Consider the following 144,179-nt stretch of genomic DNA (forward strand, 5'->3'; position numbering starts at 1 on the left):
AAAAGTGGGAGGACATCTATATAATTGCAATTAGTCCACTATTTTGGTCAGCAAACACCCTAATTTTGAATTGATATAATAGATAGAAATGGGACATAATTGTTTTCTCTTGATGTATGTCAAATTTATGAATATTCTTTTGATTTTTTTGCATATGTAAGTAGTAAGAGATAAAAAAATTTGTGAAAAATACATTTTTCATAGTTCAGGGAGAAAATTAAAATTCCAACAATTTGATACTTACTTTCTCAGAAATGAATTAGAATTTTATAGTACATTTCATAGTTGTTGAATATATAGAAAATATATGATAAGTAATTCAAGGTTTACTTAATAGTAAAATAATGTAAAAGTAACCAATATAAGTGAATTAAACAGGATATAATAATTATTATCTACTTTGATGAAAAGACTTGACACATATTGGAAATAAATTGTCATAGTGGATTCAGTTCAATTACTCTCAATTCATTCCTAATTTTGCGCTCTTGCTGTACGAAAAGTCTTCACAAAAGGTTAATCAGTGAATACTAATCTGATTCTGATATTAAATTACCTTATTTTCAGCGTTTCCAATTTAAATTTAGTAATTACGTAATATTTTCATCAAGTTGAGTAATATTGAATTGAAAGTTGAAAGCTAGGTGGAACAAAAATAAATTTATTTTGACAAACTATATCACTTAGAGAACAAGTAAGTCATGCAACTTAGCTGTCTCTGAAACTTCGCTGTAAATGTTTCCATAGCGTGATCTATAGCAGTCTATGCAAATTTTCCTAAGTAAGATAAGTGGGGTTATTATCTCCCACTAAAATAGTGGTTTTTAAGTGGCCTATTTTTTGTTTGGTTGCTGTGAGCTAAAACAATGTATCTAAAATACTTAGCATAAGGTATGACAAAAATAAGTGTCAAAAAAAAGATATCGAATAAAATTTTAGGCAGTCTTTTCTCTTGATTATCTTCCAGGCTAGTTAAAGAAGTGACTATGGTTAGAAAGATGATGATGATGACAATGATGGAAATGATAGATGATAGATACATATACATATACATACGTACGTACATACACAGCAATAAGTATATGAAAACATGTCAAAGAGTGAATAAAAACAAACAAAAAAATCATGTACCTCAGTGCCGAATCAGGTGTGGCATTCATAAGCTGGAGTTGAGAAGACCTAATGTGCAATATCTTGCTGAATGGTTCAATTCAGATAGACAGTGAACTGACAGTTTACAGAGCAGGACACCACTGTGCCATAACTTAGTTCCATGCGGTCCCATCTCCCAAACCTAGAACAAGAGTGAACGCTTATATAGGCATTGCTCTAAGTGCTTTGCATATATCAATATATCAACTTAGTTCATCCTGTAACAACCTATGTGGCAGGTACTAATAATAGTGCCCCATTTGACAGATGAGAAGTTAAATACTTAGCAAAGACCACAGAGACTAGAGTTAGCAGAACTAGATTTAAACTTGAGCAGTTGGTTTCACAGTTTGAGCTCACAATAACTATAGTCTTCTTCCACTCTAATATCTCTCCGTTCTTTACCTAAATCCAACCATTTTGCAAGATCGTGTGTATTAGGTGTTCTCACCTCCAGCCTGTAAATGCAAGACCCAAATCAGTGCTGTTACATGATTTTTTTTTATTCTTTCCTTGACATTCCTTCATATACTTATCTATAGCTATCTTATCTGTCTACAAAATGTCTTTTATCAAATTGCTGAAATTAGCAAGGTGTCCCTTGTATTATCTTAAAACGCTTTATTCTTTTCATTCATTCTGTCGTGTTTCATTGTGTTGTAACACAATGATTTATTTTTATTTACATACTTACACTCAATTATCATTCATCTACACACATTTATTGAATAATTAAATCTAAGTACTATGCTAGCAGTAGTCCTGCTACATACAATGAGCTAAGTTGTATGAGAGAGTCCTTAAAGAGTGTACTATGACTCATGCTTTGTGATGCAAAAGTTGCTCCATACAGCAAAAATGAGATCTGTGACATGTCCATGACTCACAGAAGTGAGACAATTCCATTGCTCCGAAGAAATTGAATTTTTGCTTCATTTATTTTAAAGCAATGTCATTTTGTGTTTATTGATACATAGCTTTAAAGATGGCAAAATTTTTTGACTACTTCTAGTCTTTGATTTAAAAGAAAGCCAAACTAAATTTACTTATATAAGATTGACAAACGTTATTTGGCTTTTAGCATATGATTTGTTAGTTTTCAAGATTGATGGACTAATAAATGGCGGCACATAGTAACATACCCGAACAACCAAATATTCAGAATAATCATTATCACTTTCCATATTATCAGACTTAATGGATGACATAATTGATTGCTATATGCAAGGCATTGAACTAAGTTACTTTCATATATTAATTCGGTTAATACTCACAACAACTTTTGAGAAAGACTCTATTATTGACCCAATTTAAAAATCCAAAATTTCATTACTTTATTGTATATGATTCTTTTTCAATGTATACCTGGCTACAATGTAAAGTAGCCAAGAATTACAATCTTAATTTAAAACTGTTCTATCATTTCCATTTACTCCTCATAGAGCCAACAACCAGTAAACAGTCAGCAATTATTTGTTACTAAATGGAAATGATAAATCCAAGAATGAGATCTAAATAAAATTATTAATTATTTAAAGGAATAGTTTATAATGTGAAGTTTGGAGTAAAATACTAAATGCTGTAAAGTCAAAAAGGACAACATTATTTACTTCACTAATAGATGAAACCAAATATTCCTAATACTCCAAGCTTCTTTGAAAGTATTTATTACTCTAAGCATGTGAGAGCTACTGAAAATTTCTTTTAAATGTAATCTCATGAAACAGATTCATGGTTTGGGATGTGGAGAAGAGAATTAGAGGTAACATATAAACAAACATGGCAAAAATATTGAGATTATTTATTTCAATATAACAGTGGCCTCTCAACAACTCCAATGAAATAAGGGCTCCTAATTTCTTTTCTTTTTTTCTTTTCTGCTTTTTCTCCCCAAATCCCACAAGTACATAGTTGTATATTTTAGTTGTGGGTCCTTCTAGTTGTGGTGCAGCTCCTAATTTCTAAATTCCACTGAGAAATAATCTATCAAATTTAAACTTTAGACCAAAAAAGAAATACCACTAAAATTTTCACATTAAAAATTCATTTTCTATGTAATACGTGTCAAGCTTTATAGAAAGTAGCCATAGACCCAGTTCTTCATACAATTTAACTATTTAACATCGAAAATACTGGACTTAGTGTCCAGAAACCATGTTGTTTTGAGCTCTCTATGTGTTCACTAGCCAAATAGGGACTTTAAATCGGTTCATTTAATTTGTTTATTTGACAACTGTTATATCAAATCACTTCATATATTCAGGTGCTAACTAATCTCATAATTTAAATGAAAGAATGGTCCTAGATGACTTTTCAGGTTCCTTTCAGCTCTAAAATTCTACCAACTTTGTAGTTTCCAAATGTACTTTGTTGTCTGAGGAACTGGCTAATGATGTTCGGAGTAAATGTGTCTGAAAGCATTTCACCTTGAATACATCTAAAGAAACATATTAAAAAATGAAACAACTTCCATTTTGGGGAAAATATATTAATCAGATTGTATCAAATACATCATATAGAATATATTTGTTGCTTACATATATTAAAATTATTTTTCTTGAAAGATACTATCGGAATAGATATATACACATTTTTTTTAGCAAGGAAATAATCTAAATATGGTTTCATCTCATTGCCATTATTTCTTCCTTATAGCATTTAAATTAAAGGGTTAATTGAGAGAAAGATGACTCAAGTAATTTCTCTGCTCAAACTTTTCTGTAGACTCATCTAGTAGACATAAACTATCACACGCAATATTCTACCATCTTATTAAGCTTACTTTATAGAAATGAGAGGAACTAGTGATTATTTGCTCTTGTAACCCTAAAAGGAAAACCTGAATCTTAAGTAGTAATTAAGAAAAGCAAAACTACATTTTAAACAAAGCGTCTGTTATTTGGGCTTGCCATTTTCCCTTTTGTTTTGTGAAGAATAGCCTTGAATTTAATTGTACATTATAATTGCACACCATTCCTTTTGGAACTGCTAAATTATTCCTCTAATTCGCTCTGCATTTCTCTTCGTTTTTTAGCCCTACTATTTTCCAGCAGAGTATTATTACCGATTCCATAATTAAAATATTTTTGTTTCTCCTTGAACATGGCTAAATACCTTATAAATACCATAGCTTATACCTCATTAAGAGCTGTTGAGGAGGGGCAACTAGGATTTCTTTTTTTTTTTTTTTTTTTTTTTGCCTTGGAACAGAAATGAACCCTAGGTCCATTTCAATAGTCTTTTTCATTCTGCAAGCAAGCACACACTTTCACGGAGAAAGAGCATTGCAATGACAATGTACCTTATGCAGAAACTAGTGCTTCAGATGAAGGTTAATGGTTTGAATTGCAAGAATACCAGTGTGCAGACTGTAATTAGGAGTGTCTGATGAAAGTCTGCAGTACAATATGAAAAGAAAACATCTGCTTGTTCACAGTAATGGCTGTCTTTCATTCTTTCTATGTAATCTTTCTGTTTTAATAGACCATTTATCAAAATCTCATATGCTCATTAATCTTAGGTTATAGGAAAAATATAACTGCATTTTGAATTTCAGTGAAGAAATTTTATTTCCTCTTTTTAACCTTCTCTCAAACACAACTTTGAGCCAATGATGCAGTATGTTCTCAATGTTGCTTAATGTTATTAGGCATTGGAAATTATACAAAGGTCAAGTTTTTCTCCGAATTCTAATAAGTGCCGATTTTACTCGATTCTGTAACTAAATATATTTGTGAAAGCATTGGTTAATACCACCAGAAATACTGCAGATAGATTGAATCAAATGAAGAAATACATCATGCGCCATAGACTCTTGTGTTATATTGATGTTACCAGTAGCATTATTCTAAATTATTATTAACAAGATGAGAACTTTTAGGGTAGATGTAACAAGAAGGATTCTAAGATAGGCCCTAAGATTACAGCTTCCTTGTGTAAATGCCCTGTGTTATCACATCCCCTTGAACGTGGTCATTAACTGTGAATATGGTGCACATTCATTCCTGTGATTAGCTTACTAATCAATAGACTTTGAGTTAAACAAAATAGAGATTATCTTGGGCCTGTTTTAATTAAAAGCAATTTTAAAAGAAGGTGAAGCATCAAATGTGCTCCTGCTGGCATGGAAGAAAGTAACATTTGTGTTGGCAACTGAATATGGGGAGAGCACATGATGAGTAACTGTGGGTGGCCTCTAGGAGCTGAGTGTGATTTCTCACTGACTGCTAGAAAGAAAACAGTCATACAGTCACAAGGAACTGAATCTGATCACGACCCTGACGGAGCTGGGAAGTGCATCTTTCCTAAGTCGATTCTCCAAGTGGGAAGTACAGTACGGCCAACACATTCATTGCCGCCTGTGAGACCCTGAGCAGAGGATCTAGTTAACCCATGTCTGGACTCATGATCTATGAAAACGTGAGATAATTAATGGGCGTTGTTTTAAGCCTCTATGTTTATGTAATTTGTTATGCAGCTATAGAAAACTAATATAGATAATATTGGTATTTCACTGTCTAAAATATCCAGGAAAATATATTTATATTGTCAGATAATAGAGGAAACCCACAAATTAGAAGATGTAATATTTGATATAATAAACTGAAGTATGTGTATTTAAAGCAGCCCTAATTCTAAAATTAAATCCCTGAAAATACATGGCTCTTTAAAGAGAATCTTGGGTTTAATTTTATTCATTATCATTAAGCCCACTTAAAATACTCTTCAGGATATATAATATATTCAAAACCACATTTCTGAGATTGACTTCTCTCCTGCCCCACCAAATCACAACTCCTACAGTCTACTCCTCCTCAGTTAATCAAAAGCAGAATTCTACCAGTGGTCCAAGACAGACGCTCTAAGTCATTATGGATTCCTCTTATTGTTACACCCTACATGCTATCCGTCAGCAAACTTGGCTAGCTATTTCTTCAAAACTCCCTGAATATAACCCAGTCTAATGATCTCTAATGATTTCTGACGGAAGCCCCAGCTTGCAACCCCATCTTTGACTTAGGTTAACCTTCCACAAGTTACTTTCACCTATTTACATGGAAGATACATTTTTTTTCCTCCTCTTCTCAAAATCTTCTAGTGGCATCTAGTTTCCTCATAATGATAGCCAAAGTTCTTCCAATGGAACCAATATGATCTGTCTTTCCTTTATCTCTGCAACTTCACCTTTGACTATTTTCTACTTATTCCCTCTGCTTTAGGTGTCCCGACCTTCATTTTTCTAAATAGTCAGATATCCCCCTAAGGTCTTTACTCTTGCTCTTCTGTTCCCTCTATCTGGAACACTGCAAGTCTTGACCAAATATATCTTCTCAATGAAGCTTTTTCTGTTTTCCTCCATAGCACTCATATCACTCTAATTTTCTTGCTTAATTTATTGCCACAGCAGTTACTGCTTTCTAACATACTCCATCTTAATCTGAAATTACAATAGTATGTATTTTGTTTCTGTTTTGGAAGAAAAGGGATTATAACTTTTCAGTGAAATCACTATTGATGATCATGCCTTCCATTTTCTACCTTGCTCTGATATGTATTGTGGTTGGTGTATCGACCACAGCCAAAGAGCATTGGTGTGTTAGTGCAATTCTTCTCACTTTCTCCTGAGCCTCATCACATCTAGGAATAATTTTTTCCAGTTATATTCTTTGATTTTTGTGCATCAGTCATGTTGGTTATCTATTTTCATATATTTGAGATAAAACTTATGCTCTTCAATCTGTCCATCAAAGGTCAAATTCCTATACTTCTCGCTTTAATTGAATTGTATATTAAGTTATTTGTATGAATTTGGGCATAGATATAGTTGAAGTATTTTAGAATGAGTAAATTACATCATTGTATTGCAGTAATTCTGTAAATGGAAACATCTGAATAAGCATGTTTCATAGCAAGGTCTTTTATTTTATTTTTTCCCCTACCAAAAAAGATTCTAGAAAGGAAATAACAGTGAGAAAAACTTATGGTACTCAAAGTTCAAAAGACTTTTTAATTTTTTGTTTGTTTGTTTTTTATGATCTTAAAGTGAAGAGAGCTTTGCCCTTTTAAGAAGACTATATAATACAAAAACTGTGAAAAGTTTACTGTACTTTCACAATCAGAAATTGAAGTAACTGCTTCAAAGTATCAGGATAGTCCTGCACTGTGACGAGAAGGAACAGATGTTATAGGAAAACATAATTTGAAATTCAATTTTATTTTGTTGCGTATTTTATCACCCCATGTATTATATAAACAAAACTTAAGATCGGTTCTTCTGCCTAATATATCAAGCTAATAGCTTAGTAGACTGGTTTGAAAAAATGGAAATACTCAACAAATGTGTGCTAAGAGATTAGAATATTATTTTCAAAGAAGCTTCAGTACTAAAGATAGACATATTATCAGGCTTAGATAATAGCAGAAAACCATAAAATATGTTTATTAATTTAAGAATTAAGTGTTCTAGAAATATATACTTTTTAAAAAGACTTCAGGTTTTTTTAAAAGCAGTTTTAGATTCATAGCAAAATTGAGGGGAAAGTACAGAGATTACCCACATAGGCATAGAGTCCCCTTTATCAATATCTCCCATCAGAGTGGAACATTTGCTATACGTGATGAACCTACATTGACACATCATTATTATGCAAAGTCCATAGTTCACATTAGGGTTCACTCTTGGTGAACAAGAGTACATTCTATGTGTCGGGATAGATTTATAATGACACGTATCCACCGTTATAGTATCAAACAATGTAGCTTCATTGCCCTGAAAATCTTCTGTTCTCTGCTTATTCATTCCTCCCTCCGAACCAACCCCTGGAAAACACAGATCTTTTGACTATCTCCATAGTTTTGTGTTTTCCAGAATGTCCTATTGTTGGAATCATATAATATGTAGCCTTTTCAGATTGACTTCTTCCACTTAGTAGTAAGGATTTCAGTTTCCCCCAGATATTTTCATGACTTAATGGGTCATTTCTTTTGAGCACTGAATAATATTCCATTATGTGGGTGCACCACAGATTATTTATCCATTCACCCACTGAAGGGCATCTTGGTTGCTTCCAAGTTTGGGCAATTATGAATAAAGCTGCTATAAACACTGTGTGGAGGTTTTTGTGTGGACATAGGTTTTCAACACTTTGGGCAGATACCAAAGAGTAAGACTGCTGGCTATATAGTAAGACCATGTTTCATTTTGCAAGAAACCACCAAACTGTCTTCCAATGTGGCTGGACTATTTTGCATTCTCACCAGTAATGAATGAGAGCCCCTGTTATTCCACATCCTTCGCAGCATTTGGTGTTGTCAGTGTTTGGATTTTGGCCATTCTAATTGGCATGTAGTGATATCTTATTGTTTTAATTTGCATTCCCCTGACGACATATGCTATGGAACATATATTTTTATTTTTTTAAAGATTGGCACCTGACCTAACAACTGTTGCCAATCTGTTTTTATTTTTTCTGCTTTTTCTTCCCCAAATCCCTCCACTACATAGTTGTATATCTTAGTTGCAGGTCCTTCTAGTTGTGGCATGTGAGACGCCGCCTCAACGTGGCCTGACGAGCAGTGCCATGTCTGTGCCCAGGATCCGAACCGGCGAAACCCTGGGCTGCTGCAGTGGAGGGTGAGAATTTAACTGCTCGGCCAAGGGGCCGGCCCCATGGAACATATTTTCATATGCTTATTAGCCATCTGTATATCTTCTGTGGTGAGATGTCTGTTAAAGTTTTTGGCCCACTTTTTAACTGGGTTGTTTGCTACCTTATTCTTAAGTTTTGGGAATTCTTTGCATATTTTGTATAACAGTCCTTTACCACTTAAGTCTTCTGCAAATACTTTGACCCAGTCTGTGGCTTGTCTTTTTATTTTCTTGATAGTGTCTTTTCCAGGGAAGAAATTTTTAGTCTTAACGAAGTCCAGATATCACTTATTTTTTTCATGGATCGTGGCTTTGGTATCATACCCAAAAAATCATCCCTGAACCCAAGGTCATCTAGGTTTTCTCCTATGTTGTCTTCTGGGTTTTACAGTTTGGCATTTCTATCTGGGTCTCTGATTCCTTTCAAGTTCATTTTTGTGTAGGGTGTAAGATCTTGGCCTAGTTTCAATTTTTTGTATATACTTTTTTAATGTGCAGGAAAGAAGGAAGATGAGGGCACCCATCTCTAAGCTAAAGCTGCACCACATTTCCTTACCGTAAAATAATCCCACTCTCCCAACACCAATGGTTTTGGGTCCTCCAGAGTCCATTCTATTACGCTATTTGCTCTGCTTATTGCTTTGCCACAAGAAGCTTCAGCCATCCTGTTCATCCCTGATCTTCTCTGTGAGCTGCACCCCAGAGGTCTGCACATCTCCTTTTATCTCTTCTCTGTCTTTGCCACTATTCCAGAAACCCTCCCACTGTCCATCAAAAAAAAAAAAAAAAAAACACTCTATATCCTCAATCTTGTCTCTGAAAGCTTTTCTTACATTATTGCTTGGCTTTCACCAAAGGACTGACATTTCAACCCCTTCTAAATAGGAGTTTTATCCTCCTCCTACACTCTCCAGATGAATACATGAATGTGACTGAGAGAGGGTAGGTGTCCTCTTTGCTCCTCATTGTGCTTTCAGATAATTTTTTCTTTCTCCTCTTCAAAACTCTCCAGCCTTGAATCCTATGTCATCAGACTGTATCACTCATTACACATCATTGGTTCTATCTACTGAGAGCAAAAGACTTTCATTTTAGCTTTGTCTTCACATTACTCTCATCATTCTTACTTTCTTCTTAATTCTCGACAATTTCGATATACTTGTAGAAATCCTCCCAAACCACAACCTCAAAGTCCCACAAATTTCTCCTCACCCATGATCTTGTTATCTCCTCTGCCCCAACTATTCACCTATTCTCAGGATCATTTCCTAGATATATGTATTATCAATATACCTCATTTTCCTGCATTAATTTTTCCAATTACCACTAACTACTTCCCAAGTGACACCTTCTGGCATTCCAACAATCCTTCAAAATTATCAGGACCCATAATCCACGTATTCCTCAAAGTTTTCACTAACCCCCATGCCTTCTCTTCCTTTCTTATCCACATTATATTTCATGGTCAAGCATTATAACCACATTCATATACTCTCAAACATCCTCGCCATTCTCTCACATAGCTCTGCTTTCTTGCCGAATCACAACACTCTCAAAATTAACCATTTGCCTACTCTTTGCTTTCGCCAATGTAGCTGAAAGTGACTGGAGAAAAAGATCAAATCACAATGACTGGCCTCACATCAACCTGATGACTACAACCTCAATGTGCCTGCAGCACTGCTCAGGGGCCATGATTTGTTTCCCCAGAAACAAGAAAGCTTGCTCCTTTTTCCAAGAAAATGAATCATTCTTTTCTCTCCTCTTCTCAACCCTTCAATACTTTATTTCTCACCCTCAAACTCAGATGATGAACTTGCTTCCCATTTTACTGAAAAACTTGAAGCAGTTGTAATAGAATTACCACTGATGTCCATCACCACATCTACCCAGAACTTCTAGAATCTGCACCTATATCATCTTTCTATATCCCTTTACAAAGAACAAACTAACATTCTTCTGCTTACAATGTATCTCAGTACATCTCCTCTTGGCAAATTAAGGATATAAGTACAGGCATTTTCCTGACTTTAATATACATCATTGATAGTCCCCCCTTAAATATATAAATATTTCATTTATGGTTTGTTTTCCTTCCTTATTAATTAAAGAAAAGTATGTGTAATCTTCACCCTATTTCCCACACTGGCTACTGCCCCACATCTGTGTTCCATCTGAGGCAAAGGCCCTTGGAATAGCTTATCCTATTGTCTCCAACTCTTCTCCTCATCTTCCATTATCTCTTAAACTCAATATAAACAAACTTTGCCTCCCACTCCAACAACTTCTAAGTTTGCCAACGATCATCGATGTGTGCTCTATGACTCAGTATTTGTCTCTCTCTTCTTTTGCATCTACACTTGCTCTTTAGTTATCTTATCTAGTTTCATAACTTTGATAACATTTGTAGGCTAACAATTCCCAACATTACTCTTGTGAATCCTAAACTCATATATCCAACTGCCTACAGATATCCCAAATTTAACATGCCCAAAGTATAAATTTTTCCTTCAAACTTATCCCACCCATGGTCCATCTCAGTTGATAGTGAGCCCACCTTGTCAGGTGTTTAGGACAAACACACAGGGATCATCACTGAATTCTCTGTCTACAATCCTTAATTAGCCTACAGATCTTTATAGGGTGACCAAATGCCTTAGATTGCCTGGGATTGAAGGGTTTACTGAGAGAGAAGATTTTCAGACTTAAAATAAGAACAACAGCAGGCAAAGTGAGACAGTTGTTCACTCCAGATGATCTTCTCCCTATTATGTCTTTGAGGTCATTTACTAGTAATCTCTCCTTTGCACACCCTGCTCCGGAATCACGGGGCTCCTTGCTTTCTCTGAAGCTTGTCAAAAACTTTTCCACCTTAAGGCCTTGGTACTAGCTACTCTGCTGCCGGAGTGCCATTTTAAATGGCTAACTCCTTCATTTCCTTCAAGTGTGCTCAAATGTCTATTTCTTGATGGTGCCTTCTCTGACAATCCAGTTAAATACTGTTCCACTCCTCCCCATCACTCTGAATCCACTTCATTGTCTCAGGCCTTGAGCATAAGCAAAAAGCATAATCAAAAGTTGTTTGGAAGTAAAAGTTGTAACCATCTTTGCTATGTAATGTGCAAAGTAAAATATTATTTTGCATATTTTTCTTCCATTTATATCTATTTCTATATATATATGGGTTTAATTAAAACTACTTTAGATATTCTATAGACTATAAAACTGACCTCTGCATCAATCATGTTTTAATCTAAGAAATGTTTATATTTCACATGTATCAATTTAATATAACTTTTCAGTGTTTCTTCCACGTGTTTAAGAACAGAGAAAATTCAACTTTAGTAACAACCATGGCCATTTATTAAAATGTCTTACATTTCACATAGTTATAATGCCAGTGATTCAGCATGTCTTGAAGATTTCCACTGTCTCCTGATACTTCTCCCTAACTAATGACATCAATCTTGCAGGTTCTTATGAGGGCTCTCTCTTGATCTAACTAGATGGTTTCCATGGGATAGTTCAGAAAACAAATGGGAAAAATTTTAAGTGGCAATTAAATTCAACAGACGTAGTAACAATAATTCACCAAATCACACTGAAGTGACAGCAACATGAAAAACCATGAAGAAGTTTAAGCATATGGAAACAAAGACAAAAATGTCACTACTGCCACTATACAACAGTGAAAATAAGATTTTAATAATTTACCATGTCTCCCAATTGCAAAGATGTTAACCCTTGAAAAATTGTGTTCTAGAATCACTGAAATGTTGTATGTTGGAAATAACTTCTGCGGTCAAACAATTTTGATAAATCTGTATTAAACTCTGTTATCCGGCTCATTCACTGCAAAATTCCTCCTGTCCTTTCGCATATTAACTTATGTTGTAAAGCTGCAAGAGACAAATTTATTTTGTTGCATTTCACAAATTTGTCTGATTAGGACTTCTGGTTTTCTCCTCCATATCCTTTTTATTTTTTTTTTAGAGCAACTGATTTACCAGAGTTCTAAGAAAGGCTCTTTAGTCACTGTTATTCTAGAGTGTTCCAGAAGAAATATTGTCGTTCCTTCATTCCCTTGTCCCTTCAAGCCAGATAAACTCTCAAGATACTAGATACAGAGAGTGGTAATAGGAGAAAAGGATTGAAAGGAAGTCCCCTTCTGAGTGTTTTATTACTTCACCTGGAGAATGCTCACTAGTTCTCAGAGATGCCCCTGCCTCACTTTTAAAATTATTAAAGAAAGTTTCTCTTGAGAGGAGCCTTAAATCTTGAACATCTGAGGAGAAGTGAACACACTATTTATTCAGCAATGGTTTGGCCAGCGATGTTTTTCCATCTGCTGGAAACATAAAAGATTTTGAAGAATACTTATGGTTGAAGAAGATAAATCAGAGAAGGTAAATTTATCTTTGTGTCCAGGAAGTTAGTATTTTCTTTCTTGGCAGAGAATATTGGTTTTACTAATCGAAATGCATATTATTAAAAAATAGAGCATACTAAGTGCCATCAGAAAAAGGATGTTAAGTGGGATACTTTCTTTCCTGTCACAAAAAAATGAGAAGCTCATTACTAAAGCTCCAAAGCTGAAAGGAGTAGGATCAGAGTACCACCAAGCTGTAAAGAAAGACAGCCAAGAGGCAGCAGATGAGCACCCATTGGGATGGAAGGATATCAGGGATGTCGTTATGCTCAGCTACCCCAATCAAGTGGAAAACTTAGGAGTTAAAGAACACATGGTATCAATAGTGGTGTGATGATTTTGGTGAAAGATTATTCTTTCACCCTTTGCCTTAATCAGAGTGGGGTTCTTCTAACCTCCTGCATGATTTGCAAGAATAAATAGCTGCTGCTCTAACACCCGGTTTGTGGGACTTTGTTACAGCAGCCCCAGGAAACGCATCTGTCCTCCAAATTCTTCCTTCCCCACTCCCAACTCTGGAGTAGGTAGAGGCAGAAGAGGAGAAGTCAAAATAGGCTTGACAGCTTATAAGCTGGCAGGTCCTGGAGCAGAAAGAAGGCTAGTGTTGGATTGTATGTGAAATTGAAATTTTAAATCGAAATACATTGAACTAGATATTTTACATTCTGGATTTTATATCCCTATGTCAATTTTCATTGCAAAGTGTCCACTTAAATGAGATAAGCTTCAAATAGCATTAATGGACTAAAAGGGAAATTAAGCAGACATTTAGTGGAAGTTATTGGAAAGAAATAAAATTATTTTGCATACATATACCAACAGGTTCAGGGTGCTGAATCAATCTGTCACATAGACTAGAGTAGGAATCACTGGTCTGAACGGGCATTTTCTATTAGCAGCTCACTCGCCTTGAAGCAACACTGAGCATTGGTCATAATCTTGCTTCAGTGACCTCTTAAAAAAGAAACAAAAGACAATCTCCACAATTCATTAAAAATTAATAAAATTTATATTATGCATTTTATAGATTTATATGCTACAGCATTCAGACAAATTAAATGAAATAGATGTGTGCCTGGCTTCTAGTCACATCATCTCCTTTTTCCCTTTTTTTTCTTTTTTGAAGCAAAACTTCTCCATATGACTCTATTGTCCTAAGCAAATAAACCGTGCACATTCTATTAACTGTGCATATCTATTCAGCAAAATTAGAACTCACTGTTTGTTGAACTTAAATTCCTCTAAAAGCAGCTCAGCAACCATTTATTGCTAATTAACTATGCTTCTCAAGTGATGTATCAACGTATTCAACCAACTAAATGGGCCTCTTGGAAGAAGCTAATCTTTACAGGAGCAAACACAATATGGTTGTTTATCCAATTATATAAGCTGTATTTAGAACATTTAAATTTATATATATAAATACAGGGTTTAATATTAATAGAATACAGAATGTAAATATTTATATATGTTTTATACTTCCATAGATATAATACATTATATTATTATAGTATAAAGCATATATACTAAATTATATGTAATCTATTGTATTTCTATTATATTAATGTATACTAGATGCATGAATTTATAAGACAGTATGTTAGGAGTTATTGAAGATAAATATAAATAAGACAGTATAAAATATTTTAACTATAGGAGGAAATGCATAATTCCCATAATTATAATTGTGACTGATTTGTGAGAGCTGATTAATAAGATCATTTTCAATTCCAAGTATTTAACCAACTGAGAAATTTACTCTGGAGCTGGTTGAGAAATAAGAATCAAGTTTCTTTTTTCCTGATCAAGCTGAATCAGAGAATGAAATCAAAATGAGCTTGCTGCTTCTTCCACCCTTCCCTAACCCCACTCCACGTCTAGACCTCAAGATCTTCTGGACGGTCAAGCTGAGATATTCTGAGTGAACTGTCTCCCATCCCATCCAATTCAGAGGAAACCCAGAAATGAAATCCACTTATGAGCAATGGCCTTTAGGACTTCACACCTATGTAACAGAGAATCATAAAATAGCGAACTTACCACCAGTCTCTGTTGTAATCATATGCAATCTTCCAGTCTAGGGCATTCCTCAAAATCATTTAAGATTAACCACTCAGTTACTGTCTTCCAGACGTCACCTTCAGGCAGAAAGTCTTCCTAATTCCCGTAAGAGTGTCTGATATGTAGTAAGCACTCAATAAATACTGGTTCCAAGTTGTGCAACAAGGATAAAGCCATGGAAAGAAAGGCTTGGAAAGGCCAGATTTGAATTTGCACTGCAAACCTCTCAACGGCTTTAAGATCCCCCAGAATCAACAACTGCATAAGATTCTCACCGTCTTCAAGCCAGCCAAGAACGAGGAAAAATTCCCTATGTTAGGGAATCCTGCCAAGAAACAACAATCAAAGGTAGGACTTTGACGGGCTGGTCAGGTGCATAGTGGTTAAGTTCGCATGCTTTGCATTGGGGCCCAGAATTTGCAGGTTCAGATCCTGCGCACAGACTTACACACTGTTCACCAAGCCATGCTGTGGCAGCATCCCACATACGAAATAAAGGAAGATAGGCACAGATGTTAGCTCAGTGACAATCTTCTTCAAGCAAAAAGAGGAAGATTGGCAACAGGTGTTGGCTCAGGGCCAATCTATCTCAACAAAAAGAAAGAAAAAGGTAAAACTTTAATAATTGAAGATTAGGCTGTGAAGCTAACTCAAGTAGAGGGCCAGCATGAGCAGCTAGTTCAAGTAGAGGGCCAGTATGAGCAAATACATGTGAACAGGAAAGAGTACTGACAGTGTAGCAGAATTTAGGAAATAATGGGAAATAAGTTTAAGAAAATAGGCTAAATTGCTTCTTAGAATGAACTGAAAATCAGGAGAGAAATTTTCAGTTAAATTGTCAACCATTTCATTTATATAATAAAATAGGCAAATAAAATTTTATACTTTGTTATCCTATTTAATTAACTAATCATTTAATTATTCTATTATTAATAGTTATATCATTATTTAATTATTTCTTCAGAGCAGTGTGATTTAGTTTAAGTTTTCTACTATTCATTTGGTTTTTATTCTGCCTTTCATCAGTTGAATGTCAATGTTTGTGTCCCACCATCAAAAGAAACTTTAAATCTTATAAAACACTTCCCACTGCCTAGTCCTAGAGACAGACAACAGGGCAAACACTTTTGGAGATATTGTGATTGTTTGAAAGCCAGGACACTCACTTGCCACTTGATTATTATTCAATGAATGAATTTGTTGATCAATGCTTAATGCTCAGAATAAGATGATACATTTATAACCATCAGTTCTTCTATTGCTCTTTAAATGGTTTTATATTTCTTGTTGAGATTGTGAAGCAAATAAATATTCAGTACTATAAATGAGATAGCAGCAAGCCACATATATATGGTTTCTGCTCACTGAAGTCGGAGTGTTTTAAAACATAAATATGACCGTGTCACTTCTTGTCTTAAAATTCATTGGCTTCCTATCTTTCAGGATGAAGTTAAAGCATCTAAGTAAAGGCTCTGACCTGGCTGCTTTATCTTTCTGTCCTTCCTCATTACTCTTTTCAACAAACCATATGTATTGGGCTGCCGTCTTAGCTGAAGACCGTAGAATCTATTCAAATTTCTTTAAACAGAAAAGGAAGTTATTTTTTAAAAGCCCCAAAATAAGCACAAGTTGTGCTAGAATAAATAAAAATATAGAAAAAGTAAACCACAATCTTTCTCTCTTACCATTTATAAAAAAACAATTCAAAATAGATCAAAAATCTAAATAAAACTCTAAAACTTCTTCAAGAAAATACAAGAGAAAATCTTTGCAACCTTTATGTAGGGCAAATGTCAGATGGAACACAAAAGCAAGAGCAATGAAAGAAAAAGATTGGCACACTTGACAGTGTCAAAACAAACAAACAAACATTTACTCTTCAACATTGGTGACACGAAAATGGAAAGGCAAGAAACCACAAGAAAATATTTGTCCAAACATGTATCTGACAAAAGTCTTGTATTTTAAATATATAAATAATTCTTTGAAATTAACTATAATTATTAATATATTATCATATATTAATTATATGATAAGCAACCTGATTTAAACAAATGTGCAAAGATTTGAGCAGCACTTCACCAAAATATATAGATAACGGATAGACACATGGAAAGATACTCAACATCATTAATCATTTGAGAAATGCAAACTAGAAAGCACAAAGATACACCATCAAATGCCCATTAAAATGGCTAAAACTAAGAAATTTGTTTATACCAAGTGTTATTGAGAATACGGAACTAGACCTCTTATTAATTGTTGGTGGGGATATAGAAGGGTATAATCAGGGGCTGGCCCTGTGGCTGAGTGTTTAAGTTCATGTGCTCTGCTTCAGTGGCCCAGGTTCACCAATTTGGATCTAGGGCACAGACCTATACACTACTCATCAGGCCATGCTATGGCAGCATCCCACATAGAAGAAATAGAATGACTTACAGCTTGGATGCACTACTATGTGCTGGGGCTTTGGGGAGAAAAAAAAAAAGAGTAAAATTGGCAACAGATGTTAACTTGGGGCCAATCTTCCTCACCAAAAAGCATACATTAAAAAAGAAGTGGTACAATCAATTGGGGAAAACAGCTTGACGGTTTCTTATAAAGTTAAAATATACTTATAAACAACCAGTAAATCAACTCCTGGATATTTACCCAAGAGATATAAAAACTTATGTCCACTCAAAGCTTATATCCACACAAAGTTTGCATAACATACAATGAAACAATCTCTGCTTTTTATCTGGTTGTCAGAGAAAGTCTTTGTAAAAATGCTTTTAACCTGAAGCTTGATTTGGAGGATGAAGCAACTCAAGCAAAAGTTGGGAAAAAGCGTTGGACATAAAGAGAGTAGCTAAGACAAACACTCTAAGGTGGGAACAAGGTTGGTCAGACAGAAAGCCAACATTTCTAGAGAAGAGGAAGCTGAGATGATTATGGCAGGCAGTGAAGGTTTAGCGAAACAAAAAAGCCATATCAAAGAGGAACTTAGAGCCTTGATAAGGAATGAAAAATCAACCAATAATATTCTCAACAAAATAAATGTTACAAACAAGCAACATTAATACGATTACACAAATATCCAAATTGTGTTTTCATTTTAATTCTTTCTTTGTGTACACAATGTAGGACCTCCATGCATCTCAGAAGAGGACAATGTTAGTATCAAGATTGACTGAAATAATTTGTCCTATATGTAATTAATTGTCCAATCTAATGACACATTATATATTGCTTTGTATTTGGGGCACATTTTTCTTTCGTGTTTTGCCCCTCCTCGAGTTCTAATAGTTTTTTCCTCATTAACCCAAGGGTAATGTACCTTTCCCATATCCTGATCATCTCGTTCATAGAAGCTTCCTCTTGTCAAAGCCTCTTCACTGCTCCGTTCTTGATGCATGCTTCCTACATGGCTGCTGAATATTCCTCCTCCTGTGATTTCCCTTCCTGGAACTCTTGGATTTTCCTGTTTCCAGTATTGTCCCTTATTTCATAATAATTCACTTTCAGTTCACTTGTCCAGCTAAGGTATACAAGGACAAAACTTTTGAAATTCTTGCACATGTGAAAATGTTTCTACTATGCTCTCACACAGGTTTGTCTAATATGTATAATTGTTTGCCTGGGTATTAAAGACTCAAAATTGCTTTCCTTAAAGAAGCTTGATTCATTATCCTCTAGCATCCTGTTTGGCCTATGAAAATTCATTAATATGTTATGAGTTTTGGCAGGTTACATCATCTCTCATTGAGATGTTTCAGTTTGGGTATTTTACTTGCAACTAAGTTCATTAACACCATATAATGAAAATGCAAAGAGTAATACTGTAGTTTCTGGTTATGTTTAAGTAAAAGACACTTATTAATAAGGAATCTTAGAAAGTGACTAACAGACGTGTTCTGTGATCAAAAACAATTCCCTCTGTTACATTACGCTACAAGGTACTGGTGTACATTTGAATGGAACTCAACTTTTCAAAATAAGCCTTAATTAACAAATATTATTCATATTCAAACTCAGACAAGTGAATATATTTGTTTCCAGAAACAAGAATGCATGAGGCAAAGCATTTTGTAAAATATGCTTCAGATCAAGTCAGTAAAAAATAAACCTACGTTGAGCTTCCACCTCCTCACCATGGAGGCTGCTTCAGATTCTCAGTCTTGGTAACAAGGAGAAGCAGACATATTAGCAACTTTGAGTAGAAGTTGTCAGTTATGAATCTCAAGCAGTCAAGTCTGAACACTTGTTCATTTGGGGAAAGTTCATTGAAGGCTCAAATTCCATTGGTAACTAACGACGCAAATGCGAAGTGGTTCCTCACAAGAAATAGGGCTGCCAGGGCCTGGTGCACCCCGCATGCACACTTGAATGCTGTGCTGTCAAGCATTGGCCTTCTTCTGAGAGAAGCTTTTGCCCTTGAGGAATCCAATAATCAGAGAAGTCTTCCATTTCTTGAATTCTCAAGAATATTTTTTCTGGAATCATGATACCATACAATATTTTCTCTTTTGTGAAGAGTTACCTTAACCAAAAAATTGTTTTGGAACTCTTGGCTAAACGATTTTATTCGGGGCAGGCCCAGTGGTGCAGCGGTTAAGTTCGCACGTTCCGCTTCTTGGCGGCCCGGGGTTCGCTGGTTCGGATCCCGGGTGCGGACATGGCACTGCTTGGCAGCCATGCTGTGGTAGGCGTCCCACGTATAAACTAGAGGAAGATGGACACAGATGTTAGCTCAGAGCCAGGCTTCCTCAGCAAAAAGAGGAGGACTGGCAGTAGTTAGCTGAGGGCTAATCTTCCTCCAAAAAAAAAAAAAACAAAACAAAACAACAACAACAAAATAAATGATTTTATTCATTTCTGACTATATTCACAAATGTCATAAATCTACTTGAAGGTCTTTAATAAATTTGTCCCTTGTTCCAGAATCACTAACAACGAATAGAATTTTGTTTTGGAATATTATCAGCTCAATGGGAAAAATTTTTAAATTTCAAGTGAAATCTTTTAAATACCTATGTAATAGAATTTTTTCCATGTATGACATTCTAAAATACTCTCTTCAGATCTTGTAGTGTTATGTTACAAATGATTGTGGAGGCCAAAATCACATTGAAAGGCAAAGTTCAGGGGTTATCATTACCATTAATTTTTTCTCCATTGGGAAAGTATACACATGTGCATGCACACACAAATTTACAATTTCAAAAATTAATATAATGATAAGAATTGTGGAATCCATTTATTTAAAAAATTAAATCAAAACAACACAAAAATAAGAACAAATACAACAATATCATTATATGTATTTTACAAATACATATAAACCTAGATTGATCACACAATATCTTTTCCTAGTTAATCTCTCTATGCAGAGGAAAAGGTCAACAGATCTATCGCTACCTTCTTCCCCTCAATAAAAATTTTAGGTAAATTCAGTAGTTTCCTTAGGACAATTTTTTGTAAAATTTTCTATAGTGTTGTGAAAGTGCTTGGAATGGTGATATAAAACCATGATATTTATGGGAGGTTGGGGTAAGAAGAATAGTGTATTTAAGTACAAAAGAGGGAAACGAAATGGACAGAGAAGCAAATGCGACATTTCACATCTGAAAATGGCATTTTTCTAGAGACCATAAATCATTCATTTTATTTCGAAGTTTTACTATAGGAAGCTGGCTGGCACACAAGCAAATGACTTCATATTAGATTTTCTCTTTGTAGCTGCAGCAGCTATTTTAAAGAATTATGCAGTCAAACCAATTCAGAAATTATACTTAGTATTCATTTTAAAATCACTATAAACTGATGTATTAAAATAATGTAATTAACACATAAACAGGGAAATTTATCACATGCATGCTTACGTGGTGCTTGCTCTTCTGCTGTACAGTATCTGTACCTAGTTAGCAATATGTAAGGGATCTTTTCCTAGAGAATATGCAAAAACAGACTCACGTGACCAAGAATTTTAGGATGATGACATTTTCCATGCATTTTGTTGAAAGGTATTCTACCTTCTTTTAAAATCCCAGTCATTTAAATGTTTCAGGGGCCAGCCTCGCGGTGCAGTGGTTAAGTTCGCAGGCTCCATTCTGGCAGCCTGGGGTTCGCCAGTTCGTATCCTGGGCACAGACCTCCAAATCACTTGGCAAGCCATGCTGTGGTAGGCACCCCACATATAAAGCAGAGGAAGATGGGCATGAATATTAGCTCAGGGCCAGTCTTCCTCTGCAAAAAGAGGAGTTGGGTGGCAGATGTTAGCTCAGGGCTAATATTCCCCCCCCAAAATAATAATAATTAAATATGTTTCAATAATGCTATATTTTTAACTGTGACTATAATTCCATACATATTATAGAGAAGGGAAGCTTATAGTCTAGTTAGCTTAATTTGCCAGAGATTTAAAAATATTTATAAATATACATTACAAATATATATAAATATTGTAAACCTTTAAAATGTAGACCTACATTTTATTTTTTTATTGGAATATATTTGACACATAACATTTCGTAAATTAGGGTTACAACATGTTGACTTGATACATTTATATATTGTAATCTGATTGCCATTGTAGCAATAGTTAACACCTTTATGATGTCACATAATTATCATTTCCTTTTTGTGGTTGGGATAATTATGATCTAGTATCTTAGAAAGTCTGATGATTATGATACAGTATTATCGTCTATATTCACTATTTTAGGTCTCTAGGAATTATTTACCACTCATTGCAACTTTAGACCCTTAAACAGCATCTCTGCTATTCCCTCACCACCCAGCCCGTGTACTCACCATTTTACTCTCTGTTTTTTGAGCTTGGCTTTTTTAGATTATGCATATAAGTGATATCATACACTATTTGTATTTCTTTGACATATCTCACTTAGCATAATGTCTTCAAAATCCATCCATGTTGTCACAAATGGCAGAATTTCCTTCTTTCTCATGGCTGAATAATATTTCATTGCATATATATACCATAACTTCTTTATCCATTCATCTGTTGATGAACACTTATGCTGTTTCCTGCATCATATGTCAAGAAGTGGAATTGCTGGATCATATCTCAAGAAGACAAGAGACGTGTGGGTGAGGATGTGGAGAAAATGGAGACCCTGTACTGTTGGTGGGAATGTACATTGATTCAGTCACCATGGAAACAATATGGAGGTTTCTCAAAAAGCTAAAAATAGATGTACCATATGATCTAATTTTGGATTCTACTTCTGGGTACATACCCTCAAACTGAAAATAGAACTAGATTTTAAATTTTTAGTTTTTCCTCAAATTTATCCATTTTCTTACTTTCTATGTTGTTCTTTCTGTACTATATCCTTCTTCTTCTTTTCCCTTTCTTGTTCATGCTAACTAGTCATCTTTTAGATTTTAGTTCAAACCTTATCTATTTTAGCATAACAATCCAGTCAGGATTGCAAGACCAATCTATCACTTTATGGTACTACTATTGAGATTATGCTCTTTTATCTTTCTCTTAAATACTTAGAAGGCACCTATGACGCCAGACATTCTTAATGACATGGTTCTGAGAACACTTGGTTCATGTTGCCTGTACTGACCTTGGTCAGGTGACAGTGTTCAGATGCTGCTTATCTCACAACCTTGGCCTTTGGACTAACCAGGCCTGGCCAAACGGTCTCATCTCCCTGCACACAGAATTGAACAGTGTGAGCAGATAAACAAAGAGTTCAGTTAATCCTTTTGGGGACAATTGATATGATTCTGAAAGAGAATACTGTCTTCCTTCTGTTATCACAAGAACCAAAGATCATATAAACTTCCAAGTTCCAGGATTTCTCTGTAAATAGAGCCAATATATAAGAAAGTAAAGATGTGAGATAGATAGGGTCCAAATTCCATTTCTTAAATGTCTGCGAGAGCTATGCCTGCATTCAACTCTCTGGAATTCCCAGCCTGTGCATTGAAAATATAGCAGAGTGGTTCAGGATACAGACTCTGGAATAATCACTTAGAATTCGATTATAATTTGTTAATCAAAATCTGTATGATTGGGGCCAGCCCCATGGCATAGTGGTTAAATCTACATGCTCTGCTTCAGTGGCCAGGGGATCATGATATCAGATCCCAGGTTCGGACCTACACACCTATCATCAAAAGTTACACTGTGGCAGTGTCCCAGATACATAATAGAAGAAGATTGGCATGGATGTTAGCTCAGTAACAATCTTTCTCATGCAAAAAGCAGAAGATTGGCAACACACGTTAGCTCAGGGCCAATCTTCCTTGCCAAAAAAAAAAAAACAACAACAAAACTGTGTGATTGTTGACAAATTAATTTAAGGTTTTTGAGCCTTGTGTTCCTCAATCTATCAAGTAACAATAATAAAGTTAATAGGATTGTTGTGTAGATTAAACAGGTCGGTGTATGTAAAGCACTTAAAATTCTGCTTAGTACACATACGGGCACAGTGGTTGTCAGTTACTATTATATAAACCAATTAGGCATATTTGAATTGGGTTTTTCTCACACTTTAGCAAAAATAGAGCTTTACAAATAACAACATACCTATATGCACAGAGAAATATTTGTCTGCAAAGAAGACTAAAACAGAGGTCTGAGGTGCAGAAAATATGAGGCAAATAGGCATATTATGCAAAAGAAAAAATATTCGGAAGGTTAACACTTTAGAGAGGGAGAATAAGATAAAGTTTTAAAAACACCCAGAATTCTTAGCTATAATAAGATCAATAATTCACATGGCAATAAGTTTTTGTGTACTGATGGAGTCAGAAGCCATACTTTCCTGAGAAGAGACTGGTAGTGTGGAAATGAGTACGAAGGGAATCATTCAGAAAGTTTAGCTGAGAACTGGAGGGGAGAGTGTGGTAACTAAGGTTGATCCAGGGATCAAGGGAGCTTATTTATTTAAATAGAATTTTAAAATCATCTTTAAAGATGGGAGAGACTCTCTATCTGCTTCTCTGTGTGACTGATTCATTTGGGAGGGAACAGTTTAATAAACAGGAGAAAGGACAAACTCCACACAGAGGTGACCAATAGAAATAACATAGGCCACCTATTTCTATATGTTTTCTAGTAGCCACATTAAACAAAGTTACAACATGTAAAATTCATTTATTGACATTTTAACTTAACCCAATATTTCTAAAATATTATCGTTTCAACATATAATCAATATAAAAATTGAGATATTTTACATTCATTGTGTGTGCATTTTAGTCTTACAATACTTTGCAATTAGAACAAACCAAATTGAAAGCATTTTCTTGAAGGTTTTATAAAACACATTTTTGAGTTTGCAGTTTCCTTTTCTAAGAGCAATTGTAAGTATGTTGGATCTCCTTTGTGATTTTTATATGTGTATTAAAAAAAATGTTCCTTTAACTGTTGTCCTTTTTAGTATGATCGTGCTCAGCTTTCATGAGACTGTTCTCCATAACCCCATCTGTATTTTGAGCAGCATCTATCCCTTTTTTAAAAAACTTCAAATGCAAACTTCATTTGCATGTGGGTTTTATTTTTCTTTTCTATTTTTTCCTGATATTTTCCAATTTAGTGTTTTTCTCCTCCTTTCCTAGCATTTTGTCTCCAAGCACTTGTATCTTTTGATTTAGCAATTTAACATGAAGCCAGATTTCATTTAAGGTGTTTTTCTTTAATCATTGATTTATGGAAAACTATTTTTGTTGCTCTGTGACATATCTTTCTTTTTATGTTGTTCATTTGTCTTTTCCTGTTCATAAACATTTTTCCTTTATTTTTATTTGCAGTGCATTTTAGGATTGGTCCAACTATGACTACATAGTTGGAGTGCTTTCTGTAAGCTACTTGTGGAATATTCTGGATTAGCCATCTGTTTATATTGGGCATATATTAGGCTCGAGTTGTATTCTATAAAGAACTTTCTCATTAACTGTTGCACCTGCAGCTATAACTCACATGCAGTATTGCAAGGAATTTTTCTAGCACAATGAAACCCTGGATGCTATAGGATTATGTTTGTAATTTCACCTTTGCTTTTTCTGACAGAAAGCAATTACTAGGCTTCTTGCCACATCTTTGGCCTGGCCAAATCTTTCTTTTTTCCCAAAGATAATTTGTCACTTCATAATAGTGATCCAAGCCCATTTCCTCTGCCACTTGATGTATCAAAGATTGATCCATTCCAAAACAAGACTTTATTGACTCTTAAGAGCTTGACTTTTAAGAGTCTGCCATCTGCTTTGATAACTCTATGCTTTTGGCTCTATCCAAAGTCTAATGACCTCTGTTACTATCTACCTTACACTGTTCCAATTTTACCTAAATTATCAACCCACTGTATTCAAAGAGTATAGATGGTTCTTGATTACAAGTAAGATAAAGATTTTGTCAATCACCTTGTTTTTTGGATGGCTTAGGAAAGAAAAGAACAGAGAAGATTCTATATATTCTACCAACGTACTGCAGTAGTGTAATAAAATTTTAAAAATAATTTGCCATTTCACTTTATGATTACAAAAATTAAATTTTAATTAGTTCATCTTCCAAATCTTTTATGTAATATTGTAAATTAACAAACCAGTTGTAAAATTATTAACTTTTTATGAGATCTATTCCCAGTAAATAAAATCTTATTGATTTTTAGTAATATGAGCTAAAAAAATAACTGAAGAATTTTATCCTTTATTATTTTTTCAAACTAATCTGAGGTGTGCATTTTTGCATTTGTGTGTCTATGCTCATCTTTAAATTACCTCTGTGTTTCCTAAATATCTAAGGCTATCAAAAGGGTACTATAAATAAAAACACAATATTTTAATAATTTAAAATACTTGAGGGAATATTGAAAGTAAACATCTCCAATAACCTTCCACTATTTAATTGATTATAACGGAATTTCTTTTAATCGCTCAAACTTTTTTAACATATGGTGACTGTTACCATGATCATATTAACAAATAATACATTTGGTTCCACCAAAGTTATTATTTTTTTTTGAGGAAGATTATCCCTGAGCTAACATCTGCTGTCAATCCTCCTCTTTTTGCTGAGGAAGACTGGCCCTGAGCTAACATTCGTGCCATCTTCCTCTACTTTATATGTGGGGTGCCTGCGACAGCATGGCTTGATGAGTGGTGAGTAGGTCTGTATCTGAACCAGCGAACCCCAGGCCGCCAAAGTGGAACATGCAAACTTTACTGCTGCGCCACTGGGCCGGAACTTAAAGTTATTTTTGAAAATAGATTTTCAGGAAAGAACACCTTCAGAGATTGTTTATGACTTGACAAAATTTACTGTGGTCCAATCTTGACCTATGAATTTGCAGTCTGATAACTATACTTTAACTGGCTTCTCTTTCAAAGAATTTTGTCATAGACCTATACCATTTGATTTGGTCAGAATCCATTTTTCTTACAACCAAATAAATGTCTTAAAAGTTCAATTGTTTACTAATCTTGCTATCAAATTCTGCAATCATGCATTGCCTTCTCCAGAGATCCTCAACAATTCTGACTAAAAACAGACCCCATTCCAACTTACATTATATTAGTTAATTCAAATACTTTGTGACCAAGTGGGGTAATAAATCATTAAGAAAATTAACCAAAATTACATCCAAAAAACAATCTATTAGCTTATTAGGTGTTTGTATAATCTCTTGATTGGTTAAAGTATTCACAGGGCATTCAAAGGTTCATTATCTATGGCTAGGACATAAAACATAATAAAAACAGACAAAAAAGAAATCCATTAGCTGGGGGTAAACGTATATCTTAAAGAATGACTTACGTTTTAGGAAACACATTGACCCTTTAGTTTGTTTGTTTTGTAAGGTTTTATCTCAGGTCATGGTCAAAATGGGCTAGGAAAGAGACCTAGATGGAGCTAAATTGTATGGCAGAAGATTGTATTAAATTTGGGGGGGGAATAACTTGGGGGAAAAGTGAACATAGACAGAAAGAGAACAAAAGTTACTAAAGAAAAGGGAAGAAGAACAAAAGTTTGGAAGGATGGAGTCAAATGACTAAAATATAATCAATAAAAAGCTTTCACTGAAAGGCCGGACTTCCAGTTCTGTGCTTTGCTGAATTGTAATCCCCAATCATGATAAAACCTCCAGTGAGTTTTTTCTTTCAGGAAAAATTGAGAAGATGCGATCTATTGCACAGTTGCGTCAGGATAGTTTGGATAAAAGTAAAGTTGCAAATATCATGGTATGAAAGATAGTGAGATTTTAGGCGACCCAGGAAATTGAAGTCAAATATGGGTAAATATTTGCCACTTCCCAAGAAACACTGGTGATAATGGAAGAGGCACTGGATTTCTTTGTATGTTCAGGAAGAAAACTTTAGTTAATTTTAAGAGAATATCGAAACACATGATGAACCCTGGATTACAATTAGATGGAAGTAGTATTATTAGTTGAATGAAAATTAATAGCTAAAAGCACCATCATTACTATAATTTTGCTTCTGTAGTTTCTTGGGATCAGTGTAAAGAATATAGCATTCATTTCCTGCGTTTTGCAAATAATCTTCAATATGTACCCAGAAAGATTTTAATTTTTGTGTTTCAATTTACCCTTAACTAACTGCACATTCACACGCATTTACCCTCAAGCAATTACGTCCAGTTTTGCACGCATCTGTTTCAGATGGAACCGTATCCTATAAAGAAATCCCCTTCATAACTCTAAGGCAGTCATCTGCCCAACGCATCAAACCTATTTGGGAGAAATATTCAACATTCAGCCTTAATTTTTAAAGATTATGTTAAGACTGATAGTCTAACTATTGGTATAAAATTGGTGGAGACACACTGATTGCCTTTTTGTTCTTTCCAAGATTTTCTTCTCCTCTATGTTACCAAGAACACTTCATGCACATTTATCTTGCACATATATTTATTTTTCATGCACATTTTTCTGTGAAATCTTCTTTCAGAATAAGCATTTGAAAGTATTATCTCATCATTCCTTTCTTTCCTCTCCATACGACTGAATACTTTTTTTCACTGGATAAGTGCACATCTCCAACTAGAGTTATATTAATCAGTCAAGATGAAATTGACTTCTTTCTTACACAAAATATTATTTTACTGTTTTCCAAAGTCATGGTCCCCACAACAAATCTAATTTGTCCTCTGACTCATACTTTCCCCCTGGATATCTATAACGTTTCCGCAAATATACTACCGATTGGAAATTCTTGTATGTCTCCAGAGAATAGCAATATACCTCTTTACAAGAAGGTGTCCACATAAAAGAATAACATCACTTTACTGTTTATAGTTTCTTTCCTCTTGGTATTATTCTCACTAGTTATTTTTGTATCACCAATTATGATGTGTCTGTCTCTATAGAACTGGTTGTCCTACATTTTTGCTTCTTTGAGTATCAAAAAAAAAAAAAAAATCTTTTAGAGGGCTGGCTCCGTGGCTGAGTGGTTAACATTCCACATGCTCTGCTTTCGTGTCCCTGGTTTACAGGTTGGGATCTGGGAGCAGACCTACTCCACTCACCAGCCATGCTGTGACAGCATCCCACATACAAAATAGAGGAAGACTGGCACGGATGTTAGCTCAGGGCTAATCTTCCTCACCAAAAAAAGAAAAAAAAATCTTTTTAGGAAAATTTAGTAATGAAAATAAGCCAAAGTTGCTCTTCAGACTTATACAAGGGAAGAACCTTCTGACTAAGCTAGTTCAAAAATCCAATATTATGAGGATATTATTTAGACAAAGAAAATGTTTAAATATCTCTGCTTATATTGTACATAAGATAAAACACGTAGAGATAAGGATCATTAGATTCCTGAATGACAGTCAGCCTGGTTGGTATATAGTACTTTTCTAAAAGAACAAGAAAAATTGCTTGATAATGCTAGCAGGAATCAGTTTCTCCCCAAAAGAAAGTTGTAAATGACATCACAAGAAAATGTCTTTCTTGGATCAGCTTGTTGTTAATTTTCCTTTTACAACTGTGTTTTCCCCAATACAATTAAAAAGCTTTCGTCTTTTCTGAAATGTTCTTTCTTAAATTGGGAGAGTACTTTTCTCTTCATAAGCACATAACTAGAACTGGTTTGTGCACGAAAACAAAGGTATACCCCACAGGCAACCATAGCTTTAGAGCCAGCTAATATAGCATTAAGTGAGATGCTAGAGTTTATTGTCTTCTCTATTCTCTCATCCACGTCTTCAAATCAGTTGCTTTGTCTCTTCTAGGATTCACTGTAAGAGGCTATTAAACTGTACCCTTCTACTTAACTTTCCTAACAGCTTTTTATGAACCAATTTGTACAGGTGAGAATAATTAGTAATAGCCAGTCTCCAATCAGCAATTAGCTCCAATTAACGCTTGCCAGCTGCTCCATCAGTTCTGTGCTGACTTCCTTCAGCAGCTTTAAACACTGAAGCTTGATCACAGCCCAGGTTACAAATTCAAGAATCATTCTGATCTCATCGTCCTGATGGACAAACTTTTTGATTACCTCCTGTTAGCAAAGCAAATTACTTACCTTGTGGGGTCTCGAATACACGCAGCTGTAGGTTTATCAGTATTCAGGTGGCAAAATGAGACTGTGCAAAAGACAGGAGGTTGATGGCGACAGCTATCAAAAAGAATGACACAAGGCAGATGTCACATGTTCACAATTTAGCCTAGAAACATGGAAGGAGTGCAGGCTATATCCAAATTAAGTTTCTTGTTAAAGTATTCAAAAGTACATAAATATGTAATCACCAAATTCATGAATAACAATATATCATAAAAACAATGATTAAAGAAGTACAGTTAAAATGAAAATAGCCATATTATTTGATCTCATACCAATGGGCAAATGGAGAGAAAGAAGGAAGGAAGTCAGGAAAGGAGGGAAAAAGGAATGAAAGAGAGCAAATACCCAATGCTAAGAATATTAGTGTGGTAGCTGGAATACTCAGACACCACTGGTGAGACCATAAAGAGGGTCAGCCTTTCCAGAATGTTCTCTATTAATGTACATTAAGAGCTTAAAATGCTAATGTCTTTCAAATTACTAATAAAATTTCTAAAGATCTATCCTTAGGAAAAAGAGAGAAGCACAAAACTTGTATACCAATGTCTTAATCCCAGATTTTATAATAACTGTAAAAATTCAAAACAACATGCATTTTTGAAATGGGAGTACTTAAAAACATGAAACATCTTTCTAAAACAACATTAGAAAACTTTTAAAATTATGTCCTTAAAAATATTTAATGCTTTTCTCCTATATTATCTTCTAGGAGGTTTATAGTTTTGTGTTGTACGTTTAGATCTGTGATCAATTTTGAGTCAATGCTTGTGAAGGATATGAGGTCTGTGTCTGTGTTCACTTTTTTTTTTCTTTTTTAACATGTGGATATCCACATGTTCCAGCACCATTTGTTGAAAAGACTATCTTTGCTCCGTTGTATTTCCTTTGCTCTTTTCTCAAAGATGAGCTGACTATAGTTATAGCGATCTACTTCTGGGCTCACTATTCTGCCTCACTGATATATCTGTCTGTTCTCTTTTCAATACCACTGTCCTGGTTGCTGTAGCTTTATACTAAATCTTAAAGGGGAAGAGTGCCAGTCGTCCGACTTTGGTCTTGTTCTTCAATATTGTGTTGGCTATTTTGGATTTTTTGCCTCTCCATATGAATTGTACAATCAGTTTGTTGATACCCACAAAATAATTTTCTGGGATTTTGATTGGGATTGCATTGAATCTATAGAGCAAGTTGTGAAGAACTAACATCTTGACTCTACTGAGCCTTCCTAAGTGTAAATATGGATTATCACTGCATTTATCTAGTTCTTTGATTTCTTTCGTAAAAGTTTTGCAGTTTTCCTCATATAAATCTTGTATGACTTTTGTTAGATGTATACCTATTTCCCCAGTATTGAGGTGCTAATGTGGGGAGAGATGGAGGTACTGGGGGCAATCAGATAGGAACAGCTTCCAGGCAGATATGACTCAGCATGTCCGCTGCAGGACAGCGCATGCGCCAGCCACGTATGTAAACATCTTATGTAACCTGCACAGCGTAAACATAGTTTGTTGGCTGTCTCCCATTTTTGTCTAGTAGTTGTATAAATGCGGCCACAAGGGGAGCTGTTGTGGGCATCCCTCGGCCCCACCGTCTGTTGTCCAGAGTGAGTAAAAGTATGATTGCTTTGCCATCAGTTGCCCTGCCTTCTTCCAGTCCCCAGAGCCCTGTGGCCCTGCCCTCAGTTGTTTCTCTCCTGCTCACATAATGTAAATGGTATTGTATTTTTAATTTAAACTTTCACTCTTCCAGTGCTGGTATATAGGAAAGTGATTACTATATTAGCATGTTATTATATGATACATGTCATTATACACTTGTCTAAAAGCATAAAATATACAATACCAAGAGTGGACCCCAATTTAAACTATCATCCTAGGATAATGATGTATCAGTGTAGATTCATCTACAGTGACAAATATACCACTCTGGTGGGGAGATTTTGATCATGGAGGAAGTTATGCCTGCATGGGGACAGGGGGTATTGGGGAAATCTCTGTATCTTCCAAAACCTAAAACTGCTCTACAAAAATAAAGTCTATTCAAAATAGTTAGTGATACATGATAAATTTTAAAAAATTTTGAAAATTACTTTAAAAAATATTATTCAGTATACTCTACCTACCTGTACACATACATATTTATTAGAAAGAGAGGGACACTGAAAGGAAATAATTAAATAATATGTGAATTACTGTTATTGCTGAGTGGTAGAATTATTCTCACTATATTTCTTTGTTTCTCTCTCTCTCTCTTTTTTTTTTTTATTATTAAGCATTTGCTTTTAAAATCAGAGAAAAAAGTTAACGATCTTAGAACTCTGGTCCTAGAAGAATGGAAGTTGGGCAGCTTCCACCGGGAAGAGAGAGCTGGTCACAGCTGGGAACAGAATGTTAGATCTCTGAGTCATTGTTGGGGCAGCCAGAGTAGACTCGAAGGGTATGTTTCTCTCACTAAAACTGTAGATCTTTTATTTATTGTCAGTTATTTCATTCTATTAAAATTATAATGGGCAAAAAGAAAAACAAGATCGTTAAAACTATTTATATTTGAAAAGAACATTTTGCTGAACCTGGTCTCCCTACCCATAATTCCCAATAACCACTGTGAACTAATTTCAACTCCATCAGCTTGTTTTCTAAGTACGTTTGTGTTTCTAAATATTGTGACTCTACTTGTGTGCATTGATTTTGTTTTTCAGTTTTGAAGGAAAATGCTGTCAAGTCAAGATTGTAAATTAATTATTTGAATGATTCTGGGTTGTTAAAGACCCAATTGAACCTCCACATCAAATTCACACTCCCTAACTATAAGCTTCTCTCTATAAATAATAGATACTATCACAGATGAAGCAAAATTGGTCATCTTTCCATTATGTGCTGCTGAAATTGTTCTCGATACAGTACACTACCACAGTGGGTAGAGATTGTAGTTCCCAAACCAGCAGCGACAGCCTCATCTGGAAACTTATCGGAAAAGCAAGTTCTCATCTTCACCTCAGACCTACTGGTGGTGGGGCCAGAGTTCTCTGTTTGACAAGCTTTCTACACGATGCTGAATGCAAGCAAAAGTTTGAGCACCACCGCACTGCCCTGTCAGTTAAGAAATCAGCTCAGCTTCTCTAACAGAAAGACATAAAATAATCATGGGTCAAACGAGAAAGAGGTTCTTTCTTTTCTTTCTTTCTTTTTTTTTTTTTTTTTTGAGGTGGATTAGCCCTGAGCTAATATCCGTGCCCATCTTCCTCTATTTTATATGTGGGACGCCTGCCACAGCATGGCTTGATAAGTGGTGCATAGGTCTGCACCCAGGATCAGAATAAGCCAACCCTGGGCTGCCGAATCGGAATGTGTGAACCTAAGCACTGAGCCACCAGGCTGACCCCAGGGATTTCCTTCTTTTTGAGTAGCAGTCTGAGTAGGTATTCCTATGCTGATTTTGTATCTCTTGTTGCTCTGCCTGTCTCAATATGCAACTTCTGTCTAATGGTGCCAGAAGCTGCTCCAGTTCCCAGAATCTGGTCTATATTCTATCCAGCAGGAATGGAAAATAAGAAGGCAGAGTTTTCTCCTCCTTTTAGAGTACAACTTAGAAGTTGCATGCACCGCTTCTGCTCAATTTCATTGACTAGAAATTAATCTCATACCCACACCTGGATTCTGGAGGCTAGGAAATGTAGCCAGGCCATAGCTAAGTGAGCATTTATCTGTCTAAAATTTCTATTTTTATGAAGAATAAAAATATACTTCTGGTGGCAACTAACACTTTCTTTCACTATCACTAACACTTTCTTTATCTATCACTAATACATCCGCACACTCCTTGTTAGAAATGTTCGTATCATATATGTACATCAGGTGTTCAGGAGCTTTCCATCAACTTACCTCACTCTGGCTGGGTTGGTTCTAGACTTTCTGCACAGATGTCATCCTTGAGATTTTCTTTACCTCTTTTCCGTGTTAGTTCCTTTGTCTGTCTCCTGGATTCCATATCTTCTTCAACTTCGCTTTACTCACTAATGATATACATTTTAATATAGCATCTGGAATACAGTCATTGATTACTTTTTCTTTCCCCCACATTTTCTCCTCAATGTGTATTTCCTTAGTCCTTCAGGACAAATTTTGTGTGTGTGTTATTTGATAAGTTTACTTTACTTAAAGGTATATAATATTCATTAAATTATATGAAACTTAGGAGAATTGTTGTACAAGAGACGGTCTAAAACAATCTGAACTATGTTAAGTTGATTGCATTCCTCAAATATAGGAGAGTGGTGGCATGTCCTCATCTGTAAAATAGTGACCTGCCTGGAATTTAAAAAAAAACATTTCTATGATTAGAGATCCTTATAGTTGCAGAGCATGTTGTATTTGTTTAAATTTAAGAAAAATGTATGGTTAGGTATGAACTTTTAATCCATAAAATTACAGAATTTATCAGTTATTCAAAAGAAGTAAATATAGACTAATCAATGATATTCACAGAAATACATACTTATGGTTCTAATGCTAATTAACCCAATGAGATTATTGGTGTGTCATAGGACATGGCCAGTTAAGCTGCAGTAAAATCTCAAAGAAGGCAAGATCATCAATAAGAAATAGAACACAAAATGTGTAACTGCAATGCAGCAGGACACTCCCTATGAGAGAATAATGGAGAATCTCATTTATTGATATGCCCTCTCTCACTTTTCTCAGCTCAGTGGTTTGAAAGGCAGTTATTCTCCTGTGCCACTCCTTTTTGACCTAACAGATTTCAAGTCTGTGCAGGTTTCATTCATCGTAACAATCCAGGTGTGTCTCTGAATAACAAGGGAGATATTAGGGAACTATATGTGCTCACATGTGTTCTTGATGACATTAAAGCTTGGCACTAGTTTCTTGCTTGTTTAATAGGAAACTGATGCAAAAGCAACCTTGAACCTAGTCAGAGGTTCATATTATTTCTTTAATCATTTTCGATTTGTTTGCTACCTTCAAGTCTTAAAGTGTACCAATACTTTATATTTGGCTTCATATTCTATAAAATATCCCACAAAGCGTTTATGCAGTTATGAACAAAGTCAACAATTTTGTTCAATTCTTTGACCATGTCATACACTTGACTACTATTTTTTTTTTAATTTTTTGTTTTATTCAATTTTTGTTGAGGTCATAAAGGTTTATAACATTGTGTAATTTCAGGTGTACATTATTATTCATCAGTTTTTGAATAGACTGCATCGTGCTCGCCACCAACGGTCTACTTTTTATCCGTCACCATATACATGTGTCCCTTTACCCCTTTCACTCACTAACCAACCCCTTTCCTCTCTGGTAACTGCTAATCTGTTCTCTTTATCCATGTGTTTGTTTCTCTTCCACATGTGAGTGAAATCATACAGTGTTTGTCTTTCTCTTTCTGGCTTATTTTGCTTAATACCCTCAAGGTCCATCCATATTCTTGCAAATGGGACAATTTTGTCTTTTTTTGTGGCTGAGTAGTATTCCATTGTATATACATACCACATCTTTATCCCCTCATCAGATCATGGACACCTGGGTTGCTTCCACATCTTGGCTACTGTGAATAACGCTGACTAGCAGTTTTTAAAGCACAAACTCTGTTGATAAGATTCAATGAAAATGGAGTAAACTAACACAGTCATTTAACTTAAATATCTGTTGTAATTTTTTTGCATTTCACATTAAGTGACCCATCTCCAGAACATAAATTCAAAATCTTAAGCATAGTTTAAAATCCCTAAACAATGGGGCTGGCCCCGTGGCCGAGTGGTTAAGTTCGCGCGCTCCGCAGCAGGCGGCCCAGTGTTTCGTTGGTTCGAATCCTGGGCGCGGACATGGCACTGCTCATCAGACCACGCTGAGGCAGCGTCCCACATGCCACAACTAGAAGAACCCACAACGAAGAATACACAACTATGTACCAGGGGGCTTTGGGGAGAAAAAGGAAAAAATAAAATCTTTAAAAAAAAAAAATCCCTAAACAATGGAATCAGAGTCAAGGATTGCAATTACAACTAATTCCAAACTTATTGGAGGCTTTGATTAAGTTATTTTATTTATACAAGATTCAATTTCATCTATTGTAAAACAGGAGCCTAATAACACCTCACACTAACATGCATTTGAGATTTAACAATATTGCTTACTACAATAAAGATGCTCAATACATCATAAACGTTATCATTATTTCATACTTTTCTAATTCTTTATCAATATGTCCTTAGGTACCACAATCACGAATAGGAGAGACCATAAACCAATATTAGACAGAGTCAATTTGTTCTCTTTTGGATAAATATGATCCAGAGTTCACATTTTAGAATCATTTGGACTACCCTGTGTGGTATTTATTAATTTACTCATTTTTCCTGAAAATAACATATTTCTTGATAATAGTGCAATTTTATGTTGTTTAGCTTTATTTTCCTTAGCATATTTATTCTTAATTTCTTCTAATTGGGTGTCAAATCTTCTTGTAAAATCTGAAAATTTGGGGAGTGTTTGAATAAGCAAGACATAGCAAATTTCTGTGACTTCCTGATAATTAAGGTGACCAGGTGAGCATGAGTTGTAAAATAAAGATCAATTAGTCTTTCCATCATTTACTATTACCAAGGGGTTTTATGTATTAATACTTACTCCATTATCTACCACAAATTTGTGATCTGCATGTCCTTCTTTAAAAGTGGAGATAATAATAATGAGTCTCTAATTCGTACTTTATATGGTTGTTAAAAAATCGTATAGGTGAATGCACATGAAAGTGCTTTGAAAATGTTAAGGAAAAAAGAAAAAAATTTAATAAATTTTAATTTATTATTCACACCATGAGCTTAGGGTCAGACAACTCTCAGTCCGCAAATGAGCTATGGGAGATGTATGACATGTTTTATCTTTTAAAGTGGATTTAAGTTTTATTTAGAATTTACATTCTGGTGGCATGGATGAACTTGATCTCACTCAATTCGTAGTTTTCATCAATGACAGCAAGTTTGAGTCCAAGTTACTCAGCCCAGGCAGGTCACTGCTGAGACATCCATTGATCTCCTGGAAGCGCTTTCAGGTCAGGTGTCTCCTTCTGCTCTTCCAATGGGCTCACTTTTCTAATTCTGTCCAATGTCTGGATATTGGAATTTCAGGGAATATGCCTTCAGCCCTGAAAGCATAGACTTGCCAAGAAGGTATTCCTTCTCTGGAGTCCTACAGATTCCCTGACCCTTCGGCCACACTGGAGGCATGGCAAGTGAGTAGGGGAAAGATAATGATAGAGGAGAGAAATATCAAGTCACATTTCAAAACGAACACTTCTTTACATTGCAATCAACAACATAGATGAAAGAGAAGGAGCTCTGGAGCTAGTCACATTTATGAATAATCAAAAATTACCTAATATATTACCTATTCAACTCTAGAAACTTATTGTTACTTATTTCTCTCTCTGAATGTTGATCATTATTTTTTTTTGTTTTAAACACTTTTTTATTTTTCCTTTTTCTCCCCAAAGCCCCCCGGTACATAGTTGTGTACTTTTAGTTGTGGGTCCCTCTAGTTGTGGCATGCGGGACGCTACCTCAGCATGGCTTGATGAGCAGTGCCATGTCCATGCCCAGGATCCGAACTGGCAAAACCCTGGGCCGCTGAAGAGGAGCACGCGAACTTAACCACTCAGCCACAGGGCTGGCCCCCTGAGTGTTAATCATTTTGAGAACATGATGAAAGACGAAAGAAATGACTTGTTGCTCCAGATAAGTACACACATTTTTAATACCGTTCCTGGGTTCTGTGGGTTTGTTTTAAATAATTCCACCTTTTTCTGTAAGTTGTCTATGATTGACTAGCTACAGGCAAATTCTTGTTCTTTTCTTTTCTTAGAATATATGAACTTTTCATGGGCCTTGTTATATTCTTCTATCTAATTTAGTTCTTTACAAAATTACTGTGTCTCACAAGCTATAAAATATCTGAAGAATAAGATTTTGCCACGTTCCTACTGCTGTTTCCCACTATCAAGTTATAAGCTTAATATAGTCTCAGTATATACATATTTAATTAATTTTCATTGAAATATTTAAATAACAAAAATTGAAACAACTATGTTTACTGCAATTTGCCCGTTTAACAAACTCACAATACAATAAATAGACGTTTGTTCTGCTACTTGCCTTTTCAATTCTACCAGCAGTTTATTTTATTCACTTGTTTATTTAGTTAGTTATTTTCATGTGTAAAAGTAGATAACTTTACGCATGGATACAGACACACAAGTTTTTAAAACCTACTGATACTTCCACTTTCCACATGTAAAGGGCTTAGATGTCATCACTCCTATCCTCCAACCAGAAAAAGTTGAGCAAACTGAAAATTGATAATTTATCATAAGCCCATCAAAGAACTGATGTTGTGAAGCCAACAGCTAACACAAAATCTGGGTAGACAGGCAAATACAGAGAATCAGAGCTGAGATCTGCTTACCTGGAGCAGAAGCCACTGGAGCCCTAAAATGATAGGAAAAGTTACATGGTAATATTGAACTGCTGGAGGCTTAATGTGGATTAGCATAAGAGTGAAACTTCTGGACAGGGGTTCTTAGGGATACCCAATACTCTCATAAGTTTTACTTCCATTAACTTCACCTGGTTCTCAGGGTGAAGAAGATCCCTCTATGTCATTGGCAGGGAAAGGGGAAATGTGATCATTGTGAAATACACCTAAAGCATTCTCTATATCAAAGGCTTACCCTCCAAGATAAAAGACTTGCCAGAGATAATTCCACTTGTAGGAAGGGCATTTCTCCTACTCCAGTCCTCTCAAGGCTTCTTATCTTACCTAAGAGAGGCAAAAAAATCTAAGAAACCTTTTGAAAGAGCACAGCCCAATGGAATAGTTTCACTAAAAACTGATGTTTAATCACAAGCTTATAGAATGCTTACTCATCCACAGTTTACCACTATGTCAATAGAGGTTTAGTATTATAATGGAAGATTGCAGCTGCAAGAGCTGAAGAGGAAGACTCTTGTCCCCTCTGAGGAGGATTACTTAGGAAAGTGACAAAAATAAGGGCACTAGGAGTATTTTAAGCCTCTGGCACCCATAACTAGAATAAATATTAATCATAGTCCAACTTCTAGCCAGATTACCATAAAAACCTCATACAAAATGTCTAATTTCCTCAGTTATTATAATCCAATATGTCACATCCAGTTTTCAATAAAATATTGCAAGTCAAAATAAAAGGGAAGAAAAAACACAATCAAAAGAAATAAAACAAGGCCAGTCCTGATGGTCTAGTGGTCAAAGTTCAGGGCTGTCACTGCTTCGGCAGCCTGGGTTCACTTCCTGTTCATGGAACCACACCTTCCGTCTGCCAGTTGCCGTGCTGTGGCAGCTGCTCACATAGAAGAACTAGAAGGACTTACAACTATGATATACGATCATGCACTGGGGGGCTTTGGGGAGAAAAAAAAAAGAAGAAGGAAGATTGGCAACAGATGTTAGCTCAGGGTGACTCCTTCCCTGTAAAAAAAGAGAGAAATAAAACAATCATTAGAACCAGACTCAGATATGACAGAGATTTCAGATTTATCAGACATAGAATTTTAAACAATTGTAATTAATATATTAAGAGTTCTGATGGAAAAAATAGATAATATGCAAGATAGAGGGGTAATGTAAGCAGAGAGATGGAAAGTCTAAGAAAGAATTAAAGGAAATGCTAACATCAAAAACATTATAATGGATATGAAGAATGCCTTTGAGACCTCATCAGTAAATTGCACATGACTGAAGACAGAGTCATTGAAATTGAAGATAGGTCATTAGAAATTTCCCAAATGAAAAGCAAAGAGAAAAAATAACTTAAAAATTATAATAGAATATCCAAGATCTGTTAATAAATGCATAATTGGAATATCAGCAGGAGAAAAAGGAGAGTGGATCAGAATAAATATGAGAATAATGGCTGAGAACTTTCCAGAATTAATCATGGACACCAAACTACAGATACAGGAAGATTAGACAACACCAAACATAAGAAATACCAAAAAAAAAACCCCTGCATCTAGGGATGTATACTCAAACTGTAGAAAATCTAAGACAAGGAGAAAATCTTGACAGAAGTTGGCGTTGTAGTGATTGGGAGAGAAACACCTCTCTATAGAGGAAAAAGGATATGAATTACAGTAGACTTTTAATAAAATTGCGCAAATAAGAAGTGATTGGAGTGAAATATTTTAAAAGTTGAAGAAAGAAATCCTGACCAAACTACTTTGAGATACTTTCCTCCTAAGATTAGGAAGAACTCAAAGACATTCTCTCTCACCATACCTATTCAATAATGTACTGGAAGTACTAGCTTATACAAGATGATACGAAAAGGAAAATAAAGGTGTATATATTGGGAAGCAAGGAAAATAATTCTTTCTTTGTAGATGACACAAGTAACATAGAAAACCCAAAAAAATGACAAAAAAAAAAAATCCGGAATTAGCAAGTAAATATAGCAAGATCACAGGGTACAAGATTTATATAAAAAGTCAGTTGCTTTCCTATACATCAGTAATGAACAATTGGAATTTGATAAAACATTGACAACGGCATACACACAAAAGGAAATAGGAATAATTCTAACAATATATGCACAGGATATATATATACGCAGAAAACTACAAAATTGTGCTGAAAGAAATAAAAGAAGATCTAAATAAAAGGCGGGATATTTCATTAATGGATCATGATACTCAAAATTGTTATGCTATCAATTCTTCCCAATTTTATGTATAGATTCAACACAATCCCATTGAAAATCCCATCAAAATAGAGAGAGAGAGAGATACATATATACAGATATAGATATAGAGACGTATATAGGTAGATATATATAGATAAACATATTGATAAACTGATTCTAAAGTTTACATGGAAAGTCAAAAAAACCTAGCAAAGTCAACACAGTATTGAAGAAGACTAAAGTTGGAGAGTGCACCTTACCTGATTTCAAGACCAACTACAAAGCTGCAGCAATCAAGACAGCATGGCACCAGTGAAAAGACAGATACAAAGAACAATGAAGCAGAAGGGAGTGCCCCGATTTAGATCCATAAAAATATAGCCAACTGATATTTGACAAAGAAACAAAGAGATTTCAGTGGAGAAAAGATGGTCATTTCAACAAATGGTGTTGGAACAATTGGACTTCATGTGCAAAAGATAAATAAAAGAATTTAGACACACACCTTTCGCCTTTCATTAAAATTAAGTCAACATGGGTTTTTGGTCTAAATTTAAACACAGAATTTTAAAATATAGGAAAAAACATAGAAAATCTAGATGTCTTTGGATTTGGAGATGATTTAAAATACACCTCTAAAAGCAAAATCCATGAAAAAAATTGACGAATTGTATTTTACTAGATTAAAAGTCTGCTCTGCAAAAGACACCGTTAAAAGAATAAAAAGAAAATTACAGAGAGAGAAAATATTTTTGAAACATATCTGATAGAGGATTAGTATCCAAAATATGCATAGAATTCTTAGAACTCAAGAATTACAAAAAAAAAAAAAAAACAGTTAAAAAAATAGGCAGAAGATCTAAATAAACACCTCACCAGAGAAGACAAACAGATAGAAAATAAGCATATAAAGTGATGCTCAATATCATTTATTCTCAGGAAATTGCGAGTGGAAACAATAGTGAGATTCCAGTACGTACGCATCAACCAGAATAGCTAAAGTGAAAATAAAAAACACACTGACAATATCAATTGTTGGCAAGAATGCAGAGCTACAGGAAGTCTCATTCATTGCTGGTGGGGATGAAAATTGTTGCAGCCACTTTGGACAATGGTTTAGCAATTTCTTACAAAGCTAAACATATTTTTTGCAATAGGATCCAGTATTCATGCTCCTAGGTATTTACCCAACTGATTTGAAAAATTATGTCCATGCAAAACCTGCATGCAAATATTTATAGCTGCTTTAATGATAAAAACCAAAAACTGGAAGTAATCAAGATAACCTTTAATAGATTAATGGATAAATAAACTGGTACATCCAAAAATGTTATTCTGCAATAAAAATTAATGATACCCACGCCAAAAAACGACATGAATGAATCTTAAACGTATATTGCTAAGTGAAAGAAACCAGTCTAAAAAGGCTACAGATTGTATAATTTCAATCATATGACATTCAGGAATAGGCAAAACTATAGCAATGGTAAAAATATCAGTGGTTGCCAGGGGATTAGAGGAAAAGAGAGAGTTTAATAGGTAAGAATAGGGAATTTTTACTGTTGTGAAACTATTATATATGATACTGTAATGGTGGATACAAGACACTATTCATTTGTCAACACCCATAGAACATTACAGCACAAAGACTGAACCTTAATGAATGCAAATTTTAAAGAGTCATTTAGGAAGTTGGAGATCTCAGGAAGGATTGTAGACTGTGACAAGATAAGATAACCTACCTGTATTACAGATACCTGAAGGTGACCTACGTAATTTTGGAAATGAGTGTAATCTGCAGAACTTAAGGCAAAAACAACTGCACAGAAACATTACACTCTAGTCGATAAAGTTGTTTTCTGTGGGAGTATGGGCTAGCAATTCTGATTCTGCTAACATTTACACTGGAAGTGAACAATGAAGTAAGTGAATGGCAAATGGTGGAAACCAGGTTTGAATGGGAGTTTACGATCAGCAAAGGAGGGAAGTAAAGTAATTTCTGTTATTAACAGTCTATTAATAATAATCGACTAGAGTTGGAGGCAAAGGAAGGCACTCATGTTTAGCTTAATATAGAGACAGATGGTTCCCTATATAAATAATTATAGATATGTGTATATACATGTGTGTTTACACATATATGATTCCTGCTTGGTCAGCCGAGAAGACTTATAAAGATACTCTGGTCGCAATGAACATACCAGCACCCAGTTGCTGCTTTCTAATATCATTGTCCAATAAAAGGAACCAGGGCTCCTTAGAGAAATAATTGATTCTAGGACTGATGCTAGAAATAAACAAGATGAGACTGGAGCACTGTGTAATGCCAGAATGTAAGAAAGGGGGGTGAAGTTTAAAAAAAAATACCCATATTGATCCGAGGATGTCAAGAGGAGACAGGAACCAACTGCAAGTGCACTCAATGGCTAATGCTGGAAAAATTAGAGCAACAACAAAAATTAAAAGAGTATTAGATTGTAACTCAAAGCATAAAATAAAAATCTATGATACGTACTGATACAAATGATTAAATAAATAAATGGGGGGGAAGATACAAATCTCCAGTGCAGAGGAATTCTAAATATTATGTAGAAATTGCCCCCTCAAGAGCGACGAGTATAATTCCCCAATCCTTCCGTGTGGGCTGTGCATAGTGTTTTCCTTCCAAAAGTACAGGACGGAAAGAGGGGGGAAAAGGCAATTCTATGGGAGACAAGCCTGACCAACTGTCCCTCCACAAGGTGGTCACAGTCAATATGAACAATAATAAATCACTGATATGTCTACAAAATACCAGTCCTGTACTCCTCAAAACTGTCAAAGTCATCAAAAACAAGGAAAATTTGAGAAACCGTCACAGCCCAGAGAAGCTTAAGGAGACATAATGACTAAATTTAACGTGGCATCTTGGCTGGGATCCTGGATCCTGGTACATTAGGTCAAAACTAAGGGGAAAAAAAGTAAAGGAATGTGAATAATGTATGGGCTTTAGTTCAAAGTGATGTATCAATAATGTTTCACAAATTGTATCAAATGTACCATACCAATGTACCATACCAATGTAAGATGTTAATAATAGAAGAGAGCAGCGTGTCTGACGTTTTGTACTATGTTCACAATTTCGCTCTAAATCTATAACTTTTCTAAAATCTTTAAAAATTGTCTAATTTAAAAAAGAATTGATTATCCTCAAGAAACCAATGAAAAAAAATCTGCTGATAGCATATGCCATATTTTATAGTTCTGTTTAAGCATTATTACACCAAACCAAAGACATTTTTCCCCATTATGATCTCATTTAGTGCTTGCTAAGAAAAACGACTAATGGACAAGTTAAAATTGTAGCAATGGAGAATAAATGATAAATCCCTATTTTGGCCTCTTCTAAACTGCAGTTTTCCAGATAAGCTACAGCACCATAAAAAGGTTATTTGGACCTCATTATAATATAATTTATGCACACTTTAAAAAATAAAGAATTATTCTGATACAGAATGAAGTGAAATATTGATTAGCAAACATTTGGTCTTGCCCAAAATGTCCATAAGACATTTGGTCCATGCCAAAAGTCCTTGATATTTGGCCATATTTGTTCCGGTCCAAAATGTCCATGGAGACATTAGGTCCACACAAAAAGGTCCTTAATATTTGCTCCTGTACAAAATCGTGGCATGGAACAAATATCCTCATGGACATTTTGGACTGGACCAAATGTCAAGGAACTTTTGGCGTGGACCAAATGTCTGATAGACGTTTTGGACAGGACCAAATGTCTTACAAGAGAAGTTTTAATTTCATTTAATGTTAATTAATCTAAACTTATAATTAAATAACCAAATGTTGTTCATGGCTCCCTAAGTTATCCAATAAGGGCATCATCTAGCTTCCTTAAATATGTTTCATCAATAGACTCCAGGAGCTGGACAGTAGCCATGCGGCCTAACTTCTTCAGGTAGGTTCACATATGGAAACTAGGTGTTGATTCTACAAAATATCTAAAGAGGTAAAGACGGTGAATGTAACCTGTATTCATTTTCTAGGGCTACCATAACAAAGTACTACAGACTGGGTGCTTAAACAGCACAAATTTATTTTCTCACAGTTCTGGAGTCTAGAAGTCCAGATCAAGGTGTTGGTAGGGTTGATTTCATTCTGACACCTCTCTCCTTGGCGAGTAGATGGCTGTCTTCTTTTGTCTTCACACGGTCTTCCCTCTGTATGTGTCTGTGTCCTAATCACCTCATCTTATAAAGATACCAGTCATATCAGATTAGGGCCCACTCAAGGACTTCTTACTTTAACTACCTCTTTAAAGGCCCTATCTCCAAATACAGTCACATTCTGAGGTAGAGTGTAGGACTTTACCATATGAATTTTGAGTCATTCATCCCATAACCCAACCAGTATCAGTTAGCTATTGATGCGTAACAAGCCACCACAAAGCATCAATCACTTATTATCGGGCAAGTATCTGATCATTGATTGATCTAGGATGAGCTCAACCTGACGGTTCTGCTTCTTATTGCCAGTCTGCAGACCACTCTGTTTTAGGCTGCAGAAAGTGGGATCAATTTGGTTCCACATTTCTCTCTTCCTCCTTCTGGGGCAATGACTTTACATGAGAAATGCTCTTCTGGTTATAGAATAACATAGAAAGACAAATAAAAATACATGGCAGCCTCCTAAAGCCTAGGATCAGAATGGCCCACTGTCACTTCTGCATATTTATCATTGGCCACAGCAAGTCTCATACCTAGCCCCAAGACACAGAAAAGAGAAGTATGCTCCATCTATGATGACGACATAGGATGAGTGTCAGTTCACAGCAGGCGAAGAATTAAGATCACTAATGCAATCTACCACAAAAGACTTCGTTTTTTGGTGAAGAATGCGTGGTCAAAATCAAAAAAGCTAAATTCCATCATCAAATGCAAAGGCAACACGGAATGTGGAAAGAAAGACAAAATCCGTGCATCACACTGGAAATGAGGTGGAGTGGCATTAAGCTGACTCCAGGGGGCTTGCTATGAAAATATTCACATAGCCGAAATGCAAGTTGCACATTCATAATGTCAGAGAAGGATTAGTATAATTAAAGACGTGGATTTGGAGAGGATGGAACACCACTTGATTTGGAACCGTCTATAGATTCCAGTTCAGTGTTATCATTAATACAAATAAGGAATAATTCGGTGCCATTTTATTGAAAGATTGTTTTAGATCACTTCTGTTTTAAATGGTTGTACAAAATTAAAAATGCAACGGGCATTTTTATTTTATATTGAGGAAAAGTAGCTACAATTGAGGCTTCTTGGAATCATGCATATCCCTAATCTTTATGAATTAGGTGGCATAGAATATTAGCGTAAGACTATATTTATGATGCTTCCTTATGCCTTTGTTTATTTTTCATTAATTATGTAAGATCTACTAAAATCACCTAAATCCCAATGTGCTGCAGGCTGCATTCCAAGATTTTATTTTTATGCATAAGGTGCACAATGGGGAAGCTTGATCCTGAGGGAAGGATTTAATTCAGTTGTTAGTCAGAAAACACTGTTTCTCCAAGTCTCTTCTGTCTTTTCTAGTGCTGAAATCTCATTACCATTGTCTCCAAATTCAGTGTTAATTACACTTTATTAGTGTACACAAAGCTATTAGTATTTGTCATAGTCTAAAACAAATTTAGAAACAAGGTGGAGTAAGTTTTTAAAATGATTTTTCCTTGTCAAGACAATTTTTTTTCTTTTCTTAAGGCAAGTAACAGGCAACGTTCTAAATTGCCCTAATCTCACCTTGCCTTTTGTAAGCCATCCTTAAGGTTTACTTCCAACTGTGTTACATAAAATTATTTTCTATTTACTTTAAAACTTGGTAAGGATAGTGTTAGGGACTAAATTGCGTCCCTCCCAAATTCATATGTTGGAGTCGTGACCCCTAGAGCTTCAGAATGTGATTTAAATTAGAGATAGGACTTTTAAAGAGGTACTTAAGGTTAAATGAGATCAATAGGGTGGCGCCTGATCCAATATGATGGCATCCTCATAAGAAGAGGAAATGTGGACACAGATGAGTCTGTGCACAGAGGAAAGACCACATGAGGACACAGAGAGAAGACAGCCGTCTACAAGACAAGGAGAGAGACTTCAGAATAAAACCCTACTGAAACCTTGATCTTGGACTTCTAACCTTCTTAACTGTGAGAAAATAAATTTCTGTGGTTTATGCCACCTAGTCTATGGTGCTTTATTATGGCAGCCCTAGCAGACTGACATAGATAATAATACCGATCACGGAACATTAGGAAAGACAAACACTGTCTCCAGTAACCATCCATTACTCCATTCTAGACTAACCCAAAGACAGGCCAGAAGCACAAATCTATGTTGTAGATACATCAAGGTTAATACCACATATATCATCCCTAGTTAAGAGAAATTGTCTTGAATTGCCATGCTCTGCACAAAGACATCCTAATTCCTAGGCAGGATCCTGTGAATTAATTAGGCAGTGAGACGTCCACACAAATGGAGATGATACAAACATCTCAGTTTTTCCCTGGGTAGGTTTTTTTTTTTAAAGATTGGCACCTGAACTAACATCTGTTGCCAATCTTCTTCTTCTTTTCTTTTCTTCTTCTCCCCAAAGCCCCGCAGTACATAGTTGTATATTCCAGTTGGAGGTCCTTCTGGCTCTGCTATGTGGGATGCCACCTCAGCTTGGCTTGAGGAACAGCACTAAGCCTGCACCTAGGATCTGAACTGGCGAAACCCTGGGCCACGGAAGCAGAGTGAACTTAACCACTCAGCCATGGGACTGGCCTCTTCTTTGGATAATTTGAACTTAGAAATGAGAGTAATTACCTGCCAGTTTATAGGGACATTTTGAGCTGAAAAGATGCTCTGCAATAGGTCATAAGATGACAGTAGCAGGAGGGGCTGTAACCAAAAGGCAGCTATGAACAAGTGAACATTATAAGTTAACTGAAGCCATGAAGCAAAAAAGACAACATGAAATGGAGGTGGTTGATGATTACAGAAGTGAAAACAGAAAAAGATAGAGAGGGCAGGGAAGGGGGGATCTAAGACTTTATAATTAAAGTTGAGCAATAAAATCCTATTGCTAAACTCACAACAATATACTCCAGTGACTGAGGCTTAGTCTCCTTAGCTGTGGTGAATTTCTTCAGTAACTGAACTGTTGCAGCTGGTGATGAGGCAACTGATTGATAATTCCAGGCTATGCATGGAATTTTGAATGTCTTTATTGCTTTTAATAAAACCCCATTGCTAGAAGGAGCCTGCATGGCTATAACAGAGAGTTCATAGAATCATGTCAAAGGATCTGCCTTAATTCAAAGGCATGAGGTCTCTATCCTCATTTTGGGGAGTATCACAAAAACATGGAAATTAATTTAGAAAATGCAATATAGTAGGTATTAACAAGCCATTATATCAACACCACTCTGTGATATTTGTATTATTACTTGCATTTTAAAAGTGAGTTTCCCTTTGGATTAATAGGGCATTTAACAATATTAAGTCTTCTAATCCACAAGCACGAGGTGTCTTTCCATTTATTTGTTTGTTTAATTTCTTTTATTGATGCTTTATAGTTTTCAGTGTATAAGTCTTTCACCTCCTTGGTTAAGTTTATGCCTAAATATTTTATTCTCTTTGATATAATTGTAAATGTGATTGCTTTTTAAATTCTTTTGCATAGTTTATTGTCAGGGTAAAGAAATGTAACTAATTTTTGTATGTTGATTTCATATTCTACAACTTTACTGAATACATGTTCTAATAGTTTCTTTTGTGGAGTCTTCAGGGTTTTCTACATAGAAGATTACATGATCTAGCACCAGAGATAATTTTACTTCTTCCTTTTCAATTTGATAGCTTTTATTTTTCCGGCTTGCCTAATTGCTCTAGGTAAGACTTCCAGGACTATGTTTAACAGAAGTGGTGAGAGTGAACATCAGGCATTTGCCTTATTCTTGGTCTTAGAGATAAAGCTGCTTTTCATCATTGTGTGATCTTAGCTGTGGACTTCTCATATAATGTCCATATTACCCAGAGTGATCTATGGATTCAGTTAAATCCCCATTAAAATCCCAATAGCATTTTATACAGAAACAGAAAAGAAACATACTAAAGTTCACTTGGAACCACAAAAGACCCTGAATAGCTAAAGCAATCTTTAACTGGAAGCATCATACATCCTGATTTCAAAATATATTACAAAGCTGCAGTAATTAAAATAATATAGTACTGACATAAATCAGACATATGGACCAAGAGAACAGAATAGAAAGCCCAGAAATAAACCCGTACATGTACAGTAAACTGACCTTCGACAAGGGTGCCAAGAGTACACAACGGGGAAAGGATAATCTCTTCAACAAATGGTGTTGAGAAAACTAGATAATCATATGCAAGAGAATAAAACTGAACTCTCATTTTACAACATACGCAAAAATCAATTCAAAATACAATAAACATTTAAATGTAAGATCTGAAACTGTAAAACTCCTAGAAGAAAACATAGGGAAAAAGCTCTTTGACATTGGTTTTCAAAACAATATCTTGGATAGGACACCAAAACACAAGCAACAAAAGCAAAAATAGACAAGCGAGACTACATCCATTGAAAAAGCTTTCGCACAGCAAACAATCAACACAATGAAAAGGCAATCTAGAGATGAGAGAAAATATTTGCAAACTATATATCTGATAAGGGGTTAGCACCAAAGTATATAAGGAAGTCCTACAATTCAATAGCAAAAACACAAATAACCCAATTTTAAAATGGTCCAGTAATTTGAATAGACATTTCTCCAAAGAAGACACACTAATGGCCAACAGGTATATGAAAATATGCCCAACATCACTAATCATCAAAGAAATGAAAATCGAAACCACAATGATATACAACCTCACACCTGTTAGAATGATTATCATCAAATAGACAAAAAATAACAAGTGTCAGCAAGGATGTGAAGAAATTGGAACTCTGTACACTGTTGGTGGGAATGTAAAATTGTGCAGAAGCTGTAGAAAACAATATAGAGGTTCTTAAAAAAATTAAAGATAGTTATCATATGATCCGGCAATCCCACTTCGGGGTATTATTACAAAAGAATTGAAATCAGCATTTTGAAGAGGTATCTGTGCTCCCATGTACATTGCACTGTTACTCACAATAGTCAAGATGTGGAAACAACCTAAATGTTCATAGATGGATGAGTAGATTTAAAAGAATGTGACATACATATAAGATAGAATGTGATTCAGCATGCAAAAAGAATATATCCTGCCATAGATGACAACATGGATGAAACAGGAGGACATAATGCTCAGGGAAATAATCCAGTCACAAAAGGGCAAATACTGGGTGATTCCATTTATATGAGGTGTCTGACATAGTCAAACTCATAGAAACAGAGTAGAATGGTGGTTGCCAGGGCCTGCGGGATAAAGGAGTGGGAAGGTATTATTCGACAGGCTTAAAAGTTCAGTTATGGGGCTGGCCCCGTGGCCGAGTGGTTAAGTTCGCGCGCTCCGCTGCTGGCGGCCCAGTGTTTCGTTAGTTCGAATCCTAGGCGCGGACATGGCACTGCTCATCAGACCACGCTGAGGCAGCGTCCCACATGCCACAACTAGAAGAACCCACAACGAAGAATACACAACTATGTACCGGGGGGCGTTGGAGAGAAAAAGGAAAAAATAAAATCTTAAAAAAAAAAAAAAAAAGTTCAGTTATGCAAAAAAAAAGGTCTCGAGATGAATGGTCCTGATAGTTGTTCAACGTGAGTGCAGTTAATGGCACTGAACTGTACATTTAAAAATGCTTATGATGGTAAATTTTATATTATGTGCATGAACCACAATTTTTTTAAGTAAGTTTATGAGAAGTTAAATGAACTTCCCAAGCTTACAGAGTTATGAAATGCTAGAATGTGGATGCTTATCCAGTTTCTCTGATTGTAACTACTGGGCTGTTATCAAATCTGTTTAATAACTATATAGGCCCCCGGGTGAAGAATGAATATGTTATGAAACTGTGAAAGGTGCTTTGTTACTTGGAATGGCATTGTGTTTTCTCTGATTATTAATTTGAAACAAATGTAAAATTTCTTTAAGGAAATTCAAAGCAAATTCAGGTACAGCAACATTTACCAAGAGCCGTCTCATCATGTATTTATGGGCACTTCTCGGTGTAAATAATGCATAGATGTTAAGGATCATCACCTACCTATGGTCGGTAAATCCAGATGAAAGGACATAGTTGTCACTGTGATCTTAACAGAAGGCAGAAATGTCACGCTGTTCAGCATCCAATTGCTCATTGGCTAAAATGTCACCTCGTCTACAGAAGCAGTCTATTTATGGCCTCTATAACCCACAGATTATATGGAACCTAAAATTGTCCTTGAGCTGATGTAATTAAATGCTTACTTAGAAATACATCATATAAATTTATGATGCTAATAATTATCTCTTTTTAATATGCATCAGGAGCACCTGAAGAACTTAAAGGAAGACTAATTTCTTTAAAAGCATGCAACTATTTTCAGGTTTTTCGTTCAGTTTAATAAATGTTGGCATTTTGACATGAAACTTATTTTTTCCTAGAGGGAGGCAGAAAGGCATATGTTTGTGTGTCTTACAGCAGACAGATAAATCTAATTAGCGTTGAATTAAATTGTCATATCAGCATTAGCCATGTATGTGTTTGTAATTTAATTGGATATAACTAAAGGATTCGTTCATCAAATTTTCTCTGCAATATATACATCATTCTGCAAACGGTGAGGGCTTGAAAATACCAGGCTCAGAAATCACGGGTCTGTCCTCACAGTGGAAATTGCTTTCATTCAACAGATTTTCTATAGGGAAAATTTTTCCAAGTTCCATAGTCTCCCTAACTTAGTGAGAATTATATTTAGCAACATAATACTAGCAACATCTAAAACATTATTCAGGCCATATTGAAAACATTTTTGGATGTAATTTGAACTTGTGATTTACAGAAAAAGGTCCCCAGATACATCAACAAATTATTCTTCAGTCATTCACTCTTGTACAGATGGATTTAGTACTTAGCCCTGGGATTTGAAGAAAAATAAGTGTATATAGGAGATGTTCTTTGCTGTTTCTACAAGTCATTTCTCCTTCCTTCTTTGCTGTCAGAACTCTGACTTTGCTCAGTGCACAGCCTCAGGCATGAATGATGACTTTTTAAGCTAATTGTGACACTCATCCCCTTTGTCAGATTGGTAAATTTCCAAGCCTCCCTTGCAACTCCAGATATCCAGGTAAGCACGTTCTAGCCAATGGAAATTAAGGTCAGGGATGCTTCTGTGCTTAATAAATGCTTTTCCTTCAAGAAAGGAACCACGAGAGGAGAAGCACTTTTATCCATGTGCCTCTTTTCCTGTTGTGGCATGTGTTTGTGAGGAGTTGCCGTTCTCTTACAACTCTCAGAGGATTATATTTCCTTCATTTGTGAAGCCAAAGCAAGGAACTCAGAGTGATTTGACAAAGCCTGATTTAGAATAGGCAGGAAAGCTGGCACGTGGCATTGGCCAAGATTTGGATTTGGACCAGTCATTTTACTTGGTTTCCCCACATATTCCATGGAGAAATTAAACACACATACTTCCGTCTGAAGAATCTAATTCCTAAATCTGTGGTCAAATGAACCCAAAAGAGTGAATACATTTAAAACAAATCAAATAGACCTGCCATGGTCTGTTAAAAAAAATAAATAAATAACTGGGGCCAGCACAGTGGTGTAGTGGTTAAGTTCATGCTCTCTGTTTCAGCTGCATGGGGTTCACAGTTTCGGATCCCAGGTGCGGACCTATACACTGCTTAAGTCACACTGTGGTGGCATCCCACATACAAAATAGAGGAAAATTGATGCAGATGTGAGCTCAGGGACAATCTTCCTCAAACAAAAAGAAGAAGATTGACAACAGACGTTAGCTCAGGGCCAATCTTCCTCACCAAAAAAAAAAAAAAATCTAGAAAAACCCTTTAACAGTTTATCATAGGGTTTAACACAAATGTCTTCTGGAAACGTTGAATTTGAAATATAGGTAATGTATTTAAACTGGATATGTTTGTGAAGAAAAATGCATCGTGCTTTCAGTAGGCCGACTGCCCTTCTTCAAACACGATCAAAGGAAAATATGAGTTGAAGTGGGTAGGAAAGTTTTAAGAACATTCCTAACAAAATAAACAAAAAAGCTGATATGAATCAAAAAGTGCTAGTGACCTGAGTTACAATTTAACTATAAACTATAACAAGATTTCCAGCTTATTGAAGATACACCATTAAACCATTGCTTTCTATTATGACCTCAGTAAAAAACAAAACAAAACATTGTTTCCAGTTTAAACTTACCTAGACATAATTATCTTGAGGATGAAAAGTTCTGCCTTTCTTTAACCTGAAGAAAAAAAAGTTTTTAAAAAATATTATCCCAATGCCGTGCTCAATGGTTATTTTTTAATATGTATAGTCATTTGCTATTTGAGTAATATGATACTACAGTACAACCTCTTATTTTTCCCTAGAATTTCTTAATTATTTCCACAACAAAAACATCCTTGTGACGGTTAGTTTTATGTGTCAACTTGACTAGGCTGAGGAATGCCCAGATAGCTGATAAAACATTATTTCTGGGTGCGTCTGTGAGGATGTTTCTGGAAAAGATTAGCATTTGGTTCAGCAGACTGACTAGAGCAGATCTGCCCTCAACAAAGTGGGTGGGTATCATTCAATCCATCAACGGCCTGAATAGAACCAAAAGTGGCGGAAGGGCCAATTCTCTGTCTCTCTTCTTGAGCTGGAACATCCATCTCCTCCTGCCCTTGGATGTCAGAGCTCCTGCTTCTTGGCCCTTTGGACTCTGGAACTTACACCGGCAGCCTCCCCACCCCCCACCCCCCACCCCCCGCCCTGCCTCAGACCCTTGGCCTTGGACTGAGGAGTACACCATCAGTTCTCCTGGTTCTTGAGCCTTTGGACTCTGACTGAACTATAACACCGGCTTTCCTGGTCCTCCAGCTTGCAGACAGCAGACTATGTGACTTCCTGACCTCCATAACTGCGTGACCCAATTCCTATAATACATTTCTCCACATATATGGAGACTATATACAATCCCCTTTGTATATGGTCCAGCTAATACAATCCCCTTATTGAGTTAAGCTTGATGTGTTTTGAGGATCACGTCTCATTTACCTTTTTCCTAGGTTTCTATCTTATTTCAATAGGACTAAAAAGTTTAATTGCATTTATAGTAGATGGATAATGTTCTTCAGTATCTGAAGCGTGCATTGAATAGCATGATTCAGATTAAACAGTTTCTAAAATGTCTTTTCTTATGTAAATATGGCATACCATGGGATATTCAATTATAATATTAATTAATTCCAAGTAATTTACCGAGGACTTATTTTAGGTTCTCCTGAGTATTTGGTCAGAATTTGAATTTACACCTACAGACACAGATTCCCCTACTAACTCACAGGAGAAGATAATAAGGAGGGCATCAATGGAAAAAATCATATAATTTGAATTGCTTTCCAATCCCTACCTGGAGTCCATTTCCAGCAAATAAAATTAGGACACATAAGATCCTTAAAGTTTTCTGGGCTGGCCTGTTGGTGCAGCGGTTAAGTTCACATTTTCCACTTCGGTGGCCTGGGGTTTGCTGTTCGGATCCCGGGTGCGGACATGACACCGCTTGTCAAGCCATGCTGTGGTAGGTGTTCCACATATAATGTAGAGGAGGATGGGCGCGGATGTTAGCTCAGGGCCAGTCTTCCTCAAAAAAAAAAAAAAAATCCTTAAATGTTTCTTTCGGTCTTCCTATTTTAACCCAAGTTTGAAAGACTATCTATTTTCCCTAGCTAAACCTGAAAATTTGCCCCTTTACAATATGCCAGGAAAAAATGTTGACTACATTAAATTTTTTCTGTGACAACAACCTCTCCTCCTCGTATTTGGAAAAGTCACTACTCTGAGAATTCCTTTGTGTAATAATTCGTTGTATTATCTTTCCCTCCAGGACCTAATGTGGGACTCTTGAGGACAGTAATGGTGTAGATACAATGGTGTACATATGCCAGTTTGTGGGATGGGAGCTGGGACATTTATTTGGAGCACTAAAGTAAAACAAATTAATTCTCCAGGAAATAAAGATAATCTAGCAGAAGATATTGTGGTAAAGTGGTTAAAAACATCACCCTTTTTAAACCACATACAAGACCTAAATCCTATTTCTATTTTAAAGTGCAGAATAAGAAAGCACAGATCTTATCCTGCAGGAACTTCGCAATTTCTTACTCCTTTATTTTGAACCATTCCTTCTGTGCTGGGTTTGTTTTTTTTTTTTTTAATGAGTGTCTTTGTGTCTGTGTGTGTGTCTGTGTGTCTGTGAGTGTGTGTATATAACATGGAAGGGGAGTGGAAAGGAGTTTACAAATAAAATACATCCAGATCCCTGAAGGTTTTCATAAAATCCTTTCTTTGACTTTCTACTCAAAGGCAGTTTACCTTCAAAGAGGATTCCACGGTCACACTGTTTTGCCTCAAAACTTCAATTTTCCTCTAAATCTGGCATTGTAAGTTTAATGGCCGGCCTATTTGCTCATTTGTGTGTGTGGAGATTGTTTTTTTTCTCTCATTTCTATGGCTTTTCTTCTTGAATGCCTGTGAAATGCTTCATCTTCCCTTGGATTGGCCCATCTGATCAATAACGATTTCAAACTCTCTCCTTCACTCGGGATTCTGTATCCTAGAACAAGGCATGCCACCTTAATTACAGATTCAAATTATTTTTCATTTGAGTAATCTCATTACCTTACCTTGATACTTCATATTTCACTTAAGGTATATTTCAATGCTTTATACTTCATTTAAGGAATCTTAAAATAATAATCTTATTTCTATTATATTTTAGACTTAATTACTATTCAATTTGTTCTGTGCTCTAACTTCTTGATATACTATGTCTAAATGTTATAACCATCAATTTATATGTCATTCTATTTTGCTGTATCACAGGATTTCTTAAATCTCAGATGCTTACTGTCTTAAATTTGTGTCTCTTGAACGTCCAGTGTAAGAAAATAAATTTAAGATATTTTTCAAATAACTTAAGAATATTAAAATGTCAAATAATGTTTAGTGGTTTGTATTTTTTGTTATTTTTCTATCTAATAAATATTACCATTCGCTAGCCAGTGATCAATAAATTGTTAGCTCTTCATATAGTAACCATGGCACTTTCATGCTATGTTGTGATTTTTTATAATATCAGTTGTAAATACTAAAGCATACAGGATTTTTTCAAGAGATGGGACCAAAATTCTGCTTTAAGTATTACAGGTGGTCTAGATAATTTATCTTTAAATAGTGAAACACGATATTCTTCTAATCCTAGATTATTCATTTACCTGCAATGGAAAGGAGGTTCAATATTTTACCACTAGTTTGCTTGAGAGAAATATAAAATAAGAATTCTTCTAAAAAGGCAAAGTAAACACTCTAGTCTTGACGTAAGTGCACAAAATCGGAGGCATGTAGCAGTTACCATCATTGAGATACGTTAAGCCTAGGTATTGATTTTGTTTTACAAAGGCAGGTTATCCTGGCTAACGATAAAGCTCAGTTTCTGTGAAGCTATATGAAGAGAATTCTCCAGTAATATCCTGCCAACCTCCTGGAGAGAAGCATGCTGAAGAGTGAAAACAAGTGCCAATACACCTCGGCCTAAGTAGAGCTTACGTTGACCTTGGAATTTCAGTTTTCAACAGTAAGGGAAGCAGTCAGCCATTTCAGCATCGTTCATGTGGATATAGTGTGACATACTGGAAAACAACAAATGCATTAAAATTTTTGATAGCTGTTCTAGAAGCTTTTTCTGAAACAGGTGAGATAAAAGGCCTTTGAACAACAAACTCATAAAGAAAATTGGACACGTGAGAGTGAAGAAAGCAGTTTGGGGGGTAAAGGATGAGGTCACTCAGAATCTTATTCTTGAGAAACTAGGTGTAGAGTGGACAAGTTATCAGAGCCTGAAGTCTTCCAACGCAAATAAAGCCTCTACCTCAAGAAATATGATTGAATGTGTAGCAGACATTATGGTGCTGTAAAATTCAAAATTATTATTAGTTTCTTCATCAGTAGAAGGAATATGGCACATACTTTTTTCAAGAATATAAAATAATCAGGCTTTGGGGAAATTGGTAGGTAAAGTACCAAAATTTCTCTGAGTTCTACAGTAAATTTGCTACAAAATATAATCTTCAAATTTTATATGAATGCTTTATTTTGTTATTTCGGAGAAGGGTCAAAATTATAATAGATTGAAGAATAAGAAAAAGAATAATGGATTGACTGTGTTATTGTTGCACAATTAGGATCAAGATTTTATTTCCACACATGTATTTCCTAGAATGGAGAGTTGAGAAAGCATCATAAAAAGTCAAGAACTAAGCCATTGATTTGTTCAAGTGTGTCATAATACGAAACATATTTACATACAGGAAAGAGGAGACATTACAGCTTGATCACCATACTAAGATTAAGTGACACTTACTTGTGTGTATGTGTCAGAGTGGTGATATCCCTTTGTTGCAAGTAATAAACTCATCTTTATGAATAGAGTTTTGGATGGCATTTGTGAATCAGCACTCAACAGAGGTCTTGGTCAGTGCCACGAAAATGAAGCATTTATTCATTCATGAATTCAACAAATATCCATTAAGGGCTCATGTGTTTTCAATTTCTCAAAAAACTAGTAATGTCAAACATGCTTATATTTGGTAGGAATTTTCAAAGCCTATATTTGGACAAATATACATGATAAATTGCCAAGAGAGCTCAAGTATGTGCAATGCTTCACCCTTTTCCAAAGAGAATCTTTAGCAACTAATGTTTTTGATAACAAAGATCTGGGAAGGATTTTAAATGAATTAGTCTTTACAACAAATCCAAACACATAGGTAGTCCAGTTGACCCTTTGTAACCGCAGATGCGGAACCCGAAGAGACAAGGGCCAACTAAGGGACCCCACTATCCGTGGATTTTGGTATACGCAGGGGATCCTGGAACGAATCCTGGGCAGATACCGCTGGTCGACTGTGTTATTATCTAATCATTTGATGAAGTAATTTCCTTTAGAAGATTAATTTGCACAAGTTCATTCATGCATTAGTAAATAACAGAATGGAGATTTGCGCCCTCGTCCTCCAACTCTTCATCTGATATTCATCTCACCACACAACAGTGGTGAATAGGGACTTAGAAGTCAAAGTATCTGCTATATTGAGACAGCTATGAAAGCGGAAATTGCCTATATTCAGCCTTAAAGTAGCCATAACTGGCATGGCAAGATTGATATTGATTCTAAACACCTGAATATTTGTAGAAGGGTTTTGGAGCTTTCAATTCTTTAAGTATTGATTACCTTCTCCCAGCCTTTGAGAACTGATAGGCCAAGCATGCATGCATTCAATATCAGCTGAGTAAGGGGCCTTATGTGACTGGCATCGCAAACACTTAACTTCATTGTAATCTTGTTTACTATTGCTCCTTACCTAATTTGCTTCACTTTTAGCATGTTGAAGTCTTTGTCATGCACAGTTTTACCCAAAGGTTTTGATATAAATCCTCATGATTTGGTGACCAATAAATCAACAGACAAAATACTCATCTCTAACTACCACCTTCTCCCTTTCAAGTACAGGGTAACTGCCATACCAACTCAATTGTGAAAAAGGAGGAAGAGGTACATAGTGAAGTCACAGCTGCTTATAAAATCTACTGTATAGATATTATGATGCCTCCCCTTCTCAATGTTGGAGTAACTTCTTTAATGGAACTTGGCTCTTCTCTGTGACAAGATCTCTCTAGTCCGTTATGTCTACATCTAAAATAAACAGTGGAGAGTAAGCCTTCCTTGGTGTGGCAGAGTTTTAACAGCAAATCCCCTCTGTGTCCAGCTTTTCAGACTTAGATTTGCCTGAAGAATTGGACTATCACAGGCTTTGAAGCTAAATGTTTTGGGCAAAATACTTTCCTTAAAAACTCTGGAGGCTTCTGATTTATTTGCTTCCATTCAGTTCAATGTGAAAGAAATTACAATGCAATCAAACATCTACCTGGACTAGTTCTTAAGCCTGGATGACTCTCTTTTATTTACTGACATCTATACTCATTTTAATGGCAGCTACCTCAAGGCGATCTGAAATAATAGGCTGAGTGAACAGACAATATACATAATCTGATCTTTGCAGTTGGCTTGGCTGCCATTTTATGTCCAAGCACATTGATGTGTAGGCTCCATAATCTTATCAACTGCTGCTCCCTGGACAGAAGCGCTTGGCTTTTATAACCCTGCAAAACTCCACATTTGTGTATCCTCAGTCAATTTAGATTGCAGCTGCCATCAGAGAAAGCCTCTTTAGCAGAGTGGTATGCCCTCCCTCTGTGCCCTGGTTTAGTAATCTGGCTTGTACTACCTTGCTGAAACAGGAAGGATTTGAAAAGAAATCCCAATATTTGGCCTTTTTTTGGCAGGCTTTGTAGATATCTCATCTATCTCCCTCATTATTTGAGTCAAAGTGATTTTTCATGGCAGGCTACTATGTGCCAAAATCTTTTAGTTTGCTTCCAATTCCAATTCCGATAATTAATTAAAGTGCAGTGCTGTAAACTCAGTGGTTCAAACAAGCTAGGCATTGATTCTTTCTGCAAAACTTTCACGTTATAGATGGCTAGCCCAGGGAAGGAAGGCTGTTCTGTTCCATGAGGTCATCCATGGATCCTGGCTCTCTACCCTGTGCCTTCATCATCTCGTAGGGCTTTCTCCCAGCCTAGTTTGAAGGCTGATCTTCTGCATGAAATATAAATTGCAGCTTGAAGGAAAGAAAAAAAAGATAAGGAGCCTCTATTTCAAGTAGATGACCTACAACTTGAACATGTTACTTCTACTCAAATCTCTTTGTCAAAATGGGGCCGCAATTGCCAGTTTCTATCATAGAAGATGAACAGTATGACCCACTTATGTTTCCTCTTCTATAAATAACTATCCACAAATTTTATTCATTTTTCTCAGAGATTCATGCTTTTTCCCTTAATAATTTCTAGGAATTCTTCAGATAGAGATAGAAATATAGATAGATAATCTTAATCTCTGTCTCGTATATGTTCTAATATTGTCTCCTCATTTGAAGGAGATATACTTTTTATATACAGACATTTTTTAGAAAAAGAAATTATTTGTTTCAGTGTAACTGAATCTGTCAAAATTATCCTTCATAGTTATATTTTTAATGTTTTATTTAAGAAATCATTTCCTGCTTCACCATTATAAAACGTTATATGCAATCTTTAAAATTTTGCTTTTCACAGTTGCCATTAATCCATTTGGACAATGTATTTTTAATGTGCAGTATGGAGTTAGAAATTCCATTTAATTTTTGTTTCCATGTAGATAAACAATTGTCCCTGGCAACATCCTTTTCACTGTACATATAATATCCTCTTCCTAAATTAAGATTCTTGATTTCATGAACCTCTGTTTGTTTATTTTACAGATCTGTCTTAATTACAAGAAGTTTATAATAATTCTCGATACCTTGCCTGCTAAATCCTGCCACATGACCTTCTATTTTAGCTATTTTTCTTTTCAAAGATTGACACCTGAGCTAACAACTGTTGCCAATCTTTTTTTTTCTTTCTTTCTGCTTTTTCTCCCCAAAACCCCACCATACATAGTTGTATATCTTAGTTGCAGGTCCTTCTAGTTGTGGCATGTGGGACACCGTCTCAACGTGGCCCGATGAACATTGCCATGTCCGCGCCCAGGATCCGATTGTAATCCAAAGTACAATACATATCAGTTCATCCTGATATAAATAAATTATTCTAAAAATAAATTTTTAAAAAGAGAACAGACAAATCTCCCATGCAGTAGAATTCCAAGATATTATGTAGATTCTCTGTTATCAAGGAGGGGGAGCATAAATCTCCACTTCCTAAGGGAGGGATGCACATAGTGACTTCCTTCCACAGTGCAGCGTGGAAAGAAGGAGATAAGAGTAACTTAGAGTAAGGAGACCTAACAAATGCTACCTCAGCCAGGTGATCAAGGTCAACATCAACAGTCATTAATCATGTTGATAGTATGTTCCCTTTAACAATGTGATGAAAATGACACTTTACCTCTGTAGATCTACCACTCCAAAACACGTAACAGAAGTCTAATCATGAGAAAAACATCAGACAAATTCAAATAGAGGATCATGTCACAAAATACCTGACTGTTAGTCCTTAAAACTCTCAATGCCATCAAAAATATCTGAGTGATGTCTGAGGAGATGTTGGTCAACGGGTACAAACTTCCAGTTATAAGATGGATAAGTTCAGGGTGTCTAATGTACAGCATGGTGACTATAGTTAAGAATACTGTATTGTATACTTGGAAGTTGCTAAGAGAGGAAATCTTAAATATTCTCAATCACCATCAGCACAACAATAAAAAAGTGGTAATTATATGAGGTAAAGGATGTGTTAACTAACCTCATTGTAGTAATAATTTTGCAATATATGAATGCATCAAATCACCACATTGTATGCCTTAAACTTGCACAATGTTTATATGTTAATTATATCTTAATAAAGCTGAAAAAAGGGGGAAAATTCTGAGAAATTGACACAGTCAAGATCACCCTAAGGGGACACAAGAACTAAATGTAATGTGGTGTCCTGGATGGAATCTCAAAACAAGCAAACATAAAAGACATTAGGTAAAAACTAAGGAAATCTGAATAAACTACGGACTTTAGTTAAGAATATTGTAACAATATCTGTTCAATAATGATAATAAACACACTATATTGATTAATAAATTAATGAGTGGAAACTGAGGAATGGCCTACTCAATTGTTCTATAAATCTGAAATTTTCTACAATATAAATCTGTAAAAAAATTCAGTGACCTTAAAATGGCCCCCAAAGTCGTCCATAATACTGACACAGTGCTGTCTCTCTATGGGCATCTTTTACCACCTGCGTTTCTCTCAGTCTGCCCCAGCCACAGTAACTTCACCCTGGTCCTTGAGGACACTATACCTGCTCCCACATGAAGAAGGACCTGCTGTGACGTCTACCTGGCACACTCTTTCTACAGTGTTCTTCAGGTCTCTGCTAAATAAATGTCCTCATAATAGAGAATTTCCATGACTTTCATATACAAAATAAGATGCTGTCTCCATCCCGTTTGCAGAAATCCCTATAATTCTTGCTCAGTTTTACTATTCTGCATTGAATTCATTAGTATTTGGCGTGTTATATATTTACATGTTTATTTATTTAAAGTCTGTCTACAACCACTGGCATACAAGCAGCATGCGGGGAGGAATCTCACTGTTTTATTCACTGCTGTATGTCCAGAATTTAAGAGCATCTAGTCTATGGTTGACGTTCAATAAATGAATGACTGAAGCATGCAATAGACAGATGAATATATATGGAATCTCTATAAATATATGTTAGTATATCTAATCTATATGTAGAAAGACTATCTTACAGCAGAACTTTTAATATTAACTTTCTCCTTGCTTGTCCTTAATTTCTGTGAATTTTGCAGAGTTTTAGTTTACATTTTATATCTGTACAACACTTTATAATACTTCCATTATGACAGCTGCACTAGGCATAATGCTGTTTGCAACACAGCGTGAATCACAATCTGGAATATATAATGTTTAAACCTCTGACTGAACTGGAATATATAATTTAGCAGTGTAGTAAAAAATGCTCATGAACTTGGCATTAAAAATGACAATAAAATATTATTACCAAGCAGACTTTTGGAATACCTCTTGAAGATTTCTTGATTGTGTACTAGAAAGGAAATGCTTTACTAATACTCAGTTCATGAACTTTACTGCAAAAAAAAATGACAACTGGGTTACAGGGTGGTGTCACAATTTGGATGCAATATCAAAAACCTGGAGGATGTGAGATATGAGAAACAAAATACTAAATATGTTTCCTCCTGATTATTCAAATCTGTTTTAAACACAAAATGAACCCATAAAATTCCATTTTAATTTCCTTCCAACTGTATAAGCTGGAGAAATGTTGTGCTGTAGAGTGAACATGCTGAAATTAGTTACGGCAGAGACTAAGATGTAACGCAAGTCATCTGGAAGCACCCATTATTGAGAGACATCTTTAAACAATGAAAAGTATGATACATGTGACATTTCAAGTATTATCACTAACATTGACTCTTTGTAGCTGAGATATTCACAGTGCAAAAAACAAAATTTCTCACAAAGTTAAACAGTCATTAATACATTCTTCAAACACATCACAACCACCTGATATTTCTAGACTCCTCTACTTGTCATTAATATCCTTTACAGCTTTAAGATTTTAGCAGATGTTCCAGGCTTTGGGTTGAGGGGACTCTGGTGATCTAAATTATTCAATGTATTGGAAATAATGTGTGAAGCCTTGGTGAGAAAACAATAAGTTGGCCATTGGACGAATATTACTATTACTCAAGAAATACTGATGGAACATCTACTATGTTTGTTTTAAGGAAATATTATTAGTCAAAGAAATATTGATTGAACAACTACTCTATTAAAGAATATCTCACGGAACCAAAGTTTGAAGTTAAAAGGGAAGATAAATTTTATAACTAAATATTTATGATACAAAGAAGATTTTGTGTTGTGTCACTATCTTTGTATATTTGTAATAGAGAAATAAGCATGATTCCACACAAGATAGTTAATAAACATGGATTTCTGGCAGCCATTGCTAAACCCAGACTTAGAGATGCCCCTAAAGAGAGAAGGAATTACATGTGTAGAAAACTACAGTGAACATTGTTAGAAACCTCTATGGATGGAGAAAACTTAGAGAAGAGCCAAGAGAGTGAAAAATGAAGGAGGAGGAGGACCAAACTCAACTGGAATGGGTTGGAAGAGAACTTCTGGGTTATGTTCTTTCTCTCCTACATTAACCTGTAGGAGCATCTACATATACACTGGTATATCAACACCTGCCCTATCAGGACAGTGAATGAATCATTGTGGCAGTTTTAAAACATTCCCACAATTTCCTTGATGCTGCCAGCATCAAAATCAGAGCTTAATTCTCCTCTTCTTAAGTACGGTTGAGCTAAGTGACTGACTTCAGACAAATACAGTGGCATGGAAATGATGCTATGTGACTGCAGAATCTAGGTCACAGAAAGTACTGGGGCTTCCTCTATCTGGGATTGCTCACTCTGGACATGTTAATCATCGTGTCATGAAGACAATCAAGCAGCCTATGGATAGGCTCAATTAGCAAGTAACTGAAGCACCTGCTAATAGCCAGTGAGGATCTGAGGCTCCTCCAACAGCCATGTGAGTGCGCCATCTTGGATGCAGACTCTTCAGCTTCTACCAACATCCTGCACACACCAAATGAGACACCCTGAGCCAAAACACACTTCTAAGGTGCTCCTGGATTTCTGAGCCACAGAAACCCTGAGAAACTAAATGTTTTTTTACGCTACTAAGTTTTAGGATAATTCGCTACCCAGTAATAAATATTTTCCTTTTCCTTATTGAATTAAGAGCTCACCTTAAATGATACCCATAGGACCAAACCTTATCATTTATGATGTGCAGATATTTTTCCAATGTCTTTTGCTATTTTGACTTTGTTATCTGTTGTCAAAAACGCCTTTAAAAGTTAAATATATTTATATTTGTGTCTTTTATTTAAGAGCTTCTGTGTATCGTCTTGGATAAAATGGAGCAGAAGTCAGTGGAACAGTATAGGGCAGATGAAAAGTAATCGAAGGATAAGGGCCATTTCTTTCAAGTTGTGATTTGGAGTAATTTAATAAAGAGATAGATGTAAAGTTCTTACATTTTTATTAGATTTGGCTAAGGAGTATCTTAAGAAAGGGACTTCTTTTAGAAACTTTCTCAAGCCAATAAAAAAAATGAAGTATATTGACATCATTGGATATTTGCGATGTTTTTTCCTCTTTCCCACTCAAATGAACAATATTGTTCATATAAAAAGTTACCCAAAGTTGCAACTGTAATTTCGAATTATCTTTGGTAAAAGTGTGTCATTTAGACAGGTAAACACAAGGATTCAAGTTATACTATCAGTACATGAAAGAAATAGGAGTCTGACCCAGATGACTTAGACCAAAAAGAACCCACAAGCAAGTCACAATGTTGAGGAAATGTGTCACTTATATAACTCATGTGTCCAGCCACAATTTAATGGTTCACTTTCTCTAATTGCAGACCCAAGACATTTTCCATTCTTAGTGCAAAGAAAGATACAATAAGTAATCTGTTTCAGAAGAAGATTATCTGAAGCAAACAAATATAACTGAGGAAAGTTCTCATGTGTTTTGGTTTTGATATTTATTTAATTTTTATAAGGGTGGGATATATAAATTCACGTTTTTATTTCAAAATATTGCATGTAATCCTACACTATTTTGCAAATAAATTTGTAAAAAACAAATATCCTTTGTCTGTTACACATCTCATATCCACCTTCCAAAAAAATAAAGGGAAACGTGGATTTCTGTCTTTTGAGACATTATAAGTCCTGAGCTCATTTTTCTGCGTGCCTACACAATTCACAGACTCAGTCAAGAATTCCTACCAGGGTAAATCACATCCCTGCAGGCTTCTTCCTCTGGAACACTCCATTTCTACAACGCTAGGCATTTTTCTTTCTTTGTTATAATTAATTTTCTTTGAAGCTTGAATAGGGGCAAAAAAAATATTTTCTGCTATTATTTTCCAGCATACACAGACCCACTCCTTAAAGGTCATCTGAAAATCACTGGGTAAGAGATTTAGATCAGGCCAGAGTAGCACATGAATAAGTGCCAGAATGAACAAAACCTAAATGTTAGATGGTTGAACTTTGGAGCATCAGATTTTTTTTTAACTGGTTTTTTTAGTTCTAGCACAAAATAATAAATTCTCTTTGCCACAAGTTTACTGATAGAAAGAGATAAAGAAAAAGCAACTGGATATTGTACTACATTTGTCAGCTCAAAATTCTCACACTTGAATTATGTTCATTTTCCTCAGCCACATTATCATCTTTTTTTCATGCTTGAGTGGCAGAATTTGGTTGAGGGTCCTGGGGGCAATTCATGCCCAGGCAAGACAGAGGGCATAGGTCAACACAAAGGAGGGTCTTACCGCTGAAGGAGTTAAGAAAAGTCGTGCCCTTTCTCATGTCAAAAGTATCAGGTCAGTGAGAAGTTCAGAGCAGGCACCAATAATACTTACTTAAATAAATGGAAAGACAAAAGTGGAAAATTAAGTAAATGCAAATACACTTTATAAAATAGTCCTAAATAAATAAGAAAGACAGCGGCAAAACATAAAGATAACGTGCTATATGCTTGAGTTCCACAAGGCCTTAGGTAAAAGCAGAGTAATAACCCTCCTAAGCTTCCAAAAGTGATAGACCCCAGACCAACACCAGACCGTCATAATACTGGTTATATATTCTTTACAAAGGTGTTTATTATTCTCAAGAACTTTTTCTTACTGGGTGTTCTCTGCTAGGAAAATCGTCATCAACATATAGCACCAGCACGGGAAGTTCGTTAAGTCCTGGAAGCTTGGGATTCTTGTAAATAAGATGGGCTTCACTTTGACCTCGAAGATGTTAAATATAAGCCAGCCCCGTGATTTATTATTCTGTCCTGGTGCCGAGAAGAGAAACTTGGATAGTAGTGTAGACGTAGATGAACCCATATACCTGAGTTGGTTGCCTGAGGTAGAAAAGTAAAGTCATTTGGTATAAATTGAAAGTTAGTTTCAAAGTGACTTTTTGCAGATATCCTTATATTCCTTGGATCAAGAGCTTTTAGGAATGAGGCCCTAGGCTCTGTATCAGTCTGCGGGCCGTGGAATTGGAAGATTCCCTGACTCCTCTCATGAGGTTTCAGTAGGTATCTCAAGGTAAGGTTTATCCTATGAAGACGTTGGTATAGGAAGAACTGGCTGGCTCAAGAGATGACTTATCAGACACTCCACCTATCCATTTCTTGAGGAACTTTATCTCAGAGACTTACATTAAAAACCAAAAGATACAGAGGCTGGCCAGGCACAGTGGTTAAGTTCCCACGTTCCACTTTGGCAGCCCAGGGTTCACTGGTTTGGATCCCTGGTGCAGAACTATGCACTGCTTGTCAAGCCATGCTGTGGCAGGCATCCCACATATAAAGTAGAGGAAGATGGGCATGGATGTTAGCTCAGGGCCAGTCTTCTTCAGTAAAAAAGAAGAGGATTGGGGGCAGATGTTAGCTCAGGGCTAATCTTCCTCAAAAGAAAAACCAAAAGACCAAAAGGTACAGATAGAGAAAGAAACAGTATTTGTAATACAGAGTCTGGCTTCAGTTTTTGATGTTTGACTGCACACAGCTTCTAAGCCTCATCCCTCTCTCTTCTGTTCTGCTTGTGTGCTCCCTTCTTTGACACCACTGGAGATTTAAACCATGCAAGCACCTGCCCACAGGTAGAACCCAGCTCCATCCCCTGATGACAATAAAAAACCTAAGTCAGTCTTCTTACCCTGCTCTCTCAAGCTGTCTTTGGACCAGCTTGGAGGCCTGACTTGTTCTCCCTAGAAATCCTCATTATTATATAAGTAATAAACTCTTCATGCTATCTTGGTGTGTGTGTGGCATATTCAGTTTCACTATCTGAATGAAATTTTGAGTGAGGGTCCATCTTATCCTGTGGGATGGTCACAGAAATAATGTTGGTAGTAAAGTAGGTTTTCATTAGGGGTATCTTTTCAAATCTAATCAGACAATTGAAGAATTCCGAAAAAGGGTTTATAATTTGTAGGGGATTAAATAAACTCAGCATTTGGAAGAATGGTGAAAAGAAATCAGAGCCCATATCTATTGTGAAACTTGCCTCAACACTGCAATCAGGGAGATGCTCATGTGTAGGTCAAGGGTCCTTGGGGGATATACCATTTCTGAATGGCGGCAAGCCTGTCTATTGCATTTCACTGGAACCGCCAAGATTGTTGACTGCCTACTTTCTGAAGTAACTCCAGAACAACCTGTTGACCCAAAAGAAAGATAATTTTCTTAAGTCTACTGCAACACTGGAGAACATCATCTTGACAGTAGTATATATATGAGTAATCTGCATAAAGTTATAATAAATATAAGTGATATTGCTGGATAGTAACAGAGATAGATATGTATGGAGATGCCTGAAAATACATCATGTTGCAACAAAATTGTTATTAACAAATAATATTTATTTCTTTTAATTTTCTCTTACTAGTGGAATCTTGTATGGTCTCTAATGTCTTATTTATAAATTTGTATTTCTTAATGAATTATGTTTTTTTCTTTTACATTTTTTTCTAGATATCAATTAGCAAGAGTTAAGTTCAAAACACATTATTCTTTTTTGTCCAGCTTTAATGAGATATGATTGGCAAATTAAAAATTGTATATATTTAAGGTGTCCAATGCGATGTTTTGATATAAGTATACCTTGTATAATGAATACCACAATCAAGCTAATTAACATGCCCATTCTTACTGAATTCTAAAATACTCCTTCTTACTTGATGTGTATGAACCAGTCTATATATCCACATCCTTAGAAATACTTAGTGCCACTCAGCTTTTGAACTTTTGCCAGTTCAACAAGAGTGAAATAATATCTCAGTATTGAATTTCTTTCTATTTTTTCCCTGAATATTGATGATTTTGAGTATCTCATCATATGGTGTTTAGTGTTTTGAGTTTCTTCTCTACGTTTGCTTTTCTTATTTTTTGACCATTTTTCTTACATTCATTTTTTTGACAATGGAAATAGATTAATGATGAGGTTCATCGTGAAATAAAACAAATAAATTGTGAAACGCTAAATTGAAGGATATTATGATTTAATGATATTCTCACATATTATGGAAAGTTAGAAAATGTCTTGTAAGATGGAAGTGCTTCTCTGTTTTCCTCTCAAAATGAGATTCTAACCTTTAAATGGCAACATTTCAGCTGTCAAAATATACGCTGAGATGTTGGTGCCCTATTACCCAGAATGAAAATAATTGCCATTGGCTCAAGAGCACCAGCAGGAAGTGTGGGTCGCCCTTCGAGCACCTTTGACATCCTACAGGCACGTAAGAGGCAGAAAGTCCACATGGATCTTAAATGTAAAAATGACTATATTATTGATGTTTCTTTTAAAAGAAAGAAAAGAACTTTAAAAGTACATTTATAAAACAAGTTTTGAAAACTTTTAAGCAATATCTTCCTTTGTTATTTTTCTCTCAATAAAAAGATATTAGCATTTTCATGTTCAATTTGTTTAAAATAATAAATCCACAGGCTAATATTTTAGAAGTCATATATGCAGCATACAGAAAGAAGTAAACTTTACCTTTAAAGGTTATGGACATATATTTGAATCTTATTAACATGACTGATTAATTGATTAGCATAACTATTTTTATATTCTCTGTGAGTTTATCAGATAATACATGAGTAAAGGTCTACAAACACTTTTAATAATTCATACCCTACTTACGCAACAATAAATCAATGAATTAACTGACTCGATTATGTAGAATTAACCAGGTCAGTGGTTTTAAAACACTAATGTTAACTCATTTTTTTCTGCCAGTAATAATAATTTTGCTGTCATTAGATGGTTCAGCCTTTTAAGCATAAAGAATGAGTAGTTTTCTTTGCAAGACTTCTTACAAGTTTCAAATTATACCTGATTTTCAAGAGGATTCTTAAATTTTAAGGGTTATAATTTAATTTTAGTGATCTTTTGTAAAATTTAAAAATCTGGTAAATATAAATGCACAAAGACCTGGAGTATGTTTTTCATATGATTGTGTACTTATCCTCCATTTGAACACAAATTTATTTTCATAAACTATGAGTTGTCAGAAGCAGTTTGTACGAGTTTGTATTTCTGGCACTCAGGATAATTCCTAAAAATAGTAGATGTTAAATAAATAGTTGTTGCTCTAATGGAAAACAGTAAAGGCATATGGGAAAATGTTTAGCTTTATCTATGATGTGATTGCATATTAAAATTTAAAAAAAAAAGAATTGTATCTTTTCACCTGTCAGCTCCCAGTCAAGGTAAAACTGACTCAGAACTAACGATTGCACTATGAATTCAAGTCATCATTTCAGGAGTTGCATTTTGCTTTATTGGTGAGGAATATTCATCAATTGGTTCCAGAGGGATCCCAGCCTCATGACAGAGATGCAGTAAAACCCTGGTTCAGAAGTCACTGGGCTGAAGTTTAGGGCAGGAAAGAAAGATGATGATGCAGCATAGAAAATAGCTGAGGAGTTTATTTTCTTCCCATCTATTCTCATTTAAGACTCAGATATTAAACATGGCAGGACATGACTTTGGAAAGCCCAGTGATCAATATACACCCAGGAGTGTAGATTCCAAGAATAATGGGAGAGGAAACTGATCTGATTTCCATCTAAGCTTTTGTTTCTCTTTTGTTTTAATCAGAGAAGCTGACCTGTATAAGTTCTTTAGGCAAATACTGAGAAGAGACTACGGCAAGGTAAATTCTTACGTGACTCTTTTAAAATTGCCAGTCCCTGAAATCTGTGGCTTGCAAAGATTTAAAGGGGTGGGATTCTAATGAACTTGCATGGAAAGTCCAGTGTATTTTGAGCAGAAATAAAATTACTATACCAAATCCTGTGTCCTGGGATTAAATGTTGGCTTAGAACTGGGTGGTCTCCACTCAGGCACAGTGTCAATGGTGCACAACCAATGTCTTAAACAAAATTACCAAAAGAAAAGGAATAATGTAAACTGGTGATTCTGCATTAAGGAAAGGAGTCAAGGCTCCGAGAAGAATTACAAGTTTGAGCAGAGAAAATAGTTGCTACAGAAAACGTATTCCAACTGTGTCACGTAGCAGAATCCTCGTACTGAGAATAACAATGGTTCAACATGGAAGAGCACCAAAGCATGGAATGTTCTGGTCTGACCTTGGTGCTGAGGATTGGGATTGTTCTCCCTCAAATGACTATAGCCATCTGTGCAGGGGACATGAAATTGTGAGGTACCAGTGCAGAGTAAACTGGCATTGACTGTTAGGCAGTAGATAGTGACATCCCGACAGTGAAGACATCCTGTGGTAAGAAGGTCACAAATATAGTGCAGAGAGCTCAGAATATTTTGATTGCAAATAACAGAAACTGATTTCACCTATCAAAGAACAAAAAAACATATTTGAGGGGGCCAGCCCTGTGGCTCAGTGGTTAAGTTCACACGCTCCACTTTGGCGGTCTGGGGTTTGCTGATTCAGATCCTGGGCGTGGACCTACGCACAGCTCATCAAGCCATGCTGTGGTGGCATCCCACATAGAAGAACTAGAATGACCTACAAGTAGGATACACAGCTATGTACTAGGGCTTTGGGGAGGAAAAAATTAATTAATATATTTGAAAAATACTAGACTTCTCACAAATTATAAGAAATTGTTGAGTTACTGAGACTCAAGAATGGAAGGAATAAGGAATGCTCAAGGAAATTCAGTAGCAGTGTTACTGATGTTTATTCTAAAGTATTAGAGGACATCATTTTCTTATGTCACGTTATATTTTATCTAACAACATAGAATTTAGTAGTACTACAGTTATGCATATCAAGACACAATGAAAATTTACATCTATCCATGAATTGATTTTATGAATACATATAAGCTGAAATCTTATTTAGTTTTCAGATTTTTAAATAAATTTTATTCTATAACAAATTTATTGATATACTCCACATACCATAAAATGCATTCTTTTAAAATGTAGAATTTAGTGGATTTTGGTGCAGAATTCTGCAACTATGACCAAGAGAGGACGCTGGGGAGCCTCCAATTGTTTGGGTCCAGCTCCCAGGTCAACTGATATTCAGGTCATCTTGATGTGCTCCTCCAACATGTGCTGCCAGAGGAATGCCTTTTGTCCAGGAAGATCTTCTCCACCTCAGTGGCCTGGGCTGTCTTGGCTAGAGCACAAGTGTCGGTTTGGTCCTGTCCTTGAGCATCTCTGCCTGAATAGCTCTCATATGAGCTTGGGGGAGATACTGAGCAAGTTGAAGCTCACCAGCACTTTGATCTTGCAGGTGTGTGGGAGGAGGCATCCATGGCCATGGTCTTGTAGCCAAATTTCTTGTAGTAATTGTAGATTTTGGTGACACTCTTCACTCTGTGGTCCTCCAGGGACTCATACAACTTCTTGTCTGTGTTTGTCATATGCCAACCAAGGATGTGCTGCACAAAGGGGGAGATGAGCATGACTGTGGCCTGGGCACAGAACATGGCCTAGGACAAGGAGAAGTGCAGCATCAGGATGCAGAGGACACTGTGCTGCTCTTCAAGCTCCTTTCCAGCCTCAATTCCTTGCTACATTGACAACAGCTTTACAAGAATCGAGTCTGCTGATTCAAGCTTCTTTATAAAGCTTCTTAAGGTTCCTGTCTCTGGCCACCACCACTGCATCCTTATCAAAGGAGAGTCTTGCAATCTAGAATCTTCCTCAGTATTTTTGCTACAAACAACACAAAAAGCATATTAATAGCTTTTTAAATCTATTTGTCTTGTGACCCGCACAGCTTCTTGAGGTAGACTATGGTCTCCTCCATCAACTCTTGTTAGATGTGCATCTGCTTGGTGGCCAGGATCAGGGATAACTTTGTAGTGGTATCTTGCAACTTACGTTCTGTGATAGGTTGGAAGTCACCTGTGTGGGCCACCACCATGGTGAAATAGCTGAGCTGGTTGGTCTATCTTCTGGTTGTTCACCTAGGAGCCTATGTGGGGTGGTCCTGGAGGTGCAGGGGGTGAGAACAATTGGTAACTGGGATTTTTATAGGGATTGAATTTGTAGATCAATTTTGGTAATATCGCTATTTTAACAATATTAGGTCTTCCAACCCATGAACATGGGATGTCTTTCAATTCATTTAATACATCCTTTAAAGTTTTTTTCAGCAATGTTTTATAGTGTTCAATGTACAAGCCTTACAATTCTTTAAATTATTTCTAATTATCTTATTTGTATTGCTTTTATAAATGGAATTATTTTCTTAATTCCATTCCTTTATATTGTTTATTCCTGCCATATAGATATATAATTTGTTTTTTGTATTGATCTTGTGTCTTGCAACTTTGTTCCATTTGATATTTTAGTACTCATAGATTTGGGGCAATGCCTCTTTAGACTTTTCTATATATAATGTTACATCATCTGCAAACAGATACAGTTTTACTTCTTACCCCTCAGAAATTTTTTTTTCCTTTTAGTTTTCTAATTGCCCTGGCTAGACATGCAGTACATGTTGAATAGAAGGGGTGAAAACTATATCTTTGTCTTGTTTCTGATTTCAGGTGGAAAGGATTCAGTATTTTACCATTAAGTATGGTGTTAATCGTGGTTTTTTTGTAGATGCCTTTTATTGAGGAAGTTCACTTCTATTTCTATTGTGTTGAATGATTTTATCAAGATGGAGTGGTATATTTTGTCAAATGCTTTTTCTGTGTTTTTATTAGGACAGTAATGTGGGTTTTTGGAGGAGTGGGATTTTTTTTGTTTTTCGTTTGTTTGCTTTTTTTTCGAGGAAGATTAGCCCTGAGCTAACATCTACCACCAATCCTCCTCTTTTGCCGAGGAAGACTGGCCCTGAGCTAACATCCACGTCCATCTTCCTCTACTTTGCATGTGGGACACTTACCAGAGCATGGTTTGCCAAGTGGTGCCATGTCCGAACGCAGGATCCAAACCGGCGAACCCCGGGCCGCCGAAGCAGAATGTGCAAACTTAACTGCTGCGGCCCCAATAATGTGGGTTTTTTAACCCATTTTACTATTGATATGGTATGTTACTTTAATTACTATTGGATATTAATCAGCCTTGCATACCTGAGCGAAATCCCACTTGGTCCTTGTGTATAATCCATTTTTATTTCTATTTTCTTGGATCTGGTTTTCTAGAATTTTCTTCAGGATTTTTACATGTATATACATAAGATACAACAGTTTGTATTTTTCTTGAAACTTTTGCTGCTTTTGGTTGGATATTGTGGTAATACTGGCCTCATCTATCATGTTGGGAGTGTCCTCCTTCTAGTTGTTAGAATTTGTCAAGAGTTAGAATTAGTTTGTCTTGAAACGTTTGGCAGAATTCACAAATGAAGTCATTAGGGACTAGGTTATTCTTCATGGAAAAATTTTTATTTTGAATCTAATTTCTTTTGTTCTAGGTCTATTCACATTTTCTGTTTGTTTTCGAGTCAGTTTTAGAAGTTTCTATCTTTATGGAGTTTGTCCATTTCGCTAGTTATTGAATCTGTGGCATAGGGTTGGTAATAGCATCCATTATAATTCTTTTTTCTTTTACTTTTGTAAGGTCGGTAGTGATGCTCTTTTATGTATGAAATATTTTTTGAATATCCTGGGGGTTTTTTTGATCATTCTAACTAGAGTTTTGCAACATTGTTGATCTGTGCAAATAAACAACTTTTGGTTTAACTGATTTTCTCTATATGCCATTCTTATGCCATTATTATAGTGCTTTGATTACTGTGGCTTAGAGTCAGTTCAGAAGTCAGTAAGTATGAATCCTTCCAATTAGTCCTTTATTAGGTTAAGTAATTCTCCTTGTTTTCCTAGTTTTCTGAATGTTTTTATCATAAAAAATTGTTGAATTTTTTCACATATCTTTTCTGCCTCAGGTGAGATGATTATTCCTCACCTTTGTTTTACTAATGCAGTTCATTACAATATAAGTCAATTGTTTTCTTATATACCCACAAAGAGCAAGTGTAACTTGAAACAAAGAAAAAAAATAACATTTCTATGAGCATCCCCAAAATGAAATACTTAGGTAGAAATCTTAACAAAATATGTACAAGATTTATTAGAAAAACTATAAAACACTGATGAATGAAAGCAAAGGAGAACTAAATAAATGGAGAGATATTTCATGTTCATTGATAAGATTTCACATTGTCAAGATATTAGTCCTTCCCAACTTGATTTTCATACATTCAATGCAATCCAATCAGAATTCAAGCAAGCTATTTTGTGAATATCAACAAACTGATTCTATAGTTTATATGGAGACACAAAAAATATGCAGAATAGCCAACACACTATTGAAAGAAAAAGAAAAAATTTGGAAGACTGACACTACCCGACTTCGAGACCTACTATAGAGCAACAGTAATCAACACAGTGTGGTATCGGTGAAAGAACAGACAAACAGTCAATGGACAGTATAGGGAGACCAGAAATAGATCCACGCAAATATAGTCCACAGACCTTTGACAAAGGAGCAAAGGTAATACAGGGTAGCAAATACAGTCCTTTTAACCAATGGTGCTAGATCAAATGGACATCCAACTGCAAAAAAAAAAAAAATAGAATCTAGACACAGACCATGCACCCTTGACAAAAATTAACTCAAAGTTAATCACAGATCTAAATGTAAAACGCAAAACTATAAAACTGATAGAGATAACACAGGAGAAAAACCTAGATGATCTTGTTTTTTGTTGGTTTTTTTTTTTGGTGAGGAAGATTCTCCCTGAGCTAGCATCTATGCCAATCTTCCTCTATTTTGTATGTGGGACACTACCACGGCATGGCTGGTTGGGCATGTGTAGGTCTGTGCCCAGGATCTGAACCCCCAAACCCCAGGCTGCCAAAGTGGAGTGTGAAAATTTAGCTACTACACCACTGGGCCAACCCCTGTGATCTTGTTTTTTGACAATGACTTTTCAGATATAACATCAAAGTCATAATCCATGAAAGAAAGAACCAGTAAGCTGAACTTCACTAAAATTAAAAAATATCTAGGGTCAGCCAGGTGGCATAGTGGTTAAGCTTGCATGCTCTGCTTCGGCTGCCTGGGGTCTGTGGATTCAGATCCTGGGCATTGGCCTACACACTGCTTGCCAAGTCTTGCCGTGGCTTCATCCTATATACAAAAAATAGAGGAAGACTGTCATAGATTTTAGCTCAGGGACAATATTTCTCAAGCAAAAAGAGGAAGATTGCCAAGAGATGTCAGCTCAGGGTCAATTTTCCTCAACGACAACAAAAAATCTCTCAAAATAAAAAATTCAAAAACTTCTGCTCTGCCAAATAGATTGACAAGACAGAAAATAAGCCAAAGACTGGGAGAAAATACTTACAAAAGACGTACCTGATTAAGAAGTGTTACCCAAAATATACAAAGACCTCTCAAAATTCGACAATAAGAAAACAAGCAATCCAATTAAAATGTGGGCACAAGATCTGAACAGAGAGCTCACTAAAGAAGATAAACAGACTGCAAATAAGCATGCGAAAAGATGCTCCAATCGTAAGTTATCAGGGAAATACAAATTAAAACAACAATGAGATACCACTACACATCTAATAGAATGACCAAAATCCAGAACGCTGGCAACACCCAATGCTGGCAAGGATGTGGGGAAGCAGGAACTCTCATTCATTACTGGTGGGAATGCTAAATGGGAAAATCACTTTGGGAGACAGTTTGGAGTTTTCTTACAAAATGAAACACACTCTTACCATAAAAGCCAGCCATCACACACTTTGGCATTTACTGAAAGGACTTGAAAATTTAGGTCCACATGAAAACCTACTTATAGTGTTTACAGCAGCTTTATTTGTAATTGTCCACACTTGGAAGCAACTAATATGTCCTTCAGTAGTTAAATGGATAAATAAACTGTGGCATATCCAGACTACGAAATATTATTCAGCGCTAAAAATATGAGCTATCATGCCATGAAAAAACATTGAGGAAACCTAGATGCATTTTAGTAAGCGAAAGAAGGTAACTGTTTCTTTAAGAACTTTTATGCTGATTGCTTTATTCAAATAAATCAATCTTAAAAGTACACATTCTTATTATTCCAGTTTTACAGATGAAAAACATGAGGCTTGTAGAATAATGACAGAGACATCCCACCAGATCCTACTCTGAGTAATTTTGGCCCCTGGATTTCTACCTGAGCAGTTCAATTCCAGAACCTGTGCGTTTACTTTCTATAGGATGCTGCTGGTTTTTTTCCCTGAAATTTGTTGCATTCCAAACTTCTTATAACTAAATGAGAGGAAAAATAATAACTGCTATTTGAAAAAAAGTTCCCGTGTAAGAAATGTCATCTACTACAATATCCTTCTCTACATGATAAGAAGTAATGATTTATGCTTCCCATGACATTTAGCTCATTATCCAATAAAACAGAACAATAATAAGCATTGCTTTAGGCAGAGAATGTTCTTTTTCTTTATGTTGATAATAGCATTAAACATGATATTTCCAGCATCATTACTCACCTGAGGTTCTTCTTGAGCTTGTATTTTTGAAGACTCTATTTCTAAATTTTAGTATATGCCAATTGTGAGAACAGCTTTTAGATATTTTATAATATATTTTAAAAATATATTATAAAAGCACATCTTATGTTGAAGAAATTTGGGCATCAATTATGGGAAAATTCTATATGTTCACATTATATTGAAAATTGTTACTTTTCATACATAGAGTCAAAAATATATTTTGCGTGTAGGTTAAAAAAGACCCATTTTAGACTTAGAAAACTTGAGATTTAGTATTCATGTCAACATTAACTTTTGGGTGACCTTGGGCAATTTGCTTACATTTTTCAGCCTCAGTTTCTTCATTTGCTTAAGATAATCTATGAGTACACATTATTTTATGTGTTCTAATAATTAGAATAATATACTGATATATACACTAATAATTAACATATTTTAGAGCATATCATCTGAACCTTTTGTGTGTATTACTTTATTTAATCACCATAAACAGCTGAGAGAATCAGTTTTCCAAGATCATAAATAACCTTCCTAATCTTGAATTGCCTAAGACTTGGAAATGCCTATCATGCTAGAAAAGGATCTGGCGTTCTCTAAAGCTCAAGGGAAATCAGCTGTAGTTTAAAGCTTAAAGTGGTTATTCCCAGCCAATGGCAAGGATTGGACAACTTCAAGGCTTGGCTCCCATTACTCCTCCAACATTCGATCATACCAAGGGGTCAAGCTGGTGTGCCGAGGAATTTCGGAGTGGATAGTTTTGCCTGTAGTGATCCTTGCCATAAAGCTGCAATTGCAAGTCTTGTATCCCCATCCAACAGTTGTGTCTGGGGAGGGTCTGTTCAATCAACTACCATGGTAGGATCGGCTGGTACCCAGGGTAAGAGGTAGTGCTTCCCTAATCATGTGAGTTACATTTCTGTCAATCCGAGACTCAATGCTCTAATTCCAGAACAGGAGACCACAGAGAACAAGATTACTTGGTTTTTATTAACAATTTTAGAAAAAGTAACCAAGAGTAACCATGGAAGGAACAGACACTTCTGAGGGAGCTATGAATCTATTTCCTGATAAAATTTTGTACCAAAAGAACGGAAACATGGAGTACCCTCCCTTGTCACAACTGGATGATTTGTTCCATCATTCTGATGTCTTAACACTAAAAATAGAACAGTGGAAGACAGCACAGATCAACTGTAAGAGAAGAATAAGAAGAAACCCCAAATTTTACTCCTTCCTTCTGTGATTAGAATAACGGCAGTGTAATCAGAGCTTGCTAGTTGAACACTCCCCCAAAACCACAGAGTAATCTGATGATTCAGATAGGATATTCAGAAATCACTCAATCTGACATTGCAATACTCTTCACAGTTCAGGAATCAACATCAGGCTGTTCTGCGTGTGATGTGATGGGAATCCAACGTCCTGTCTATTTCAGCAATCCTGCAGTATTTCCATGACAATGTCAGTGACTGGCCTCCCTGCCCGTAAGGGTTAAAAAGGTACAGTTTACTGAAGATATTGTGATGATTCTTCTTGGCCACACTTGGGAATCAGGTGTGTGAACTGAGAATGAACGATGAACTTGCCCAAGACCGGTTCCTTGGCATCTGGTTTTCTAGAAAAAGGGCTGGCTTTCTGAAATTCTCAGTGACATGCTATAAAGCAATACTTAAGATCATAAATCTTGTTCATCTTCACGGCCTCTATCCCAGGGCCTCTATAATGCAGGGCTGTGTCTAGTGCTTCTCCAACTGTGGCGGAGATTCCTCCAATTAGCTTGCTATGTCTGATGCACAAGGCTTGGCCGCCAGCCCTGTGATCACGCCAGAGGAGGGATTAAGGGTGATACAAACAATAAATATTGATAATATTGGAACCGTATTTTTGCCCCCTGTATCATAATTACATCTTAACCGCAGATTCCTTAATCACTCAGCTTAAAACGCCCTTGTTGGATATCCTGCCTTGCTAAGTTTCCTAGTGTTTCCTTAGAGTGAATGAGCAACTGTGTTCTCACTCATCTGCTACTGAACTTCTCACCATGAGTTTTCGGATGATGAACATCTGGCTTGACATGTGTAACATCTGATCAGTTTCTGTTTGTTTTCATGATTCAAAGGCACAAAACTAGAGAGACTGTGGCAGATACTGTGAGTCACCTTCTGAGTCTCCACTTCCCCTTTTTCCTTCTTCATAGAACTTTTATTTTCTTGGGGCAACAATGTGGGCTGATCAAATTTTACAATTGTTTTACCTGTCCCACAGACATGGGTGACCATATGACATAGATCTGACCAATGCAATATGACATGGGAATCATTGAATGAGACTCCTGGGAGATAGACTGAGAAGTCACCCTGTTTTTGTCCTTTCTTCCCCTTTCCAACTGCCTGGAATATGGCTGGGCTCAAAGGAGCAGTGGCAGCCATTTAGAGAGCACATGATGAGGTCAAACTGTAGATGGCACGGTCAAAATTTAGGACAATGGATCTCTGATGAGACATGTCACTCTAGATTCTATTACTTCTTTTAATATGGAAACAAATCTTAAATATTTTCTTGTTTAATTCATAATTGTTTTGACTTTCTGGCCCATGAAGCTCAACTTGATTCTAATATATAGTGCGATGAAAAAAGGATGTAAATCCAGATAATGTGGCTGCTTCTATATTCTTAACTACCAGGTTATACAATTGCAAGGATAGTCCTAACATTAAAATGAAGAAATTCATATTACATTTTAAGATACTATGCAAATACACAGCCTTGTTTTCATATATAAACGTGGAAATAGATACATCAATTGCTACAACTATAAAGCTTCCATTTTACTTAAAATCGTATACCATATTATACAAGAATAGTACACATTCTATTGGAATGTTAATAAAGTGCCCTAAAAAATAGTCTTCATTTAAAAAATCTCACAAACATATTAGTGGATATCCTCATAACCTCACTTCATTTAGTCACTGCAGATTTCATTGACCAGTACAAATGAAGTGATGAAAAAATAAAATAATATATTGTAACCAAAAAACAATATTTTAGGAAATATAACATTAATTCTGTAGGTAATGTATTTTCCTAGTACCTTCTGATTTTGTTTATGCTCCCCATGAAATATTACAAACTATACTGACCAAAAAATCCCAGAGAAAGCTTATCTAATGTACATAAATCCCATAGCTCACATTCTCAATTGTACGTCATGTTAGGGTGGAAAGGGAAAATAATCTAGGGTTATGTTAGTCTAGCCTTGTGTCTCACTAGAGGCAATACCTTGACACGAAAATCACCAGTTTCTCATTTGCAAAATGAGAACAAGCCCCACTCAGTAAGGTGAAATATAGACATATATGATTTAGCTGCCTACATCTGTGTCTAACATTTAATAAATATTTGGTAAGTTGATTCTATCAGTGGTTGTTATTGCATCTATGGTATTATTGGATAAATACGTATGAGGATGAATATGTATGAGATTGAATGAATGAAAGTATGAACATCTCAAGTAATAGGTATTTTAAATAAAAATAACACAAGAAGTACATAAGGAAATCTGAAGTTTTGACTCAATCATACTGCTTTTACATGAAAAATTCCTTCTCAAATATTTCAGTGTGACATTTTAGTTAACAGATTGAAAAGCCATTGTAATATCTAATTTTAAATCTAACTTCAAATATGAGTTTTAAAGAACAATCAATATGATAGAATATCTAATGTAATTGAATTGGAGCAGTATCTTCACTCATTTAACTGATATACTGCATCAAGGATTTAAAATAAACAATCTCACCTTAGGTATTTGGTTGGGCATTAGCAATAATTATTTGCACACACACCCTCCCCTCCCTGTTACCCAACCTGAAGTGAGTTCGCTCACCCGTTGCGCAGCAAGCCAATCTCTGACACCGGGGGTGGTGGAAGAAAGTAGGAATTTTATTTTTGCACAGCGCTGAGCAAGGAGAGAGGGCAACTAACGCTGAAATCACAAACTCCCCAAAAAGCTAAAAGGAAGGGTTTTTATTTGGGGTTTTAGGTAGGGGAGGGGGAGCATATGGCCTTGCTGGTCGGAGCTTTCCCACGTGCCTGTCTTTGGCCTTGAGACACTTGCAGAGAGGAGGGAGCTCATGACCTTGCTGGTCAGCAGCTTTCCCACCAGCCCGTATCTCTTTGTGGGAAGAGATAGTCCAGGTGCTTGTCCTTGACGGTGTCTGTCTCCATGGAGGATGGTGGATTCTGGAGCCAGGAAGCCAGAGAGTAAGCAGGGAATGAGTGTTTTGGTTTTAACCCCATATATGCTGGGTTTAATGTGGGGAAACTGATATCAAGGTCGATATCATCCCCATTTCCAATAACATATAGTTCATACCAGGTAACTTTACACTTTCTCTAGTATCATAGCTATTTAGGCACTTATTTGTCAGATATTAATCCTCAATGGCAGAAGACATATTATTTATTGTTATATTACTGCTGACCAGCAAAGTGTCTCACACATGGTCAATTTTTAATAAATCTTTTTTGCATTTTATGAAACATTGCTAGGGAGTTGATACCCCATGTGGTTGGAATTTTAGAATTAACAAGACTATTTAGTATCATGTCCTTCTGTGGTTTTGTTTCCAAGATAGTATAACAAATCCTGTTGTTGTTGGCAAAAAGAAAAAAATAGAGTTATAAGTACTTTGAAATTACATAAGTGTTCAATTATTGCAATGGCATTAACAGAATAAGTTTAATATATTGTTAAGTTTTTATCGTCTCATTTTTTAAAATTACATAACTGGTACTTAGGAGAATTTGCTACCTATATTCTCAATGTATTTTAAAAATTAAATAGTGTAAGATTAAAACTAGTCTTCCTAATTAGTATGTGTCTGCGCTTTTGGGTTAAAAGTACATATTATATTCAAATCCTTTACTACACACGTTAAGGAAAATATCGTTAGAGAGGAATGAAAGTTCTCCTTACCACTCTTTCATCACCAGCAGCATTATCTTTATTAAATTAAATGTTTTTTCTCGATATAATTGTAGATTCACTTGCAATTTTAAGAATTAATACAGAGAGATCCCATGTATCCTTTAATATCTTGCAGAATGATAGCACAATATTAATATCACAATGAGGATATTGACATTGAAGGTACAGAACGTTTCCATCATCACAGGGATCTTTCACGTTGCTCCTTTATAGCCACACCCACTTCCCTCACATCTCGTTATATCTCATTATCCTCTGGAAACCACTAATCTGTTCTCCACTTGTGTAATTTTGACATTTCAAAAGGAAGGATATATAATGGAATTATCCAATGCGTAACCTTTGGGGACTGACTTTTTTCACTGGGCATAATTCTCTGGAGAGTCATCTAGGTTGCTGTATGTGTCAATAAGCTGTTCCTTTTTCTTGCTGAGTAGTATTCCATAGCAGGCATGGACCACCCCAGTCTGTCTAATCACTCACCCACTGAAGGACATCTCAGTGTTTCCAGTTTTTGGCTATTACAAATAAAGCTGCTTTAAATATCTGGGTACAGGTTTTGTGTGAACATAATGTGTCAGTTCTCTGGGGTAATTGTCTAAAAGTGTAATTGCAAATGTTATAAAGATAAAAGATTATTTTAAAATACTAATAGGTAGACCTTTTTCTTGAGGACATTTGGTCCCATTTAAAATGTCCATCAGACATTTTGTTCACACCAAACTGTCCTTGATTTTTGGTCCTGTCCAAGAGGTCCATAAGACATTTGGTTCATCAGACGTTTGGTCCTTGCCAAAAGGTCCTTGATATCATATTTGGTCCTGTCCAAAACATCCATGGAGACATTGGGTCCACACCAAAACGTCCTTGATGTTTACAGGACCATTTGGTCCTGTCTAAAAAACATGCATCAGACATTTGGTCCATGGCAAACTGTTCTTGATATCTAGTCATCTTTGGTTCTGTTCAAAACATCTGTGCAAACATTTGGTCCACACCAAAAGGTCCTTGATACTTGGTCCTGTCCAAAACTATTTGGCATGGACCACTGATGCTCATGGATGTTTTGGAGAGGACCAAATGTCTGCCAATTGAAAGATGACAGATGCAGATTTGCTTTGTACACATTTGTTGGGTCAAAGTGTGGAGATCAGATGTGAGGTAAGGAAAACTAAAGATCAGGTGTCTCATTATGTGTTGATCATAAAAAACAAATTGGAAACCTAGAAAAATAATATAAGCTAAGGCTATAAGCTATGATAGAGCAACATTTGAGTTACAAAAAAAATGATGGGTTGAAGAAATATTTAAAAGATAGAGTCAGAGTCTGGCCTGGTGGTATAGTGGCTAAGTTCTCACGCTTCTCCTTGGCGGCCTAGAGTTCACTGGTTCAGATCCTGGGCACAGATCTACATGCTGCTCATCAAGCCATGCTGTGGTGGCATCCCACATACAAAATAGAGGAAGATTGACAACAGATGTTAGCTCAGGACCAATCTTCCTCATCAAAAATAAATAACTAAATAAAGATTTAGCCAGACTTGATGCTGAGGGAAAGGAGAAAATTTTAGGTCTCTTTTGACTTGAGTTTGTGACTTGAATGACTGGGTAGATGATAGCAAAGTTTTGAATTTGGAGAATAAGAAGGACTGAATTAAGGGAGATAGTAGACCAAGTTACTCAAAGGTTGGCATTGTTTTCCTGGTGTTTCTAAACTCTTAACAAAATAATGCCTTAGGTTCATTACTATTGTAAAACTATTTAAAAGTTGCCTGCATTTTTGCATGCCACTCCCTATGTTCAAGAAGCTATTTCTAACTAGACGTTAAAAATAAAGATCGTAGACACTTACTACATCAAGTATTTCTGTATATACAAAAATTATGCTAGACTAATAGTATATTTTTTAAATTATGCCTTACAAATTCTCCTAAAAGTATTTTTAAAAGTGTATGCCTGTTACACTTAGCTATTGACATCCTGGACATTATTTTTAAAAAGTTAAATGGGGCCAGTGCTGGTGGCCTAATGGTTAAGTTCAGTGCCCTGTGCTTCGGTGTCCTGGGTTTGTTTTCTGGGTGTAGACCTACACCGCTCTGTTAGTGGCCATGCTACGCTGGTGGCCCACATATTAAAAAATAGAGGAAGATTGGTACAGATGTTAGCTCAAAAAAAAGTTAAATGACTTTAAATGATCATTTTAGTAAAAAGTTTAAAATTCAATAAATAATTGCATTAAATGCAATAAATGTTATCAAAAATAATGTCTGCATTCTTCACTAGATTTTACTTTCCCAGATGTATTTCTGACGTGTTCATGGTGCGGATTTAATTTTCAGTCTTACCTGACAGCATTACTCCTATGACTTTCTATTAAAGGAATATATAGGCGTGCTCAAAGGACTTCTTTGTTTTTATAGAGCATTCAATACTGTTCTCTTTATATAAATGTTTTACTTGACTGCTTCAGCTTTCAGAAGCACATGCTTTATCTGAAGTATCTTCCGGTCATGGATCCTGTCATCTAATCTTTTTCTCCAAGAGTATTAAGAAAGTCCCCTGAACAACAGGAAATAAAGCTGCATTTTACTCAGATAAATACTAGCTTCAAGCATGCTTTTTCCGGAAAGATTTTGGACAGTGGTAAAATTAGATGAGGTGAATATGTGACTGAATCATTGCTTCCCTTATCACTCTCAAAATTGCTTTATTGAGTTTTGGGGCAAAAAATCCCTTCAGCTGCATTTTTCACATCTTGGTAATCCCCAACTTCCTTTCTCCTAACATAGCTTTCTCCAAACACTTGTCCATTATTCCACAGATGTACTCTGCAGACTCTCCATGTCTTTTCTGCATGTTAATTCTCCATCAATATTTTAAAACATGACAACATTTACTTGGATTCTAAATCTATTTTCATGATCACAAAAGCCTAGTGTTGAACATTTTCAAACAAGAAAAAGTAGAGTGGTTACTCTTTAACAGTAAGTTCAATCTTTTTACATATTCAATTTTTTTTTGAGGAAGATTATCTCTGAGCTAACATCTGCTGACATTTTGCTCTTTTTTTCTGAGTAAGATTGGCCCTGGGCTAACATTCATGCCCATCTTCCTCTATTTTATATGTGGGATGCCTGCCACAGCATGGCTTGGTAAGTGGTGTGTAGGTCTGAGCCCAGGATTTGAACCAGTGAACCCCGGGCCACCAAAGCAGTACATGCGAACTTAACCACTGCACCACCAGGCTGGCCCTACATATTCAATTTTTAATTTTTTTAATCATCCACTTCTATGAACAATATTTGTCCTTAATGATAAAGGCAGTGGATGCTGTGATGCTTGGTCCAGATCACTCTTGGCTGAAGGCTCCCAAGCATGTCACTCACAGGGGACTGCCTTCAGTAATTAGCATGTGCACCTTACTCCAACACAAATATTATAGGTATTTTCTACAGATGCCATAATGAAAAAAAGATACATCACAGGTGGTATGGTTTTCTACATTCTCATTACTCTTGCTTTATTTATAGTCAGTTCTAGCACTTTCTAAAACAGAATCCATAAACATGGCTCCTTAGTCTTTTAGACAGCCAAGTCACTGCTGAGGACCTGGATCCACCAATTGGATTTACCTCTGAAAGTGGTAAAAAAGAACGAAGGAAGCTTCTTAAGCTTCTTCTGATGACTTTAGATAAAAGAAGAGAAAGAAAGAAGCTTCCATTGGAATCTATTTTATTGACAGAGTTTGCGTGGAGGCTTCCAGCCTTTAGAGATGGTAGAAGTTATCAGGCAGAATTCCTGGAAGACCCACAGTGGGGCTGGTGGAAGTCTTTCCTCAGCAGCACAGCATTTCTCCTATCAGGCCAAATCTGCAGCATGATTTGGGGCATTGTAATTGCAGCTTAGTCTTGGGCCTGCTTCTTCATTTCTTCCAAAATTTCTGCAGCGACTTAAAATACTTTGAATTAATCCTCTTTTACTTATTTAATCAGCACAAGTCACTTTCTATTCCCCAAATCTAAGAACCAAACATGTGTGTGTGTGTGCAATGGCTAATCTTTTGTGTCAACTTAATGGGGCCACAGCATCCTATATTAAACATTATTTCTGCGTATGTCTGTGAAGGTATTTCTGGATGAGATTAGCATTTCAGTCTGTGGAATCAGTAAGGGTTACTGCCCTCCCCAGTGTGGGTATCCAATCCAGTCCAGTCCATTGAAGGTCTGAATAGAACAAAAAGAGGAGTAAAGGAGGATCGGTCCCCTTCCTGTCTGCCTGCTGGAGCTGGGACATTGGTCTTCTCTTGCTCTTGGACTGGGATTGACATCATTGGCTTTCTTGGATCTCAGGGCTTCAGACTCGCACTGAAATGACTCCACTGGCTTTCCTGGGTCTCCAGGTTGCAGATGGCAGATCACAAGACTTAGCCTCCATTATTGTGTGAGCCAATTTCTCATAATAAACCTCCTTTTGTGTATATAATAGTGAGGGATGCCGCTCTCATTTCCACCCCTTGACTCCTGCATCTTTGAATCCTGGCTATGGGAGAAACAGCACTGATTGGATGCTGACTTAGAGCTTCTACAACCTTCTGGAGATCTTGCTATAGCCCTACAAGGTATTGCCACATAGCTGACAGTATAACTAAGTCTTCGAAAGGTCATTCCAGAGGCCTGACCCCGTGGCCCTGTGGTTAAGTTCGCATGCTCTGCTTTGGCGGCCCAGGGTTTTGCCAGTTCAGAGCCTGGGCACAGAACTGGCACTGCTCGTCAGGCCATGCTGAGGCAGTGTCCCACATAGTACAACCAGAAGGACGTACCACTACAATATAGAACTATGTACTGGGGGGCTTTGGAGAGGAGAAGAAGAAGAAAAAAGACAAGAGAAGATTGGTAACTGATGCTAGCTTAGGAGTCAATCTTTAAAAAAAAAGGTTTTTCTACCATTCATGAAGTCAGCTGACCCAGGATGATGGGAAACATGATAAGACCAGTGAATTCTGCAACCATGGTCCCATTGCTGGACTTCTTTTGAAGTGAAGTGAGTTCTTTAATCAGGAGCAATGCTTGTGGAATATCATGATGGTGGATAAGGCATTCTGTAAGTTCACAGATGAGAATTTTGGCAGAAGCCTTGCACGTACAGAAGGCAAATTCATATCCAGAGTAAGGTTTTACTCCAGTAAGAACAAAATGCTGCCCATTCCGTGACAGGAGTAATCAGCCTGCCGTTATGTAGCTGGCTGATCATGTCAAAGATTGGTTCCACGTTAAGGGCTCATGCTAGTCTCTGCTGCTGGTAGATTGGGCCCTCAGTGCTGGCTGTGGCCAGGTCAGCCTTGGAGAGTAGAAATCCATGTTGCTAAACCCATGAATAATATTCCTCCCTGCTACCTGGGCCACTTTGTTCATGAGCACATTGGCTGATAACAGAAGAGGCTAGGGGAAGAGATTGACTGGTATCACAGAATGTGTCAACCTCTACACTTAATTATTGAAAGCATCTTCTGCTGAGGTCATCCTTTGGTGAGCATTCATATGAGACACATATATCGTCATGTTTCTGCCCATTCAGAGAGGCTTATTTGCATACTTTTTCCTCAAATTTCTTTGTCACCAATTTTCAGATCACGTTCCTTTCAAATCCCTGACCATTCAGTCATTCCATTGGCCACAGACCATGAATCAGTATATAATCATATGTAGGACCATTTCTCCTTCTGAACAAAGTGAACAGCCAAGTACACAGCTTGAAGTTCTGCCCACTGGGAGGATTCCTCTCACCATTGTCCTTTGGGGATGTCTCAGAAGGGGGCTGTAGGGCTGCAGCTGTCCACTTTGGGGTGGTACCTGCATATCAGGTAGAGCCATCTGCAAACCAGGCCTGAGTCTTCTCTTCCTCTGTCAACTGATTTTAGGAAACTCCCCATTAAGCCATGGGTGCAGGCTTGGAGAGAGAAGACAATGTGTCAGGAGTTGGGACCATGGACATTTGGGCCTCTTCTTCACGTAATGTACTTGTGCCTTCAGGACCTGTTCAGGTCCTATCACATATACACCACCTCCATTTGATGATGGAACCTTGCTGTGTACACTCAAGTACAAGGCTTGGTAGGTCAGATAACACCCAGTTCATGGTGGGCAACCATGGGTTGCATGGTAACTTAGTGGTCCACTGCTACGTGTCCTGTCTCTGCTAAGGCCCAGTAGCAGGCCAAGAGCTGTTTCTGAAAAGGACAGTAGTTATCTGTGGAGGATAGCAGTCTTTGCCCTCAAATCCTAAGGGCCTTCACTGCAATTTACATATAGGGGCTTATCAAAGTTTCCAAACAGCATCCTTCTCTGCCACTGACACTTCTAGTACCATTGAGTCTGCTGGATCATATGGTCCAAGTGATAGAGTAGCTTGTGCAGCAGCCTGGACCTGGTGCAAAGACTTCTCTTGTTCTGGGCCCCACTAAAAACTAGTAGCTTTTCTGGTCACTTGGTAAATGGGCTAGATTCATACACCCAAATGAGAAATATGTTGCCTCCAATGACCAAAGAGGCCCACTAGGCATTGTGCCCTATGTGGCACACATTGGGCCAGATGCAATAGCTTCTAGGAATACAAGATCAACTAGGTAATGCCATAACTCTGCAAGAGTCAGATGATTCTGATTACTGCTTTGACTCTGCTGTCTCTTACCAGAACTACACCCACCTTCCCCTTGGCAGTTGAGTGCCACCACATGGCCGTGCCAGCCAGGCATCCAATTATTTCCACTGCGTTTAAGTTTCCCAGTTCAGTGACTGCACTTCCCATTGTGTGGTCTGGCCAAAGAATAATCACAGTGCTCTTCAAGGATGGCAGGACCCCCTCACAAATTTATTTCTGATAGTATGAGTGAGAAGGATGTCTTCTGAACCCTCTCAGTATGAGTGAGTAGATCTGAAACGACAAATACACTCTGACATTCCAGGCTCCCTAAGCCTTTAGATCTCTTCCTCTGCATTAAGCCAAGGCAGGTATGGCATTTCTAACTCATTCACCATGGGCCACCTTTTAATCCATGTTTCAGTCAACCAATCAAGCTGTCACAGCCATTTTTAACTTCCTGAGATGCAATGTTAAATGCAGAATCTCTGCTTCGTGAGCCTGTGGTATTCAATTTAGCCTGTCCCACTATATATTCCTTACACCATTATCCCACACCTTTCTTATCCATTCCCACACATGATCCTCTGATTTTTGTGTGTATAAATTAGAAAACTCAATGCAACACATCTACTCATGGGTCATATGTTGCACCTCAACTTTAAGGGTCTGCAGGGACTTGGGTCTAGTTATACGTCCAGAAGCAAAGAGGAGTGGCAGATCAGGGTCCCGAGGAGAATCAGCATTATCTCCCATGGCAACTGCCTCAGGGGAGGCCATGACAATCTCTTCAGGCAATGCAACATTAATCCCTTCAGACAGAATCGGAAAGGAAGCTACTACTCTGTGTGAGAGGCTGATACCTGTTGGGGTGAGGAGGCTACCGCTATAGATAGGGAGGCAAATTCTACTCTAGATGGGGAGGTTGCTCCCACTGGGGTTGGGGAGACCTCTTCCCGTGACAAAGAAGACTCATCAGAATTTAGAGTTTCAGTGTCTCAGTTTCATCAGAGTCTTCCCATGTGTTACTATGCCAATATACAAGACCCCATTCTTTTTGCGTGTGTGTAAGGAAAATTGGCCCTGGGTCAACATCTGTGCCAATCTTCCTCTATTTTGTATGTGGGACACTGCCACAGCATGGCTTAATGGGTGAATCCCAGGCCGCCAAAGTGGAGCATGTGAACTTAACAACAACACCACTGGGCCGTCCTCCAGCACCCCATTCTCAGGCCGGACTCTTCATTTCTCCCCAAATTTCTGCAGCTACTTGCTATCCCTTTAATTAATTTTTCATATGACTCAGCACAAGTCACCTTATATTCCTTACAACTAAGATATATCTTTACCTATATCTATATCTGTATCTATATATCTATATCTAAGGATATAGATATATCAAATGCCATGTTCATAATATTCTAAAATGTTCTATAGGTGGAAATGTTACAAATTCTGTTGTATAAACAGAACATAATTTCTTATGGGTGAATTGCTTTTCTTTTCCTAATTACGAAGCAGTACGTCTCTAGAATATTGGCCTAAATTTAATCAGTAGCAATTTATTTTTTGACAATTCTGAACACAATTAGATTTCAAATAAAGCTCTAAGAGCTACAGTCATGCATGCCCTGTGGTATTCAATTTTCTCCAATTGTTCAATAGTGTGTAGGTAGCTGTAAAATTCCAAATATGTGTTGGAAAGGAGTTTGTGTGTTGAAAACACCTGCTGAGGATAATGAAGAACCTTGGTAAAATATGTGAATATTCATGATTTTTTTAATATCAGTACAAATGGCCCAGATGCTACCTCATAATAATTTACTTTGGGTGTATTGTAGATTATGTAGAAAGACAAATCTTGTGTTTAAATCAAATGTGCAAAATAATAAAAAAAAAATTACAGGTATTGATGGTTACAAAGCCTGAACCATATGTTTTAGAAGAGAAGCTTTCCCAGATGCCAAACTCTAAATTTCCACCATCCCTTTGTTTAAAAATCACTTAATGAGTGACTACTATGTTCCAAGTACCACTTTAATCATTGAAAATATAACAGTGAGCATAAGAGTTAAAATCTTTCTTGGAGCTCATATTCTAGTGAGGTGAGGCAGGTAATATAAAACACATCAGATAATATTTAAGAGTGGTTATAATGTATATGTAGAATACTTAGTCTATTAAGATAAAGAGTAGATGTCAGGAAAGTTATTTCCGTAAAGGTGAAATTTAGAGAGATGAAGGAAATCAGAAATTGAGCCATATGGAGATCTGGGAAAAAAGCATTAAAGAGACAGAATGTGGGATTTCTAAGGGTTGTGAGTCAGGAAAAAACAGAATGTGTGTAAGGAAACGGGGATCAGTGTGGCTGGAATATAATGAATGAAGGAAGAGTCATAGGACATGAGGGGAACCAAATGGGGATTAATATGCCTAAGATATTGGGAGCTAAGACTTTGTTAGAATTTATATTTTATTTTAACAATTGGGCAAGCGGTTGATTGATTTTATGACTTAAGTTCTGAAAGTGCAAATCATTAGGAAATAGATTTCTAATTTCTAACTTTTTCTTACAATGGCCACTAGGAGGTCCTTTATCTTACTGCCATATTTACTAATTTGTCACTTTTCCTTAAGTGCAATCAGGAATATATGAGAGTCTCAGTTATTCCATATCCTCTCCAATATTTACTATTTCAATCTTTGTAAGTTTAGTCATTTTTTTCTGAGGGTAATGGTATATCGTTATGGGTTTCAGTCATATTTCTCTGATAACTAATGCGGCTGAGCAAGTTTTCATGCACATATTGGCTGTTTGTGTAGCTTCACTGTGAAACGTCTGTTCAAGATTTCTTTGCCATTCTTCATGTTATTATTATGTGGTTCTTGATTATAAACGTTAATTTTACATTCTAGACACATATCTGTCATGTCTCAATCTATCCTCTATCTGGTTCTCTATCTATCTACCTATCTATCTGATACACATGCAGAGATATGGGAATATAGCTAAACTTCCATTTATTATATTTAATTTTTTTATATTTAATACTTTGGTATTCTCCTCATAAAATCTCTGCCTACTTTCAGCTAGCAAGAATATTCTATATTCTCTTCTAGAAATATTATACTTCTAACCTCATTTTTAGGTGTACCTTGAATTAATTTTTGTGGATGTATAAGGTGGAGATTGCAGATCATTTTTTCGTAAACTTATCTGATTTTTTCCGCTCCATTTGTGGCAAAAACTTTTCATTCCCCATAGAATAGCATTTGCATCTTTGTCAAAATGATTTGACTCTAAATATGTGAGCCTCTTCTGGACAATCTATTCTCTGTCACTGATATATTTTTCTATTTTTTCACCAATAATGTACTGTTTTTATTATTGAAGTTTTCTGTAGAACTTGAAAACAGGGAGCTCTTTTTTTCTCAAGATTATTTGGCTATTCTGGTTTCATTATTGTATCATACAGATATTCGAATGGACTTGTTATATCTACCAAAAGAAAAGTCTTTTGAGATTTACTAGATTTGTATTTAGTCAATGGATCCATTTTTGGAGTATTGACATCTTAATAATTTTATTCTTCCAATTCATGAATTTGACATATCTCCTCCCTTTAATTAGATCTTATTTTAATTTCTCTCAGTCAAGTTTTCAAGTTTTCTGTGAAGAACTTTTGAATGCTTTTTGTTAAGTTTAATACCAAGCATTTTTGGTGCTTTTATAAAAGGAATTGTTCGTGTCTTTTTAACTGAAAATCAATAGCTTACTTGAAATCCCAGAGCTGTAGACGTCCTGTCCTCTTCTACTTCATTGGTAAGACTATGTTGTGCATAGCCACCCATAGGGACAGGAAAACGACAATGTGCTATTTTTTTAATTTTTTATTTTTTTTGGTAAGGAAGATTTTCTCTAAGCTAACATCCATGCCAATATCTTCTGCCACTTTGCATGTGGGCTGAGGGTGTAGGTCTGTGCCTGGGATCCAAACCCGCGACTCCAGGCCTCCCAACTGGAGCACACAAACCTAAGCACTATGCCACGGGGCCAGCCCCCAATGTGCTCTTTTTTTTTCCAAAATATGTTCTCTCTGAATCAAATTGCAATTCTTATCCTAAAGAATATGAGATTAATGTGTACTAGATAGATGACTTTCAAAATGTGGCATCCCATTTCTTACTGTGACACTCAATTCTTACTTCCTTCCCAAGACCATTCCACTGGAATTAATTTTCCACCATTCCCCCACTCCTATGACACTATTATAACGCCAAAATCTCATTGTTGCAGAAGTGTTTTGTTAGTACTCTTTAAAGGAAAGGCATCTTATTGTATTAACCTAATTCACGCAAGATCTACAATAACATTTATCATTTAATAAATATTTATGAATAGATATAGAACTGAATTAGTTTATTCTCTATCAACATTAGTAGCTCTACGCTATAATTATTTTGATCCTCTGGCTCAAGGAAATCATTTATTCTTCATTAACATGCATCAGAGCTATAGCTTCCTGCTATAGCTGAACATGATCCTAGGTTCAAGTACTTTATGTCTTATATTTTTAATTTACGAGTGGATCTTCTCGCCAAATTATCATGACTTTATTTCATCTATGCTGTTTGATAATGCCTTCACACATTCACTTTGGGCTTGGCCATGTGACTTGTGTTGACCAACAGGAGAAATGCAAATTTAGCTCAAACAGAGTCTTAAACAAAGCACTTGCACAATTTTATGTCTTCTCTGGCTCCTCTGCCTTTGCTATGAGAATACTACCAGGTTAGCCTGCTGGGGATATATGACAAACAGCTGAGCCAAATTTCCCCGGTTGAAGCCATCGCATGCCAGCCAAATCCCAGCCAATTTTCCAGCTGATCACAGATACATAAACAAGCCCAGATAAGATTAACCACATCTGGTTCTGATCATCAGCACTACATAAATAACTGGTTGTTGTCTTAAGCCATTTGTTTTTGGAATAATCTGTCACCCAGCATTACTGTTGTCACAGATAACTGATACAAATTAGAATCAAACGATCCAAGGACTGGCACTGGATCATGGGTCACACTTTGAGTAGTACTGCCCCAAATGATCCAAATGTCTTATTTTTCCTTGAACATCCCAGGTAAATCACATCCTCTATCTTTTTTTCTTTTTCCTATAGCCTTCATTTAAACTTCTTAACAGTCTATGTGATTAACTTATGGAATTTGTTTTTATTTCTAACTCACCCTACCCAAGTTCATATAAAAACTCCATGAGGCAGAGATCTTTGTTATGCTTATTAACATATCCCAAGCACATAAGAGCCCAGCACAAAGTAAATGCTCAATAAATATCTGTTGACTTAATGAATATTTTCTTAAAATATCTAGGTGAAGAATATAGGATGAACAAATGATATTCAGAAAGTTAGATGTGTAGAATTTTTAGCTATCAAGAAGGTTTTATGAAAAAAATTAATGACTAAGATAGAAATTTGCAAGTCCTTGACTCATCTGTATAAATAAATATCCTGTGGTAAAGACATATAGGGTGGGAAAAACTCAAAACCAATAATTTTGATCTTTTTACTGACAAACACCCTAATACCTTATAAAACTTTCAGGGCAAGCGTGAAAGAAATTAAATTATACAAACCTAAGATTCTATGTGTATATGTGTGGTATGTACACATAAACAAAAATTTTTTAAAATTTTGCTTAAAACTACCAAATTATCATTTCTAAATATAAAAATAACAACAGAATATAGGATAAATGATTTTGCAATAATTAAGTATATTAAATGTATGTATGTATGCTCATAAAACGAAATAAACACTTTTCTGTGTTTAAGGGAATCATGAGATCCTAAAATTCCACATGGTAACTTTGAAAAGGAGCTATGACATCTTCAATACAAAATGTATGTTCTATGAAATAGAGATGTTTTTATTAGTTTTTGTTTTTTTTAATTACAGCTACTGAATGCTATTCAGACGTTTTCTAAGTTCTATAGCTGGAAACAGGAACAATTCATATAAGCCAATGTCAATAAATGTCAGAAAGCTCAGCAGCAGCCTCATAGTTTTTTTTTTTTTTTTTTTTTGAGGAAGACTAGCCCTGAGCTAACTGCTGCCAATCCTCCTCTTTCTGCTGAGAAGACAGTCCCAGAGCTAACATCCGTGCCCATCTTCCTCTAGTTTATATGTGGGATGCCTACCACGGCATGGCTTGCCAAGCAGTACCATATCCACACCTGGGATCCAGGCGGTGAACCCTGAGCTGCCGAAGCGGAACGTGCGAACTTAACCACTGTGCCACCGGCCGCCCATGCCTTGTAGTTTTGACGGATAGATGACCAATTCTAAAAATCATCTTAAGAAAAACATTTTAACTGTATTCAAAATATTTATTTATTAAAAAACTTTGAAATACATAAATGTATAATTTTTATACTGCTTTTTTGTGGCAGAAGGAGAACGAAATTTAAAACAGAGAAACTTTTAAAAATATAAGAACTCCTTTCTAACATGAGTAGAGTATATTTTCTATGAAAATAAACATTAATGATATGTAAAGAGATATACTGGGAACATATCACTTTATATAAATATATGTATATAAATAGATAAACATAGACATAGTTATAATGGGGATGTACATACCAAATGATATTAGGTAAATAGATAATAAATGGAATATAATGGTAAAATAAACATTAATGGCTTATCTCTGCCCAAAAAAGAGATTACTAAGGACATTAAAATAATAATTATGAATATAGATATAAAAACCTTAAGTAATCTATGTGAAAGTTTAATTCAGCAGTGTGTGTATGTGTAAATATAGAAAGAGAATCAAATTAGGCAAGGATGGCTTGATATAACGTATTAATAGAAAATGAAAGAAAATAATACAATTGATTCAATAGATGCCAATAAAACATTTGATTAAACTGAATTTTCAATCATGAAAATAAATTCCATTTAGAAATATAAGTAAATCTGTCAAAACCTACCTAAAGCATATTAATTAACATCCCTACTAAAGTCAGGAAAAAACCAAAAGTGTTCCCTAGCATTGTTCTGATTAAATATTATACTAGAGATCATAGCTAATACATTCAGACAAAAGTGAATGTATGATTAAGTGATACATGAATCAACAAAGAAGAGTCAAAACTGTCCTTATTTTAAGATATAAAATATCCTCATGAAAATCTAAGTGAATCTACAGAGTTCAATAGTAAGATAAAATTTCATTAGGCCTTGGTTAAAGATCTGCAAAAATATTATACAGTGTTATTATGCATCCTTAATGGTCAAGGATTATTCACAAGAGAAATGATAATCAATCCTTAACATTCTGATTGGGCCCTGACACTTGCTTCCTTTCCAAAGCAGAATTACAAATCAATAGGAGAGTTTGGACTATTCATTAAATCATTAAGTTTTGCTGAGACAACTGGTTGTCCATATAAAAAATGACATTAGCTTTCTACTTCAAGTCAAATTTGACTACAAATTGCACATGTATTGAGGAAACTAAAAAGGAAAACTAAACTTAGAAAAAAAATATATGAGAATATCTTTCTACTCTGAAGTAGGAAAGGATTGCTTAGGCACATTATAAGGAATCCAAATAACCACAATAACAACAAAGGAATATAGTTACAAGAAGAATTAAATTATTCCACATAACAAAAGTACCATAAACACAATTAAAAGGTAAGACAATTTCAAAGCTGCTGTTTTCAATGCTTGCCATCAACAAAGAGTTACCTAAAATCTTAAAAGTCTCTTAAAAAAAAGAGAAGAAACATAATAAAATGATCAAAGCATAGAAAAGTTTAGCTATATCTCTGAAGAAGAAATATAATGTAAATAAAACATAAACATAAAAGTCTGCCTCACAGTAACCAGAGAAATGTAAATTTAAAAAGCAGAAAATTGACATTTAACATCTATTATATAGGCAAAATTAAAATCTGATAACAAGGAGATGAGACACAAAAGGAGCTTATAGTGCTATAAACTGGTACAACCATTGTCAAAAACAATCTGATAAAGTCTAAAAATGTTGGAGGGACAAAGCAAATAGAGAGAAGCACAAAAATGACATATGCACCATGATGTCACTTCTACAATATTGCAAAACCTGAAAGAGAGTACTATCCATTGTATGGATGCAGAAGTATGTATTAAACTTGTGAAAACATACAGAGAAGAATAAACATAAAATTAACGTTGGCAGTTTTCACTGAGAAGGGATGGATGTAGATGCTGTTGGGCGGAGACACCCAGCAGGCTCCAAAACCATCTATAATACATGATGTGCAGATCTAAGAGAGTTGATGGGGGTGAGTAAATTTTTTATCTTGATCTTTGTACATATATTCATGTTAAAATATATAAATATAAATACATTTTTTAAAGCAGCCATTATTTTACTGATTCAGCACAAATTTTTGAGCCTCTAATTTGTCCCAGTGATGTTTTAGGTTCCGAGGATATAGGCGTATACAAAGCAGCCAACTGTTTTCCCTGAAGGGCAGAATGTGTGGTTCAGGAGAGTAGGGAATGGTGGGTGGACAAAGATGAACAGACAGGCTGTAAAGAAATACCAAATATGTACGATGTTAGGTGGTAAATGAAAAGAAAATATAGAACAGAGATAAGGAGACAGAGCATAATGAAGACTACTGTAGACAGGATGTTCAGAGGAGGTCTTTAAGGTAAAAACAACATTTTCCTAAGTGAGGAAGGGAACGAGGGGCAGACTTTGGGAAGAGGGTTTAGATAGAATGAAGAGCAATTGCAACCGTCCCAAGGAAGACATGTTTGGCATGTTCAAGACACAGGAACTCAAAAGAGTCCAGTGTGGCTGGAATGATTCCATGTATATCCAAAATGTAACAAACGTCATTATTAATGAACAAACAAAAGCACATTTTAATTTCTATACAAAATAAATAATCGAGGCTGGCCCAGTGGCGTAATGGTTAAGTTTACGCCCACCGCTTGGGTGGCCTGGGTTCGCAGGTTCGGATCCCAGGCGTGGACCAAGCACCACTCATCAGGCAACGCTGTGGCAACATCCCACATAAAATAGAGAAAGATTGGCACAGATGTTAGTTCAGTAACAATCTTCTTCATGAAATAAAATAAAATAAAAACAAATAAATTAATAGGAACATAAAATACACAGCTTATTATAACCACTAGAACTTCCATTTTGTGAAACACTTTGGTATTTTATTTTCCCTCAAACTAAATCAGAAGTGCTTTAATGTGTTTTCACTGTATTTTTATGTGCTATATAAGTTAGATAAAACTTTACAATAAAATTACTGTTTAAATTTACTATGTTATGTTAGCTGTCCATCCAAATTTTTCTATAAAAATATAACTAATAGGTGCTGAAAATGCTAATTAAAATTCATCAAAAATCAGTTTGCTTGCATGTGTTTTAACGAAATGAAGTGGTTCTGAATTGTGCTTCTTGTTTCAGTGTAAGCATATTCCAATTTATATTTGTGCTGCAGAATTTGAAGTGTGCTTCAAGCATGTTCAGAAGCATGAAGAATGGTGTATGAGAAAGACTGTCATTGAGATATAAATAGATGTGGTTTTCTTTTGATCTCCTAGGGATATGGAGAGCTGAAGTTTTGAGGCAAGTCAAAACCCTAATTTGGAGCATTGAGAATCAAAGATGGGACAGAATAAAACAAAACATTGAAATCCTAAAGGGATAGATACAACACTAGCAACAGTATGTCAACGCATATAGTCCATAATCATTCTACGAATCAAAATTGGAGTGAGTTTATTATGAGCCAAATCTGAAGACTAGCCTGGGGCCTTCCTTCCCCAAGGAAAGAAGGGCACCAAAGAAGTGGGGTGTACAGACTGCTTATATACCATCTTGGAACAAAGAGCATACATCGCACATGACAGGAATGTCCCTTTTACAATAGTCTCAAGATTACTTTGCTGCCATAGCAGATTGGTGAACACAGCAAGTTGGTGGTCACAAGGTGAGTGATCACAAGGTGAGCACAGCAGGTCAGTAATTAACCCTTAGTTTAGGGAGAGATGCTTATCCTAAAGGAAATGCCAATATAGAGGGGGTTACACGCCTATCTTTAGGAGCATCATTCTTGTCTTTGGGACTTGGCAAATATTTAAAGCAAATGTACAATGCATGTTCAACAGACACATCAAGCTCTTTTGGAAAAACAAGGTCAGGCCAAATTACTTTTAAACCAAATGGCTTCCTCATATACTCCAATATATCCTATTGCTTTTCATTTATTTATCAAACACAATATCAAAATATCTTACAGACAAAAGCAAATTAATATGAAGACGATGCAGACAACTTTCTTGCTCTTAAACATTCCTTCTCTATGGAAGAAAAAAATGAGAACTAGATGGAGCTCTTTATCAGGAACAAGGGAATGTCTCAAAAATGTGTGTATATATTTTATATATAATATACTGTGTATATAATACATTGTATATATAATATATTGTATATAACACATTGTATATCTAATATATATAGTGAACTACTTTAAACAGAATTTGTCCTTGTTGTCTGTATCCTTTGACTGATGCCTCATGGAACAGAGTCCTTGGTGTTATACAGACCTGTGTTTGATTCTTGGTTCCATATTAATTAGATATAATTTAATTGCAAATGTGTTGTATTCTTATGGTCATCATAACCAATTAGTACAAATTTTTCAACAAATTATCACAAACAGAAACTTAGTGCTTCACAGTTCTGGAGGCCAGACATCCGAAACCAGCATCACTAGGCCAAAATCTAGGTGTACATAGGGCTGAACACCCTTGAAGGTTCTAGAGAGGAATACTTTCCTTGTCTCTTCCAGGTTCTGTTGGCTGCCTGCAATCTTGGCTGCTGGTTGCATCACTGCAGTCTGTTTCTGTCACTGTCTTCATATGACCTTCCCCTCTTCTTTGTCTTATCTCCCTCTCCCTGTCACAGGACATTGTGATTGCATTTAGAGCCTACCTGGATAATCTAGGAGAATCTCTCCATCTCAAGATCATTAATGTTACCTTATTTTCAAGGCCTATTTTTCCTTACAGGGTAATATTTACAGTTACCAGAGATTAGAACATGGTATGTTAGTGGGGCCATTATTCTGCTTACCACAGCAAGCAAGAAGAAACCTCACTCAAACTGGTAAAACAGGACAAAAACTGGTACAAAATATTTCAAACCAGAGTTGAGAAGGGAAATTTTGAATCTTATAAAGAGTACAGAAGGTGGTGGCTCCAGACTTGGAGGCCGATGGTGTCATCAGAGTGGCAAATCTGTAAGGCCATTCTCTCTGCTTTGCTTTCCAAGTGAGACAACTTTATCCTCAGGCTTCCTTCCTCAATGAGAGAAAACAAAAGAAAAAGCAAATATGCTGTAACAGTTCTCAACCACATTTAGCATAACCATGCCATTCACCTCAATCTCTTTGGGTTAAATTGAGAAATAAATCCAAACCAGAATAAAATACTCTGATCAATGGGAACTTGGCTTAAGTCACTAGGGCTTCCCCTGTTATCAGAGGTGGTTAATCATACCTAAATCACAGCCAAAAATAGGAGAGATTAGTTTGGCTCAAAGTAAAACCTGTGTGTTATCAGGGGGAGATGGGAAAGATTGATGCTTGGGTAACAACCCTTAGACTAACCAAATAATCTAATCACCAAACCACTAGCTTTAGTTCTCTGCTATAGTATGGTATAGTAAGTCATTGACCCCATCTTCATTGGCAATTAATCTGTCAGCTATGGCATTATTACTGTCTTACTAGAGGACAGCTGTCCCTCAAAATAATTGATGAAGGCTGCTCAATAAACTAATAAGAAACTCATTTTATATGCAGTTAAGACAGGCAAATATTGTATATTAGATGCTCCTATTCAATATTAATAAATACCTGCAGCTAAATAGATTTTCCTGACTAAAGAAAGAACTAGAATCTCATCCAGCTGAACAGTTGACTTGGAATAGCTTGTAGCTACCTGTACAAGTAAGTTTGGAAATTTATGTTTAATTTAGTCAGCTGAGCTCCAAGAGATATCTTTGGGCTAGAAATAAGGGTATAATTATCTTTCCTCTTGATTTCAGAAGCAGTGTTCAACAAGCCCTGTGCGTTTATATTCATGCTACAGAATGTGCAGGGTGCCTCCAGTCATTTTCAAAGGCATAGAGAATGATATAAAGATGAAAACAAGCACAGGAATTTTTTTTATCACTTAAGTCGGAGAGAAATGATTATTAAACTTCATTTATGAACAAGTATTTTTTAATGGCTCCACAATTTTTCTTAAATATAAAATGGACATATTAATATAAATGAACATACTTACATAAATTATTTATATACATATTTCTATAAATGGACATATTAATATAAATTAATTATTACAAAATTTTAAATGGAATAATCTATTAATTCATTCAAAAACATGTTGCATACCTACTGTGTGCTGGGAAATGTGCTACATGCTACAGAAACAACAGGTTTTCTGATTTTTGGATAAAGAGAAACTGCAGCTCAAATGGTTAGATTTCTCTATCCCAAATGCTAATTAAAATAAACAATTGAATCTGGAAATATAGGAGACAATATTCATTGGGATTGGAAATGAGGATTTTGACACATGTATATCACACAAACATTAGGAAGACTTAAACAAATTGAATGAAGGCAACAGGGGTGAACTCATATCTCTCCTTCCTGAAACAATATAGTTTCATGAGAATTATTAAACAACAATAATAAGTAACATTTACTGTCTGCATTTTAAGTACTTAAACATACTAACTGATGCAATAAGCCCACGACGTTGCAATATTGTCATCTCTATTTTCCCACGGGAAACTGAGGCACAGAGAGCCTAAGGAACTTACTTGCCCATGGTCACAGGACCAGTAAGCTGAGCTTCAAATACAAACTCAAAAAGTTGAATCCTAAAGTCCTCACTCTTAATTACTGCAGTTTACAACCTCTATAAAGTAGAGGTTGATCAAGCAAGCAGAATGATCATGAGTGATATGGAAGAAGACACATTATAGGGAGTGATTAGACTTTAGGCCTTTGTGGAAGCTGTGAAATAATACTGTTGAAGACTGTTACATCTGGGTCTGATATTGGGTCTGATGTCTCTCTCTGGTAGTAGACGTCAGGCATGGGATGAAAATTTGGATGTGAGGGAGATGAGTATGAGGACAAAGTGGAACCCATGAAAACACAACGAAATTCATATCAGTCTCTCCCTGCTTCCAACCTTGGCTATGTGGGGACAAGCAGAAGGAGCTGGAAAATTCTACCATAGAGCTTCTCATGCTTCTGACTTAGAACTCAGAGAAGCTGAAGCAGGAGAACCGTGAGATCCAGGAGAGGAAAGCTGAGGGCCCGCTGCTGCCCCATGCCTACAAGATAAGCCAGTGGTTCTGTGACAATGCGTGCAAGTTACAACAATGCCTGGCATCCATCATCAACCTTGAAAATGTAATAGTTGCCACTTCACCTTTATCTCTTAGATTTCGTGCAAATATTTTTTGTATCCTATGCTAACCTAGAACTGTGCAAAAAGGGAACTTTTGAGAAATGTAATTCCATCTTAGCAAAACTGTAGCAGCACAAAATCACCACAGTACCCATAAGTAAGACAGATTCTGGAGCAAATCCAATGATAGCACTTACTTTGAAGAAATAAGCATAAACCTATTGGACATATTTGAAGCGTTTCCGTTGGAATCCCTTCACCAAAGCAGAATATTTCAATTTGAAAGTCACTACCCTGGAAGGTTTCAGGCAAGAGCAACCCACCACTCTTGGGAAGAAAATAGTAAATCGACTAACAGTGTGACAACCTTCCAACCCCATCCAGTAGGGTTCTTCCATTGCATGCCAGGGTCTTGGAATAAGATCAGAAAGAGTCATGCGGTCTTATCTGAATTTGCAGGTTAGTCAAAAAGAAAATTTCATTAAGAAAAGTGACCCTGCATTGAGCTGCTTTACTGAACAGAAAATATTATGAAGAAAAAGTTCTACAACACTGAGATGTAAGATCACAGACTGGCAATTTAAAAGTTGATTGATCAGACTTCCGTTTCAAATATGAAAGGATTAGTCTAACCTAACCAAGAACATTTAGGGACATAAAAATTACCATCAATTTTGAGGCAAACTAATCTCTCTTCATTTTGACCAATTTTAAAATAGAACATTCCATAAATGCAGGAGAACAAAGGATGGAAGAAGATTTAAAAAGCTAGTTTATAACTAGGAAATTTCAAGGAACATTTCAAGGAAATTTCAAGGAAAGGAAATTTCAAGGGTTTTAGTAGGTACAAAACTACAGAAATACTACCTAAAAATGTTCGCTTTTCCCAAACCTCCAGAAACATTTACCTCACTACTTTTCCAGCTTTCGCTAAGCGTGCTCACTGCTTCCCAGCCTCTGCTTGTTGCCAATTCCCAAAGCCAAAGTCAATGCTTTAGAATTTTGTTATGGTAACATCTCAATTCTATGTAGTAATTTACATATGAGTTACATATTGATGCATAACTAACCACCACAACAATTAGTGGCTTAACATAATAATGATTTACTACCTTCCGCATTTCTTTGGCTTGGCTGGTCTCAGATGGGCAGCTCCATGTGTTGCTGACTTGGGTCACTCATATGTTCCTATTCATCTAAGACATCACCTGGGGTTGGTTGTTAACTGAAACACCTCTGTTCTACTCCAAATGGTCTTTGTAACAGAATAACCTAGAATTCTTTATGGGTCAGAAATCCAAGAGAGTGAAATGGAAACTGTCAGTCTTTTTTAATGCCCGCTATCAAATCATCACTTCCACCATATTCTACTTGTTAAAGGCACTCACAAGACCAGCCTAGATTTGAGGAAAGATGAAACAGATTTATCTTGAAAGAGGCAGCAGCATGTACCTACAGAAATAATAAGTGCAGTCAGCAAGCCTTTCTATAGATTGGAGTCAACAATTTTCTTCTTAAAGGACCAGATGGTGAACATTTTAGGTTTGCAGTCATCTGGTTTCTGTCGCTCACAACTAGTTAATTCTGCTGTTCTGACACAAAAGCAGCCATAGATAATACATGACGAAGGGATGTGGCTGTGTTCCAGTAAAAGTTTCTTCACAAAAACAGGTAGCATGCCTGTGGGCTGTGGGTACCTACCCTGCTGCTATCCACCAAAGCATGAGTGCTCATATCTAAGCAACTTATCCTTAAGAAATAAAGATATGTAGAAATATTGATCTGTTTGCTTATAGCAATGGGAAAGCAGAATGATCCTAAACATCTATGAACAAAAATGAGTGTGTAAAACTATATAGTGGGATTTTATGTGTTTAAGATTTTTAAGTGAATATTCTTCCCATCCCTACTCTTTGGGCAGAGTACAGTTTCATACCCAATTGGCTTTGGACTTGGGTAGAATCACTTTGACCAATGGAATGGATGTGGCAGAGACACTGTGTCCATTCAGAGCAGAGATTTAAAAGCAATTCATGATTCTCTTCCCCCTCTTGACTTCAAAGTAAGACACCAAAAACCCAGAGAGTAGCTGCTCCTCAGATGGGGTTCTAGAATGAGTAGACATGAGAAACAGATAAAACCAGACCTACCCACTGTCTAGAGCTGAGCCTAGCTCAAGTTCATGATCCACAAACGTGGGAGCAAATAATAAACATTTATGCCTATAAGCTACTGAATGTTGGAGATTTTGTTAGGCAATGTTATGAGAGAAACATCTTATGAATATGCAAGGGATCTATTAAAATGTATGTTGTAGGTCTATATTGATTGAAAGCAAATCTTGACTGAAAATTAGTTTGGAAAACATATATTTGGTGGTCTCATTTATTAAATAATCTTTTGTACCATAAGGGTTGTCTTTGGATAGATGGGATAATATATGCTTCAGATTTTTTTTGAATATTGTGCTTTCTATATTATCCTAAAACAGGCATTGCTTCTCTTATTTTTAAAGAATGAATTCAGTATCTCTATTTATCCTTTCCTAAAAATCTACCTGAGAAGGATGAGGAAGATATCGGAAGTATATTAAAAATGTCAATGCTTGGCAGAGGAAAAACTCAATAGATAATAATTTTGATAATGACAATAATTATATGAATAATTTGTCACATTAATGTTCAATAAATAGTTTTGAAATAACCAAATAAATAATAATATTGTATTTGAGATCTTCTAGTAACTTGAGGAAATACTGTCCAAAAATCATATGCTTTGTTCCTAAAAGATGTATGGTTCCTATAGAAAGTATTATATTTATCTTGAATAAAAAAGTCCATCAGAACTAAATCAAGTAAATATTAATTGGATTCTTACAAATTAAAAGGCTTTCAGACATCTATGACACGTCACAGCATAGGTTTCCCTGGTTTTTGTATAGTAAGGTATATACCTACATGGGCTAATAATATCATCCCACCACAAGAAATTAAAGTTAGATGTATAGTAATAAAGCATACCTCCAACCTATTGAGTACCTAATAGAGTCCAGATACTTATAAACATCATCCTTAATATACATAACACCTTGGCAAATTTGCAACATTCTCCATAATTTACAGATAAGAAAATGGTCTTAAAGATAAGTAAGTAGGTCCAAGTAAATCTAAGTAGAGATTCAAAATCAGCAATATCTGGTACTAGAGTGTATGCTTGTAGTAATAAAATGTGCAGCTTCTAAATATTCCTTAATTGTACAAGACAAAAAGCAGAATGGTGTTCATATTTGTTTTGACTTCTCTAAAGCAAAAACTAATATGAAGAATTTGACAGGCATTGTGAGTATTCTGTTAGAGTGATTGCATTGATGGCTCCAATTAACAGCCTCCATGTACTGTATCCCTCGGCTGGTAACTTCATAGTCCCTGCCCACTCTGACACTGAGATGAACTTGGAACTTAATTTGGCCAATAGAATGCTACAGAAGTAATGCTGTGCTAGTTGTGAGCCTAGACCTCAAGATGCTTTGTGGTACAAGTACAAGTCTTCTGCTGGTGCTATCACTCACTCTCATGATAGACTTGCTTGTGTCATGAGAACAACCCTGGGCTAGCCTGCTGGAGGATAACAGAAAGAACAACCAAAGCCTCTCAGCCAACAGCCAGCCAATCCTGATTAGCAGAGCTGTCTATCCCACCTCCCACAACTGACCATAGCTGTGAGGGAGCCCAGTGTCAAAACCAGAAGAATTGTCCTGCTGAGCCCAGCCTAAATGCAAACCTGCTCATCATGGAATGATGTTATCAAGATGATGATATAGGCTATTCTTGACTTCAGTCCCCGTCAGGAAAGAATTACCTAGCAATTATCCATAGATAAGACACCATTTTGGAAACCCCAGATCACAGGGATGAGGCTGAAGCACTTCTTGAACCACAGAGGCTGAGAACGACAAGAGGAATGGCTACACTGAGACCACATTGCCTCACTCTCAGGCTGGCACAGTGCCAGACTGAGAGGGTGCCCCCTGAGCCTGTGGTTTCTCCAATGGGATAAAGAGACCCCAAGTTGGACATTCAGCTTCCTCAGCATTGTGGGACGCTTCCAGGAGGCCCACTTTGGTCTTGCCTCATAGGAAAATGGGGAAATCTGAGGGGCTTGATCACTGGTGATTGGATTGAAATGGAGAAGGTGGACATGGCTTGCAGCAACCAGCACTCAGACCTTGGCAGATCACCTTTCTCCATACAGCGGCAACAGAGTAGAGATCCCAGCCAGCACTCCACCTGTCTGCAGAGCCATGCTGGTGACCCCATATGGCCAGAGAGCTCAGTACACAGGTCTGTTTGATACAGATTGACAACTAAAGAGTCATGCATGCCTTGGAGCCTGTTCTACCACCCCACCTGGGAAGAGAAGAAAATTTGTAGCCGTGTCTATTGCTGAATATGGTCCCCAGCTTAGTCCAACAAGGTAGCCTAACCAGGGCATCTGGGAAGCTGCATAGCCCATCTTACAATCCTGATTATAGCAGCAGCAGAGCTGAAAGTGGAGCCAGTCAATCTGTCCATCCGCAGAGAAGAGCAGATGGCCATGTTTGGCCAGGGAGCTTAGTGGAAGTTCTGCCTGATCCAGGTCCTAAACCAATGAGCTGAACTGGCCATGGAGCCAGTTCTGTACCCCCGCGGGGCAGGGAAGCAAATTCAAACTGCTACCTATTGTTTAATGCAGCCCCCAGGCCAGTCTAGCCAAGTGGGTTTGGTAGAGCACTCAGGAGGCTGCATGGTCTATCCTTGTTGTTGTTATTGCTGTGGGTTGATTCTGACTCTTAGCAGTCCTGTGTACAGCAGAGCTGAATACTACCTGGTCTTTTTGTGCCATCCTCTCACCTTCTAGGGTTGTATCAGATAATGCTCCACTGCTATTTGTAAGGTTTTCACGGCCAATTTCTTTGAAAGTGGGTGGCCAGGTCCTTCTTCCTAGTCTGTCTTAGTCTGGAAGCTCTGATGAAATCTGTCCACCAGGGGTGACCCTGCTGGCATTTGAAATACCATGGACAGCTTTCAGTATAACAGCAACATGTAGCCACCAAGGTAGGACAATCAACAGGTGGGTGGTGTGTTTCCCTGATCAGGGAGTGAACCCAAGCTGTGGAGACGCGAGTGCTGAATCTTGACCACTAGATAACTGGGGCTGGCTTTGGGCCATCATATAGCCCCTTTTACAGCAGCACTTGAGCAGAGAGACCAGCCAGTGGCTCTGTCCACCCGCAGAGCTGAGCCAGTGACCTTATCTGGCCAGAGAACTCGGTGGGTAGTTATGCCTGATGTGCATCCCCAGCTAGCGAGCCATGCCACATTGGAACCTGTTCTCCTACCCTACCCAGGCAGGAAAGTGAGTTCATGGTCTTGCCTACAGCTGAGTATATCCCTCAGTCCCACCCAACCAAGAAGCCTAACCAGAGCACTTGGGAGGCTGCCTAGCCACTGTAAAGCCCTACAGTGGGCCCAATCAGAGAGGGCCAGCCAGCGGTTCTGTCCATCTGTGAGCCCAGCTGATGGCTCTATCTGGCCAAGGAGCTCAGTGGACAAATCTGTCTGATTCGGGTCCCCTACCAGCTGTGAAGCCTATTCTATGGCACCACCTGGGCTGGGAATCAAAGTCAAAGTCCTACCTATTGGTAAATATAGCTTACAGCCCCACCTGACCAGAAAGCCTAACCAGAGCACCTGGAAAGCTGTGTATCCCATCCTACATCTCTAGGCATAGTGGCACGCAAGCAGAGAGCCCCACCAGCAACTCTGCCCATTGACAGAGCTCAGCCAGTGGCTCTGGTAGGCCAGGGTACTTGGTGGAAATTCTGATTGATTTGATTCCCCAGACACTAGGTTGTAATGGTAATGGAGCTTTTTCTACAGCCCTGCCTGGATAGGGAACAAAATTTGCAGCCCCATTCAACTGCTGTGTATAGCATCCAGTTCTTTTCAACTAAGAAGCCTGACCAGAGAATCTGGGCAAATGCAGAGACCATCATACAACCATGCTTGGGCAGGAGTCCAAGCCAGCAGTCTTATCCAACTGTTCCTAGCAAGTGATACCTTCCAAACTCAGAGCTTAGGCAGTGACCTCACCCAAATAGAGACCCCAAAAGCAAGCTGCACTTGCCTAAAGATGCTACCAGCTGACCCATCCAGAGCCTCAAGCTGAGCTGACTGGTGAAGGACTGTCTCTGGCGAAGTGAACCTATGAAGTGTAGAAGAGGAGACTGCTTACTCAAATGCATAGATATCAATGCAGGGAATCAAGAATTATGAAGAACTAAGTAAACATGACACAATCAAAGGAAACTACCTTAAAAAAATGGAGATCTAAGAACTGTTTGACAAATAATTCATAATAATTCTCTCAAAGAAGTTATGAACTACAAGAAGATACAGACAGACAACTAAGCAAAATTAGGAAAACAATGCATGAACAAAATGAGAAGTTCAACAAAGAAATTTAAAAAAAAGACCCAGAAAATCTAGAGTCAAAGAATTCAATTGTTGAACTGAAGACTTCAGTAGAGAGCTTCAACAACATACTCCAGGCAGAATAAGGAACAAGTGAACTCAACACAGGTCATTTGAAATTATTTAGTCAGAGGAGCAAAAAGAGAAAAGAATGGAAAAAAGTGAAGGAAGCCTATGGGATATATGGGACACAAATAAAAGAAACAATATATGCATTATGGGAATCCCAGAAGGAGATGAGAAAGAGAAAGGGAAATAAAGTATATTGAAGGCAATAATGGCTGAAAACTTCTCAAATTTGGGGAGAAAATGATATTCAGATTCATGAAGCTCAAAAGACTCTAAACAGGTTGAACCAAAAGCTGCAATGCTGAGACACATTATAATTAAATTGTCAAAAGTCAAAAACAGAGAGCATTATGCTAAGTGAAATATATCAGAAAAAGAAAGACTAATACTGTATGATCTCGTTCATACATGGTATCTGAAAAAGCCAAACTCATAAAACAGAGAACAGATTAGTGGTTGCCAGAGGTGGGAGATGGGGGGTGGGGAAAATGAGTGAAGTGAATAAATTTTCAGTTATATGACAAATAAATTCTGAAGATGTAATGTACAGCATGGCAAGTATAGTTAACAATACTGTATTGTATATATAAAAGTTGCTAAGAGAGATCTTAGGAGTTCTCATCACAAGAAAACATAATTGTAACTATGTTTCAGGTCGTGGATGTTAACTAAACATTGTGGTAAACATTTTGCAATATACACATACATCATATTATGTTGTACAGTTTAAACTAATACAATGTCATATGTCATTTATATCTCAATAAGACTTGGAAAAAAACCCTGCAAATCAAGAGCTTGCTAAACAGTTGTTTGAAGTCACTATGCTTTGGGGATGATATTAGAGGAAAGGATGCATTGCAGCCAAAACACTGTCGACTTGCTCTTCTACTAACAAATGCTGAAAATTACTCTGTTCTTTCAAGAAATAGTCATAAATACAGTGTTTGCAAATTTTTTATTCTGAAAATACGTTATACTTTTTAAATTCAGATAAGCTTTAGTAGAGGACATAAAAATCTTGGGATTGCCTCAGAGCGTGTGTGTGTGTTTCCGTGTGTATGTGTGTTTTGAGAATGCACAGCTTATTAAAGAAAGAAAGATACAAGATTTTTTTTTAATTAAATATGGCCATGGGATAGAATTAAGAATAAAACACAAAATCTTCTCAGTCTTCTGGGGATTTCAAATAATGTAATTTTTATTTAGTTTATTTCCCCAAAGCTATATTTTAAACAAGGAATTACTCTTGAATATTAAATATGTAAGCTTTAAGTAATATTACTTTTATTAAAAATAGAGTCTCTGGTATTTCATTTATGTAGGTCTGGCAAATGCAAGTATGCAAAAAGAACATATATTGCCTGGCGTGCTGACTCTAGCTTTCATTCTTTCTTTACTTATTGATATTTTCTTGGTCAAATTTGATACTTTTTTACCTTAGACCAATTCCACTTCTTCAAGGAAAGCTACTGGTTTCAAAATGTACCACCAACCAACTCACAGATGCAAGTTGGAGCTCAGCTGAGATTAGCTGAGCCTCGCCAGTATTTCCTGACCTCTACCTCAGGACTTATGAGCCTAGAATAGTCTTTGTGTGTGTGTGTGTGTGTGTGTGTGTGAGGAAGATTGTCCCTGAACTAACATCTGTGCCAATCTTCCTCTATTTTCTGTGGGTTGCAGCCACAGCATGGCTTGACAAGCAGTGCTAGGTCCACACCCGGGATCTGAACCTGTGAACACTGGGCCACGGAAGCGGAGTGTGCAAACTTAACCACTACACCACTGTGCTGGCCCCCTAGAATGGCATTTTTTTGATGTTATTTTAAGCCATTAAGTTTGGGATTTTTTATAAAAAGCAAAAATAGCTAACTGATGCAAACTTGTTAGGCTTATCAGCTAAGCATTTTGGTAAAGATTTAATTATAAACAAATTGACTACCCCCTTCTAAACCAATTTTCCAGTTTTCAGTCTCAGTTAATGTTGCCATTACCCACTGAGACATTCTTGACTTTACTGTTACTCACCTTCCCATCCCTTATCTATCATATCTACAGGTCCTATGTGTTCTATGTTTGGTATATGTGCCATACAATTTTACCTCTCAGGATCTCTTGTGTTGCCACACGCCATATTTAATCTCTTGGAAATCCAGTCAATTTTTCCTTCAAAATATGTGCATAATCTAACTTCATTTCATCACTTTCAATACTGCTGCACTGTTCAAGCAACCTTCATCTCCTGCCTGCACAGTTTTGAGACAGGAACCAGTCTAACGAGACAGGGTCATGTGCAAGCCCCTGGCCTCACAAGATAAAGCCTCTAACCAATTGTCAAGCTAGGAGAATGAGATAGAGATCCACCAAGGCCCACATTCCACAGCTTGAGGACTTTCCTGGACTTATGCATGACCCCTAGCATCCAGGAGTTGTCTGAAGGTGACCCTAGCCTCATTATCATACTAAGAATCACACCCAGGGGCAGAGAGCTAGCATGTTAGTGATACATGCATCACATATAGTAGCATCTGTCTGACAGTGCAGGCACAAGCACAACCACCCCCTCTACATGCAATGACAAGGCTCTCCTCCCCAGCCTTTGCCTAATAAAAGCCCCACAATCCCACTGCCTAATGAGCCAGTCACCTGCCCCTTTCCTTTCTGCACCAGCTCCCTTGTGCCTCTCCCGTGCACAAACTAACAAACTTTTACTTTTCTACCCCTGTTTGTTGTCCCTCTTGATTTCCATCTTGGGGGACAGCAAGAACCCAATGCACTAGCAACACTTGTAGTCTGGCAGTGGTTTTCCGTGCTTGCGCAATTGACTCCCTATATTCTATTCACAGAGCAATGGCAAAAATGATACCTTTATGCTGTAAATCAGGTTATGTCTGCTTCTCACAATGCTTCATGGAGCCCCACATCATGTGCAGCAGCAGAGGCCAGTTATAGATAACAATAGAAGCATATTCATCACAACAAAAAAAAGACCTATAGCTCTTTAATTAATAAGCTAAACCTTAGCTACCTTTATAGCTAGACACACAGATATGGATATTAATAAAGATTTAGATTTTTTCCCTATAATTAGAGACCTCCCTAGGTTTATAACAAAATATCAGAATGATTGGCTGGCACATATATATTGTAGTTAGGATACGACTAGCAAATTCATATCCAATTGGGGGGGGTGTGTGTTTGTGTGTATCGTATACATGTATATATTCACTATCTAATTCTCCTTTTCTGTGGACATACCATAAGTGAAGCCAATCAAAGCAGACTTGTTCTGGTTGATAAGTGGGAATTGTGTTGGAAGGGAAGAAAATCCTCCTTTCTCTCATCCACCAGAAGCTTCTGATATAATTCTATGGAGCCCTTTAGGGTTCTGAGAAACACTTTTAGAAATCTACTAATCTAAAGTGTGGTTAATAATCATGATATGTGGTGAACAAAGGACAAAATTATGGAGGATAAAATTATAAAGGATAAAATGGAGGATACAATTATCTCTAACATCTGATGCTCAAAAGAATTAACCTATAAAAATCATAGTACCAACCTGTGCGTTACCTCCCATCATCACTGCAGCTGAGAACAAGTTAGAATTCTAAGAATTTGTCTTTTATTTTCAAACTCAAAATTGCTTCCCATGTTTATGTTAGCTTACCTTTATAAATAATAAGTTGGATTGGACTGTGGAGGCTGAAGAGATGACATACACCAGGATGTATCCATGGCTTCTGTCTTGAGAATGGCTCTGGTTGTTAATTTTTTATAATAGCTGGCTTGGTGGCTCAGTTAAGTTTGTGTACTCCACTTCCATGGTTTGGAGTTTGCGAGTTCAGATCCTGGGTGCAGACCTATGCACCACTCATCAAGCCATGCTATGCCAGCATCCCACATACAAAATAGAGAAAGATAGGCACAGATGTTAGCTCAGGGACAATCTTCCTTAAGCAAAAAGAGTAAGATTGGCAACAGATGTTAGCTCAAGGCTCATCTTCCTTACCAAAAAAAAAAAAAAGAAATATTTTAAAAGCTGCACTTTTATGTGCTCTTTCACACCACGTTCCAGTCTTTTATATTAGGTTGAAAGAGGTAAAATGTAACAAGGGTGGGAATGTGCCTGAATTAGCCCTGTGGTGACAGTTCTCTGATCATTTACAAATCTTGGTCCGGGGAGTTACAATTTAACAAGTGGAGTAGTAAATATAAAAGATTCTTTTGAAAAGTCAAATCCCTGTAGAGCAGGATTTGTAAGAATCTGAAGGAAATTTACATTTCAACACATCGTTCCTTTCCACTTCCTACAGAGAACTCTCACAGAACAATTGCACTTTTTAGAGTTCTTCACTTTAGTTGGAGTCAGTGGCAGAAGTCCTGCTGCTAAGCCACATTACCAGAACATTTTAAAAGGACATTCACAGGGACCAAAGTCACTTTGTTAAATAACATTCTATAATTTGCTGCTGTGAGAAAAAATAAAAACTTTAAATTTAGTAAATCGCAGTTCAATATCTTCATAGATTTCAGTTTTTATTGTTGCGGTTTATAGGATCATTTGGGAACAACTTCTTTTTCTTTCTTTGATATGAAACATTGATAAATAATCTCTGTATATGCACATTATCAGTTTTATGCTAAAAAGCCTCAAGGAACTGCATATATGCAGATATTCTGAACATTGTAAAATGTAGTCTTCAAGGTTAAATTCTTGGCAATCTCTAAAACCTAGACTGCATTATTTACTGAAGTGGGGTATCACTTAGCATTCAAAAATCATGCCATTTCCTTATGGAAAAAGATATTTGAAGATTGCGAAAATTTATTCTCGGTGCAAAATCTTATATGTGTTAATTTATATGTAGCAATCACTATTTCCCTCCAAACTCACTGATGTAATTGTAAATTTTGTCTCAGTATGGTCAATATTCAAGTTGTATTCTTTAACTATTTTTATATCTCAATTTTCTTGCCTAAATAAAACATATGATTTGCATTAGAGATATTACCTGTTTTAAAACAACAAGTAAATGAACTAAATCTACTAAATGTACGATAGCATAATTCTACCATTTTAGAATAATAGAATTGGAAGAGCACAAATAATGAAACTAGCCTAGCACTGACAAATGCAAAAATACCTTCCAGTTCTTCAGATATTCATTCAGATTCTAATTAAATCTTTTAAGTGATGAATAAATAACTGGATTACCAGAACTTTTATTACATTTTTGAATAACTGTGGCTATTTCCAAAAATTGTTCTTATATTTAGCTGAAAATTTTCTCTCCCTTCCGCTCACTGCTCTTGGACCTCTATCGAATCATGTAATTGCTCCAAGTGTAAAAAAAATCTGGTCCCACAAAAAGAACTGTACAAAAATGTTCATGACAGCTTTATTCATGATAGATAAATCCTGGAAACAACTCAAATGTCCACAAACGATAAATGGATAAACAATTTATGTAATATTTATATAACGGGCTACCAGACATCAATAAAAATAAATGAACTATTCATAAGTGGGACAATATGAATGAATCTCAAAAATATCATGTCAAACAAGAGTAACCAGATACTTAAATACATAATGGATGATTCCATGTATAAGAAGTAAAAAAAAAAAAACAGGTACTCTACAGTGATGGAAGTAAGATAATGGTTGCCTTAGGGACTAGTGAGAAAATGACTAGAAAGAGCACAAATAAACACTTTCTGGGGGTGGAAATGTTGTGTATTTTTAATTGGGTTTTGGTTGCATTGGTGTATCCTCTTGTCAAAACTCATCAAACCAAACACTTCATATCACTACATTTCATTATACGTTAATAAAAAAATGAAATAAAAGTCTTAGAAGCTGTGATACTGTAATTATAATTATTTTTATTCTTTTCTCTTTTTGTAAATATAACAAACATTTTTCACATTTAGACTTAACACCACAATACCACTATAGTAAACAGGGTGGGTTCTCATCAGCTTTGTTAGTCAGTATGATGACCCCTCCTCGTGACCCCAAAACACAGACATACAAATACACTCTTAGAGTCAACTGTCTGAGCAGCTGCTATGGTCTGAGTGATTGGATTGCCCCAAAATTTATATGTTGAAGTGTAATCCCCAAGGTGATGGTCTTAAGAGGTAGGGCCTTTGATTATGTCACGAGGGTGGAGCCCGCAAGAATTGGATTAGTGACCTTATTAAAGAGGCCAAAAGAGCTCCTTTGCCTCTCTGCCATGTGAGGACATAACAAGAAGGTGTGGTCTATGAGAAAGCAGAACCTCACCAGATGCTGAAGTGTTAGGGCCTTGATAGTAGACTTCCCAGGCTGCGGAATTGAGAAATAAATTTCTCTTGTTTATAAGCTACCTAATCTCTGATATTTTGTTACAGTAGCCTGAATGGACTAACACAGAAAATTGGTACCAAGAAGTAGGGGCACTGCTGTAAGAAATACCTGGAAATATAGAAGGAGGTTTGGAATTGGGTAATGGTTAGAAGCTGGAAGAGTTGAGATGTACATGCTAGAAAAGCCTACATTGCCATGAATGGATTGTTAAGAAGACTCAGGTGAGAGCTCAGACAGAAAAGAAGAGAGCTATAGAAAGAGCCCCAACCTTCTTGGAGAATGCCTAAGTGGTTGTGAACCGAATGCGGGCAAAATTTGGACAGTAAAGGCCATTCTGATGAAATTTCAGATGGAAATGAGGAATATCTTATTGGAACCTGGAGAAAAGGTGATCCTTGTTATAAAGTGGCAGAGAACTTGGCTAAATTGCAATCATGCTCTAGTATTTTGTAGAAGGTAGAACTTGTGAGGAATGACATTGGACATTTGGCTGAGGAAATTTCTAGGCAAAGTGTTGAAGGTGCATCTTGGCTTCACCTGACTCCTTATAGTAAAATGCTAGAAGAGAGAAATGATTGAAAGATGTAATTGTTAATCAAAAGGGAAGCAGAACTTAAAGATTTGGAAAATTCTCAGCCTATCCATATTGGAAAAATATGAGAAAGCCTATTTGGGAGAAAATACAAAGAACATGGCAAATTTGATAAGGAGATTGGTACAGACCAGGCGTCTCAACAGGAGCTTAGAGCTATTCATGTAGATGATGGAAGAACGACCCCAAAGGTATTTTGGAGATCCTCGGGGCTGCCCCTTACAACACAGGCCCAGAGTGCAAGAGCTCTGACATGCTCAGGGCCACCGCAGAAAGCCCTGGTCATGGCAATGCTCAGTAGAGCCCTGGAGGTGGGCTGCCCTCATGATCCCAGAGCAGTAGAGCCTCTGGCAGGCTATTCCAGAGCCAGGGAGCTTGAGATCAAGGCACAGAACTGCGGCAGAGGTGGGGTCACTGCGGAGAACCACCACAGAGCTGAGGCCCAAACCGAGAGCCACTTTAGGACATGGCATAGCTAACACTCAAAGTCTTGGGGGCTGGGCTGCATGGAGCCTTGGAGGACTAACCTCTGCCCCAGTGGGTCCCTTTTGCCAGTGGGCATGGACTGGAAGGAAGAGCACCAAGCCAAAGAAGGTTATTCTCAAGCCTTAAACTTTGGGATTTCCTTGCAACCTGTCACTCCTTTCTTCTTTCCTATTTCTCCCTTTTGGAATGGAGATGTTTATCCTGTGCCTGTCCCACTACTGCATTTTGGAAGCATATAGCTTGTTTGATTTCACAGGTTCACAGCTAGACCGTATTTTGCCTCAGAAAGAATGGCACCCTGAGTCTCAGCTGTATCTGTTTCAGGTGATTTTTAGAAGAGATTTTGTTAAAGATGAGACTTTGTACTTTACACTTTTGACTTGATACTGGAATGAGTTAAGACTCTTGGGGCTATTGGGATGGAATTCATATATGTTGGATGCAAGAACGACGTGAATTTTGGGAAGCTAGGGACAGAATGCAATGGTCTGAATGTTTATTTTCTTCCAAAATTTCAAAATTGAGATTTCATATGCTGAAATCTCAAAGTGATGGTATGCGTCCTCATGAGTTGGATTAGCTTCATCAAAGAGACCCAAGAGAGTTCTCTTGCTCCTTCTGCCATGTGAGGTCACAGCCAAAAGGCTCCTGTGCAGTAGGCAGATCCCCACCACACAGCAAATATGTTTGTACCTTGATTTTGGACTTCCTAGCCTCCAGAACAGTGGGAAATAAATTTATTGTTTATAAGACACCACGTTCATGGTATTTTGTTACAGCAGACTGATGGACTAAGACAGGAGCAAAATTCTAATAATGGTCCAATTAGACCTCCCTTTTGGGTATATGGAGTTAAGCTGAGTGAACAATTGAGTATATCTGTATGATGCACTGTAACATGGAAACATCTTTTAAAAGTAATTGTATTCTCTTGGGAATTGGAGAGAAGGGGATGTTATTTTATCCAAAGCAAAAAACAAAAGAAAAAGAAACAAAGGAAGAGAAGGATGAAATAGAGCCTCAAAGAAATGTATGAAGAATAGAGAGGGAAGGGAGTTTAGATTCCTGGCAGCTTTCTAGTTACTTACTGGGTGTTGTGTAGGTTAAATACTCAGAACTCTTACTTTGGAAGTCAACTCTCTCTGCTTATATCATGTTTCCTCATCTCAACAAACTCTTGTCTATTCCTTCTACATCGATCTATTTTTACCTATAAACTAGTTATTAAAATAGTAGCTGCTAATAGAGTCCTGCTCTAAAGTCTAAGAGTAGAGTACATTTTGCTTATATTAATCAATAAAAATGATATTGCAATACTTTGGTTGATATCTATGTATAAAATATAGATAATCACCCAAATGCTGAATACAGTATTAAAGAATCAGCAATGATCTTCAATAAAATATAATGAGGGACACGTGCTTAACGACTTCTCAAAGGTCATAGGTCCTTGAGGAGACACCTGTGATTGGAAGCTGGTGACGTCACATCACACTTGAATCTCTGCAGACTACCTCCTTTATCCACATAAACAACCAAACCAACCAAGCTTGATGAAAGATAACCTTTCCAGCACAACGACACCTAACATAATTAAATGCATCATGGCCACCGATTTCTCACCCCAAGTATGAGTTTTCCATTAACATTAAAAGAAAAATTCGTCTAATACTAACTCATCTTCCTCCAAAATGAATACGTGGTGCTCTCAATGCAGCTCTTCTTAAAATGGCTTGAATAGGTTAGCTTCTACTCAAATGCAGCGTTTTATTTTTGTGAAATGTCTCGTTTAAGTTGCCTGCAAACATAATGTAATTTGGAATTATTTGTAAAGTGCTTCTTCCTGTCTGTTAAATAAAACATTCTACATTTGGAGAGAGAGATTTGGGAGCATAGCAGCTTTTTCCAAAATCGGTTTGAAGAATTGATAAACAAAATAAAGATTTTTTTCAAGAAAGAGTAATTTAAAATTTATGAAAACAAACTGAAAAATATGATAGTCGGGGGGCCTCCTCTCCTTCCTGGAGCAGGGTTTGCGTTTGGCAAGGCAGCCTTACCATTGTGACTGCAGGAGTCAAGATGCTTTCATGCACATATGCTATTGGGATTCTTTTCTTTCCAAGTGGTTCTTAGCGAGATTCCTTTTGAAAGCCAGAGGTGCATGTCTGTATGTGTCTCTCGTTTTCTGGGGCTGTTAGTCATGTTAGCATGCAATATTCATTTCAACTTCAGTGGGGTGTCTTGCTGTTTAAAGATTTATGCTTTTTTTTTTTGAAAGCCTATGTGTATTAAAAAGCGATTTTAAGCCATTAATATGGTGAATATATTTTTATTGGTTCAAGAGGATCAATTAGAATTGGTAGGACTGATCATTCAGTTATAAACTGAAAATATTTCCAAAATATTTTCAGCGTGTGACTGTGAAAGTTAAGACCACACATGAATTTTGAAATATTTTTCTTAAAACAGAGCCAGAAGAAAAAAAAATGATGCACAGTGAACAAATCTATTGAAGACCTTTTAAAAACTCAGATATAATGAATAAAAGGATGTGTAATATGAAGCAGTGGCCCCGGTATGCACTGGGTGCTAATCCTATTTGTAACAGTTTATTTTAACTTGCCTTTTTCAAAAACTAAATTATACCACATTATGAGCCTGCAATTTCTGTGATGATTGAAACATTACAGAGATTGTTCTTCCAAATATTATCGTATTTTTCACATCATAAGAAGGTCGATAGAAGAGCTTAATGGTGTGGGTATGTTTAAGGAAGACATTAATATTGTGCCTCTCAGGTCAGGTCAGGAATTTTCTGAAGGCAAAAGTGGATCTTGTACATAGGCTTCTATTTTAGATTTACCCTTGATACCAATTTGTTTCATTGAAGCACTTCTATATCACCTGATTTTTCACAGTCGAAGTTGTAACTTTTAAGCATGAAATCGAGGAGCTGTAGTAGAAAGGTGGGTCCATGAGAATATGCTCTGAAGAACTTGTGAATTGAATTGCAGAAAAGGTAACTGCTAATAGAAAAAAATGGCATAAATGTGCTTGCTATTTGAGTGCATAAACAATTTGTATAGACAATATATTTTGTTATATGACATAATAGACTAAATATATTGCAAACATCACAGAGATTTTTAATATATGAAATTTAATGCCAATAAATGAATCTTATTTTTAAAGTTTTCAGAGAAATTAATAAAAAATTATATATCTAATTTGTGTTTGAACAAATTGCGTTTTCTAAAAATTTTATCCTTTTGCAAGAAAGTTACAGTTATTAATTTTGTTTTGGAAAGTGTTACTTTTCTAGGCTTTTGTGTACTTATACTTCTTGTGCACTTATTGAAAAATCACTTAAAGATTTGTGTTATTAAATAAATCGAGAAAATATAACAATAACCAAATTAGATCAAGTGGGTCTAAAACATAAAAAAATAGGATACATTTCAATAAATAATTACAGTAAAACTAGCCAAATTCTATGACAACTAACTAAACCATTATTGGCGAACTACATCGTTACTATCTTCAAGGATAACGGTATCAAACATAAGGATAAATTTTTATCTCAAAGTTGTTTATGATGGTGGCACTGGAATAGGATATTGCAAGTAAATTTTGTGGGATCTGAGGGAATTTTTTTGCAATTTCTTTGGCTATTATAAAATATATCATTTTCCTCTAATGTAAAGATAAGTCAGTTGACTGAACTTACTGCCTGTGACCATATTTCACCGGATAACTTGTTCCGGGTTCCTCTGGTAACACTGTTGAATTACTGCTACTGACCAAGAGAAGCTCACACAGAAAATTAAAATTGTGAAATCTTATACACATGTTAGCAAAATTCATTTGAAATCACATACAGAAAACTAGAAGGTATAACCTATTGATGTCAAATGAAATAAAAATAAAAGCACTTAAAATATTTGAAAATACATAAGTAATTAAAGAAGTATAAACTAAACAAAAATACCCACAGTGTTTGAGAGAGAATATGAAGTTAAATGTCTGTAGTAAGGAGTAAAATTAAGAAAAAAAAGGAAAAGAATTAAAACCCTGTTTTAACTTACAAGTGTACAGTGCTACTAGAATCTGTTGTTCTATTAATTAATGAAATTAACAATAATTTAAAGAGTTTCTGTTGCAAAAGGTAACATATACAACATTGACTACAAAGTACTATTTTAGAATATCAATTTGTGTTGCCTACTAGAAACGTGACGATAGAAAAAGGCAACAGATCACTGGCTTACTACCTGGTATGTCAATGTCAGGTGTCACGGACAGCAGACTTCAATGAAGTCAAATATAACTTCACGCTCATCATAAAGCAAAGATCCTTTTTATCACTACTAGTATTTTTTCTCACTTATCAAGCTTTGCCATCTTCCATATACCAAGGTTATTTCGACTTTGTATTTCATATACCTAATTTTAACACATCCATGAGGAAGTAAAATATTTTTTGTAGTGGAAGACTCTCTGTGCACTCATTTTATTTTTATTCTCTAAAATTAACGGTAGACATAAAGATATGCCACATGAAATCAATATGGATACGACTTTTTTCACACGAATACTGTCCTTCTGCAACACGTGGTGGTATTCCAACAGACGTCTTCTCATCAAAGGTGCCTATGGACTTCTCTTCAGAATGAGATGTAATGTCATTCCAGACACATGAGAAGATCATGGGATGGACAGTCCTGAAGCTGTATGACATGCATGACGTACTTCCATGTGCGCTGGAGATCAATATCATCAAATTGAATTTAAAATACTCTTATTCACACTTTATGTAAGACAGAGGAAACATCATCCCTTCACATCAAATAATATCATCATTTTTTTGTGTTGCCTTTCAGCTGGAGGGCATTGAGGGGCATCATGAGGAGGATGTCTCTGTCACTCTTCATTGCATAGGCACTAAGTAGGGAAATTCAAGTTCCTCTTCTGCCCTTCAAAGAACTACACACACGCACACACACACACAATTTGACGCGCTCTGTCTTTCAGAAGATGGTATCTGTTTGTTCCTCTATGGTAAGCTTGAGAACTAAATATTTTAGCAACTTCCTAAGTAAAGATATCATCCTGTTGTCCTCAAGAGCATTGTATGAATGGTGAAATACACATGTACAACATTAAAAATCCCTCTCTTCCTCATTTTTATAAGTGTCAGAAAATAATCTCATTGAATCTAAGGTTAAAAACTCTTCTTTAAAACTCTGTCCCATATTTAACATTTTGTATTTTTGCTATATATATATATATATTTATGTTCTACTTTAAATCTTATGAGAATTAAATTGTGTTTTAAAGGTACATATTAAGGTATATGATTACATCACAGGTCACAGCAATTAATTATTAATAATAAGCAATCAGTAAGTAGTCATCATTCTGAAAAAATGATTTTCCTTACTCTGAATGATTGTTATTCAGTGTGTGGGATTAGCTTTAAATAGTTTAGTTTTTACGTGGTTGAAGATGACACAGAGGTACTAGAGAGCTTTTTAGTCTGAAACTTCATAATAACCACAGAGTAATAGCCAAATTGATTAAAAAATTAAATAACTCTATGTGTGATTTACTAAGGGTCATGTTTATTTGACAGTGAAAATTGATTTGGTAATCAGGACTACGTGACTTATATTACCATATAGATATAACTTTTTATTTTTGGTAACTGATGCACAGTTTTACGTCACAAGAGCTGTCAACGGTGCTATTGTAAATTATCCTACAACTTAAAAATTTGGAGAAAATCATGCAATTGGCAAATACATCTTACATTTTAGCTGTTCAAAAAAAAGGTTCAAACCTACAGTTGGAAAACTCTTTTTACATAGAAAATGCGAAAATGTGACTAGAATGTACAGTATATTGCTGTTGCTGATGTCAGCATAAGTGGAGTCGCCCTCAAGTGAAGAAAAAATTATATTCTGCCTGATGATTTTACAAGAGTATTGTTTGTTATGTAAGGAAATATTTCAAATTATTTTTACATATTTAAGTGAGGAATATATATATATATATATATATACCTACCACATCTGTATATAATTTGTATGTATACATATACACATATGTACAAGTAAGAAAAGAATATAAAGTTAATATTATTTGTATCATATAATATGTAAGTAGAGTGTAATATATATTATATTGTATATCATACATTTCTGCTATATATCATATTTCTTATGGAATATATCATATATTATACATTCTTATCTCATATGTATATTTATATCTCATGGATATATATGTGTACATATGTATTCATATTTATCTGATAATATTATAATAAAACTATACAAACCAAGCTATTGATATTGCTTAATGGGGTGGGATTAAGCATGGAGAAAGAGAAGAACATTGATATTTACTTTATATACTTTCGTATTGTATATGTTATTGTAAGGGATGGGTTTTCGTCTTGTAATTTAAAATTAAAGTATTGAATTAAAAAGCATTTTTCCAATACTGTGGTTTTGAGGTGTTACAGTTTTTTTGTTGTTGTTGCTTTTGGTGAGGAAGATTGGCCCTGAGCTAACATCTGTTGCCAATCTTCCTCTTTTTGCTTGAGGAAGATTGTTGCTGAGGTAACATCTGTGCCAGTCTTCTTCTATTTTATGTAGGATGCCACCACAGCGTGGCTTGAGGAGCAGTGCTGGGTCTGTGCTCAGGATCCAAACCTGCAAACCTCTGACTGCCAAAGCAGAGTGTGCAAACTTAACCACTACACCACGGGCCTGGCCACGTACAGTTGTTTTGAAGAACAGAAAATCTTCCTTCCTATATGTTCCACTCCCTTATTAAATGTCTGTTTCTCCTTTCTGTCTGCTTACAATTCACTCAGCACGTGGAGTTATTCTCTATCTTGGTTTGTCAAATCCCTTACATATTGGAGTGTGAAGTCATTTAGGAAGTAGTAGCTGGATATTAACTACGTCATTTAATAAAACATGAAGTAGGAGAAGATTTCTATAATGGTACTTGTGTACTAATAACCCACAGCAACATATAATATTAAACACATGCATACTTTACAGAGGGGGTCTCAGCCCAAGCTTGGGTAGTGTAGTCCCATGGGCATTCCTAACTCTATTGTAAAGATGAACAGAGCATAGTTTAGCTCGATGCAATTCAACTTTCTAATGTTGTAATGGCCCTGAGCTCATCAAGCCACGTTCTGCTTATTATTTGACTTCCTATAGTTTCTGGCTTTAAAACAATATGCTAATCGTGCTGCTTAGTTTTCTGGTCTGTCGAACAGTTACATTTCTCAAGACAAAGAAATAAATTGATAAGAGAGTTCTATATATCAGTATTCTGAGCTTGCATCAAGTGAGACCCTTGTGAGAAACAGGTCCTCTCTTGTCCTAAATCGTATTGAGCGCTAAGGATGGTATAATGATAGAATCCCTGAGGAAATGCCCTGCAAAATCTCTTTAGAAATGATCAGCTGAACTTTTCACAGCATCGGCTCTTTGCATTGCTAACCTGGCATTCAACTTAGCACTCCAGTATATTACTAGAATATAAAATTTCCTCCTTTAATTGGCATTATACTAAACCAGAATGTTTTCTTCAGTGATTCATTCAACAATAAATATTTATTAAGTGTCTACTATGTTTGAGATGTGTACTTAGTAAACGAGGAGTGAACAAGTTAGACATGGTCTTTGCCTGCAAGAAAATTCCAGTCTACTGGCTAGAGATGCAAATGGTACTGTAATGTCATAATGAAGGAGGTACGTGAGAGAGGCAGACAGATCACAGAGAGAGAGTCCCTCTATTTGCCTGGGGGAGTCAGGGAACTGTTTCCTTACAAAGAGATTACCATAAAGATAAGCAGGAAAGGCATGTAAATGGATATATAAATTCAAGGACTCTTTAAAGCCATAGTATTTTGCAGGAATTAAAAGTGCTTTAGTTAGTCCTTTTAAAAGTGAAAATAGGAATTGAAAATAAACTCAGGGGGACAGTTAAGGAAAGCAAAATGTGTGAAAGGCTTGGTATACCAGACCAAGTAGCTTAGAGATTACTTTAGACAATGGCTAGTTTTGTCTTTAGAAATAAGAAATACAAGAGCAGAATTGTAGAGAACGAACTGGAGTCTAGATGATCATTAAAAAGGTATGAATAAAAAATGGGTTTAATATTAATTCTTACTAATATTTGTTAATGTTTGTTTTTTTTCTTCTCAGCTAGATTATAAACTTTAGGACGGCATTCATATCTTGTATCCTTATATTTATTTTGTTTCCCTGAAGTGTCCAGCATATTTTTTTAGCAGCAGAAACTCAATATATACTTTTTCCTTGATAACTGTTCATTAAGTAATCCACTATATTCAAAACAAAGATTTAAATATTCCAACTTTATGGAAGCATGTACTGGTCACAAAAATTTAAACATTTCTCCCTACTAAAAAATTACACAGAGATTTTTAAAGAACTGACTGTATTATTGCATTCAACATATGATCTGATCAACAAAATTCAAAAATTCAATGTTCACAAACACATTAAAGAATACAATTCTGTCTAAAGTAAAATATGTCTGTTTCATCCTTGAATATTTATAACTATTACTGAGAAAAAGGATTAGGAGCACAGTAGATATAAACCAAAATAGTACTATAAATATTTTTAATGGAAATATTTATTGATAAAATCACTTATAAATTAAATTATGGAAGAAAGAGAACAGGTGGTTTTAGACAGATAAATATTTGATAAATAAATAAATAGAAGGATGGATATATAGACAGAATATTAGAACACTTGTAGGGCATGTGTGTTAATTATGACCTTTTCTGCAAGTTCTTGTCTTTTCTCTCATTTTCTCTGGAGAGTGAGGAAACGATACAGACAGAGAGATCAAGAGAGCTAAATATGTCCCTTACGTTAGGTTCAATCCTATTAGTCAGAATCATGTTTGCTGCTTAGATGCTTAGATAACAAATTTGAATGTCAGATTCAATTTGTTGTGCCAGTTGATGGAGTGCCTAGTCAGTGAGTGGCTTAGGTCATTATTATTATCTAATTAACTGATATGGTAGGGCTTTCAATCCATTATTGTTGAAACTTTGATGAATGCCTTGAATATATTACATAGTTTCCTTTGGCGATTTTAACCTCCTTGCAAAAAATCTTCCCCAAGGACAAATATATTTTAATAATATATGCAGTACCAAAAGGTCACGTTTCCCATAGAACTCTAGAAGTCCTTGAAATATTTATAATTTCCAAAGACTACAAAGTACACCCAAAAGCTATAGGATACCATCCATTAATTCAAGAAAGGCGATTTGAGAAAATTTGGAACTGCCTCACTGAGAACTGTAATGCAGAAGATGCTCTACTCCCAAAATTGGTGATAAAATCAAATTGCCATTTCTCAAGCCATTTCTAGGCAGCAAAATCTACTTTAATGTGAACCTCTTCCAGGAAACGCGTTGTCGGTATGACACACTTTGCACTCAAAACTAATTTGAAAATCCATTTGCTTTTAAGATATAATTTGCTTGTTTAATAGCTTAGTTTTAGGTTTAAAGTATGGGCTTAATTCTGGTCCTCTAAACAATGCAGAGTACCCTTTCATAAGTATTCTGCGTGAATAAATAAACTGCTAGGGAAACTATTTCAATCAGGTTGACTTTTTGTTGAAGTAACATTTTCCATTCTGCTAAAGTTCAACCGACATTGACTTCATTGAATGGCTGTTGGGAAATTGCCCTCGGGGCTCTATTCAAAGCGCTACCTTCTTCCTAATGAAATGTTGTATTGTGAAAGTCACGCTCAGCGTGTTGATTCTGTTCCTAAGTGACATTGTTGGAGCATAACATACATTTAGTTACCTACCTGACAAGTTGTCTATTTAACAGAGAAAAAATGATCTGACTATGATTGATGGCACAGCTGCCCCTTCTCAGTGATGGGGAAAATAAGCTGAGTCAAAACATATCTGGTTATACCGGGGCGCGTCTGTCTGCCGCGCTGTTCCCTCATTTCTCTTCATTTGGATAAGAAGGCTTTCCTTTGAGCGTATATTCCCGCAGTCTCTAATCTACCCACCACTGTGCTTATTGCTTTCTTCTTGTCACTTTGAAATTACTTTACAAACATTATCCTGCTCTGGTCCGCATTAGAGCAAAGCTTTCTATACGTTTTTAGCTACATGCTCTCTAGGTCAAGGACAAGAGTGTTGAAAATTACTGTCCTTGGTAGGGCGTATTTAGTGAATTATTAACTTTTTGGTTATAAGGTTCTTCTGCTCTCTTTTCTTCTCTGTGTCACTGAAGTAAGTGTTCCTTTGAATACCTGCCTTGCAATTGTAATGACATACAGTAAAACTGGAATCAAGTTCCAAAAACCATGTTAGCCCCTTTGCCTCTGGATTTTTCTTTTGTTTTTTAACTACAGTTGATAGATCAGGACGTCCTTCAGTGGCAGAGCCTAAAAGCAAAAATGTATAATAAAAAACAAAGCCCGTCTGTGTCGTTTACTCTTCTTCCTCACAAGGACAACGTGCAGGGGATAAGAGTTACCATGACAATGAAAGCAACTGACTTGTGGGGATCAGAAAAATATAATCCAAACAGCCACACAGGGTAGAAATACAAGATATTAAAATAGGCCCTTGTTGGTGAGAGAGGGAAATTTATACTGAAAAGTCATATATATCACAGCTATGTTTCTTCTCATCTTCAACTCATTTAAATTCAAGTGCAACAATCAGAAGACCTGGAGTTTATATCAGACTTCAGGGAACAGTACATTGTATTCAAGCATAAAACACACATAAAACGAGACCACCAGGAGTCTGGAAAACTAAAATGGAAGTTATAACAATATGTCCAGAACTTAAAAACAATTTTCGAAATAATATATAGCCATACCAATGAAAAAAATCAAAATAAAAAAATAAAGAAGGACAAAGTAAGACCACGTATTATCTGTTTCTCATTTGGAATCCATAAGTTAACTATATTAAATGAATATCCGTCAAAAAACATTTTCAAAAGCATCCATATTTGCAAAAGACAAGCAAAATCAACATGCATGTACTTTTGTGAACCTCGTTAAATAAGAATCTGTAAACATATTTCTGAGTTGTGGATTCACTACATTATTTATTTAAAAATGAGAGACAAGTAGAACAAAACTCCTTATGTTTCCTTCTATAGTTGATGCAGAAAACCTGGCCAGAAACAACAGTCTCAGTAAACTAAAAAACCCCTAAAACACAGAAAAACAAAAAAATAGAAGAAGGATTACGAAGAGGAGGAAGTGGAGAATGCTCTTGATTTGTGAAAATGTCTGAAGCAATGTTGCCATAGAGGTAAATTATTTTTCATCCAAAATGGAAACACTTTTTCTGTCTGTGTACCCCAGAATCAATAAACATGTAGTTTGTCAGATGATGACAAGCATTATAGTGAAAAAAATATGATAATGTGGAAAGAAGTATTAAGATATATTAATGATTTTGCATGATACTATTTCAGTGATTGACAATTTTCTTTCTAATTAGTTGGTTTTAAATAGAAAGTGAAAGAGCAAATCATGTTTATATCTAGGGAATATCATATTAGGTAGAGAAACAGCAAATTCAAGAGATTTGACATGGGAAAATTTGTGTCATGTTAGAAAAACAGTGAAGAAGCATAGCAAAGAAATTCAAGAATCTAATTATGACTCAAGAACTCATCTACTTTCCTAACTGCATGAGGTCTTGTTTGGAAGACACAGGATATTAGCTGGACACACTAAGCTAAAGCTTGGGCTTTTCTCTAGATTCTAATACAGAGGAAGAATTTCTCTATATGGTCAAACATCTAAAGGGATAACAAAGGACACATAAGTAAACCATGGTTCAGGAAGTACTGAATTTCTGCAAAAATAAAACTCTTCTACATGCAGCCTCACTTTGGGTCACTTCTCTTTTCCTCCTTGTGGTTGATGTGCTTCAGATGATGGGCTGCCACCTGCTTGGGAGGACTTGCCGGATTTGAGAAATCCTAAAAGCTCTGGAACCAACTTAGAACAGAATTAATAGCCACAGTGCGGGCAGCTTAAATAAATTTTGAATTAAAGCCTTTAATGAAAAGTCTTTCTTTAATTTATCCATTTCCTGGTGGATAAATAGGTGTAGTTCCTATTACAAATTGGATTGGTAAAATACAGCATACTAAATTCATGATATAGGCTGAGAGATAGAGGCCTTATTTGAGTTTGGATTTTCAGCAAATGACATTCAACACTCTATGGATTAGTATTTTTAAGCCATTTTTTTCTTACTGTACAATAATTTTTATTTTGAAATTGGTCACTTAATCATTTATTCATTCACTCAATCAAATTATCAAGTAACATTTTTTCTACTCATCGTATGCCATTTCAGAGTGGGGTTGAGAGTAGAGGGTTGAAGGAGACGAAGAGTCTTACAATTTCAGCTGCAGCATGTAAAGAGTTTGAAAGCAATCATTCACACTCTTACTGCAAAAATATGAACAAACTAAAAATCAATGACTTTTCTTGGACCCAGCAGAGAACTGAAGTTGCGGGGAAAATTGCCCATCTAAAATCTGAAGGGGCAGGTGCATACAGAGTCACAACTGAGATATTCTTACCTAGAACAGAAACTGCTGGAGCTAAAAACTGGTAGTAAGACTTAAACAGTAATTTAGACACATTTCTAGAGGCTGAGCACATACTAGCATGAGAATAAGAAACTCATGAGTGACACAGTCTAAGGGAAAGGCAACACTTTTGTGGACTTCACCTCCAGGATTCCCACCCTGTTCCCATGGTGAAGATCTGAAGATTATCCCCTCCTAGCTCTGGCAGGAGGAGGAAAGTGGTAATGATTTGGAAATACATTGAGAGACTTCTCCATAGCAAATGCCTGCTCTCCAGAAGAAGAGAGTTCACCAAACTTTATCCTGGTTGTCAGAATGGCATCTCTCCCACTCAAACTCCTTCAGGCTTCCTATATCATCTAAGGAGGGGAGAACAATCAATAAGGCTTAGGGATTCAAGGAAAAACATTAAGAATGTGGCAAGGAGGCCAGGGGGAGGGGGTGGGAGAGAAAAAAATTCATACGACTGGAGAAACACTTTTGAAGATCACAGTGGTAAGACACAGATCCACTAAAAGAGGGAGTTTTAATTGCAAGATTACAAAATGCACTCGTTCCTCCACCTCTTACTATCATGTGAACTGGTCTCCAATACAATAACAGTAGATTATAGCTGAAATACCAGCAATACATACACCCTCTGAGGAGGAGTACCTAGAGAAACTCAAAGTCGAGGGGGAAGACAAAAGCAATGATAGTAGAGGAATTTGAAGACTCTGATACCTATAGCTTTAGGCAACTTTAAACACAGACTAAGTCATACGGAAATTAGCATGAATCTTCACATAAGAGGCCTATTCATCTTAATTCTTATTAACAGGCCCATGTCCACTTTTCAACAAGAGCTTATAAGGCATGCCAAAAGGCAAGAAAAAACAGTGTGTAAAGACAAATCAAGTATCAGAACCAGACTCAGAGATAAGATACATTTTGGAATCATCAGACAGGAAATTTAAAATAACTGTGATTAATATAAAAGCTCTAAATGAAAAAGTAGACAACATGCAAGAACAGACAGGTAATGTAAGCAGAGAGATGAAAACTTTAAGAAGAAATCGAAAGAAAATGCTAGAAATGAAAAAACTGTAACAGAAATGAAGAATACATTTAAAGGTCCATCAGTAGACAAGGCACATCTGAGAAGAGAATGAGGGAAGTTGAAGATAGAAAACTTTCAAAATAAAATGCAGAGCCCAAAAAACAAATGAACAAACAAAAACCCAGAACATCCAAGAACTGTGGGGCAATTCCAAAAATTGCAGAAATATGTGTGTAATTGAAATAGCAAAAAGAGAACAGAAGAAAAATCGGAACTAATAGTTGAAGTGACAGTAGCTAAAAAGTCTTCAAAATTAACTACGGACACAAGAAGGTCAGAGAACAACAAGCAGAATAAACAGCAAAAACAAATACACAAACAATTAAACAAAATCCCAAATATTTAGGCTAGGCATATGTATTTGTTAAGGCTGCCATAACAATGTACCAAAAACAGGGTGGTTTAAACAACAGAAATTTATTTTCTCAGGGTTTTGGGGCTAGAAGGCCCAGATCAAGGTGTTGGCAGGGTTGGTTTCTTTTGAGGGCCATGATGGAAGAATGTACTCCTGAGCTCTCTTTGGCTTAAAGATGATTGTCTTCTCTTTGTGTCTTCACATTGTCTTCCCTTTATTGATGTCTGTGACCAAATTCCCTGTTCTTATTATGACACTATTCTTATTGGATTAGGGTGTCATCCTAATAACCTTACTTGAACTTAAATAGCTATATAAAGGCTCTGTCTCCAAAAAGATGACAACCAGAGGCACTGGGGGATAGGACTTCAACACATGAATTGGAAGAGGCCATTATGATTTAACACATTACAACATACCATATTCAAACTGCAGAAAACCAGAGGCAAAGAGGGAATCTTGAAACAGCCTGGTAGAAAGTGGGGAATACCTTCTTATAGAAGAAAAAGGATAAGAATTACAGAGAACTTCTTGTCAGAAACCATGAAAATATGAAGACAATGGAATAACATATTTAATATCTTAGAAAAAATACCAACTTAGAATCCTATATCCAGCAAAATTATCCTTCAAAAGTGAAGTGAACATATGAACTTTCTCAGACAAACAAAAACCGAGGGATTTCATAATCAGCAGACCTGCCACACAAGAAATGTTTAAAAAGTTTCTTTAGCCAAAAGAGAATAAGATAGGTCAGAAACTAGAATCTGCATGTAGAAAGGCAGAGAATCAGACAAGGAATAAATGAAGGTAAAATATTTTTCAAGTTGTTAACTTATTTAATGACAACTATTCAATAAAGGCAATAAATTAAGACACGACAATTGTAAAAATACATGTGTCTAACAACAGAACATCAAAATACATGAAGTGAAAACTACCAGAATTGAAAGGAGATGCAACATATTCCCTATTACAGAAAGAGACATCAATTCTTCTCTGTCAGTAACTGATCAATCAAACCAGCAGAAACCCAATAGAGATGTTCCACATAACACAAGTTTGGGAAATAAAATATCCTCGAAACAAGTAATGTTCAAGCATCTTAAACTAGGATTTTTTCTCACTAATATTGAAACAAAGATAGCATAATTATACAGCAATATCTATTTATTGTAGGCTTGGGCTGTGCATCTTTTGTTTACCTATTTTAAATCGCTCTTTTAACACTTACCTTATATATCAAGGGTACTATAAGTATTAGACAGTAAGAACAAAATAAGAATGCCATCATACAATATTATTGGGAAGTTGTAACAAATTAAAAAATAAGGAAAAATGAAATAATCCATATAATATTGGAGAAAACTACTTTCATGATGTGAATTTACACCTGTAAGACCAAGAGAGTTTATTGAGAAAAAAATTATTAGAAGTTTAAAGTAAATTTGATAGTTGGAAACAGAGAAAACAATATTTTTTTTTCTCTATAATACAAGCATCTCCAAATAGAAATGGAAAAACATAGCACATTGACATTGAAAATGAGAATATCACATATCCAAAAATAAATTTAACAAGGAATTTTCAGTGATCATATTAAAGAAATAAATTTTTTAGACAACACATTCATGAAAGAGAAGCTATAGTATGCTGTATTTTTCAAAAGGAAAACTTACTACCATAAAATTACTATGTTTCCAAAATTAATCTTTAATTATAATTAGAAGATTTTTTCTTGATTTGGAAAAAACATATTAAGCCACAAAAGAAGAACCAAAGAGAATAGAAAAAGAAGTGTGTTTCTCTGTATAGTAAAATATTCTATAAAATTATTTTATCTGTCATTGAAATATATACATTAATCAGTAGGATAGCATAAAAGAGCACAAAAATTAATATCAGTATGCATCAAAATTTTACATATAGCAAAATAATTATTTGTTTAGTGCATTTTATATAAATGGTGCTTGCAAAAGCTAATATCAATCTGCAAGAGTGTAAAATTGGATTCCTACTTCACACCATATGCAAACAGTTAAAAATATTTTCAAATTAAAATAGGAACGTATAGGTTTGGACTGGATGCTTTCATGATGACATTATTCCCAAAATTCCCAAAAGCTAGATGGAAAAAATGCGTATATTTCATACATAAAAATTTAAATCTTTTGAAAAACTATACTATATGTATAATCTAAGTGAAAGAACAATTCTGGGATAGGAAAATATTTGTCTCATTTATGAAAATCATAGAGCTAATACATATAGAATTCAAGCTTTCTGAAACATGAATCAGATAGATTATAGAAAAGAAAATAGCCCAAAAATATAGACTGCTTAGAGAATAAAAATATTTTTGGAAATCGGGTTTAATATGAAAAGACAACAGTCTCAAAATTCAGAGAAATACAAATTAAAAAGTATCAATGACAAATCAATGCGTACTTATAAAATTAACAGAATCATAAAAAGACAGGTATTACCTATTTTTTTAATTTTTTTTTTAAAGATTTTATTTTTTTCCTTTTTCTCCCCTAAGCCCCCCAGTACATAGTTGTATATTCTTCGTTGTGGGTCCTTCTAGTTGTGGCATGTGGGACGCTGCCTCAGCGTGGTTTGACGAGCAGTGCTGTGTCGGCACCCAGGATTCGAACCAACGAAACACTGGGCCGCCTGCAACAGAGCGCAGGAACTTAACCACTCGGCCACGGGGCCAGCCTCCAGATAGGTATTACCTATTGACTGAAATGTTGTGGAGAAAAGGAGATTTTCATAAAATGTTGGCGGAAATATGAATTTTCAGGGCCTCTTTAAACAGCAATTTGGTAATATTTAATCAAACACACTCACAGTTGTGATTCTGACGATCTCATCTCAAAATCTATCCTACAAAGCAAAAGAAACTACTTCAATGTAATCGTATAAAGATAAGTATAGAAACCATGCATAGTGGCAAAAGAGTAGATACAAACATAAGTGTCCATCCACAGATGAATGATTGAATAAATTGTGGCTCTTGTGTACCATCTTATACAGTCAGTGCAAGACTACGAGCTTTGAGATATATCATCATTCTGTTTTGAGAAAATAAGATTCAGAGAGTATACAGTAAAAAAAAAAATAAGGCACAAAACTATATATGTCAAACTATGATTTAGTTCTAAATAACATACAAATTTATTGAAATTTAAAATGTCCAGACTTTGCAAATGTATATACCTTAACTGAGCAGTGATATTGGAAATTGTAGTTTTAACTTAATGTGCACATTTCCATGATTTTGACTACATTTAACTTGTGAAAATTATCTGTTTCATTTGTTAGATCATTTTTGCATCTATGTGTTATTCAACGGCTGAATCAGAAGCGTCGTAGTAATTAAAGTTATTTTCCCAAAAGTGCTAGATTAATTAAGAAACTGTGGTATATTATGAATGAGCATCAAAAGGGAAAGCTGAGAAAATACTAAATTCAGGTGCTCGTATTCTATGTCAAAGAACTTACTTTTCTTTGACGCTGCTTCAAAAGTCTTTCATCCTCATACTTCACTGACACTTAAAATGGTGTCATGGTGGGAGTGGAAATGTAAGTGACAGGTCTAATAAATTAGCAATATCCTTCGCTCTACACTCCCCCTCATTTTCAGCTGTGAAATTTCACTTCCTATTAAAATTTGTATTCTTCAAAGTTAAATGGGAGTAGCAGATTTTCTCTGTTTTATCTGCTTTGTAGATGAGCTGTGCCAAAACTCTACAGCTGAAAAATGCCTTTCTCTTGGAGTAGCATGGAGCTTTTCAACATTTCAGGGAGGCCGGGTCAAGTCTCTCTTGGTTAAGTAAATTGCCTTTCAAATGCCACTATCACCACGGTCTGGACCATTGTGTGGATGACAGTCTTTGCTACAAGTAGTCAGCTTTCTGTAATTCTTTCTCTGCTTAAAATGTGAACTACACAGACTAGAAGATAAACTAAAAAAAAATTAAAAACTCACACTGGAGGCAGTGATGTTGCAGTATCTAACCCTTCTAGATCAGTGGTCCTGGAGCAGTGTTTTTCAAACTGGGTCATGTGAAATCTATTTCGTGGACCTCAACCAGCATCCCAAAGTGAAAAAGAACAGAATAGAAAATATGTAATAGTCTATAATTGCAATGAGAATGCATTACATGTGACAATGTCTCTTAAAACCTTTTGCTTAGTTGATATATGCATACATATATGCAAGGGCATGTACTCTGGATCTTAACGTAAAATATATTTCTCACTATAAGATATAAACAAAAATATTTGAAAGTCATTGTTCTATATCATATGCTCCAGTTTTTGCCCATGATGGCTAAAATAAATCACAAAGGGCATTCTGCATCAGACAAGACATGTTAAAACACTGTATACAGGCCCAATTTATTCATCAATTTTGCATTTTCTGAAAACTCTTTTTGTTTAATATAGTAGGAGAAGTAAAGATTTTATTTTTTAAATGCACTTGTCACAGACAGCATGTAATTGGATCTTGCTATTTTATCCAATCTAACAATCTCTGTTTTTTGTTGTTGTTATTTTAAGATTTTATTTTTTTCTTTTTTCTCCCCAAAACCCCCCGGTACATAGCTGTATATTCTTCGTTGTGGGTCCTTCTAGTTGTGGCATGTGGGACGCTGCCTCAGCGTGGTTTCATGAGCAGTGCCATGTCCACGCCCAGGATTCGAACCAACGAAACATTGGGCTGCCTGCAGCGGAGCGCGCGAACTTAACCACTCGGCCACGGGGCCAGCCCCGAAATAAAGATACTTCTTAAAAATGGTGACCCTCATAGTTTCACTGTAGTCTAATAAATACTTGTATGAATAGCATGAGGTATTATAGATGAAGTTTCATTCATATAATGTTCCACGAAAATAAATTTCTCTGTCTGAATTTGAATACATAACACAGCCTAGGGAAATATTTTTCCTCTTGCTTGCTGCATAAGAAATTCATCAGATATTTGAAATAACAATATTGAATCACATTACATGAAACTTTAAAGTACATATACACATGTAATTTATTGAGAGTAAGCGTCATTCTGGTTAAATTACAACTATACATATGTGTATATCTTTTGATATGCATCTTCTTAATAGTTAATTATGCTATCCAGAAAAGCAGCTAATTCTTTTACAAAACCCATACATCTTTCTGTCAAAATAAGCCAAATTCCAAACCATTGCTGAGATAAAGTTTGCTAAGGGAAGTGTTAAACCCACTGGGATGAAATTGAGAGAACTGTTTGAAATTCCTGAATTGAAAGAAATCATTCAAGCAAATGATTCAAAAGTGGGACAAAAACCCACCTGTTTGCAATCATAAAAAAATCAAGGTTAAAGATACATGGTTTGCAAACTGGATGCCTAATTTCAAATTTTAAACTTTTTGTTAATACATAATGTTATGTTTGCTGAACTTCAAAACAAGGAGAATTTTAAGAAAAGTTTTGGCTGTTACTATTAATATTAGGTATCAATTTTAATATTATTCAGAAATTTGCAATGTTGCCCATTCATTTTGAATTAAATCAGACTGAGGAAATAAAAAAGTCAACCTCAAATCATGGTAAATGAGAGAAACACCCTGAATTTTATACCAAGTAAAATTTAAGATTTCCTCAATAACTACCTTCTGCAAAATGATTCCTTAACCTTTTATCTCTTCACATACCAGACTACTAAAGGTCTCCATTCCTTCTCTACTATAATTAAATATTTCTGATTATGGCAAAATAATTTTTGTATTTTGATTTAAAGAAAATCTTTTATTAACTAAAGTTTAGTTTATAAATGAAACCATACATTTTATTTCCTTCTAATAGATTATTTGTATTTTAAGAAACTTATTGCAAATGATGACCATAATAAAAACATAAAACAAATAATGAATCATATTAACAGCATTTGTAAAAAAAAAAGGTAATTCCTAAAACAAGCAAAACTGCTCATTAATAAAAATAGCTATTAAATATACAAAGACGGAAAATAGCAATTTGATGTGGATTTCTTCCATTATCAACCCAATCAAAAATCATCATAGAATGAGAATATAAATATTATTGGAGTACTAGTATAAGAAAGAAATTAAAATTATAACACGCATATATCAACATATTATTATTTCTAATTAGATGGAGATAAAAATTCTTTTCAACGTAGTTCTATGGTGTCACAAAAATAAAATTATCAAATATATTTGATGAAATAAGTAGCTTATCAGAAACATAATGGCAGGCACTAACGGTGTCAATGTAAGTCTGTTAGGAAGCCCAGCAGCATTTGAAGTCAATGTATTTTAAATTCAGTTTAGTCCAGCAGGACATTTAGGAGGTCTAGAAAGAGATTAGGGCAATTATGTATGCCAACTACATAAATGTCAACAGCTATTTAGAACAAGAGTAGATTGTGAGAACGTTTGCTCTTCAATATTTTACTCTGAAGGCAAATAATCAGTGTGAGATTTTTGCAACAGGGAATTAACAGAAAATACACTGAGGAGAAGAACAGAGAAGCATACTTAACAGAAAGGCTTTAGAATAATGAGATCCCATTCGTTATTTGATTCACAGACAATTGCAATAGGGCTTTTTATGAATTTTATGTTTTCCTAGATAGTCACTCGCTTGATGAGATTTTTTTTTCTGTGTCCTTAACAATGGGATTTAGTAACGTGGGTTCCTTTTAGGTGTTCTGTGACTCTCACCACTAATTAAGGTTTTTATTTTGAAACTTAAGCAGGATCTTTATTGGGTCGTGCTCTACAACTGACTACTATTTCCTGGGTATAGAATTTCCAATCCAAGTGCCACACACAAGAGTTAGAATGTCAGATTTCTGATGGAAGATACCATGGTCGTTGTATACTCAAAACCTACCAGAATGCTTGACAAACAATACTATCCAGTTAATATCTGTTGAATGAATACAGCTGTATCAAGCAATATTTACTTGAGTTGCAAATGTATTTGAAAATCCAGTTCAAAGAGTTATGGTAAAGTCTGAGAATTGCTCCTCTGTGAAAGTGTCATTCTACCAGAACGTGTAATGAAGATAACCTAAGTGTTTTATTAATAAAATTTACTTTCCCACTTACCACTTTATTTACATCTGTCTATCTATCTATCTATCTATCTATCTATCTATCTATCTGTCTATCTATCTCTGTCTCTCGGTCTCTCGCTCTCTCTCTATATCTACCTATCATCTATCTGTCTATCTATCTATCCATCTATCACCATCATATATTGTTTAAATCGCAGTGTACTCTATTAGAATTGAGGGAAACAATGTCAGCCACCTGCTATCTGTGAGCCCTGATCTTCAACTGCTCCTTCAAACGTGATAGAAGAAGGAATATATACAAAACCTAATTCCACGGGAGATATGTTAGAGTTGCTGTGGAATAATCATTTGGGGAGGCTTACAATTATCACAAATTATTTGGTTGCAGCTCCTTCAGTGAATTATTTTTTAGAAGAGATAATAAAGTATACTTCAGTGGCTAAGTCTCAGGTTAATATGCACTATAACTAAAATGGTACATGAAATTATATTTTTCCTAAAAATCATGGATCATTTTATTTTCAGTTATTCTTGTCCCTCTATGAGACTAGATTTAGCACATTTAGATGAATTAAATATATTTTTATCTCTATATAAGACTCTATATTTAAGCTTTCTTGGAGAACATTTCAGAACAAAACAACGGCTAGCAAGACAATGAAGTAAGCCGTTTGTCATTAGGTTGAGTGTTTACTGTTGCTTAGTGAGGCGCAATGCTGAGATACACTTTTCTGGTTTTGTGTTTTTATCTTTGTTTTGTTATTCACTGAGGATATTGATGTGTCCCTTGGAAGCCTTAACCTATTATGTTATAAAAGAAGAAATGCTTGGTTCTGGTCAGAACTGTGTTAGTTTCACATTGCTGCTCCAACAACTGACTACAACTTAGTGGTTTAAAGTATCACAAATTTATTATAGTTATGGAGGTGAGAAGCCCAAAATGTGTCTCACTGGACTAAAACCAAGTTATATTAATTCTAGAGGTTCTAAGGGAGAATTCATTTCCTTGCCTTTTCCAATTTCTGGAGGCTGCCCATATTCCTTTGTTCATGTGACTGCTGCTTCCATCATCACATCTCTTTTATGATTCTGACTCTCTTCTCTCCACCTTTCATTTATTAGTTCCCTTGTGATTACACTGAGACCACCTAGATAGTCCAGTATAATCTTCCCATTTCAAAATCCTTAATTTCATCACACATTTTCATGTAAGGCTATATACATCCCAGTTTCAGGATTTAGAACATGAACATCTTTGGGGAGCCATTATTCTGCCTACTAAAGAGACTTAAGGGGATTCATAAATAGAATCTGGTCCTCCTACAACTAGAATATACAGCTACGTGCTGGAGGGCTTTTGGAAGAAGAAGAAGAAGAAAAGAAGATTGGCAACAGATGTTAGCGCAGGTGCCAATCTTAAAAATAAAAAACAACTTTATCATGTATCATTGAGGTACAGACTACTTTGCTGAGATTTACTATTTAGAGAAAATCATTCTGAAATTAGATATATTTTTCAGCCTGCCTATTAAGATATAGTTGCATAAAGGCAGATACTGATCTTTCTTTTTTTGTAATGTCTTTTTTAGGTTTCAGTATTAAGATTATGCTTGGCTCATAGAATGAGTTGGAAAATGTTCCCTCCTCCTCTATTTTCTGACGGTTTTTTGGTGGGAAAGTTTTGTTTTATTATGAATTAAACTTTGCACTATATTTATGACTATTAAGATTTTACGTTTCTTCTGGAGTCAGTTGTGGTACAAGAAATGTTTCTATTTCAGCTCAATTGACAAATGCATTAGCATAAAATTGTTTATAATGTTTCATGTTCTTTTTATGTATTTGGATCAGTGATGTTCCCCCTTCTTTCTTCCCTGATATTAATAATTTTTGCTACCTATATTTTTGTTGAATAATCTACCTAGAAGTTGATCATTTTTATTGATCTTTATGAAAAATATATTTTTTGTTTTAATGAGTTTTTCTATTCTTTGTCCAATTTATATTCCATTTATTTCTAATCTGTTTGTTATCTCCTTTATTTCCACTTGCTTTGGGTTTGATCTGTTTCTTTTTTTTCTAACTTGTTAAACAGGAACCTTAGAACTTGCTTCATTTCTAAAAAAGCATTTTATCTATAGATTTCTCTCCAAACATTGCTTAGAAAGAACAATTTGTTGATACATTGTCTTTTTATTTGTGTTTCCTTCAAAATGTTTTACAATTTCTGATGTAATTTGTTCTTTGACATATGAGTTATTTAGTAATGCAATTTCCAAATATCTGGGTTTATCTACACATTTTTCTATGAACAGTTTCTAGTTTAATTCGGTTATGATGATATATACTTTGTATAATTTCAATCATTTTAAATGTATTGCTTTTTCTTGAAAGACTTGTAAAATGGTCTATCTTGGTAAATGCTTCATATGCATATGAAAGGAATGTGACTGATAGATTGTTCTATTAATATCAATTAGGACAAGCTGGTTAATAGTGTTACCCAGCTTTTCAATGCTCTTACTCATCTTCAGCCTACTTGTTCTATCAATTTTGCTTCATGTATTTTGAATCTCATTTACTGGGGGCATAGACATTTAGGATTGTGAAACCCCCTCAATCAATTCATCACTCCATCGTTATGAAACGCCTTTCTTTATCCATGGTAATATTTCTTGTTTTGAATTCTACCTTATATTAGTATCACCACCCCAGCTTTCTTTTGACTGATGTTTACATGACATATTATCTTCCATTTATTCGCTTATAACCTATGTCTGTCTTTATATTAAAGTCAGTTTCTTGTAGATAGTGTAGAGTTGGATGTCACTTCTTTCTCTTACATAATCTATCCATCTTTCCATTTTAATTGGAGTGTTCTGAACACTTACATTTAAAGTAGTTATTGGTATGATTGGATTTAACTCCTGTCTTTTGATATTTGTTCTTTGTTCCCTTTTTCTTTTTTTCTAATGTCTTTTTGAGTTATTTTAAGTAATTTAAAATTATCTTCATTATCGATTTGCTAACTAGCTTCATATTCTTTTGGTTTGAGTATTTTTTAGTGATTCTACGTTAACTCCATTTTTGGCTTATCTTCTTTTTTATTAAATGGTTGCTCTTGAATTTATAATATGCATCTTTAACTTATTACTGTTCATCTTGAAGTACTGTTAGACCACTTCACATATAACATAGAAACCCTACTAAAGTATATATTGATTCCACCTGTTGCTTATTGTTCTTAAGCATTTTATTGTACATCTTTGATAAAACACAAAAAACGTTAATATTTTTACTTCAAAGGGCCAGTTACTATTTTTAAACTACAAACAAGAGGAAAAGTATTTTTAGTTCCCCAGAAACTTACCATTTCCGGGCCTTTTCATTCCCTGGCATAGATCCAAGATCCCATCTTGTAGTATTTTCCCCAATTAAAAAGGTCATTTTAACACTTCTTATAATGTATGTGCCCTTGAATTTGAGACTGGGTTATTAGGTAGATGGCTATCCTGTCCTAGATGAAAAGCAGACTTAGAGAGGCACAAACTTAAGATTCCTGTTTCTCTGTAAGGTTTATGGTAAATCACAAAACGTGTTCTTTGAATCCTTAAAGTATAGAGATAAAATTCACTTTCTACAAGGTAGTCATTTGCTTGCTGCATTATTCCTGTCAGTAACAAATGTTGTTTTTGAGAAAGAAATACATTTTTAGAATACACACTTTACTTTAAAATAGATATTAAAATGTGAATGAATACAGATATAATTACTCCTTCTACCAGAAGTTCTCGCTCCATTTTTCGTTTATAAGCATGGCAACATTTCTATTATTCTTTACAAAATATACATTTTTAATACCAGACTAAGCCTTATATTTTATATGCAAATCAAGAAGATTTCCTAATACAATACATACTGAATCCTTTGCTTAATCCTTCAAAGAACTTTGATTTTTCATCCTTACTCATTAAAATCCAGGAGTGGAAAATCTTTTCCAGCTTCCACTATTAAAGCATTTGACTCTGAACATAATCTAGACAGAGGTATGAAAAAATGAATTTATGAACATTCTAAGTGTGTACTGTGCTAAAAGAACCATCTGATAATCTAAATAGGGAAGATACATAATACACATTGAAAGGTTAAATAAAAGTGCAATCCTGGTCGCAAGACAGACACCTATTACAATAAAAACTTCACTTTTACCGAAATGCTCAAGGATGTCTAAGCCTAGCCATGTGAAAGGACTAGGTGCAGACAGTATAAAGAATTATCATAGCTTGCAATTATTAATATAAGAAGATTAAATGGCTCAGTTCTTTTCTTTCTTTTTCATAAGCTGAGTTTATCTTCCTTCACAGAATTACCACAGAACAGAATGGTCAGACTTCAAAGACAAATGTAACTGGGTTTTGAATTTTTTCTTTGAGCATTATTTTACAAAATTATGATGATGATTGTCCCTGTCAAACACAGTAGGAAAATTTAGGAACTAGTTGAACAAGAAGACTTGAATAAAACAGATACCAACATGCCATTCATTGTTCTGTTACTGAAAGGAGATGGTGAAGAAATTACACGGCTATTCACATTTTGGCAGACTGAATAACTTCAGCTGATTTAAGACACTGAATATTGTCGAAAATAATGGTTTCTGTCACCTCATGGGTAGGGTCAACTCTTCTTGCTTCCTCCCTGGTCTCCCTTGTTTGTATTTTCCCACTCCAGGATATTCATGCGTATTCAGAGTGATCTTAAACAACTGCCTTTTTATTTCATATCTCTGGTCAAAGTGATCCCTTCAAATAAATGCAGAGTGATCTTCTGACATAACTGCTTGATTGTTTCATTTCTCTGGTCAAACACGTCAGTGGGTTCCCAAGAATCTATAAGAAAAAGCACAAATTCATTTGCATGACATTAAATGCTTTCTTCAATGTGATGTTAACCTTCTGGCCTTACCATGCACTCTGTGTCTAAATTGGCCTTTTCTCTAGGGAAGCTGACATGTGACCTGTTCCCTAAACTCTCTTCTCACGCCTTCAGTTCCTCATATTTCCTCCTACAGTTCCATTCACTGGGACTGCCATCCCTTTGTCTTCCTTTACAAATTCTGTTAATCAAACTACAAGAGTAATTTATATCCATTCAAACTAGGAAAATAATGCAAATATATATTTTATAAAGATTGGTAATCCTACCTTCTGTTCTTAACTCATTGTAATCAAGTTCAAAGTCTGGTCTGACTCCTTCACTACATTGATCCTCTAATATTCCTCGCAAGTTAAGTGTATTCACACAAATAATGGATTCCCCCAACCACCACAGAGTATCAGTTACTCGGTTTTATTTTGCTACACAAATTCGATATTACACTTATTTTTTCATAATTTATTTTTCATGGTTTATAAAAATTAGAGGAATTTGTTAAGATTAATAGTAAACAATTCGTATTTAATACCTTCTTAATATTTCATGTTCTTGAATTTTCATGGTCAATTCAACCACTTCCCTAAAGACATATACACAGGTCATTTCAGGCTTAGCTATGCAAACAATATTACATTTATCATTCTTGTATATATTTCATCTCCACTACTACTTTTTACCTCAATACTTATTAGTACCTCATATATATATGATCTTATTATTTTAAAAGCTATTGCCTAATTGCTTTTTAAATCAAGTCATAACACTTTACTTCCCCATTACCCATGTATGCCCATTTCTTCATATCCTTATTAACACCAAATGTTATCATATTCTTTGTTTTTCCATGTCTGATGGTCCAAAATGTCATTTTATTCTTTTGATTGCATTTCTTAACTACTAACGGGATTCAGAATTTGTTCATAGATTACTATTTGAATTTTTTTCTGAGTTTCATTTATATCTCCTTTGAATGCTGTTTTTTTTTTTTTAAATCATTATCTTCTCAATTTCAGGAGAGATTAGAGATAATGAATACTAAAATGGACTTCCAATACACTATAGTATGCTCAAACATATTCCAGAGTTCAACTCTTAGCTCCATCCCTTACTAACTGTGATATTGGGCATGGTTTTTCAACTATAAAATTATGGTAAAAATCGGTGGGCCAGGTGGCTCAGTGGTTAAGTGTATACATTCCAGGTTTCACCGGTTCTAATCCAGGGTGCAGACATGGCACTGCTTGGCAAGCCATGCTGTGGTAGGCGTCCCACATATAAAGTAGAGGATGATGGGCACAATGTTAGCTCAGGGCCAGTCTTCCTCAGCAAAAAGAGGAGGATTGGCAGCAGTTAGCTCAGGGCTAATCTTCCTCAAAAAATAAAATAAAATTATGGTAAAAATAGTGCTACTCCAGGTGTTTCTCATGAGTATTGAATAGAGGATAAATTTAAAACTGCTTAGAACTGTCCTGGACACACAGTATTAGTGATACCTGTTACTTGCAATTGTTATTGGATTTTCTGTCATAAGTCTTGCAAATGTTTCCCCAATCTCCCTTGTTAAATATGTGTGTGTGTGTGTACCTACAAACACACATTATTTGTTTTCAATGATTTTAACACCCAATTTTCATTTTAATTTTCTCTATATGAATTCTTTTTATCTTGTTTCTCTTATGATCTCTTCAATTCCCAAATCTTCACGCTTATTCTCATTAAAGTACTTATTATTGCATTTTGAATGGAAAGCTTTATTCACCTGGCATGTTTATGCGTGTATGTTTGTATAATTTTGCAAATAGAAGACTGAT

The 144,179-nt window shown here is 35.9% G+C and overlaps 1 long non-coding RNA gene and 1 pseudogene across 1 annotated transcript; both read right to left on the reverse strand.

Moving 5' to 3' along the window:
- Positions 1–18,371: 18,371 nt before the first annotated feature.
- LOC139080609 (uncharacterized) lies at positions 18,372–81,038 on the reverse strand. The gene is made up of 14 exons (XR_011535230.1): positions 80,921–81,038; positions 54,178–54,404; positions 52,980–53,025; positions 42,936–43,000; positions 39,154–39,355; positions 38,580–38,668; positions 38,315–38,337; positions 35,342–35,439; positions 33,716–34,141; positions 29,796–29,888; positions 22,871–22,957; positions 22,086–22,413; positions 21,246–21,518; positions 18,372–19,994 (listed from the first exon to the last, which is right to left on the reverse strand). It is a non-coding gene; the product is annotated as an uncharacterized lncRNA (long non-coding RNA).
- Positions 71,593–73,782, reverse strand: LOC103563022 (transaldolase pseudogene; annotated as a pseudogene).
- Positions 81,039–144,179: the final 63,141 nt, after the last annotated feature.

Source organism: Equus przewalskii, chromosome 31 (genome assembly GCF_037783145.1).
Source record: "Equus przewalskii isolate Varuska chromosome 31, EquPr2, whole genome shotgun sequence".
NCBI classification, from domain to species: domain Eukaryota; kingdom Metazoa; phylum Chordata; class Mammalia; order Perissodactyla; family Equidae; genus Equus; species Equus przewalskii.